This window comes from Puma concolor, chromosome D1 (assembly GCF_028749965.1).
Source record: "Puma concolor isolate L17-30 chromosome D1, mPumCon1.1.hap2, whole genome shotgun sequence".
In the NCBI taxonomy this organism is placed as follows: Eukaryota; Metazoa; Chordata; class Mammalia; order Carnivora; family Felidae; genus Puma; species Puma concolor.
Genome location: NC_141676.1, coordinates 112,692,367 through 112,814,262, shown reverse-complemented (window position 1 = coordinate 112,814,262; position 121,896 = coordinate 112,692,367). Strand labels below are relative to the sequence as shown.

Here is a 121,896-nt window from a genome sequence, read left to right as displayed (position 1 = left end):
AAAGGGGTAGACATTTATCTGATGAGAATAAGCTTAACGTGAGTTACTTTTTTCTTTGGCTACATAAGTCCATACTCTTTCAGTTTTAAGTAACAGAAACTCAAACAACCCCCTCCCCCCCCAAAAAAAGGTGATAGTGGGGGTAGTGTTCTAATATTAAAGCCAGGATTTAGTGTATTGATGCCTGACTGAGGACCTGAGGCCAAGGCCAGTGAAAGGTTTTTATTAATTACGTTTCCATGCCACACCAGGCAGGGCTACCGGGGAGCTGCAGGTTTTCATTGGAGGCCCAAGGAAGAGGACAGAGCCTTCCTGGAAGCTTCTCTGGGGAAGATGTGGTAGGTCAGGTCAACAGATGAGGCCAGGTAAGTCTGAGGGCAGGATCTAAGCCATATGGGCTGTCTCTAGCTGTCTGGTGCCTGGCCCTGGGTTGATTTAGGGCAGGGGAAACACTGGCTTTGGGTGTGCAAGTTTGATAAAGGGGGTGTCCGGGGGCATAGACCCGGCCTCGGTTGGTTTGCATACGAAACACATGCTCCAGGCCTGAGAATTGGCTAGTCCCGGGGGAAGCAGTCTCTCCCCAGAGAGGCTGCAAATGCCCGAGCACCGAGAATACAGAAGATTAGAAGATCTAGTTAATATATCAAGATCTAGTTAATATAATTAAGATACACACAATCACCTTGACCTTGTGATGACTGGGTGCCAAATAGACCAATCACAGAAACTAAGAAAACACAGAACAGGGACGAATGCATTGATCTGTCAAACTGAAATTTCAGAATCCCCTCCCATAGCAGGTGAGGTTTGATCCACGAGTTCAGATGATGTCATCAAGGGCTCACAGTCACCCTCTCTTATTCAGCCTCCCCTGATAGGCTCCATACAGAGACTTCGCAAATGCACCACTCAATGCAGCAAAAATGCCTTTATGCCTGTCCAGACATCTCCACTTGATGAGGAGCTAAGACGTCAATAGGAAGTGTGAAAGCTTATCTTTTACAGAAGTCCCAACGAATACATTGGTTCTGAATGGCTTGTGTGCCTGGAACTGAAGCAACCACTGTAGCAAGAGAATGGAATATATGGATGGGCCTGAGCCCATCATACTTTATTCCTAGAGTGAGAAGTTACGTTAACCCTCCTGGGATTGTGGAGATGAGCGAGACAGTGATTTCTAGAAAAAGCTCCGTAAACTCAGGAAGGGGACATAGATGCTGAGCATCCCCCCAAAAATGTCTGTTAATTAAAACTTTGCACATTCCTGCTCCCGGTATTTCTATCCCAATCTTAAGAGTCCAGATAATCTTCCTTTCAGGACAGATGAGCATAGCTTTAGTACACAGTAACTTTACCCATTTGGAAATATTTAGAAAAAAATACACAATTTTAAAAAGATGTTTATTTCGAAAAAGATAGGGAGAGAGCAGGGGAGGGGCAGAGAGGGAGACAGAATCCCAAGCAGGCTCTGCTCTGTCATGACAGGGCCCGGCGTGGGGTTTGAACTCACCAGACCACGAGATCATGACCCCAGCCGAAATCCAGAGTCGAACGCTTAACCGACTGAGCCCAGGCACCCCACAATTTTTAATGTGTACTTTAATTTTTTTTTTTTCAACGTTTTTATTTATTTATGGGACAGACAGAGACAGAGCATGAACGGGGGAGGGGCAGAGAGAGAGGGAGACACAGAATCGGAAACAGGCTCCAGGCTCCGAGCCATCAGCCCAGAGCCTGACGCGGGGCTCGAACTCGCGGACCGCGAGATCGTGACCTGGCTGAAGTCGGACGCTTAACCGACTGCGCCACCCAGGCGCCCCTTTAATGTGTACTTTAACAAGTAGAGTGGATAGACAGTACCAATTCCATTTTGGTTACATGAAGCCATACTTTTACTAAAGCAGTCTCTCCCAGCTCGGCCCATATCAGAAGTGCTAACATTTTAGCAGTACCCCTGGGATAAAGTGGAAGGCGTTTAAAGGCAGCTGTGTAACAAGTAGGGAAGAAGGAAAAACCTCTATCATCCCGTTTATTTGGAGAATCATCAAGAGCAACATTAGAAGTGCCCACACTTTAGGAACACAGCCATCATGTTTCCTACTGGAGAGAACTCACCCAATCTATCCACAGCTTGGGGAGTGATGAGAAACTCAAAGCTCTCGGGGCACCTGGGGGGCTCAGCCGGTTGAACGTCCGACTTCAGCTGAGGTCATCATCCCATGGTTTGTGGGTTCAAGTCCTGTGCCGGGTTCTGTGCTGACAGCTCGGAGCCTCCTTCAGATTCTGTGTCTCCCTCTCTCTCTGTCCCTCCCCTGCTCATGCTCCAGCTCTCAAAAACCTTAAGTAAAACAAAACACAGAAAAAACCCCAAAGCTCTTCCAGCAACACCCTGGAAGGTAAGAAGCTGCTGCGGCCTTTGTTTTTTGTTTTTAAGTTTCTTCCTTCCAGGAACTTAGGAGGGCTCCACCCCAAAAATAATACTGGCTATCTTCATACTTCTAGAAAATGAAAATCTTCTGATTTTAAATATAAACACCAATATCCCTTGCATTTAAATAGCATTTTGTGGTTTACCTCACATTTTATTAAAAAAAAAAAAAATGAAACTATGAAGCACAGGCAGGCAGGCCTTGTGGACATTTGACACATGAGATCGAGTCACAGGGCCTGTCACGGGACTTGTCACCGTGTGCAGTGGCAAAGCTCACGCACAAGCTCTGCTTAACAGCCACACCTGCAAATTTCCACCCTTCCCCTCCAAGCTCATAGGGTGAAATCTTGGGTTGGTACTGCTACATCATTTGTCAGGTATTTAGGTGAGTCGATGAGCGCTGTTTCCTTTCTTAGGAAGGTAGGGATCACGTGACTTAGCTCAACCGTTGTTTTGGAGAGCAAATAAAATAATGTCTGAAAAGCGGCCAGCTCGACGCTTAACAGAGGCTAGGCCCCAGGCCCACACTCTTGCATTCTTACAAACCTCACAGCGCTGATGATCACTGGAAATGATAAACTTCCAGACAGTTGGCATAGGCAAATTTTATTTCTACGGTAGAAGCATTTATTCCGGCTATAGAAAAATAACACTATTTCGAAGTCAAGGTAACGAAACAGAAGTATATTTTTTCCTTCTATGTCCATACTCCAACATCACATACGGTTTTAAGACATTCTTAAATTAACAGGGAACAAACACAGAATCAAGACAGGACCTGTCAACAGAAGACATGTATTAAAGCTACAGTATCAGCCCGGAATTCAGAAAATACAAAGTGGTCTCGTGCAGTGATTCTCAGCGTTGGTGTGCGTTAGAATCAGCCACCTGGCAGGGAAAGAACCTTCAGCGGACTAAAGGCGAGTCACGTTGCGCCAGGCCTTGGTCTCACGGGAGACAGCAACCTTGCTCCTCCAGGAGGGGCGCAGACAAAACTCACCACAGTATGAGACCAGACTCTTGCTCCCTGTTCCCTTCTCTGCGCCTCTGATTCAGGGACGGTCATGAATACTCTCAAGGATGGTACAGATCAGGTCAGACAGTGTGTGCTAAGGGCTTCCCTAGTTCGTTCCCACACAGCTACTACTGTCGTCACCACCACCAGCCTATACAGACCACACTCCCCCCCCACCCCGCTCCCCCATAGCTGCCAGTACTTAAGATAGAACCCTTGTGATCTCAAGCCCATGGACTACTAGTACCATTTGTGTATGTCGGTACCACGTTTACTAGCTTCACCCGTTCACTTACATTAAAGTTCCAGTACATGGTTGAAAAGACAATTTTTCTATCTAAACTAAGACCACGAATTCAAAGGAAAAAGGCAACTAAGCCTTAAACCATGTCGCTTCTAAAGCATCAACACCCAGATGAATGAACGGCTTTTCAGAGTGACCCGTTCGGCCACTCTCTGATGTTCCCTTATAGTGATGGGAGTCTCTGGTTATAGATGGAAACATCTATAGATGGAAACAAGAATAAAGGACTTGCCATCCTCATCACTGCCTATGTTCACTATACTACACAATCACACTACACAGTGAAAGTTTTTGGCCATGTAAGTAACTACCCACATAAGTATCTGCGGTTCTGATATTCTGAACTACAACCAAAGCCAGAGAGGTGCAGAGTCAGGCCAGGGGAGGGGCCGTCAGCCTCGGCAACACGGACGTTTTGTGTTGGAGAAGTCCTTTCTGGGGGGCCGTCCTGTGCACAGCAGGAGGAGGTGGGCGCTCTGGCCCTGACACCCCAACCAAACGTCTCCGGGGTGGGGTGGGGGGGTGGGGTCAAGATCCTCCCCAGGGAGAAGCAGGGAGCTGGAACTTCAGACATAACTGAGACTCTGCGTGCACAGATCACACAGGACACCGTGGAATTCTCCTCAGTGGGGATGGCAGCATGTGGGCCCCTGCCCTGCCGTGTGTGCCGGACGGACTGCCGGAACCCACGGTCCCCACACGGACCCACCTCTGTCCTCCCGCAAACACCGACGTGACACAGGGAAAAACACAGTTCATCTTCCACCAGTGTTCTGCGGCCCGACACAGAGGGAAAGCTCCAGTTGACGGACATCTGCTACGCGGGGAGCCAGCTCGGTCAGTGCAAGTGGCCCTCCTTCTGGATCCGAAGTCTCTCCTTCTCCACCTGTAAGCGCTCCTTCTCAATCTGCAGCTTCTCCGACTCAAATTTCAGAAACTGCAGCCGCTCCTTCTCAAGCTGCAGGCGCTCCCTCTCGAGTTTCAGCCTCTCCGTTTCCAGGTCCTGGGGCTGCGGCCCCGGCTTCTCGCCCTGGCCCAGCTCACCGTCGGAGGAGGGCGGCTTCTCGGAGCCGACCACCTGCAGCCTCAGCTTCTCCCGGTCGACGTGCAGCCGCTCCCGCTCCAGCCGCAGCCGCTCCCGCTCCAGCTGCAGCCGCTCGGCCTCCAGGTCCAGGCGCCGCTTTTCCAGCTCCAGCTTCTGCTTCTCCAGGTTGACCAGCACGTGGGGCTCGTCGTAGGCGGAACGGGACGGCGTGGAGTTCAGGGTGAAGAACTCCTCGATGTGGGGGAAGTCGGGGAGTTCGCTCTCCCTCCTGGAGTCCGGGATGACGGCCGACAGCATCTCCTCCTCCTCCTCGATCTCAAACTAGAAGGACAAAGCACTTTTCAGGACGTATCTCTGCTTCGGCGGGTAATGTGTCTAAACACTGCTTTAAAGCTTTGTGCACCGTGCGAGCACAGAAAACCACTGGGGTTTTGAAAGACATTTACCAAGACTTGCCTGTTGTCACTAATACAGGTGACCCTTCAACAACGTGGGCTGGAGCTGTGCGGGTCCACTTACACGTACATTTTCTCGCTCAGTACGGTGCAGGACTGGAAATGGATCTTCTCTTACAACTTTCTTAACTATTTTCTATAGCTTGCTTCATGTTAAGAATACAATATATGGTACACATAACATACAGATTATGTGTTAATTGACTCTATGTTAATGATAAGGCTCCCCGTCAACTGCAGGCTGTTAGTAGTTAATTTGGGGGAGTCAAAGCTTATACAGGGACGTTTAATGGTGCGGAGAGCCAGCACCCTCACCCGCCCACGCTGTTCAACCGGGTATGTAATTAAGAGAAGGATACGTGGGTTAAAAGAGAGATTCGTGACCGGAAGAGCAATGGAATGACACTGTTAGGTCAAACTTGTGAGTTGGCTTGAAAACTGGGATCTTAACTGGGCCCGGACTATCACAATCCCCCACATCAGAACTGAAGGAATAAAAGGAGAAAGAGGATTCCCAGGCCAGTACTTACTTCGGGACTCTGGGGGTCTCGTTCCTCCTCTTCCACTTTGACCTCAGTTAAGGATGCACCTGCATCCCTGAAATCTGCCACGTTCTGCCAGTCAAAGTTGGGATCGTTTCGGAATGCAATCTTGTCGTCCATCTCTTCGGTGAGAGAGTCGTCTAGGTCGGAGGTGGGGAGGGGGAACCCTGAGCCAACCAGCTTAATGTTGGCCTTCATCCTCTTTCTCTTCATAAGCGCCCGCCAGTCCAGGTACCTTCTCTTCACCTCCGTCCCCGTCCTCTGCTCACCTTCCCCCACGGCGTTCACACACTGTGCGATCTCCTCCCACGCCATCCGCTTCATCACATTAATCGTCGTGTTGAGCTGCTTGGAAAAAATGACTTCTTTGCGTTTGGTAATTTCTTTCAAAAGGGTCTGAGTTTCTTGAACACTGAAGTTGCTTTTTCTCTTCCTTTTCAACTGCTTCATTTTCCTTGCTTAAGTGCAGAGTTTTCACGGTCAGAGAAGGTGTGAAAAGCTGACAAAGGCTACAAAGTACAAAAATCAAGAGCAGTCCCTTCTTGGCGCTTTGTCTAAATCAGAGTCTTCCGCTCATCTGGTAGCACGGGCAGGCTGGACAATTCCTAAAGAGAAAAGTAGAAAATCAGTCCACTTGCAACTTTGCAACGTACCTCCACCCAAGAAGCTGGACACACGTCCCTGTAAATGCGGTTCAAAACCGCCCACCCTCTGCCTCTGCGGTTGTCACCCCTGTCCCTGACCGCTTGTTCTCACCTGGGCTCCCGCTAGGGCTCCTCACCGCTGGCTGACGCTCTTGGCCTGCTCACTCTCCTCCACCCCCAGTTACTTTTCTGCTCCAGCCACACTGGCCTTTCCATTACCCGTTCTGTCCACCCCTCCCCCTCTTGGAGCCTCTGCACACACGGTCCCCTCAGCCTAGGACATGGATACCTGACAAAAATTATGCACTTGTTTGCACATCGGATCCTCAGTTCAGTGAACATTCTAGAACACTTGTAATGTTAAAGGATCACATTTAATTAGCACCCTGGCCTAACATTCCTTATGTAATTTAAATTATAAAATGGGCTGGTCAAGTACTCAGCTTTCCTCTAGAGGTGACTTACGAGGTACTATATTTATAAACTAGACTTATTTTTTTAGATTTTTTAACGTTTATTTATTATTGAGAGAGTGAGACAGAGCATGAGCGGGACAGAGAGGAGGAGACACAGAATTCGAAGCAGGCTCCAGGCTGAGCTGTCAGCACAGAGCCCGACGCAGGGTTCGAACCCACCAACTGGGAAATCATGACCCGGGCCGAAATCGGACCCCCAACCGACTGAGCCACCCAGGTGCCCCACTAGGTTTATTTTTAAATATACTTGTGTATACCTTTTACAAGTTATATTTTTGCTTATATATAGAACACATATACCTTTATACATGTCTTACGTATTTTTAATATACTTAGAAGAAAGAAGTGAAGCAAACTGTGCTTCACAATGTGCTCTATACATTAAAGTAGCCCGGATATGCTTCTCCTTAGTACCTGTGTTGCAGCACACACTTCAGAGAATTACTCCAGTGAAAACTGGGTTTTGCCTTCCTGTACCATTGCTGCAGCACTAGGAGGGCCTGGGAGAAGGAAGTATCGAGAAGGCTCTAGGAGGATGTGGGAGAAGGATCAAGAAGGATCTAGGAGGATCTAGGAAGGTCTGGAGCCCACTGGCTCCAAAGGCTGTTATCTTCAATACCTAACACTGTGCCTAACAAACAGGAGGTACAAACACAACTTAAAATAAGGTGATGAGGGAATGGGAGAGGTCGGAAAGTGAGAGACAATAACTCAAGGAAGCTAAGCTACCAAAGCTGACACACTTCCATGGGCAAAGCATATGCTTAAAAGGAAAAGTCAGCCCAAGTCAGTATAGGCAAGAACCAGTTTGTAAAATTACGTGAAGCCTTTAGATAAACTACCCACCCTTTCACTATGCCGAAAAACGTAAAAACATCACAAGTTCTACGAAACTGTGAAAAAGAAAATTTTAAGCAAAAATGCTATTTTGCTACCATAGTCTGTATGGATCAGTAATGAGTAGGTTATCAAAGACACATTTTTAATATGGAATCAGCAGGTTAGATGTCTTTAAAAATAGAACAGCTAAAATAACATCAAATTCCGTATCATATTAAATACTTACAATGTATTGATAGGACTTTTTGTTTGCAAAAGATATAGAATGTTTCAGGGCATTTAAATAACTTCTTCAACCCTTTAAAAAATGCTATCATGTTTTTTAAGGGAAAAGCATGGTAAAAAACACAAATATCCATCAAAAGATTAGATGAATAAACCATACCACAGCTACATAATGGGATATGTGCAATAAAGGCTATGAAAGAGTACGAATATGATTTAGCACAACATTATTCCTGTGTAAATGTATCTTAGATCTCCAGGCGGTTACAGCTTAATTGTGTGAAAACCTATGACACCTGATTAATGTAATAAAGTACCAAAATCAACTGAAATTTGCACCTGAGTTGAAATGTGGGCACTACCTTTGCATGGCTAAAAGCTAAACTATGTTTCCAGGAAGTTTTTTTTTTTTTTTCTCTGTTGTTTCCTTTGCACTTTGATTCCTCTATAACATAGCTTGGATTTCTATTCTCCATTACCCAATAATGTACTCAAATATTTATTGAGCTCCTACTACGTGCCAGGCACATACTCTTGGTGCTGGGGATAGAGAACTGCTTCCTAAAACGTGCAAAGATGCCATTCCAGGTGTCCAGCACTCTCCTTTTCACACTGGTTGTGTTCCCTATCTTTGCAGAAGGCAATTCGGTGGTTGCAACCTCCAAAGATTCTCAGCTCTTGCAAGCCCTGACCCAGAGAATGGCCGTCTTCCTTAAGTCCCGGCGGACAGTCACTCCTCACTGGCTGCAAAGAGGTACAGCAGTTCGCTTACGTCATCCCTGTGAGAATGATGTACCACCAAAGGCATATTAAAACGGCATTTTTTTTTTTTAAGGACTAACACTTAAGAATGAAGTTCCTAAACACTGCGCGAGAAGGCAAAATTAAGAGCTGTGAGAAGGACATTCAGGCACTCAATTGTGGGCACAAACTTTTTTTTTTCTTTTGGTAAATTCGTTAGGTGGTTCAAGAAAAAAAAAAGGCATCACAAACTATAGAAACTTCCCCAAGTCCTCCACCCCCCCTCCCCGCGCCCACACGGTCTTCTAGGAAATTCGCTTCCCGGCCAAGCAGGAGGATGCTCTTGTCTCAAAGTTGTGATAGGTGGACACCTGCGGGTCACTTCAGGGCCGCCTGTCCTCCGAGCAGGTAAACGTGTCTCCCCGTCCCCGCCGCGCTCTCGGGGGGCCGCCCGCTCACAGCCGCGAGGAGGACTCGGGGCGGGCGGGGGACGGCTGCACTCCCGGGAGGCCACCTGGGGGAGGTGGCCGGGCCCCGCCACCGCACCTATGGGCAGCCTGGGCGGAGGTCGGAGCCCAGATGAGGGACGCGGACGGGGGCTGATACAGCCCTTCCACCCGCCCCGCGCGGACTCGTGGTCCTCGCGGCGCCGTGGTCCCGCTACGACGCACCCCCAGGGCCCAAGCCAGCAGCGCAGGGACGGCCACCTGCCGCCGGGACCCTCCCCGCCTCTAGGGCACCCACCGTCCGCGGCGCTGCCGGCTCATCCAGGGCAGAACCGCTCACCTGCGACCCCGACCGCACCTCCACCCGATCGCCTCTTACGGGGCTGGGGCGGGGGGGTGGGGAGATGCCTCCCTGATTCCCCGCCCACCAACTTCGCCCGCCTCAAGCCTCCACCCATTGGGTTATATGGCTGCCACTCATGCGAGACGTCTCATCCATTGGTCCAGAGGGTATTGCCGTTCTGGCCGACGGCCCGCCCCAGGTCTGGCCTCACAATGGGAATCGAGTCCCCAACCGGTTCCGGGTTAGTGCTCTGGGGTTCCGCACTCTTGTGATTCGTGGCCTCCCGCTCTGTGCTCGGGCGTTGGCGCGAAGCTCTGTCAGTCAAGTGGGCTCTAGAAGCGGATTGGTTCCTCGCGATCAGCCCGTGGCGCTTTTCCTTCTGATTGGGGCCCTGGCCGCCCCGCCTCCCAACGCTCCCTCTGTCCTTGACCCTCACCTGCTAAAAGGGCAGAGGGGAAGTGAAGCCTAGGCGTGGCCCCACCTGCGTCCTAGTGGGCTCTCACCTCCCTATCGAGTGAGGCTCAGCTTCGCCTCGGCCGCACCTCTGAGCTCTGAGGCCGCCCCTGCCCCAAACGGTGATTTCCTTACTGCTCGACCCGACTGTCACTTAGTGTCCTTGTGTCACTTGACGCCTCCAAAAACATTTGACCTGTTGACCATATCTTAGTTTTCCTGTGTGCTTTCCTCCCTCGCTGTCTACTCCTCTGTGGCCCTTGACAGTCGCGTCGTGCACCGCCACCCTCAGTCCTTAAGTCACTGATGGCTCTGGCCATGTGGTCCCTTCTTCCTACTGTGGCCAGGGCGGTGGGTGTGCAGTTGCTGGGTGCGGCCTCAGTCCTCGCAGATAGTGCAGAGCTTTTCCAAGGGTTTCTCGGTCTTCCATCAAAATCCCTGCACAACCTCCCCGCCCCAACCGGGTTGTCTGTTTCTAGCTGCGATGGTGGTTGGGACATTGTGTTGCATTGCATCCGCCTGTAATTTCCGCTCCCTGCTCTTCCCTGCCAGCTTCGCGGCTCGGTTCACGAGTTATTTCTAAAGGAAGACTTCCCTTTTCTCCATTCACCGGCTTCTCCCTCCGCGTTGTCTCTCTGATGTAGGTTTCCCCGGTTAAAGGATGCTCAGCTACATCTGTAATTCAGGTGAATAACAAGGGTCAGCCCAAGTGTGGTCCAAGGCACCACCACCTGGCATCCTATTAAATCCTACGCCAACCCTTCACCTTGGGAAGGGGGTACCCTCCATCTGTCAGCTCTTCTGACCTGTTCCATGTGGGTGGGCTTTCTTATTCACTGTTGTACTTTGTCTGCCCAGCACAGTGCCTAGAATATAAGGCACTCAAAAGAGATTTGGTGAATAAAGGATGGAATATTCCGGATGAACGGTGGATGCTTGCTGGATGTTCCTGGAGGAACTCCAGTCCACAAAATAGGAAGTGCTTGTGGAATAGGGTCTTTGAAATGTGATGATGGGTTTAATCTTCCAGATTGCACTTAAGAGTTCGTGTGAGAAGCCTGCCTATACTTTTGCCTAATTAAAACAAACAGGTGTTGTGGGTTTTTTTTTTTTATATGAGAACTTGGATTTTTTAATTTTGGATTTTGTTTGTGGTGGATGTTTCTCAGGTGAGTGCGGTGGGAAGGTAAGACAGCACTCCATCCCAATTATAACCAGACGCTTTCTCTCTGTTCCCTTTCAGAGAATGTCCACGTGTTGAATCCATTATATTTACTTCAGTAGCAGAGATCACACCTGGAATGTGTCCGTAAGTACTAAGAACCTTCTGCTTTCATAGGAACTCTTTCACGTTCCTGTGATGAAACCTCTGTCTCAGGCTGAGTGCAAGACCTATCCTAGACACCCTCGCTATTTTTCTCCACTGTAACTTGCGTGAGTGCAAGTGGGCCAACAAGGGAGAGACGGAGGGTCATCCCAAATGCCTAATGTCATGACCCCATTCTGAACCTGATAGTCTGTTTACTGATTTGATTTTTGCTAATATTAGCTTCAGGCTAGAGATCTGATGCCAGGTTCTTACACACTTATTCTAGAACTGAGCCGCCCAGCTGTGGTAGCCACTAGCCAGAGAGCGCCTGAAATCTGGCTAGGGCAACTGAATAACTGAATTTTAGTTCTTAATTTTTCTTTAAAAATGGAATTCAGTCAATTCAGTGATTGGATAACTTATAGGTACGTTTGGAAAACTTGAGTTATGTGAATCTACTTTTTCAACTGTACATTTTTTGAAATCTAAATACAAATGGAGTATTCCTGATAAAAAAAAATTAGCATCGGAATTGAGATGTACTGTAAGAGTAAAACATACACAGGATTTCAAAGATTTAGTATAAAAATGTACCGTGTCTCATTGACAATTGTCATATTGATTGTAAGTTAAATTATAAAATTTTGCATAATTGGGTTAAGGAAACTATATTATTAAAATTAACTTTACCTGTGTGTTTTTTGTTGGTTTTTTTTTTTTTTTTTTTTTTACTTTTTAAAGTGAGGCTAATAGGAAATTGAATCTTCTACATGTGGTTTGCATTACATTTCTATTAGACAAGGCTGTTGTAGGCTGTGCTTGGCCACAGCTTATTGAAAGTCTCAGAATGAGAATATAATCGTTAGCTAAAAGATTTCTGTTTCATTGCCTATTGTTTAATCAAAGGGAAAGAAGGAGATCATTTGGGCTGTCTCTCCTCCAAATGCAGTTTAGTTAAGATAAATGTAGCCCAGCAGACATGTTCTAACCTACATTTTATATCAACAGTGACTGTGTTGTGCTGCATTCACTCCCCACTTTTGTCTTTGCACATGTCCTTCCACCTGTCTTGTCCCTGTGACATAGTCTTGTTCTTCAACACCAGCTTTTCCCTGACAACCTTTGAACAGATCAACCTGTCCTTTTTCATATGAGTTTTATGCTTATAAGTCGTCTTATGTAGATTTCTCCTGAGTTGTTATTCTTCCCCTTTTATCGGTAGCACCTAACACACCACCTGGCATTTAGGCTGGCGAACACGCCTTTGGTGATTCAAACTGAACACTGACGAAATAAAACTCACTCGGTTCTGTCCTCTGCGGTGTCGCCAGATCGCTTGCAAGTTTCATCATCTATCAGTTAAGTTATAACAGTTTATGAAGTGACATTGAAAGCTTTTCACTGGCAAATTTTGTGTTTCTAAAAACTTTACATTGAATGGAAAGCCAGTATGTTTCCTGTAGAAATTGTTGCAGCTCTTTTCCTGTGGATTTTGTTTCTCTTTACAACTGGAAAAAATAGAAGATGTTAGAACTTGAGCTATTTAAAAATGATAATCATCAAAGCATGAGTCAGGGATGGCAGGTTTTCATTTCCAAGATGAGTCTGGTATCCAATCTCCAGAAGTCACATGGGTCCCAGCATTCCCGCCAGCATCCGCTGTGGGTGAGTTGCCAGTTTTGTTTCCGGTGGGAGGTTTGGTCTCTCCTGGAGTAGCCAAGGAAATAATGCAGGCCAGTCCTTAGTAGGAAATCATTCACGCTGCTTTTTCAGAGGATAATCACGGTTTTCATCCCTGTGCTCCTGGACATGGAGTTTCCCAGGGGAGAAACAGATCGACTACAAATCTATTTTTGCAAGTTGGAATGTGTGCCCTGGTGACTTTCTGTTTGGAGCCCGTTTAAAAAAATTCACTTTTAGGGGCGCCTGGGTGGCGCAGTCTGTTAAGCGTCCGACTTCAGCCGTGTCACGATCTCGCGGTCCATGAGTTCGAGCCCCGCGTCAGGCTCTGGGCTGATGGCTCAGAGCCTGGAGCCTGTTTCCGATTCTGTGTCTCCCTCTCTCTCTGCCCCTCCCCCATTCATGCTCTGTCTCTCTCTGTCCCAAAAATAAATAAACGTTGAAAAAAAAAATTAAAAAAATTCACTTTTGGCGTATATATACTTGTGGTTTCTCTCTCCTGTTTGGCAGTCAGACCTCTTGTTGAAGACAGTTTTAACAGTTTCATGGGATGACCATCTGTATCTTTGAGTCCCCTGCAGAATGAGCTTTATTCATGCAAAATAGCCTGTATTTTAAATTGACCCATTCCAAATATATACTGAATGTTTAGTGAAGTTGATCTGGACCTTTTTGCATAATGTGTCAACAGAAAAACATGCAAAAATTTTATTTTAGTAGTAAAGATTAATCATACTGTTTTCTCACTTTGAGAAATGACTGTCAGTGTTTGTAACCTCTTGGTTCTTTTTATGCACATTCTTTTTTTTTTAATTTAATTTTTTTATTTATTTACTTTATTTTTTAATTTACATCCAAGTTAGTTAGCATATAGTGCAATAATGATTTCAGGAGTCGAATCCAGTGATTCATCTCCTACCTATAACACCCAGTGCTCATCCTAACAAGTGTCTTCCCTAAAGCCCCTGACCCATTTAGACCAACCATCCCCCCCCCCCCACACCCGCTCTGGCAGCCATCAGTTTGCTCTCTGTATTTAAGTGTCTCTTATGCTTTGTTCCCCTCCTTGTTTTTATATTATTTTTGCTTTTCTTCCCTTATGTTCATCTGTATTGTATGTTATTCCGTATATGAGTGAAGTCCTATGATATTTGTCTTCATCTGACTAATTTCACTTAGCATAATATACTGTAGTTCCATCCACATTGTTGCAAATGACAACACTTCCTTCTTTTTGATTGCCAAGCAATACTCCGTTGTATATATATACACCACATCTTTAATCATTCATCCATCAATAGACATTTAGGCTCTTTCCATACTTTGACTGTTGTTGATAGCGCTACTATAAAAGTTGGAGTGCATGTGCCCCTTCAAACAGCACACCTGAGTCCCTTGGATAAATGCCTAGTAGTGCAATTGCTGGGTCGTGAGTAGTTCTGTTTTTAATTTTTTGAGGAACCTCCATACCATTTTCCACAGTGGCTGCACCAGTTCATGCACACTCATTTGTGAGTTCCTTTTGCAAGAATTACATGGAGTTTTGGAGGTAGGGGCTTTTCATCCACTGGCCGGGCGTCTTTGCTCATTTCACTTCAAAAATAAGTACTGAATACTATTCTGTGCCAACCACTGATCTAAGGGCTTCATATACATGAATCTAGTTAACTATTATAACAACCCTAATACTGTTTAGATGAGGAAACTAAGCATAAGTGATGTTAGGTATCTTTCCAAGCCTGCACAGTTAATCAGTAGCAGACCCACAGTGTAAACCCAGGCAGTCTACACTCAAACCCCATCCTGTGGCCCCCCTTGAAACGCTTGTTCCTGTGACCTGGGGATTTGAAGGTGGCCAAAACATTTGGAGAGATTTTAGTAGAGTCAGGGGGCAACAACACTCCCCCACAGAATACCTTCTTTTCCTAATGTTTTTGGACTGTGTTAGAAGCTCCTCAAAGGTGAGAGTCGTGTCACGTGCCTCTTATACCCAGCACCTCGCACGTACCTTGGATTTACTGTTTGCTCCCAAACGAATTTCGATTTTGGGTTGTGGAATGGACCGAAGTCACGTAGTTCCTCTGAACAGTGGCCTTAGGCCATCTGTCCGTGGTCAGGAGCTGCCCAGAAGCTGCTCTGGGCCATGTCGTCCGCTGCTTTGACCTTACTTCGTTACCACTTTCCGCAGAATGGCTTCCAAACACCACTGCTGTGCTGTCTCTGGGCAGACTTGCTTCTTGATATGTTTCCTGTTCACATAATTTGTCTGTGGGGAGTAATAGTTGTTGTGCTCAGTATGCAATAACAATAACACAAATGTAAATGGGATCCTGGGTGGACCTAGAAAACTTGCCTTCGGTTACTCACCTCATTTATTTTCTTATTTTCAGTGATCTCTGTGCCCAACTTGGGGCTTGAACTCATGACCCTGAGATCAAGAGTCACCTGCTCTACAGACTGAGCCAGCCAGGTGCCCCTCATTTAAATTTTTAAAAGATAGGAGCTGTGATTCCTGGCCAGACCTTTTGGGTTCAATTATACAAGCAAGAACAAAGGTCAGAAGGGGCACAGAAAAAAAAAAAGAAAAGCATTTCACAAGATCCAGGAACAAAGAGCACCTCAGATTTTAGCCTGTCTCCCCATTTCCAAACACACACTCCCTTAATGCCCTTTAATGCACATGCTACATCTGCACGGCCAAGAAGTGAAAATACAGATATAAACCATGGTTAACAAGATGGATATGGGGGATCCAGGGGATTGATCATGTTTCATGGTAATTTCGAATTTCATAAAGACATAAATCCAGAGGAGTTTGTTAATTATTACACTTCATTTATAATCTCTGCCCTTCCTTTCTGTCCTTAGGATGTTACCCTTTTATCACCATCTTACAAAACAGACAGCTGAGTGCTGTGTGGCTCCTCTGGTCGCCTGAGACCACGCCACCAGTCAGGGGAGGTGGGGGGAGCTCCAGCTCAGGTTCTCCACACCCTCCCTGTGTGCTACTCCAGACAGCACGTTATTCTGTATCAAATTACTTAATTTCTCAAATACTTAATGACTTGGGAAACAAAAGACAAAAAAAAAACTTAAGACAAAATACACCCATGTTGTGTCTTTTGCAAATTCTACCCCCTTCCCTTCCCTTAATTCCTAATTAGAAAATGTAACAGCTACACTTGTTGGGTGCTAGCTAGGTACTAGACCCTGTTAAATAGTTGCACATATTATCTCTTTGAAGGGGCTTACAATTAGGGAAACTAAAGTTAGGAGGTATCATGTTATTTTTATTTTTATTCTATTCTATTCTATTCTATTCTATTCTATTCTATTCTATTCTATTCTCTTTTTTTTAGAGAGAGAGAATGATTGGGTAAAGGGGCAGAGGAGGGGAGAGAGAGGGAATCTCAAGCAGCCTCCACTCTCAGTGCAGAGCCTGACGCGGGTCTCAGTCCTACAACCCTGAGATCATGACCTCAGCAGAAATCAAAAGTCGGATGCCTAACCGACTGACCCACCCAGGTGCCCCATGTATCATAATTTTATGAAAAAGAAAACTGAGGCTCGGAACGGGTAGGAGGCTTACCCCAGGTTACAGAGCAAGGGAGTGTTGGGGCCAGGATGGCTTCCAGTGGTTTCAGCCCCACGCTTCACCGAACCCTTATGAATACTTTCTCTCCTAGCAATGAACAGTTTTTTTCTGAATTACTGTAGAGCTGAAAAAGCTTGCAGAAATCAGAGGCAACTTCCAGATCTGATGATGTATCAGTAACCCTTGTGGCATAAGCCATGGGTCATAGAAGACATCCCTCCCAGGATCTTTGGCTCTGTCTCTGGATCGTCTGTCTACCTTTTCCTGTTTTTGGTTCTTATACTGCCTTAGCTGTCTTACATGATCACTCACTTTCCCTTTGATTACCCTTCTCCTCCACAGCACTCTCACTCACTACTCCTCCCCCACCCCCACTATTCCCTCTAAATCCTTCCCTGCTTATCTCTCATTAGAAAGGTGTCGCTGAAGCATGTTTCCACTATTGTAGATAATAATTTAATAATAACCTAATAATATTCTGGTTCCCAATTCAAAGTTTCAGAGTTGATGAATAATACATCAGATATTTTCTTTTTTTAAAAAAATGTTTATTTTTGAGAGAGAGAGAGAGAGAGAGAGAGAGAGAGAGAGAGAGAGAAATCAGAATTCAAAGCAGGCTCCAGACTCCGAGCTGTCAGCCCGGAGCCTGACTCGGGGCTCGAACTTACGGACCACGAGATCATGACCTGAGCCCAAGTCGGACGTTTAACCAACTGAGCCGCCCAGGTGCCCCAGATAATATTTTCTTCAGCACAGAAGCCCCTCAAAACCCCCAAGTAATGTCTTTACTGCTTTTTGTGACCCTTAATTGCCATTATCCTCCTCTGTGTTTCTTCTAAGAAGAAACAAAAATTCTCCTTATCCATTAATATTTGATGTTAAATTTCAATATCTTGTAAATTAAAGCTATTTTTATGTGTTTAAGATAAAAGGCTGATTTTTTTGAAGATTTTATTTAATCTCCCAATTACTTAATTTGAATTCGCAACCCCATGATCAAGAATCACACATTCTATTGACTGAGCCAACCAGGTGCCCCAAATCAGATGCTGATTTTTAATGACAAAAATTTACTTTACTTTTGTTGTACTTACTGAGTTTTTGCCTCTGTGCTTTTCCCACCTTTTAAGCATGTTTTTCTCAGTTCGATTAAAGTGTAGCAAAGTGTCTCACATTGTCTGTGTCCCAGTGCTGGAAAACATTCTTAGACATCTTGTGCATTAATAGTTCTGGCCCTCCCTCCTTCTCAGAGGCGAGAGGAGCTTTATTTTAATGGAATTTGGAAATGGTGTCAAGAATACAAGGTTTCATTACTATAGTAACAGAGAATAATGGAAAGACTAAATGTCAGACACACTCATTGTTGCCATAGTGATAGTTGCTTTCCCAGATATGTTTACCGTTCCATTCTGGTCAGTTTTTTTTTTTTTAATTTTTTTTTCAACGTTTTATTTATTTTTGGGACAGAGAGAGACAGAGTATGAACGGGGGAGGGGCAGAGAGAGAGGGAGACACAGAATCGGAAACAGGCTCCAGGCTCCGAGCCATCAGCCCAGAGCCTGACGCGGGGCTCGAACTCCCGGACCGCGAGATCGTGACCTGGCTGAAGTCGGACGCTTAACCGACTGCGCCACCCAGGCGCCCCGTCTGGTCAGTTTTTAAAATATGCTTATCTGTATGAATGCTCAAAAAGGGGAGAAAAAGTTCAAAGTCATTTAAGAAAGAAGGAAGCCTTTCAAGAGATGAAAGCAATTTGCTTTACTGTCCATTATTTAATAAGAAGTCTGCAAAGTCTACAAAAAGGCTACAAGGGAGGTAGAAATTCTCATTTCTGTTCAAATAAGTGTTCTTCCCATTTGTGGTCAGGGAGATTGAAGCATGGGGTTTCAGGCATGTCTGTCTGGTCATTTCATGCTATTTCAAGCCTTTTTTTTTTTTCTGAACTTCTGAAAATAGGGAATTCTGCCACATTGAAATGGAAACCCTTTGATTTTATTTTTATTTATTTTTTTAAGCAGTAGCACTTGAGGGCGCTGCCTGCTAGGCAAAATCATTAAAGCAGGCAATCATTTATTCCAGCCCCTTTGATTACCTTCCTTTTCCCTTCAGCAGCCCCTCTCCTCGCTGACAAAGCATTGTCATCATGGTAACTCACCCAGGCTCTCTCCATCCCACAACTTACTAGTGACCTTGACTTACCAGAATGACTCCTGCTGGACTGAAGTATGGAGAGCGGGCCGGGCTCAGTTCTACCTTTGGAAATGCAGTTCCTGGCACAGTGCCCGGCTCATAGCAGGAGTAATGGAGTGAGCTTCCACCGAACAGTACCCTTTGTTTAAGTCTTCCTGAAACTCTACCAGGTCATTCGGAGTAGTGTGTAAATAGGCACAGTGGCCTGATGGGTCACTTCTCTCACAGCACCGTCTGCTTTAGGAATGACTGGTATCTGGGGCACCTGGGTGGCTCAGTCAGCTAAGCATCCGACTTCGGCTCAGGTCATGATCTCAAGGTTCGTGAGTTCGAGCCCCACATCAGGTTCTGTGCTGACAGCTCAGAGCCTGGGGCTTTCTTCCAATTCTGTGTCTCCCTCTCTCCCTGCCCCTCCCCTGCTCATACTCTGTCTCTCTCAAAAGAAACATTAAAAAAAAAAAAAAAAAGAAACGAAATGACTGGTATCTGTAGGTTTATGTAGGAGGTGGCCTTGGGAAGTCAAGATGGATTTCTTCTATACAAGCCATGTGCCGAATGGTAGTTACGTTTCCGGGTTGACCAGAAAGAATGCCTCTAATGCCAGCTGTGCCTGAATTGTGGAAATAATAGTACCACTCGAGTGCTTTCTAATCCCTTTCATGAATTTGTTTTACTTGTTCAAAATTAATTGCCCTTTCAGGATTTCAGGAGTTCATCCCCACCAGCCGTAATGATAGTTCTGGCAACAGAAAATATTCTTAGGTACCAGTAATGTGCTGGCTAAGTCTGTTTCTGTACTAGGCAGGAGAACATGCGACCGTGTCACCCTACTACATGGCAGAATGGACTCTCCACGTGCCATTAAGGATCTTGGATCTTGAGATGGGGCGATTGTTTTAGATTCCCTGGGTGGGCCCAATTTAATGACAGTGGTCCTTATAAGTAGAGGAGGGAGGAGAAGAGTGTGAGAGTGACTCCGCGTGAGCAGATGACCGCCCACTGCTAACTTGGAAGGGGAGAAGGGAGCCATGAGCCAGGGAACCCTCCGGAAGCTGGAAAAGCAAGGAAATGAATTTTAACCCAGAGACTCTGCTCTTGGAATTCTGAACTTCAGAGCCGTGGGAGAATAGATCTGTGTTGTTGTAAGCCACTGTGTTTGTGTTGTTACAGCAGACACGGGAAACTAATTCAATGTCCACATCTATGCGAAGGAAGTGAGCTCTCCAGGAATGGTGGTTCTGAGGTGCTGTTGACTTGGACCCACTTAACTTCCATTTAAACCCTTCACTGACCCTTAAAGCTGTCCCCATCCTGCCTAGTGAGCAAGAGAACTTCACAGTCACATTGAAAATGTACAAAATAACAGTAAAAATAGGAAGTAGCCGTCATTAAAAGATAAAAAACAACAATAAAAGGAAACATTTTACAAATATGAAGTTAACAGCAGTCAAAAGCTATAGCCAGGTCAAACCAACACGCACAATTCAATAGTAACATTTTGGGGCACCGGAGTGGCTCAGTCGGTTGAGCGTCCAACCTTGGTTTTGGCTCAGGTCATGATCTCCCAGTTTCATGAGTTCGAGCCCTGCATGTGGCTCTGTACTGACAGCACAGAGCCTGCTTGGGATTCTCTCTCTCTGTCTCTTTCTGCTCCTCCCCTGCTTGTACTGTCTCTGTCTCTCTCAAAATAAATAAATTAATGTAAAATAACAATTTTTCCTCCAGTTTTGGGCATTCCAATGATGTGCGTAGCCTATGCACACTGAGGAAAATGGCAGTGTTACCAAGCGTTGTGTGACGTCAAGATGCTCAGCGAACCCCTGATGTGCTACTTTTGGTTTATGATCGAGTTTTATTAATCCTTCATAACTCACTAGGTAGGTTACTCAGAATTAGCCCTTGTCCATATGAAAAATGAAAGCCTTTGAACCCTTAAGAACCGGATCGCAGTCCTTGGCTTTGGAATGCTTCTGGGACAAACAGGAGGAGACCCAAGTTTGAGAGATGGTGGAGAGTCACCCTTCCTGGAAGTTTCCGCGAATGGATTGGAGAGGAAATGCCCGTCCCATGTGGATGAGGAGCTCTGAAGAGGGGCTGAGGGGACGCAAAAGAAAAGTATTTCAAAGTTTGATTCCTGAGAGGTGATCCCATTCATCACATAGGTCATTACAAATGAATCGTTTTTCTTGGAACACTTTGAACTTTATTTTTCGTTCATCTCTACATGTTTCAAAGTGTATTTCTGGAAGTTAAGGAGTATGCTGTTACCACCGCTTACAGGAGCAACAGTTGTTACAATCTAATGTAGGTATTAGAGTTACCCCGCCAGATAGAAATAATGTGGCTGCGATGCTGTGTTTTCGAAGAGCTTTCTGGAAAACTAATGTCCGATGTTCCAAGTAGTACGACTGGAACCAGTGACTCACAGGAGTGGAAGGTCTGTACAGGAGAGCGAGTTCAAACACTGGGATGTCTGTATCACCTCTGCCCAGCATCACTAAGAATTTCCTATCTTTCCAGTTGTGAGATGCAGTGTTGTAGATTCGAAATGAGATCTCCCCATGGCACAGTAAGAAAACTGTCGTTTTTCTTATTCTGTGCATGAAGCATATTATTTATTTTAATTACCATATTTATTCAACAAAAATTTATTGGGGGTCTACCATGTGAATAAAACCAACAAAAAAGCTGATCTCATGGACTTCATGACCGGGATCACTGACTTATGAGTGTATAAGTCCTAAATTTGTTTTGAATTTATTTAAAACTTGCTCAGTCAAGGTCCTGCCAGCATTGTACCCCCTTTAGACGGCTGCTGGTCAGTGAGGTGTTCACTTCTGCTCTGTTTTGTTTTTACAGGTTCCGTAACTTATGCGTAAGCGTTGCCACTCTTTCACAGTAAACAGATCGTTAGATAAAAACACTCTTAGCCACTTTTTACTTTTTACACTTATTTTGCCAATTAACCCACAATTATTTGCCATTTCCTTTTTTTTTTTTCCTGAAAATAGTGACCTCAAATAAAACTGAGCAAAAGTCTGGTAAGGTACCTTAGAAAACAAAGTAACAACGAAAAACCAAAGACACAGCCTCAGCACTTTGAGAATAATGAAAAGAAGAAGAAATTCTACCCAGATGTGGGAACCTAGCGATGGCTCTGTAGTTGATTGCAAAATGCCAGCGGAGCGCTGCGGGGACAGTTAGGAAGAAGAGTATCACCCGGCGTTCTCTGTGTCGGCCGTTTGATTACACTTGTTTCCATTCATGCATGTGCACTCTGGACATTATTTTAAATTATGCCGTAAAGCTGAACGGGAGTTTTGCTTTATGCAGAGAACAAAATGGTTTTGCAGCATCACTGACTGAACTAATAACTGTTACTTCAAGGCAGTCTTCACAAGCATGAGGGACAACTTTCTCAGGGAGGCACAGACGTCTAAGGTCATTTGACTTGACATAAACTCACCAACAGAGAGCTGCTTACGGCTCACAGAGGAAAGGTCCCATGGAACGCTCTGGCACGGATGGCATGTTTCTCCCTTAACCCCAACTCTCGTCGGTCTTTTCTGGTTTGTTTCTTCAGTGTTGTCTCCAAACGGTTCCATTCCATCTCTGCCGTGTCCTTGTTCTCGACATCTCTTGCCTGTGGAAAGGACTGGCCCCCTGAGTCACCCCCCTGCCCGGGCCCATCCTCTTCACTGCTTCCAAGAGTCCCATCTGGAGGATGAACCCCATCTTGTTGCTCCCTTCCTCAAGAACCTCTGCCTCTCGTCCTGCTGCCTTTGGTTCTTTTCCGTTCCAGCAACTCATTTACAGCTTCTGAGTCTTAACGAGGGGACAGGGGACGTTCATTTTCTTTTCTCACCCAGCCAAGTTCTCTACCCTCATTTATACCTTTTCTGTGGGCTATTATACACGTGCAGACTTTTGTCTCTTTGTATTGTTGGCTTAGCAGAGAAAGGGGTGGTGAGGGGTCTGGATGTTTTTAGGCCGTGTCACATTCTCATGAATGAGTGGGGTCCCATGTCTTTGTTAGGAAAGTGGGTTGGGGTACTGTGGACTAGCACGGAAAGTTGGTGAGGAGAGCAGACAGGACCATCGAGGCTGCCTGACAAGGAAAACAAGGGGTTTGCTCGGAGGTAGGAAGCTGGGCCTGACGAGACTAGCGGGTGTCAGGATGGAGCAGCACGACGATTTCTAGCGGTGCCCGTGTTGAAAGCGTCTCTGGGTGTGTAACCTCTTTGCAGATTGCCTCAGATGCACATCACGGTCTGCTTTAATAGTTTGTCAACAATACATTTTTTTTCCCTCTTAAAAAAAAAGTGGGTTGGGCCAATTTTCTAGGCCTAATTAAATCAGCATGCTTAGGAAAAACAGCACAAGATACCCTACAATACATGGCTGTATGAGACATTTCATCGGATGGGTAGAATACAGACTTTAATATGCAAGTTTAAAATCAGGCAGTTAGTGATTCTTTCTTGTTAGTGTTCCTATTGGAACAGTTGGGTGTGGTGGAGACACTCCGGGATCCAGATTAAAAGAGGCGTGAGATTGTGGAAGATTAGATTTTCCAAAGACGCCACAGAGGCACCTCCCAACCCCCCACTCTTCTCCTGTGTGACCTTGCCACTGCCCAGTCAAGAGAAGGAGTCGCTTTCTCCTCCCTGAATCTGGGCAGGTCTTGTGACCGCCTTGACAAAAAACAAACAAAAAGCCAACAACAACAACAACAACCATTGCCACCACCACAAGAAAACCAGCAGGATGCTGCTCTCCCAGTTTCAGACAGGGCCCTGCCTGGCGGGGCAGCAAGGCAGCCGCCATGCAAGAAACATTCCCACCCCGACACTGCCTGCTGTGCAAGAAGCCCCGTGTGCTAGAGAGCTGGAGGGTAGGCTGCGAGGTGAGGTGGCGACGACGGAAGGATGAAAAGAAGTGCTGGGACGGCAAACGTGTGGGCCAGGGAACCATGCTGGCGGTCGAACCCTCACACTGTGCCCAGCTGACGCTCTCTGGGTCAGAAGCACCCAGCTGAGCCGGCCCTGCGGCATTCCTGGTCCATAGCATGGTTGGGGGGCAGATACAGCGGTGGCAGCACACCAGTGAATTTGGGGGCGCCCTGTCGCCCAGCAGTAGGGAAACGAACCTGGGCTCCTGTTCCACTGTTGCCGTTCAGTAATCTGGATGCTGCTCCTTGCCCACCCCCTCACCTACTGGCCGTGACCTTCAGAGAGGACGGGGAGGTGAGAGTGTTGCACAGACACTGCGGGGCTGCTCTGTGAAACACGCCTCCGTGTCCGTAACACTGGTCTTTGTGTGCCCGTGTGTGTGCACTTCCGTGACCTCACGCTGGCTCTTCCCAGTCATGAGCACAGAGCTCGGAGATCAGCTCATGTATTCCTTCCACAGTCTTTCCTGGTAGCTTTCAATTTAGGTGTAATATCTTTTATGAAACATAGAAATTTCCCTATTATGTTATTTTAATAACAATCTTACAAGCAATTAGTAGCATTTTTCCTTCCAAATATATTTTATATCTCGGCCTCATATGATTAGAAGGCATCCCTACATTTTCTAAATCAGCAAAATTATTTTCCAATCATGTGAACAAATCACAAACCCCTAAAGGGATCCTATGGCTCATTGTTTCTTGACCAAGGTAATTTGAAACAGGAAATAAAAATCAATTGTGCTTCTCTAAATAATAGAAAAGCAAAGGAGAAGTCAAAACAGCAGTAAAGTTGTATTGGCTGTTTTTATCTCTCTGGAGCAAGCATATTTTTAATTTACTGTCAGCTAGGAGGCTCTTCATCTGCAGAATTGATCGATAATGTATTTCAATCTGTCTCAAGCTTTGAGACATTCCAGTTAATGAAGGAAGGGCTCCCTTTTCAATAATAATTCTCATAGATGATAACCTTGTAATGTTGAACCACAGGTAAATATGTGCCATTAATACGATAGAAAACATTGACCAAACGTGGTTTCCTGGAATTGGGTGTTCTGGTCAGTTTGATAATCTGGTTAGTAACAATCTGCAGAGAGAGGCAGTGTGGTTCCAAGGAGATAGTTGTAGGCTCTGCCGTGGGGTCATCTTCCTGGTTGTACGTCTTGAGGCAACATGTGCGACCATCTCTGCCTCAGACTGCTCGTCTCTTCACTCCTAGACAGCGAATGTGGTAACTGTGTGGTTATGAAGGTCACCGAGAGGTGGACGTAAGGTACCTGTCGTGAGGCTCTGTGTTTCACGGCTCTCATTGGGATTTGTTGCTTCGACATCTCTATTGGAACCCCCGGCTGGCCATTTTGCTGCTTTCGCCACTAACTTCACCCTTGTCCTTCAGTAACCGCTGTCACCAGTCTTTTTGCCACTGCTTGTTAGTGCTTCTGATGGGTCAGAGCCCAAGCCTTTCTTGACTGGAGGCTCCTGAAAAGGGCAACCTGCATTTTTTTTAAAGTTTAGTTATTTATTTTGAGAGAGCGCGAGTGAGCGCATGAGTGTGGATGCAAACGGGGGAGGGGCAGACGGACAGGGAGACAGAGCGGATCCCAAGCAGAGTCTTCGCTGTCAGCACAGAGCTCAACTGGGGGCTTGAACTCACAAACCGTGAGACCATAACCTGAGCCAAAGTCGAGTCTGACACTCTTATGACTGAGCCATCCAGGTGAAGGGCAGCCTCTGTTGTAACGTTTCTCATGGTCCCCTTTGTCTAGATCAGCTCTCCTTGAGTTCGGCTGATGGACACTGTCCTGCCCCAGTCCACTTCACGCCTGCCCACAGTCGGGCAGGTGCCAGAAGAGCTCCCAGAGGCCAGGACGGCCATTGCTGGGCCCCGGCCCCGGTCAGCAAGCACACCACACACCACACTTTGTGCACACTCTTAATTCTGGTGTCTCTTTTTGGATGGCTCCAGAGTCTGTAGCTCTTGTGAACAGGACCCCTAGTGACTTGCCCTTCCTTATGATGGACTTCCCTTCCAGTGGGCACAACCTCTCTCCCGCAGCCCAGGGACGGCGCATCTCAAGACTCCAGGTGACTTGCAGATGACCTTCTATGTGGCACTTTCTTTTTTTTATTTTTTATTTTTTTTTAACGTTTTATTTATTTTTGAGACAGAGAGAGAGACAGAGCATGAATGGGGGAGGGTCAGAGAGAGGGAGACACAGAATCTGAAACCGGCTCCAGGCTCTGAGCTGTCAGCACAGAGCCCGACGTGGGGCTCGAACTCACGGACTGCAAGATCATGACCTGAGCCGAAGTCAGCTGCTTAACCGACTGAGCCACCCAGGCGTATGTGGCACTTTCTTGTCCAGCGCCTGCTAGTCTCTGCGAAGTCACCTTCTGTCTCAAGTCAGAGGTCACACCTGGGGCTCGGCTTGCCTGGAGAGTGTCACGTGGCTGTGCCTACTCAGCCTAGGTATCAGATGTTTCTTTGATTTGCCCTTCTAACATGGTGAAAAAGGGACAAGGACAAAAAAAGGGAAAGAAAGAAGACAGCGCTCTGAATCTTTTCCATTTGAGAAAAAACATTTCAGCAAGTAGGCCACGCATATTTGCATCTTTAAAAAATTAAATCAATACAGTAATCAAACAAAAATCCATTAAGCTATGAAATAGCAGAGCTACAGATCTATGCTGTTTTTGATGAATGCATTTAGTCAAGGGATAAAATGTCCAGAGGAAAGGCTAAATGAGTCCTTGGCTTTAAATAGATTTCACCTTGCAAATACCATTTGTATATGCAGCCTCAACTGCTGAAAGACATGATGGTCAAATATGCAGTTTGCTTTGCCAAAAGATACGAGAACAAACACTAAATACCCTTTTTGAGAAATGCTGAAGTGTTACCATTAAATGTTGACTGCATATCCCGGAGACGGACTGTGCTCCACTTGGAACTTGGGGCCACTCTGTGTTTAATTAGAGCAGTTCTTGCCCTCGGTAGGTTTAGAATGAAATAAACATTAGGTGTAATACAAATATATTAACTTCTTTAATAGTAAGTATATAACTTATTAGCTCACTGAGCTACTATTGAAAAATTGTGTTACTTCATTCTCATTCCCATCTCCTTATCTTTGAATCTGCCCTCTAAGTTAACAAGCCATCGAAGTATATTTGAGAATAAATATATGACTTACATTTCAAAATTAGAGTTTCAGCAATAAAAGCTAAGGCTCACATGGTACCATGATGGCCTGGCACTGTTGCAAGCATTCTGCACGTGCTGACACAGCTCTCACGGTGGTCTTATGATGAGGTCACGGCTATTACCCCATTTCTCAGAGGCGGACAGTCACTAAGATGCTGAATAGCTTCGTGACAGTCTCGCTCGACACACCAAATTCCTTCTGGAGGGAATGAGAGGGCAAGGAGGAAAGACTCATTCAGTAACTTCACAATGCAAAACTGATTTTTAAACCTCTCCAATGTTCACAAACACAGGACAAGTGAAAGTATAATACAAAACTCTGGTTTAAAATTATTATGAGTTTTGAAAATAAAATTTTTGTTATAGGCATTCTCCTGATGAAGTAACTCCTTTGGCCCATTATGGGTTAATGCATTAACAGGAATTTTAAGTAGCAGATTTCTTTAGAAATGGGATATAGGCAAGAAAAATAAGGAAGGCCAGCAGAGAGGAAGAGGAAAAGGGTAATTAACCTGTCTTGACAATTTGACCTGGAACTGGTTGTAGAAAAGATAGGATTTATCTTTGTTGTCATTTTTTATTTCATCACCTGGGGTAGTTAGTGTTGGTTATCAAACTGCTCTATGATGTATTTAAATTTATTTTGGCATTGGTTCTGGTACTGGCACAGATAAAATAGGCACGGTTCAAAAAGCTCATTTAGTTACTCAATAGTTTTTGTTTTTGTTTTTGTTTTTTTGAGTAAGCTCTACACCCAATATGGGGCTTGAACTCGTGACCCTGAGCTTAAGAGTTGTGTGCTCCATTGACCTAGTCAGCCAGGTGCCCCTCGACAAAAATATTTATTAGGTACGTATTATGTAGCCAGTAGTAGGTACTTGAAATAAAGCAGTGAAAGAAAATAGACAAAGATCCCTGCCTTAGTGGGACTTCAGCAGAAGTCCTAAAATAGAACTATATGTGTATTAGAAGATGAGCCGTGCCATGGGATACAGGAAGAGCAGAGTGTCAGGGGTAGGAGGCCCTGGAGGAAGGGGAATGATTGCAGGTTTAAGTAGAGTATTAGGTGAGGCATCACTCAGAAGGTGACATTTGCACTGAGCTTTGAAGGGGGACGGGGTGAGCTGGGGAAGAGCCTTCCAGCAAAGGAAACTGCTGTGTAAATGTCCCGAGGAAGAACCACCTGTGCTGGATAAGTGGAGGGGAGACTAGTAAGAAAGGAGGTCAGAGAGATAAGAGGGAATGGGTCCACTGCGTGGACTTTGGTTTTCTTAGAGGAATTTGGAGTCATTGGAAGGTTTTTGGGTAGAAGAATGAAGGTTTTGGGTAGATCTTAATAGTATCATGCTGGCCGTTGTGTTAAGAACAGACTTTAGGAGTGTAGGAGTGGAAGCAGAGAGACTAGTCAAGACACTGTTCTAATAATCCACATCACAGATGATGGTGGCCCAGGTGGAGGCAAAGGAGGTGGTGGTTCAGATTATCTTCTGAAGGGAGAGCCTACAGGAATTCCTGATGGATGGGACATAAGATGTGAGCAAGAGGAGTTGAGGATGTCTGCAAAACCTTTGGCCTGAGAAAATGGAAGGATAAAGATGCTATCACCAAGTGTCTGGGATATAGGAAGGTACAGTAGGAGCTTAGCTTTGGAAATTTAATACACAAGAAGAAAATATGCAGGAAGTTTAGTATATGAACTTTGGAGGAGGCATGGATTGGATCTATTTGTTTGGAAGCCATCAGCAAATGGATGGTATTGACATTGGATGAGATCACCCAGGGAGTTAGCTTGGAGGGAGAAGGTAAGAAGTCTTAGGAGCTGGTCCCTGGGGCACTGTCACATCAAAAGATCAGAGAAAAGAGGAGCAAGCATAGCAGACTGAGCTGGGGTGAGGCAGAGGGAAAGCCAGAAGAGGGTGACGTTCTGGAAGCCCCATGAGGAAACTATATTAGGGAGAAGTGAGTGAAGAACTGGGTAAAAAGGTGCCTATAGGTCAAATGAGATGAATATCCAGAGGCTGCTGGTGGTCTTGACAAAAGCTGTTTTGGGGGAATAATTGGCAAAAGCCTGAGAGAAGAAAGATAAAAAAATGGATGCATACAGAGAAACGGGACAGTCGCTGAAAGGTACATGGCGCCACCTTGTTTGCGTGCTGACAGGAATCATCCACAGACATGGGGACATGGAAGGAGGAAGGATCGCCTGGGTGAGAGGGGGGTGTGATCTCACAGGAGGGGAGGGGACCAAGAACACTGCATCTCCAGTAGGCCCCCTCATCTGCAGTTTCCATGACCATTGGTCACCCGCCGTCCAGAAGCAGAAGATCCTCCTCCTGATGAGAAGGCTTCCTCCTGTCAGAAGACTTCATTAGGAGCCCAACGCTTCCTCGGTGCCTGGTCATTTGCCTCATCAGGCAGGCATTTTATCACCTCACATCACTACAGGAAGAAGGGGGAGTACAGTATAAGGTGTTTTGAGAGAGATAGAGACCACATTCCCATAACTTTTATTACTATCTACTGTTATAACTGTTCTCTTTTATTATTACTCTTATTAATCTCTTACTCTGCCTGGTTTATAAAGTTACCTTCAGCATAGTTGTGTATGTTGAGGAGAAAACAATGTCCATCGGTTCAGCACTGTCTGTAGTTCAGGCCTCCCCTGGGGGTCTTGGAATGTATCCCGCGGCGTGGATAAGGGGAGCTCCTGTCCTGTTAGAAAGAGGAAGGAAGACTCTAGAGGTAATGCTGCTGCTAGGTGGGTAGACGTGGTCAGCGGTGGGAATTTAGAGATGTTGTTGTCAGATCACTTTTGATTGGTGTTGATGTCGCAAAGTGTGGCAGCGCAAGACAGGGACAAAGGATTGGGGCATGCATGGGAGTGATCATCAGGTCTGACAGTGGGATTTAAGCAGTCGCTACCTTGCAAGGGTGAGGGAAGGAGGATACAGGGCAGAGATTTGAGGGAATGTGGCCGCCAAGAGAGAGGAGTCTGGCAGGAGGCCACATCCTCACGGGCAAGGACTTCCTTCCTGACGAGAACTCACAGTTGAATTTGTTGGGGTGGCAGGCTGTTGAAAATGGCACCCAGAAAATGCTCTCTCTGCTTCTGCACCCGTTCTAGCTTTTCTTTGCTATTTGCTTTAGAGTTCATGTCCCACCCCTCAAATCTGTGGTTTTGTGAACTGCCTTGACCAAGCAGAACTCAGAGTGACGTGAGGGACGTCTGAGGCCAGGTCACTCTCCTTTCACTCAGGGAGGAGCAGGAGCCTGGGGGGAGTGCAGGCCATCTTGCTGGGGAGAAGGGCCTGCGAGCAGTTCCTTCCAGCAGAAATGCCGTCAGCTGTGGTAGCCACATGGGACTGCCGAGCGCTGGACGTGGAATTGTGACTAAGAAGCTGAGTGTGTAATTAAAATTGCTAGAAGTTTGGATCGGTATTGTTTTCAGTGTAAATAGTTACACAAGGGAAGCGCTCACCGCAGTGGACAGCGTGGCACCAGAGGACAGAGGCCACGTGAGAGAGGACAGACGTGTTCTCTGCTGCAGGCCCCAGGCACCAGCCATGTGGGTGCTGAAGCCCCCGGGGGGCATCTCTGCCCAACACCCTGGGGAGCACAGATGACCCTGATGAATGCGGCCTGCACCCCCGGCCCACAGAGTCGGGGGCGGTGAGGTGGCGTTGAGCCCACGTCCCCGGCCCACAGAGTCGGGGGCGGTGAGGTGGCGTTGAGCCCACGTCCCCGGCCCACAGAGTCGGGGGCCGTGAGGTGGCGTTGAGCCCACGTCCCCGGCCCACAGAGTCGGGGGCCGTGAGGTGGCGTTGAGCCCACGTCCCCGGCCCACAGAGTCGGGGGCGGTGAGGTGGCGTTGAGCCCACGTCCCCGGCCCACAGAGTCGGGGCGGTGAGGTGGCGTTGAGCCCACGTCCCCGGCCCACAGAGTCGGGGGCGGTGAGGTGGCGTTGAGCCCACGTCCCCGGCCCACAGAGTCGGGGGCGGTGAGGTGGCGTTGAGCCCACGTCCCCGGCCCACAGAGTCGGGGGCGGTGAGGTGGCGTTGAGCCCACGTCCCCGGCCCACAGAGTCGGGGGCGGTGAGGTGGCGTTGAGCCCACGTCCCCGGCCCACAGAGTCGGGGGCGGTGAGGTGGCGTTGAGCCCACGTCCCCGGCCCACAGAGTCGGGGGCCGTGAGGTGGCGTTGAGCCCACGTCCCCGGCCCACAGAGTCGGGGGCCGTGAGGTGGCGTTGAGCCCACGTCCCCGGCCCACAGAGTCGGGGGCCGTGAGGTGGCGTTGAGCCCACGTCCCCGGCCCACAGAGTCGGGGGCCGTGAGGTGGCGTTGAGCCCACGTCCCCGGCCCACAGAGTCGGGGGCCGTGAGGTGGCGTTGAGCCCACGTCCCCGGCCCACAGAGTCGGGGGCCGTGAGGTGGCGTTGAGCCCACGTCCCCGGCCCACAGAGTCGGGGGCCGTGAGGTGGCGTTGAGCCCACGTCCCCGGCCCACAGAGTCGGGGGCCGTGAGGTGGCGTTGAGCCCACGTCCCCGGCCCACAGAGTCGGGGGCCGTGAGGTGGCGTTGAGCCCACGTCCCCGGCCCACAGAGTCGGGGGCCGTGAGGTGGCGTTGAGCCCACGTCCCCGGCCCACAGAGTCGGGGGCCGTGAGGTGGCGTTGAGCCCACGTCCCCGGCCCACAGAGTCGGGGGCCGTGAGGTGGCGTTGAGCCCACGTCCCCGGCCCACAGAGTCGGGGGCCGTGAGGTGGCGTTGAGCCCACGTCCCCGGCCCACAGAGTCGGGGGCCGTGAGGTGGCGTTGAGCCCACGTCCCCGGCCCACAGAGTCGGGGGCCGTGAGGTGGCGTTGAGCCCACGTCCCCGGCCCACAGAGTCGGGGGCCGTGAGGTGGCGTTGAGCCCACGTCCCCGGCCCACAGAGTCGGGGGCCGTGAGGTGGCGTTGAGCCCACGTCCCCGGCCCACAGAGTCGGGGGCCGTGAGGTGGCGTTGAGCCCACGTCCCCGGCCCACAGAGTCGGGGGCCGTGAGGTGGCGTTGAGCCCACGTCCCCGGCCCACAGAGTCGGGGGCCGTGAGGTGGCGTTGAGCCCACGTCCCCGGCCCACAGAGTCGGGGGCCGTGAGGTGGCGTTGAGCCCACGTCCCCGGCCCACAGAGTCGGGGGCCGTGAGGTGGCGTTGAGCCCACGTCCCCGGCCCACAGAGTCGGGGGCCGTGAGGTGGCGTTGAGCCCACGTCCCCGGCCCACAGAGTCGGGGGCCGTGAGGTGGCGTTGAGCCCACGTCCCCGGCCCACAGAGTCGGGGGCCGTGAGGTGGCGTTGAGCCCACGTCCCCGGCCCACAGAGTCGGGGGCCGTGAGGTGGCGTTGAGCCCACGTCCCCGGCCCACAGAGTCGGGGGCCGTGAGGTGGCGTTGAGCCCACGTCCCCGGCCCACAGAGTCGGGGGCCGTGAGGTGGCGTTGAGCCCACGTCCCCGGCCCACAGAGTCGGGGGCCGTGAGGTGGCGTTGAGCCCACGTCCCCGGCCCACAGAGTCAGGGGTGGTGAGGTGGCGTTGAGCCGTGAAATTGGAGGTAGCCTGTTATGTGGCCACAGGTGATTGCTGCAAACACAGTGGCACCGCTGAGGGGGCATGTTCGAGGTGACCCCTTCATGCTGTGTATGTTTCCATCAAATCCTGAAGTTTTGTTGTGCAGCAGAGCTCTGGGCCCCTAGGCCCAGCTGAAGGAAGGAAGGTGCTCCAAGGAGAAGGGGCAAGAAGAAGCCATTTTCATTAAGTAAGCATCACGCTCTTCCTGCCCCGCAAGGTCCCTGTGGAACCGTCGGGAAACGAGGTAGAACAAGGATTGTGCCCCCCCGCCCCTGCTCCCACTTGGATATGAGGGTCTCTTCCTCTGGACCCAACAGAACATGTGAGTCCAGCTTCCTCCTGCTCCCCACAGGATAGTCTCCTTTCCTTCAAAGACATAGGTGTCATAACCCCTGGCTGTATGTTCCCCTGTACCCCCTTAGGGCCAGAGGGATGGCCAAGAAGGCAGGATGAGGAAGGATGGTTTGCACGGCCACTGGTCAGATCCACACCCCCCCCCCCCCCCCCCCCCGGAGAATCCCTGGTGCTGAGCCCTCGGCCCTTCCTGCCCACTGAGGTGCTGGCTCTACAGGTGTAGACCCTGGTGTCCTCATCAGGTGGAGTTGATACCCCTCACCTCTGGTTTTCTTTACTGCCTCCATGCTGCTTTAATTACAGCTGCGGGATCAAGGAGGGGTCGAGGAGGGCTCATAAATTGTTGAGAGGCATCATCGTACCTGAGTGGAATTTTTCCTGACGGGCCGTGCTCGTGCTGTATTTCCAGATGCCCATCGCCGACCTCTGCACAGTTTCTGTTATTTTGGTGAAGATGCATACTTGGGGGACAGATGAGAAATGGTGAAAACATATTAAAGTTGTACTGAGCATGATCTGTGACACGTTAGAGAGGGCTGGATGCATATCCCAGGGTAGGAGAGTATTGACAAAATTTTGAATTTTGTTTGTCCAAAGATTTACACATTTTTCTATGTTGCATTTTGTGCAAATAAAATATTAGATTTGAGATCCCTTGTGGACTGCTGGGAGCCCTCACCCATTTGATGCCCCTCCTAGGGCTCTGTGGTCTGGGCTGTCTGGCCCTCTGCTCATGCGTGTGCAGGGGAGTGGGCTTCATCCTCCGTCTGGCCTCAGGTGCAGGAGCCAGGGCTGAACTTGACTGCGCTGGGTCTGGGAGCAAAAGGGAATTCTCATGTGCGCAGGGCAATGTGGAAGCCAAGGAACTCACTAAGGCTGACGACAGAGGGAGGGAGAGAGAAGGGAGAAGAGGAGAGAGGAAAACGAAAACGGGGCCAAAAGTCAAATCTGGAAAAATTGGTAGAAGTAGGAGGACGCTCGGTGAGTTCAAGGAGAACAGGGAACACACGTGACTTTCTGGCTCTTCATCACCCCCCAAGCCCAATAGGGTGATGACTGGTGATGCACAGAGGCGGCACACGAAGTGCCTGTTGGCTGCATCAGTCAGTCAATGAGAAGCTCATGGTTGAACCAAGAGGGAATGTTTAGGGCCAAGTCAAAGGTAAACCGTGTGTCGCCCCATCCATTCCTTGTGCCGATGTAAGTGGTACTTTTCAGATTTAAGATTTTATCTCTAATTGTAGAATGTCAGAGTGCAGTACCACAGTGAACAGTTAGGGGAATGTGTTCTGCTGAAATGAAGCAAGAAAAAAGAGAAGAAGGAGACCAGACGTTTATTGAACATTTCCCATTCGCAAGCACTGTGTCAGTCACGTCACAGGCATTGTTTTAGGTAATTATCGCAACAACATTTTGTGGGAGGTACTGGTATCCTAGTTTTACTGACGAAGAAACGGGCACAGAATGTTTAAGTAACTTTGTCAAGCTTAAGCAGCTTTTACTTATTTATTTATTTAATTTTAGAGACAGCATAAGTGAGGGAGGGGGGCAGCGGGGGAGACAAGGGGAGAGGGAGAGAGAGAGAGAGAGAGAGAGAGAGAGAGAGAGAATCCCAAGCAGGCTCCACCCTCAGCGCGGAGCCTGACGCAGGCCTGGATGCGGGGCTCAGTCTCACGACCTGGAGATCATGACCAAGAGATCATGACCTGAGTCGAAGTCAAGAGTCAGACCCTTAACCAACTGAGCCACTCGGGCGTCCCAAGCTTGTGCAGCTTTTAAAACACTCTCTGTCGTAGAACTGAGAACTGGCTTCTCCACCTCTACCCCAGTATGTTTCCTGACTTGCTCACTGATAAGAATTATTTGCAGTTCTTACTGAAAACATGAATTCCAAGGACCCGAATCTAGAACTTAACTAAATCAAGATATCCAAGAGTGAGGTCCCGAATTCTATTCTCTTTAACTGGCACCCTAGATGATACATTTTTGGAAGCAAGTTTGAGGAACACTGCCTGCCACTGTAATTATTGGTGAGAGCTCCAATATTTCTCATATCCATGGAAGAAAGTTAGATACTTTAAACTATTGAATAAATTTCCTTGTAAAAATTCCTGGGAATAAGAGTGCACATTAGTTTGTAATCTTGTGCTTGTAAGAGAAACAAACTGTAGTTAGATGGAAAAATACTATGGTAACATTTTATTCCTTCAGGAATAGATACAAGGTAAATACTATTTGTAAAAGAAGGAAAAAGTTTACTGGTTTGTTAAAAGGTTGTTTAAAAAGAACTATAAATAGTTTGAATTCCAATTAATGTTTCATAACATAAAAGGGTGGTTAATCTCTAAAAGGAAAACATTAAGGCTAATTGGATTTTTAAATCTGAAAATCCCACAGGGAAAGCCTTTTCTTGATTAAAAAATTTAACTCATTTTACAGCATGCATTTTGGTCAGGGTTAGGGAAGGGTAATTAGCTTCCCATGGAAGATTCACTAATTAATGCTACAGCAAAATCAGGCTGTACGAGCCCTGAACTTGGAGGAAATGCAAAAATATTTATCAGGTGCAGTGGAATCGAACACTATAAATACTAGGATGATCTGTTTAATATTAATGCCTAAATTCTATTTTAAGATGGCTCCCACAGATTTCTTAAGTTTTTTCATGAATATTATTAAGTTCGCTATTTTGGCTGTGGTTTCGTCAAGCGTTATAGAAGTCTTTAAAATCGTAAAATTTAATAAGTACAACAAATTTTATCCTGGAAAATTGTTTTTTTTACAAGCATTTAAAAATATTGCCTGTAGTTTTAATTCATTAAGCTTCATTAAGTAGATTGGTTTAGTGCCACATTGCCTAAAAATTCAGTATTTTATAGTTTCAAAACCTTCAAAGCACTTTATAAACATTATTTTGACTCTATAGTCCTATTATTTTTTAGGATTACTTCTTTTTCTTTTTTTTTTTTTTTTGCAAAATGTATGTACAAGTCAATTAAAATCTGTGCATTGGCTAAATTGCTATGAGTAGTTTTTGATGGAACATATTCTGCATCAATTATTGTAAGTGCATGAGAGCCTGCAGCACAGCATTAAGTGACCCTTGGTGATTGGAAAGGGGACAAACTGCTAGTTTAAATATTCTGTGCAGTTTATTTTCTGTTAAGTATGGAGATTAAATTCTGTCATTGAGGGGCTTTTCTCGTTTTTTTTCTCCCATGTGGGGAAGGGGAAAGGGCAAATTGAAGCAGGCTCAGAATGTAGGGAAAGAGCTTCAAATGCCGGTACATCACACTGAGACTGTTAACTATTCTGTTCCATGACTTAAGAGCAAAATGTCCCTGGGGCCCCTTTGAGTGTTAAAATGTTGACCAAGAGGGGAGACCTCCAATTGGAGGGCAGCAAACTCAACACCTAGCAATGGGCCAAGTCCCTAGGACACCTTTGTGTTCTCAATAAACTTTAAGTTTTGTCTCTAGGGGGATTAAAGATGACGGGATGAATCCGGATCTGAGGGCGGAGTAAACTGCGGAAGGGGGAGGCACATGGGGAATTGGAGGCAAGGAGAAAATGTCTGGAGCAGGAAGTCTGGACCCAGGATTAGCCAGAGGGCGCCACAGAGCCTCGGAAGTTCAGCCTGCGGCTGGCCTTACGTAGTCCTGTGGGACAGGGACAGCATTGGCTTTTCAAGGGTTGGGTTTCCAAGGGGGAACTCTGCTTCCACCTGGATAGTAGGCCAGAAGAGGGGCCCGGGAGCCGAGGTCATTAGTAAACCATAGCCCAGCACACAGGAAACGGAAGCCAGAGAGATGATGGAAAATGGCCCTGTGCAGAATGAAGAAAGATTACCAGGATTGGAAGTGAGCGATCTGTCCAGTGTGAACATTTAACGTGTCTTTTCATGGTACCATGTGGTCTCTCGGGCTTTGGACCCCTTCACTAGCTTCCCCCAAGCATTTGGGCTGAGGAGGTCAGGGAGGAGGCCTGCTCCGGGAAGCTGTGTCCTCGTGTCCAGTGAAGCAGGGGTGGCCACGTACTTGGTCCTGTACGTGCAGCTTCTGCTGTTGTCATTTGTGGCTTGTGGACCTCTGGTCCCTTCTCTCTTAGCTCACTTAGGGCCCGCACGTCTCTCAGCAGCCTGTGACGCATCCGAGGTCACAGGCTGTATTCTGTTGTTGTAGACTGGGGTGTCCTCCTTGAGGGACAGGCGGGTCATGTTCTCCCAGCTACAGAGGCCCCTTCTCACATGCCCCCTCCCACCCCAGTCCCCCAAACTTCCACCGCCACACTCTGTACTCCTGACACTCATCAGGGCCACTTGGGGCCATCAGGGGCGGGGGTGGCAAGAAGATGAGAACCTTAGCATCCACCTTTATCTACCGCTTTTATTTCCAGGAACAATAAATACACACAGAATGCGTTCTTTTCTGAGATACATTTTAATAAATTAATAATGATTTTGTAGAATTGAAATGGGTTACTGCGTGTTAACACGGTTCACATGGACCTGAAGCAAAACTTCTGGTTTTATTTCACATAGCATACAGCAAAGCCCACATTCCACTACAAGGCAAAGGAAGAAAATTACTCGTGTGTGCCAGTCCGGTATTCCGGTAGCTTGGAGCACTACCTCCCCAAGGGGGAAGGTCTCTGAAACTGTTATGCTTTAACGGGGGACACAGAGGGTTGCAGGTCTCCTAAGGAAATTTGCAGTCACTGTCTTATCTATTATTACCTTTGAAAGGAAACACAGAATTAGACATTATAATTAAAATTCACTGAGAACAAGTAATCCCTATGCACTAAAAAATTATGTGGAAAAATGACTTTGAATCTATAATTTTACTTTCAAGAACCAACTACCCACGTATTATGCAACTGTACATGTTCTCCGTAGCTGGGCAGGGCACTGTGTAATGCAGTCTGACTCTCCACAAGGCCTTCATTCTTACTTTTCTAAATACCAACAAAAACTGCCGTGGTAGAAATTATCTAACCCAATTTTCTCAGACTTTGAACATGAGAAAGATATCAAATATTACAAAAAGAATTAACATATACATTAATAAATAACTAAAGTACAACGTGATCATGTAAAATCCTAAAATCAAAATAATTTTCTTTGTACGTGAAAATAAGTTGCAAAATGTACAGTTATAAGGGACCCACTCAGTAACAATTTAATTGTAGCAAATGTATTTTGCTTCATATATTGGCTCAACAGAATGTCCATTTACTGGATGTCTTACTTATATGCAGGTACTGTGCTAATTGCCAGGTCCAGAAATGACGAATATATGTCCCTATTCCTAAGAACTTCCAACTAAATGAGGAAGACAGGCATGTAAAGAAATACTTACGCCACACCGTGATACTCCGAGAACTGTACTCTTGAGTTATCCCAGCAGCCTTGTTACCCTTGGAACCCACAGCATAATTTGTTGAGCCATTGGACAGTTATGGCAGGGAATGTTGTCAAGGTTAACGGGATGAATAATGCTACCTGATTCATACATAGCATTATCGAACAACGGCGTCGTCTCATGGAAGTACCAGGCTCTATCCAGTTGGGCCAACAGCATCGGTGAAGCGCCAGACTCATACCATAGGCTGGTCCTTATTAATTTGTGAGCAAATTGTCTTCCCAGTAACCACCAAGGATGTGACTGCTCTGATTTCTAATTTTTCCATCCTTTTTAAGGTCTTTATCAGAAGTGTCTTTAAGAGTCTGAAGACCCTATCTAATGACAAATGATTGAAAGACTTATTAAAATTTGGCTTTAGAATTCCTTTCCTAGAAAATTTGTGTTTGTGATAATGTTGATGGGTTAGGGGTTGGGGTAAAAGAAGAGAGACCCAGCAAGGCTCCAGCTCATATTTAGATGTTTAAGAGCTAGAGAGCTGGTTAAGGGAATAAACAATGCCAGAATTATCAAGAGATTCCGCGGTGCTGGTCAGGCTCAACCCACCAACAAGGCGAGAGCTGCCAATAGGTTTTCTGAGGCAACTGTGCACGAAAAAGGCTTGTAGCCCCGGCCATTGTGGCAGATTTTAAGGTGTTAATAAGCATTTGAACAAGAAGGAAAATGAGGCCTTGATTTTAGAGGAAGGGGAGACCCACTACTATTTGAAATACTTGTGGAGACAGCTCCCTAGGACCAAGGGCTGGAAGTTAGTACGGGGAGGCAACAGCATTTTGAATATCAAAGAGAACTTTCTAACAGAACTTTTCAAACATGAAGGCATTGAGCTCTTTCTTCCTGAAAGAACTGAACTAGAAATTGGAAAAAAAAAATCGTCAGGGTGCTTTGGAATTTAGGGGGGCTTCTCTACCAGGCCAGAAGCTGTATCAGATTGCAAGGTGACTTTCAAGTTTGAATAGGAGTCTAGGAGTTAGAAGAGTTATCTTTTGCTAAGTGTGTAAGAGTATCATCCCGTGAGCACATTCCCTATTCAGATATTAAATCTGATGAAGCATCATAGTGCCATCAAATAAAACTGACTTAAAAACACATGTAGGTTTTTAAGATATAAAGATACTTTTTAAATCACATAATCTTTAACTAGAATCAGTACATTTAACTATATAGCAACATGTGCAGCAAAATCACAAATTCAGGAGAAAATTTTAGGTACTGATCTTTCAGTTTCTATTCTCTGTGAAACAAATGTGCACCATTGGTAGGCGGAAGGAAAAATCCCTATTACCAGTGCACTGTATATGTCAGCACCGTTTACAGACTTTTTCCTGAGTAATTAAAAAAAAGGAACAAAGAGCAAATTCCCTCCAACAAGAATGATCCTGAAATGATGGAGTTTAAAACTCAAGTCCTGTAGAAACTGAGTACGCAGGACCAGTGGAATCAAGTTACTTAGAATGCCCAGATGCTAAATAAATTGGAGGAGGAAGTCATGGGTCCTAGGTCAGAAAACTGTTGAGCCAAAATGTGTAAATAGAGCGTAGAAATCTTTGGTTGTGCACTCCTGTATAGGAGTTAATTGGGCTGACCTTGTGCCACATGCCATGTTCCACTAGTCTTCGTGTAAATATGGCTTTGTGGAGTAAAGTTGTTTCTTACGTTGGATGGAAACCTGCTTCCCTGTAAATTCGACACTTTTCGATTCTTCAGTGCCCTCCAGAGCTGCCCACTGGAAGACGGTCTTAGTTTCAATTCTAAATATAAAAGAGTTTCCAAATACTGGATTCGATCACACTGAAAATGAGGACTTAAAAGTAACACTACATGTTCAGCAGTATATTTAATCATTGCATTTATTGCTTCCAAATCTCACACTGTAAATAGATGCTTTTCTCCATACTTTGATTTTTTGACCATACACCTTGAGTTAGGTACACTACACACATCCTCAGCCGCTCTTGGTATCTGGGACAAACAGAATCGTGTTGCAGGATGTGGCCACTCTCAAATACGTTTCTAGCCCTCAAGGGTAGCATGTAGTGAATACAGCTGTGATAGAGTCCTCTTTCCCACCCAGAACCAGAGCTGACTGTTACGGGAATGGAGTTACTTGTGATTATGCAAGTATTCTTCACACTTCACAGTCTCACAGGCAACAGGTGAACAAAAGGTGGTCCACATTTTAAATCAAGTTTGCAGATCACAAGTGTCCATTGACTTTGAATTGATCTCATCTAAATGCTGAATTTAATTTTTTTATATATAATAATGCCATATAATTACCTTCAGTTGTAGAAGAGGTTACAATATTAGATTTTTTTTTGCATGCATAATCCAAGTGTAGTGGAGCAAACCAAATGATAAAGGATTTAGAAATGTTTAACAGAATTTTTCCACAAGAATGAAAGCAATTTGGATAATGAGCACAATTACTTTGTCTCTTACAATGCAACACTGGCTGAAGGATGATAATGAAAGGACAGCGGACTTTAAAGAAAAAAAAGGGACTCAGGGAAGAGGCCATAGATAAAGGGATGTTATTTCCTCTCACCTAAGCTTACAGACAGGAAAAACAGCTCTTTCTGGGGGTACTGAGAATGAACTTGCGAGATCACTGAGACTTGCCTGTCAGAGGTCTGGAACGGAGGGTGAGGCCAGAATGACAGACATGGTTCTCGGACAGTGAAGCCAGGGACTGGCAGGGTCAGGAAGGTGTGACCAGTCCGGTCATTGACTGGGTGTGCCGTGCCTGTGGTTGGGTTCCTTGAGGATTTGGAACACAGAGAACCATTTCTCAGTACGGCAGATAGATCAAATGAAAGCGCTGTCTCTACAGAAGACGCAAAATTAGAGTGAACAAGATCAGTGATTAGTGGAGCCAAGCCCAGCACAGACCGCGATAGCACCAAGGATCAAGAACAGGAAATAAAGGAAGAGTCTGGGGTTTTGTGACTAGACAGAGTACTTTTCCCTGGTGTAAAGGGATGGCAATAAGAAGAAAATGGTTAGCAAGTAAACTGCAGCAATTGTAGAAAAAAGGCAGAAAGCCTTGTGTGTTAGGAAGTATATTAAATGCAGAGGGAGCTAGGCTTGATAACAAAGATATTTCTAGAAACTTTACCATACATCAATGGCCAATGAGAAGACTGGTGGACATCAGGATGAGAGAATAATAAAACAAGATCAGCAAGGGATTCTATGCCCCTTTAGTTTTTCCTTTCTGGAAAGGATGAACATTTCCTAGAGTCAATAATGAAAACAATTATTTATTTTAAACATACTTTGATTATTTATATATGCTTAAATCAACAGTTCAGTCAATCCACGTATAGGTCATCCACTGTGGTATGGTCTTTCTTAAATAATTGGTTTCCAAAGCCACAAATAGACCACACAAAACTGGTCATTGAATTTTCTGTTTTTCTTACACACACACACACACACACACACACACACACACACACACACACACGGCAGAGCCAACTTAGGTAGGAAGGAAGACCACCAATTTGACAGAATGCTTCTCAGCCAACTGTCATCTGATTAGGGATAGTCTCTGATTTTGGAATTGCAGAGTAATGTGGTCTAATATCCTGTTCTATTCTGAAAAAAACATTTGAAGCTTATACAATAAATTTATATGGCATAATAAAAGGACCTTCAGTTAGGTATATTTCCACTTTTAAAACCTAATATGGTTCAATCTTTTAAACTTAGGAAAGAAACATACGCCTTTTGCAACGCAATCTTCTCACACCTGAGAGCAAGGATGATTGCTACTCTTTCTTTACTGGGGTTAAAGGTGATTAAACATCTTAACGGATATGGGTTGCGAATGCGATCAATACAAAAACCTAGTGAGTTTTTTAAATTTAGAAAATAATCCACTATGAATATCTTATGAAAATAGTAAACCCACACGGTGCTTTATAGTTGGGATATATCACCAAGGAAAACTGATACGGTACTAACTGAAGCACAGAAATTTCTTACTACAGATCAAATTTGGATATTTACAAATTTAAGAAATGCAACAGAATGATACACTTATCTAGGGATCAGATTTGCTGCGTCCTCAATTATGCTGGAATGTGGCAAGGATACAGAAAATGTTTGTTAGGACTACCATCCCAGAATCCCAAAACTTCACCCAGTGGGTTACATGTAAAGATAGACTGAGAGGGGGTGTAACTTACAAGTAGTCATTAAATCAAGAATGTTCATTTACTGAGCTTCAGCCAGAAAATAAGTAAGATATGCTGCCACCAGAAATCGAAACCAACCAGCACAGAGAACTACCAGAACCAGCAATTTTAAAAGCATTCCAGTAATTGCCAATGGCATTATGGCATTATAACATGGTACATTATGCTCCTAATGAAGAGTTGAATCGTAAAAAATGTCAAGCCATGTTTAGCGCAAGTTTAGAAGGCTGGGAAATACACTGCATTTTAGAAAAATTTCTGACCAAAAAAAATGATGATGAAAAAAGGAAGAGGGGTTAAAAGAAGCTAAGCAGTGATCAGAAAGGACGGGAATTCAGTAACTCTTACACCTGTAGTAACAAGGTAGGCTTCTCACCTCTTTCTAACTTAATTTTCACTTCATATAATATAGTGTGCAAATAATTCACTTTCACTACCTACAGAGATTTTTTTCCCCTCTAAATAGTACAAATCTGTGAACACTGATTTGTTCTTACTAGTCTTTCACGGATAAATTACTCTCAAAATCAAGACATCAATGCCTATGAGTCTTATTTACATATGAAAATACTAAGTATTCTGGATTCTCCAGGATTAAATTATATTCGATATAATTTTTGGGTAAATGTATCTTGTATTTAAGTTTCCAGCAACCGCTAAGTCATATATGCTATACATTCATAGTAATTCTCTAGCAGAAGGTACATTTTATTTTACTAAGAGGTAAAGACCTTTTTACCAGCTATTAGGCTTAACAGATTTATGGTAGGCTTCTAGAACTGGGATAGTTTTAGGATGTCTAAGCACATACGCCTTTCAGAAATGATTAGAAAACCATGGGTCTCTGTATTTATTAAACTGAATCACCTGGCAGTAAAATTCCGTTAAGGCTCGTGGCATGGGTGAGACTTCCTCCCACTCAGATCTGCCACTGTGGTAGACTTGTACTTCATCTGTGATCTCATCTGGTGCGTAATCGCCACCCAAGATATAAATTTTGTCTTCAATTCCAACTGCGCCTGCATTAAAGCCTGCACATTCAAAAGAGCCTTCACCCTTCCAGACACAAGTATCTGGACAAAAGCTATAAACCTTATAGGTGGAAAGGTCACATATGTACAGTGTGCAGTTTACTGGGACAGCTTTGATTAGTGTCGCATGAAAAAACTGCCCAAACTCTGCTACGAGTTCAGACCACTGATCGGTGGTCACGTTGTATTTGAAAAAGCAATCAAGTGACGGGTTAAAGGCATCTGTAATCTCTACCTCTGACCCAAGAACATAAATGACATTTTGGCAGGTGCTCGCTTCAGGGTAGTATATGCCCCTGGGTAACGGGCTGACAGACATCCATTCTTTAGAAAGAGGGTCGTAAGACTCGACATCTAAGAGGCTTTTAATGTCCTGAGACCCTTTCGTCTTTCCACCTATGACAAATAATCTGTTGAGAGCCAGAACTGATGTATGCATGGTTCTTGGTGTCTTCATAGCTGATACCAGGAAGAAATCGTTCTTCACTGGACAGTAGCACCAGGTTTGGTCAGTCGCATCATGATAGGACTCTGCGATATGAAGCCGAACCGTTCTACAGCACGGCCCTTTGCACCCGCCCGTCAGGAATATCTTCTCTCCGTAACTAGACAGACTAGACCCTGGCAAGTCAATCAGGTGTGACTGTGGCAGCACTTTCCACGAGTCACTGTTTATATTGTAGCAAAAGGTATATTGGTCTCCACCGTTTTCCTCAGTTTTGTGAACAAATATGTATTTTTCAGTTGTGGATGGTCGAGCGTCAGGGAAGAGTCCACCAGAACCTTGCACACACTTAACAGCATCCATGATTATGTCAAAACAGTTTGTGCTTTTGAGTAAACACTCTTCGTTGAGCAGACAGTTTTGAAGGGTCTCCTCGGATAACTGATGTAATCTAACTTTTTTAATCAAGTAAGGCAGATGCTTTTGCCTTGATTCTAAGTTGTGTTTGGTCCAGCTAAGGACCACTTTCAGTACAGTCTCTTCTTCAGGGACATTCAGTTCATCGGATTCCAGACATTTCTGCAGTACTCCGAAGTTCATCTCTAGGAAATCACTGGATTTAAACAGTAAGGAAAAGTGGTGCTGTACAAAGTACAGCGCGTGGTCAAACAAGCGGGGAGAGCCGTAGCTGTCTGACAACGATAATAACTGTAAACAATTGACAAGGTTAATACTCTTTATTAAGAAGTCACTGCAAGCTTTGGCTAGGAAGGAAACTTGAAGAAATGATGACAACTGGAAGAACATTTCCACGTTATCATCCGTTATCTTGGTTTTCCCAGTGTAGGCATAGTCAAGAAACGCTTTTACTGCTTTGGAGGACAGATTAGTGATGGTGACGCTCCCACCGTCTCGCTCTTTCATGTTCACTTCAAACATGGCCCTGCAGAAAGAAAGAGAACACAGGAGAAAAGGAAAACGGGAGTATGTGATTCCGTGGTACTTTTCAAGGTTACCTTAAAGACGTGTCCTTTACCCTCAGGTTGATAGAATGTTTCACAAATCTCAGGTTTATGGTTATGCAATATATTTTTAAACCATCTTAATAAATTATTTGAATATCTAGCACAGTTACATACCATATCATTTATCTTTAAAACCCACAGACCACGTAGCTACCACACTGCAGAATACGTACATTACAGCTGCGGTACAGCATTTACTCCAAAGAAGGCTATATATAAAAAGATTCATATTTTGTAAGCCAATTTCAATGCTCTTAAATATCATTCATAAAATCAGGGTAAGGTCTCTCTGATGGCTGAATTTCTCTTTTTATGAGTTAATTAGTATCAGCTCTGCAGGTGATAAGTACAGATATTTAAAATAGATAGTGCTTCTGGGTTTAGGATTTAAAAGTGTCTTTCAAATGAATTTTCAGTTTGGCAGCAGTGACACACGTGGAAGATGGGATACAGTGAGGTATCAGATGTCTCTAATGAGTCTGCCTGCGTGGAAAATCCACAACACATCTCTAAAGAGACACGTTTTATACAGCACTTTAGGGAGAAAAGAGAATGTGATGTCATAAAGCTAAATGCCAAACCAAAAGTCTCAAAGTAAGTTTGTGAAGAAATAACCACTGAGAGATGGGGGGGGGGGGGGGTCCTCAGATCTGAATAATCAGACCAGCCCAAGAGTTCTTCTGAGTTGTAATTTTTCCCCACCTGGCAGAGGTGATAGACTCTGAGGAAGTGGGAACTTTAGGGACTCAGTTTAAGCTAAAATATAAATTATGTGGAAATGGTTGGGCAGGAGACTACGACGTATGTATTTTACTATTGGTTTTGGTAAGACCAATCTTGCCACCCATTCCTATGTTAGTTAACATCATATCCAGAATCGTTCACTTTTACACAGACTCGCTATGGCGGTTGTTGGTAGCACAGTGAGTGGAGGTCGAGATTCAAGAGAAAGAGCTACAACAGAGAAGCAAGGACTTCCAGTAGTTGGACATTCAGTAGGAGTGGAGATTGACTGGTTTGGGTTCTGGTATAATACTGCTTTGTGTCTGCACCGAATTGTCCAGGATACCTCCGTGAGCAGTGCTCCTCGGTGCTCAAGTACTCTGGGGGGAATACAATTTGGTTTTTTGGGTTTTTTTTAATGTTTATTTATTTTGAGAGAGAAAGAAAGCACAAGCAGGCTCCGCGCTGTCAGCCAAAGCCCGATGCGGGGCTTGAGCTCATGAGCTGTGCGATCATGACCTGAGCCAAAACCAAGAGCCAGACACTTAACTGACTGAGCCCCCCAGGTGCCCCTAAACCAAATCAGTTTTTAGGTCCACTCTAGAGGGTAATGAAAACTGTTTAAGAAGCACTAGTATTATCCAAATGAAAAATCTGAGGAGACTTCCAAATATGGAAGGAACACCCCTTAGGAAAAGGAAGGACAACAAAACAACTTCCCACTGGACTGTTCTAATACACAAAAAAATACGGTTACAAAAACTATACACATTATACACTATTTCAATAACGTAGATCAAGTCAGAAATGTTAAACTGTGATGATAATTACACTGACTTATGAGAACACGGATAATCAGGTTAGGGTAATAGTGAGAGCCTGGCCTCTAGAATCTGGCTGCCTGGGTGGGTATCGGGCCTATGTCACTAATTAGCTGTGTGACCTCGGTTGGGGGGGGGGGGCACTTCTTAACTGTGCTGCAAATTCTTCATCTGAAAATGGGTACACAGGGGCACCTGGGTGGCTCAGTCAGTTAAGCGTCCGACTTCGGCTCAGGTCACGATCTCGCGGTATGTGAGTTCGAGCCCCGCGTCGGGCTCTGTGCTGACCGCTCAGAGCCTGAAGCCTGTTTCCGATTCTGTGTCTCCCTGTCTCTCTCTGCCCCTCCCCCGTTCATGCTCTGTCTCTCTCTGTCTCAAAAATAAATAAACGTTAAAAAAAAATTAAAAAAAAAAAAAAGATGAAAATGGGTACACATATATCTACTTTGCTCAGTTGAGGAGGAATGAGTTAATCAATGCAAAGTATTAGCTATTATTATCATTTTTAGAAAATATTTCCTATCAGATCCTGTGTGTTTTTATCACCAGCTTCCACATTTTCTTTGAGAAGATATATGTAAGATCATCTTTCCATTCTTCATCAGCTTGAAAGTTTCCAGTTAACATCGATCTTGAATTTACCATAATCATAAAGTGGCTGTACAGTATGTGTGATTCCTTTTCAGTCTTCTCTCCATGACTTTACATCTCATTCAAAAACTTTAATTTTCCAAAATCATTATAAAGTGCATTTATCATGCATTATGCACTTTCCTGCTATTTCATATTTTTCCTCCCAATATCCAGTAAATTTGATAACACAAATATTATGAATTAGTGGCCTTATCATATAAGGATGTAAATGATAGAATTTCAGTCTAAATTTGTAAATAGTTTTATATGAACTTTAGTAAACTCACAGTAAATTTAGTATTCCTTTAGTAAAATGCTATATATAATCAATATAATACTATATATAATATATCTAATCTAGGTCATTATAAAACTGCCGTTTGTGTTACTTCAAAGCAGGGAGAAAAATTTTAAAATATATTGTTCTGTTTTCACAGCAGTTTTTTTAAAAATTTAAAGTAGATCCATAAAAGCTAGGAGTACCTGAAAATATTGTGGCCAAAAACTAGGTGCAGATACATTTAATTAATAAATAATTTCTGGGGCACCTGGGTGGCTTAGTCGGTTGAGCATCCGACTTTGGCTCAGGTCATGATCTCACAGTTCGTGGGTTCAAGCCCCGCGTAGGGCTCTGTGCTGACAGCTCAGAGCCTGGAGCCTGCTTCGTTCTGTGTCTCCCTCTCTCTCTGCCCCTAACCCACTCACATTCTGTCTCTATCTCTCAAAAATAAATAAACATTAAAAAAAAATTATTTCTCCATGAAGAGTAGAGGACTTCCAATTGAAATGCTTACATAAACTTATTTTGTTAACAAGAAAACACTGTAGGGAAATCAGCTTGTGTGTTTACTAGAGTTTTTCCATTTTTGCTAGGTTTGGAAACAGTAATAATAATAATAATAATAACAATAATAATAATAGGTTGACTATAGTGGGCACTGTCCTAATCATTACATATACATTATTTAAGTCTCATCATGACTCTGTGAATTAGATTCTGGTTTTGTGGTCTTAATTTTTACAAATCAGGAACCTAAAGCCTGAAGAGATTAAGTCACTTGCCTAAGGTCATGTCTGGTAAGTGGCAGAGCCAGGATTTAGATTGAGGGCATGTGTATTAAGGGGCCAAGTACTTAATCCCTATACCATCACTTCCTGTCATGACGAGGTGGCAGGATGGGGAGGGAGCAGAATGGAGCTACCAGGAAGAAGACCCGTGGAATACAAGAGAGCTGGGACACTGGTGGCACCAGGGTGTGGCAGAGCATAGGGACAGCGAGGGCTCCAGTGGGACTGGGAGAACAGCTGAGGTTACAGGGTCAGAAGCAGACTCCAGTTAGGCCAGAGGCGCTTCCCCAGTGAGCCAGGTGCGGCCCTGGCCCACTGCTCCCACCTCCAGCAGGGGACCCCCCAGGGGCAGGGGAGTATCAGTACTAAACTTTTAGAGGACTCGCTCCAGAGCAGTAACGGTGAGGTCTAATCAGATGCTGTCAGTAAAACAGGAGTTAAAGTAAGGATGAGTGTATTTACATCTTAAATCTTACTATGTTTTTACCAATTTTATTTACTAGAGATTTAAGGCCTGCTTACTTTGAATACAAATTACTTCCAAAACTGAATATAATGCAAATACCACAACTGGGATGAAGTTTATGGCAGTATGACTGGAGGGCTGGAGGCCAGGATGTCACCAAGAGAGGTCTGTGTGTGACCAAGAGGCCTTGCGGGATGGTATGACCGTGAAACAGCTGCCACCGTAGCAAGGTCATGCATCCAACACTTAACCTTGCAGACTCCACAACCACTGTCACCACAGTGGAATCGTACAGGCTCATGACTAGGACATTCTATTCAGAACCAAATTCTATCCAGAAGGTTGCCTAGAATCAGAAAAGTTGGGTATTCTCCAGAAATGCTTCTGGAGGTACTTTTCCCCTTTGTCAAACAAAGAGAGGAGAAACTTTGAAATATCTGTATGAGCCCCCCTCTCCCTGGAATAATCCTTGGATACAGTACATGACTGAAATCCGTTTTCCTCTCAGCCTCTTTGTTTTCTTTGAACTATACTTCCATATTTTATCCATCCTTTCCTCTTTTTCTAAATGGCACAGTGCAAGAATTCCCCTAAATAAAATGGACTCTGTATCAAAACAAGTTTCTCCCCCCCCCCCCCCCCGAACATTTCAAAGAACCAGTGTCCAATACAACATTGGGAAATGCTGATCTGGGAAGACCTGAGTTTTTAAAAAAGGTAGTCTTAAATTTTTATATTCAAAAATCATTAGTTAATCTAGGTTATAATTAGCTTTTTTTTTAAGAATTAAAAATTACCACTGCATGCTCCTGTAGGGGAGAAATTCAGCAGTTATGACAAATAAGTGTAATAACACAAAATCTGAGTCATAGACAAGGTACAGTACCTGAAAAAGTCACTGCATGCTGCTAAGACACAACGATGACATGGGATTGTTTCATCTTTCATGATTATTTTGAAATCATAAAAGACATTTTGTTCTCTAAAATTCTGTAGTACACTTAAGATTTTCTGTCCATGATCTTCAGACACAAGGAAGTTGTTTTTCTTCTCAGATGGAAGTCCATTACATGAGTTTCGTTGGTTGAGATGATATGAATTATCCATAGCCAATTCCAATTGTTCTTAGAACTGGAAAGAAAAACAATCACTGATGTAGTAGAGTCCTGACGAAATTTCAGATCCAAAATTTGTTTAATGTCAATTACACAAAAATTCTAAGATCATAATAAACCTTGATCTAAACATTTGTTTTCATGAATTTCTTTTGAACTTTTATAAATATTGAGCTCACTAGAAAATAAAAGACTATATTAAATTGAGGCATAAAGTTCAAGCCATACAATTGTGTCAAATAGCACCATTTATAATTTATATATATAGCTCATATAGGATCTCCCCACATGACTAGTCTTGTTACACATAAGAGGTATTATTTTATAGTAGCCATCACATGGGTATATACCCAACACATCCCTCTGCCCTCCCATCCCTTTTCTTCTGGTAGCATAGCTGATGTTAAAGTATCGATCTTGAAGCATAGCCTTCTGGGGTTCAACTTTCAAGACAGAAATAATTGAAAAAGATCAGTGTTACACTGTGTTAACTAGTTAGGGCCTTTAGAAAGGAACAAAAAGGCAAGCATTGATACATGTTGGCCTGTTTGGATACCTTTTCTTTTTGTTGTCTGATTGCTATGACTAGGACTTCCAGCACTATGTTGAATCCAAGCGGTGAGAGGGAACAACCTTGTCCTGTTCGTGACCTCAGAGGAAAAGCTCTTAGTTTTTCCCCATTGAGGATGATGTCAGTCAGCTGTGAGGTTTTCATAGATGGGCTTTATGTTGAGGTATGTTCCCTCTAACCCTATTTTGTTGAGGGGTTTTTATCAGGAATGGATGTTGAACTTCATCAAATGCTTTTTCTCCTTCTACTAAAATGATCCAATGGTTCTAGTGCTTTCTTTTATTAATGTGGTGGATCATGTTGATTGATTTGTGAATACTGAACCACCCCAGCAGCCCAGGAATAAATCCCACTTGACTGTGGTGAATGATTCGTTTCAATGCATTGTTGGATTCCAGTCGCTAGTATTTTACTGAGAATTTTTGCATCCATGTTCATCAGGGATATTGACTGTAGTTCCCTTTTTTAGTGGAATCTTTATCTGGTTTTGGTATCAGGGTGATGGTGGCCTAAACAAATGAATTTGGAAGTTTTCCTTCCATTATATTTTTTGGGAAAGTTTAAGAATATTAACTCCTCTTTAAATGTTCGGTAGAATTCACCTGTGAAGCCATCTGGTCCCGGATTTTTGTTTGTTGAGAGGTTTGTGATTTTGGACTCAATTTCGTTGCTGGTTATTGGCCTTTCAAATTTTCTATTTCCTTCTGTTTCAGTTTTGGTAGTTTCTATGTTTCTAGGTATTTACCCATTGCTTCTACATTGTCTAATTTGTTGGCTTACTGCTTTTTAGAATATTCTCTTATGATTGTATTTCCACGTTGTTGGCTGTTATTTCTCCTTCATCATTTGTCATTTTATTTAGTTCTCTCTCTCTCTCTCTCTCTCTCTTTTTTTTTTTTTAACCAAGTTGGCCTATTTGAAAGCAGGACAGAAAACAGTATAACTTCACTAAAAAAGGCCTTTTAAACATGCGATCGGAAATCTAAGACAGTTGAAGGCCAGACAACCGTGACTTTGCCAAACTGCAGATTCAATTCTATGCAAACAAGTTTACCCACCAAAAAGCAAGGAAGTGGGAAACAGGTTCTCTACCCGTTCAGAGAAACTTGTCTAGTAGCAAACTAGAAATGATCCCTGAGTCTTCAGAAAGGAAAAGAAGCCTGAGAACTAGGGAGCCAAAGAAATAGGGAACATTGATTCCCTTAGTATGTTTTTATCCCAGTTATCTAGTGCTTTGCAAATCATCCTAAACTTAGTGGCTTAAGACAACAGTTTATTGTATCTCATGGTTCTGTGGGTTTCACTGGAGCTTCTTGCTCTGGGACTTTCATATACATAGAGTCAGATGGGAGCTCTGGCTGAGGTCATCTGAAGGCCTGACTGGGCTACAGGTCCAACATGCTTCCTTCTTTCCCATTCTGGATGCTTCAAATGGGATGGCTAGAACAGACGGTGTCTGTCTATGTGCACTCTGTCCATGTGGGCAGCCTATACTCCCTCATAGCATGGCAGTGTCACGGTGGCTGGGTTCTCCCAGAGAAAGCGTTTCAGGCCCGGGTGGGAGCTATATACCCAGTGGTCCTACAACTTCAATTAAAGCTCTAGGACTGAGCCATCTACTGCTCTCTTGTCCAATATAGTAACCATGAGCCATGTATCACTATTTAAATGTAAATTACCTAAAATTCAATTAAATTAAAAATGTAGTTGCTGTAGCCATATTTTAAGTAATCAGTAGCCATATGTAGTGATGGTTACTTTTACGTGTCAACACAACTGGGCCATGGGGTGTCCAGATATGTGGCTAAGTAGTGTTTGTGGGTGTGTCCGTGGGGGTGTTTCTGGAGGAGGTTAACATTTTTTTTTTTCAACGTTTTTATTTATTTTTGGGACAGAGAGAGATAGAGCATGAACGGGGGAGGGGCAGAGAGAGAGGGAGACACAGAATCGGAAACAGGCTCCAGGCTCCGAGCCACCAGCCCAGAGCCTGACGCGGGGCTCGAACTCACGGACCGCGAGATCGTGACCTGGCTGAAGTCGGACGCTTAACCGACTGCGCCACCCAGGTGCCCCATATTTAATTGGGACAGTAAGTAAAGCAGGCTGCCCCGCCCTCCCCCCCCCCCACCCCGTAATGTGAATGGGACTCATCCAGTCCATCCCAGAATAGAACAAAAGGCCAAGAAGGAATTCTGTCTGTCTGCCTGGATGTCAAGGAGTTGGAGCTTCAGGCTTCTGCTCTGAACTGAGTCATGGATGGTAACGGTGCTGTCGACTCTCCTGTGCCTCCAGCTTGCGGGCCGCAGATCTTGGGATTTCTCACACTCAAGGATCATGGAAACCAACTTCTTATAGCAGATCTGTCCGTCTATGTCTCCACCTGGTTTCCCTCGAGAACTCCACCAACACTTGTGGCTGTTCTGTTGTACAGCAGAAATGCACAATATTTTCCTTATCACGGAAGTTCAGTTGGATGGCTTCTGTAGTATATGAAGGAAGAACAGCGTGTGCACATGCATGAGAGAGCATGTGCGTGTACAAGTGGGGGAGTAATAGGATGGAATTGGCAGTATTATTGGAGAAGTAAGTTACCTGCAGTAATTCAGTGAGCAGTGTTCTAAAGTAGTTGTAAGTAGGGAGACATAACAAGTGTGGGTGTCAGGAAGGGAGAGAGATAATTAGAGGTTTGGGATCAGTTCTGAAGAAAAGGCAGGCAGAAAACAGTTGTATTGGTCAGAGGTCTCTAGAGAAACAGAGCCAGTGAACCTACAGGTTACAAGCCTGTTGGTTTTGTGTAGACACACATGCACACACATGCTGGAACTTGTGTGTCTATAAAAAATAAGGACTTGGCTCACAAAATTATAGAGGTCCCAGGATCTGTGGTTGGCACTCTGGAGACCCAGGGCAGCTGGTGATGTAAGCTCCAGTCTGAAAGCTGGGCAGCCTGGAGAGCTGGGAACAGCTGACTTTTTTCAGTTTGAGTCCAAAGGCAGCAATGGTTGTCTCAACTCAGCACTCGGGTAAGGTTCGTCTTACTCAGCAATTTTGTCCTATCCAGGTCTTCTACTGATTGGATGAGGCCCACCCTCATGAGGAAGGACAACCTACTTCTCCCAGTCTGTCTGTCCAAGTGTTAACTTCATCTGGAAGCTCACTCAACAGAAACACCCACAATAATATCTGACCAAATGTCTGGGCACCCTATGGCCCCGTTAAGTTGATATAGTAATTAATCATCACAACACTACAAATCTTAACAATGTTAACAATATCTGACCTTAGATGGAAAAGAACATATAACCCAAGTTAGAGTGGGGTGCACAGAGAATTGTGTAGGGCTGCCACCCCAGGAGTAATTCTTCACCTCGCAAGGCATGCCTCTTAAGCCACTTGTAAAACTCTGTTATTAAAATTATGGATATTTTTTCGTCCTTTTCTAAGAACTATAAAGTCATCCATTTTCCCAGGGCTGCGATATAATGTGAGCAGTAGGATGAACAGGCTTCAGAATTGGAGAGATGAGCTCCGTGCTGTTTCAGCACTTGACTTGTGAAATATCTGAGGCCAGGAACTTCTGGTCTTTGATTCTCATTTTTTCCTTCTGTAAAATAGGGACAGACTGTACCTGTCAGTCGTTGTACTATTGAGAAGAGTAAAGATAATACATACTTGAGCATTAAGTATATGCTAGATAAGTGGAATTTGGTACTTTCTACCAAAAATTTAACAGAACAGCCAAGGAAATCACTTAATTGATATTAATCAGGAGGTTTACATTCCTCACGTAGTGGGGAGAAGAGTGAGAGAGGCAGCTTTCTAGTAATTGCTAAGCTGAAGAGAAGAGTTGAACACAAGTGCTGTCACTGTAAGAGTTTCTCTGAAGTGCCAGATCAGTGGACAGAAGACATAACCCTGCTTGAGACTTGAGCCAGCCTCTCCTACTGCCTCCGTGACACCGGAGGGAGAGGCCAAGGAGTGCGTCCACTACATAAAAGAGTACACGGGGCAGAGAAGCAGGCATGATCTATATAAGAGAGACAGACGTGACTTAATGCTGTGCAAAGGGTCAAAGCATCTTCTCAGCCACACAGTGAGACCAAGGTGTATCTCCTGGTCTGTTTCTCACGTCTAGCAGTGGGCTGGTGCATCAGTGATCTGTAACAGCAATGCAGGGTCTCTGCTCATCCTGCCTCAGAGAACCACAGAATTGGTTGGGAGATGCAGTCCACATCGCCTAGACACCCCCTGGAACTGCTCTCAATTCTCATCCATTTAAAGGTATGTATTTAAATCTCTCTGACAGAGGAGGTTAGATGCTGAAGATTGAAATACACACTCATCTCCTATAATCTTAGATTCTTCTTGGTTGTAAAAGTTCTTTCAAAGTTTACGATGATAGGTGTTGACAAGGCTGTGTGATCCACATGGGATAATGTAAAGCAGAGATTGCTACCCTGACCTTCAAGCCGTCTAGTGAGGGGGAGATGGAGGGAAGGAGGTGGGTAGATACTGAACACAACACTTTCATTCTGCATGTGATTATGTGTGTGTGCGTGTGTATCTATACATACAATTAACTTTAAAATATATTTTTAGGGGCATTAAAAAATACCTCTATTTTCCAATTCTTTAATGTGGCCATGATTACCACTGGAAACTACCAAAGTTTAAGTAATATGCTGATTCCACCTGCCCCCCACCCCCGCCCAAGCTCTGTTCGTTATATGTTTCCATTGAGATGAAGAGCTTCTCTACTGCCCAAGCCAGACACTCAGAAATCCTCCTCCACCAACCATATCTATTTTAAATTTTTTTTTCAACGTTTTTTATTTATTTTGGGGACAGAGAGAGACAGAGCATGAACGGGGGAGGGGCAGAGAGAGAGGGAGACACAGAATCGGAAACAGGCTCCAGGCTCCGAGCCATCAGCCCAGAGCCTGACGTGGGGCTCGAACTCACGGACCGCGAGATCGTGACCTGGCTGAAGTCGGACGCTTAACCGACTGCGCCACCCAGGCGCCCCGGACCATATCTATTTTAAAACCACCACCTTTTCTCCACCCCGCTGCCGTTCTTCAGGATGAATCTCTCACTGTTCTCACTTGAACTGCTGCAGTGCCTCCACTCGGATCTTGCCTCCTCTGTGCAGTTTTATTGAATATCCTCGGGGCTTCAAACCCATGTGGGCATTGGGCATATGAAGATAAATGGGTCACAGGATCCCTGCTCTTGCAGGCCCCCAGGCCAGTTGGAAAGAAGGAAGTAACAAATGTGATAAGCGTCAAAACTGACATGGGAAGAGTATCAAGGAGGCAGGAAGGACAATCTCAGACTTGCTCTCAGGGAGGAGGAGGACAAAGCAGAGGGGAGAGGATGAAGGAAGACATTCTGATGGATGTGGTACTGGAGGTGTTAAAGAAAAAACGAAAGATGGTTACCGAAGAAGGTGAGGAAGACACTTCCAAGAGAAAAAAATGGTAAGTGGAGAGATAGGGATGACAGAGTTATCACAGCCCCTTGGGAGAGACACCATGTTGAGGACCAGAGAGATGGGGCAGATAAAGCTGAAATAGTAAACGGCCTGGCTCACGCGGTCTGGCTACCATGCAAGGGGCCTGGGTTTCATTCTAGAGGTAATGAGGAATATTTAGAAGGACTTTAAATAGGAGAGGAATTGCACCATTGGATTTATATTTTAGAAACATCATTCTGCTAGGAATACAGCAGTGAGTAACCAAGATGTAGCTCATGTTCTCACTGCACTTACCATCGAAGGTAGCATTCACTGGTATGAGTAATATCAATTAAAAAAAATCCAAACATTGTTTTTTTATTGGATAAGAAATTTTCGTTTTTGTTAAGCCACTGAGATGTGTCTATTACAACAAATAGGATTATTTTAATTAATGCATATTAATTTTAATCCCAGCAACTCAAGTATATTTATTAATCTAAATATCTGTTGATTCTTTTGTGTTTTCTGCATAAAAAACTACATCATTTGTAGCCAATGGGGCTTGTTTGTTCTCTTTCCTGTTTTTTTACAGGCATTATTTCTTTTTCTTCTACTACAGAAGTAGCTAGGATCTCCTGTACAATGTTTAATTAAGGCAACAACGGTTTGTAATACTTTTTAATAAACGTGTGGATATATAATTTATATGTAATTTTTTTATAGCTGATTATACATATATAAGGAACTTGTAACTTGCGTTAGATTAAATCAATCATTGAGGATCATAATTCATGGATAAAAAGTGAGCCCAATGATATAGTATACAGTAATTTTTATTTCTATGACTAGTAATATAAGTAAAACTACTTAGTGGAAACTTTCAAGTATCAAACTAATACATTAGCATTATGCATAGGCATTCATTTTGGTAAAGTGGTTAAAAGTTAAAGGCTGCCATGGTTACTTCATATAGAATGGCTTCATACAGAAGCTGAAATTTTCTATTTTCTTAACTTGGTTTAAGCACATTTATATATGTAGACTTTATTTAATCATAATAATTATAAGTGCTATTGAAGAGAAAGCATGTTGGAAAGTTTATGAAAGGGATAGGGGAACTGAATCCACAAGATAAGTAAAGCCACTGAAATGGATACAAATCAATCAAGAAAAATAAGTAGAATCAGTAGAGAAAGAGGGCTGAGAATGGAACTCCAATGATAACTAACCCTAAGGGAAAGACCGTTTAGTTGAAAAGAATTATTCATGTAGCACCTGCTACCTGCCAGGTGACAGTCTAGATGAACTGGAGATACAGTTGAAAGTACAATTTGTGGAAGACACAAGGTGAGGAAGTTCTACAGCTAAGGAAAAACTCACAAAGAGCAGGGACAGAAATGGAGGAAAATTAGGAGTGGTGATGGAAAGCACAGGAAGAGAATTTCACGTAGGAAGTAGTTACATCATCCAAAGCTGAGAAAGGTTAGGCAAGGTAAGGACTGAAAAGACAATGTTGATCATGTGGGGGTGGGGTGAGGAGAGGTCAGATTATAGTAGTTTTAAGAGGGAATACTGGACACAAATTTGTATAAATTATTTTTTAAAGAAGTTCAGTGAGGTAAGGACTAGAGGAGTAGGTGGATTCTAGGAAATTCTGTTGTCTTTTGTTTGAGATGGGAGAAATACACTGAGGAGAGAGTGGCAACATGGGGACAATCGAGATAAATGATGACAACAATCTACATTCGGCACCTACATCCATACCACAAAGCACATCTTTCTGGACCTTTAAACCAGTACATCAAAGAACAATACTATATGGTGAAACTTCCATTTCTGTTAACAGGTAAACACTGATAGGCAAGTAAATGGTTAGAGACTCTTAACGTTTATAGTTATTGAGTGATATAACAAGCCTGAAGGTACTAGAATTTATAGTAAGTAATTTATATAGTTATTTCATTCAGCGTTTATAATTTAACTTTGGTAATAATGACTGTTTACAAAATGGGAAGTTGAGGCTCAAGATTGAATGATGAGCATAAAGATGTAAAACCAGTAGAAACCTGCTTAACTCAAAGTTTATACTCTTTTCAATGCTCTTCTGGACATAGATATTAATATTAAATGAAAGCATAGAGTCCTTTTCATGTGCCTAAGATCCAACCATAAATGTACTGGCCAAAAAAGTTACCACGGCAGTTTAACATCATTCTGAAAAAGAAAGATATACAGGATAATAAAAACAGCCAACATTTATAGAGCCAGTACTTTGTGTCAGGTGCTGATCCCTGGGTTTCACACAGTATTTAATTTAATTCTTATAAATATTACTCCTATAAAAACAGTGAGGCTTTGTCTTCCAGTAAGGTGGAGTAGACATGCTTGGCACTATTTCTGCTGCTAAAAATGACTGAGAACCCTGGACACATATAAAAATATATATCATAAATCTATGCAGATGGTGAAAGGTGGAGAGAAATAGGCAGACTGGCTAGTGAACGTGGGACCCAAGAACAATACAGTGGTGAGTTCCTTGGGTTTTATTTTTGCCTAAGATATCCCAGATACTGAACAAGTGGACAACATGAACACGACTGGGCGGGCACATGCATAAAGAACTCCGAGAGAAACCTGATCTCTTTAGCCATAGGACCAGGGGCAGGAGCAACCTAGTAAGAAGAGTTTTGACAAACATGATGGAAAAACTATCTACAGGCACTCACGTCAGCAAAAGTGGAATGGAGAGCCTAGCATCCCACCCCTCCCAGGATGTAATGAGATGCGTCAACTCTCCTCTTCCTATCCATGGGAAGGCAGAGTGGGTAGCTAGTCCAGGGGTAGCAAGTGTCCACCACCTCCCCTCCACCATCAGTGGAGGTCATGTGACACATGGGATCTTGGATTCTACCCCTACCTGGAAGTAAAATGGCATTCCTCCCTGTCCTTCCTGGGTTGGAGCCAGAGGCCCACTGAAGATGTAGGACTTTTCACTGCCAGGGGATGTGCCCCTCCCTCTCTCAGCCAAAGTGGTATCAGAGGATGCAAAGAGGGGAGCCTGAACTCTCAACACCATCCAGCAGTAAAAAGAGCCCTTCCTATCCCAGATGTCCAAGAGGTGAGGTGGAAAATCTGGACTTCTATCTCAACACAGCAGTAATGAGCTGGTGGCCTTAACTCAACAGAGCAGTGTCAGAAAAGACCCACCAAAATACAAGATATAAATAGGATCTAGAGTCTTATTATGAAATATCCAGTATATCTCCAAACCAGGAATATATCAAGTTGAAAGAGAGAAGAATCAACAGACACCGACACAGGACACAGATGTCAGAATTATCTATCAGGAATTTTAAGGCAGCCTTTACAGAGATGCCTCAGTGAGCAATTACATAGTCTGTGTGATTTCAGTTCTTTTAAGTCTTTGGAGGTTTGTCCTGTGGGTTAGGATACAGTTACTCTTGCTGTACGTTCCATGGCACTTGAAAATAATGTGGGTTCTTTTGTTAGGTGGAGTATTCTATAAATGCTGATTAGATTATATTCGTTAATGGTGTTGAGTTCTTCTGTGTCACTTCTGTCTTCTTGTCCTATTGAGAGAGAAGTATTAATGTCTCCAGCTGTAAAAGTAAATGTGTCTATTTTTCTTATTGGTTCTATCAGTTTTTGCTTCAGATATTTTGCAGTTCTCTTGTTTGGTACATAGACAATTAGGTTTGCTATGTCTTCTGGGTGGATTAACACATAATATTCCTCTCTGTCCCTCATAATTTTCCTTGCTGAAGTCTACTTTATCTGGTATTAATATAACCACAACCATTTAATTACTGCTTGCATAGTGTATATTTTTTCATCCTTGACTTTCAACCTACTTATATCATTCTATTTGAAATGAATGACTTATAGGAAGTGTATAAAGTTGGATCATTTAAAAAAAAAGCCTACTCTGCTAACTTCTATCTTTTAATTGACGTATATAGACCACTTATATTTAGTGCAGTTATTGATATGGTAATACTTAGGGCTGCTTTTTGGTTGGTTGTTTTATGTTTCTCTATTTTTAATTTATCTTTATTCTTTCTGCCTTCCTTTGGGTTACTTGAACCTTTTTAAATTCCATTTTGATTTGGCTATAGTGACTGAGCATATCTCTTTGTATGGACATTTTAGTGGTTGTTCTAAGTATTACATATATATGTGTGTATATGTGTACATATATACATATGTACACATATACACACATATATATTATATATATGGTGTGTATATAGTATATAACAAATACTTGTGTAAACATTTTACCAGTGTCAGTATAAAGTGTATATGCTTTACACTCTTTTACTTCCCTTTACTCTCCCTCATATCCTTATTATATAATTGATTTAAATAACCCTTACATAGTTACAATTTTTGCTTCAACCTCAAGAAACTTCAAAAAGAAGAGCAAAATAAACTCAATGTAGACAGGTTAAAGGAAATGATAAAGAGAAGAAATCTACAAAATTCAAAATAGAAAACTGCAAAGGAAATAAAGAACTTATTCTTTGAAAGGTTTGATAAAATAGACAAACCTCTAGCAAGACTGACAAAGAACAAAAAAGAGAAGACATAAATTACTAATATCAGGAATGCAATAGGGGAATCACTACACACCTTGAAGTTAATCAGAAGGATAAAGAAAGGAATACTAGAAACAACTCTACATGTAGTAATTCAGTAGGGCAGATGAAATGGACTAATTCCTCAAAAATCCACACATTACCACAACTCACTCAAGATGAAATATAAAATTTGAACAGCCCTGTAATTTCTTATTAAGGGAATTAAATTCACCAAAAGTTTTTAAAAAGTTAATACCAAATCTATATAATTTCCTCCAGAATACAGAAGAGGAGGGTACACTTCCCAAGTAATTTTATGAAGTCAGTACTTATGTGGTACCCCAGACAAAGACAATACAAAAACAAAGAAAGGGAAAAACAAAACCACAGATCAATATCCCTCATAAATATATAAATTTTTAAAAATCAGGAAAAATAATTCAGCAGTATCTAAAACAAATTATGCACAAGACCAAGACCACGTAGTTTTATCCCAGGATGTAAGGGTGGTTCAATATTCAAATATCAATTAATGTAATCCAGTGTTGAAGCAAAGTGAAAAAGAAAAATCATGTAACTGTATCAATTGACACAGTAAAATCATTGAGAAATCCCACTTGTATTCACGAGAAAACCTTTCAGCAAAGAACAGAGAAGAACTTCCTCAACTTGATAAAGAATATCTATAAAAAATCTATAGCTAACATTATACTAAATGGTAAGAGACTGAACACTTTTGCTCTATGATGAAAATGGCAAGTATGTCCACTCTTACCTTTGCTATTCATCATGGTACTGGCAGTCCTTGCCAGCACACTGAGGCAACAAAATTCTACAAGAGGCTTATACATTTGAAAGGAACAAACTGCCTCTATACTTACAGATGATAAGATTGTCTACATAGAAAATCCCAAGTAACCTACAAAATATACATACATCTAATAAAGGAGTTCAGCAATGCCACAGGATATAGGAGCAACATACAAAATCAATGTTTCTTCTATAAACTAGCAATCAACACATGGAAGCCAAAGTTTAAATTATAATACCATTTACAATAGCAGGAAAGGAAAAGGAAAAGGAAAGGAAAAGAAAGACAAGACTTGGATATAAAATCTACTGAAACGAGTACAAGACTTATACACTGCGACTACAAAATGCTGACAAAAGAAACCAAAGAGGCCTAAATAAATTGACAGATTGTACCATGTTCATAAACTGGAAAAATCAACATAGTAAATATGTCAATTCTCCCTATACTGATGTGCAGAGTTAACACAATTCCTATCAAAATCTCAGTAAGATCTTTTTGTAGACATGGATTATTCTAAAACTTCTATGGAGAGACAAGGAAATTAAAACGGCTAACACAGTTTTGAAAAACAACAGTAATGTTGGAAGAGTCAGTCTACCTGATTTCAATACTTATTATATAGCTTCATTAATCAAACTGTGATATTGGAGAAAGACTGACACACAGATCAGTGGAACAGAATATATAATTAAAAAATAGCCCCATTCAAGTAAAATCAACCAATTTATGACACAGCTCAAAAGCAATTCAATAGTGTAAAGATAATCTCTTAACAAATAGTGTTGAAGCAAATGAATATTCACAGGCAAAAAAGTGAACCTTGATCTAAATATCACATTTAATACAAAAATTAACTCAAAATGGATCATAGGCTTAAGTGTGAAATGTAAAAACTAAAACTTTTAGAATATAGGAGAAAATCTTCGTGGCAAAGGGTTAGTCAATGAGTTTTAGATCTATGACATTAAAAGCACACTTCATAAAACAGAGAAAAATGTTACTTGAATGTTATCAAAACTGAGTATGTTTCATATCCTCTGTGAAAGATCCTGTTAAGAGGATGAAAAGACCATCTACAGCCTGGGAGAAAATAGTTGCAAATGAAATTTGATAAAAGATTGATATCTATTAATATAAAGAATTCTCAAAACCCATCAGTAAAAAAACAAACAATTCAATTAAAAAGGGGGCAAAGATAGGAAGAGGTATTTTACCAAAGAAAATCAAGAGATGAACACATGAAGATATGTTTAATATCATTAATCATGGAAATACAAAATTAAGACCACAATGAAATATCACCCCCATCCATTAGAATGGCTAATAAAAGGGGCGCCTGGGTGGCGCAGTCGGTTAAGCGTCCGACTTCAGCCAGGTCACGATCTCGCGGTCCGTGAGTTCGAGCCCCGCGTCGGGCTCTGGGCTGATGGCTCAGAGCCTGGAGCCTGTTTCCGATTCTGTGTCTCCCTCTCTCTCTGCCCCTCCCCCGTTCATGCTCTGTCTCTCTCTGTCCTAAAAAAAATAAATAAAAACGTTGAAGAAAAAAAAAAAATTTAAAAAAAGAATGGCTAATAAAAAAATATTGGTAACATCAGATGATTGAGAGGGCACCGAAATACCATATCATTCACATGTTGATAATGGAAATTATTTGGCTGTTTCTTAAGCTAACCACAAGATCGTGACCCCATCTGACCAGGGAACTCAGTGTGTAGTTGTGCCTGATTCAAGACCCCGACAACCAGTCCTGCTGGCCTCGGAGCCTGTCCTGCCACCCTGCCTGGCAGAACAGCTAAATCTTAGTCCTGCTCACTGCTGAGTGCAGCCCCCAGCCCAGCTTCACCGAGAAACCTGAGCAGAGCATCTGAGAAACTGAACAGCTCAGCAGCACTTGAGAGCAGCACCTAGCAACATCTCTGCCGGTCTGCAGAGCCCAGCTGGTGAACCCGTCTGGCCAGAGAGCTCAACGTGTTTTGTCCGATTGAAGTCCCTGACTACCAAGCCTAACTGGCTGTGAAGGCTGTTAACGTGGCCCAAATGTGAAGCCCTGCCTTGCACTGAATACAGTTTCCAGCCCTGCCCAACAAGCAAGCCTCACCAGAGCACCTGGGAAGTTGTATAGCCCAACCTGTAGCCAAGCTTACAGCAGCAGGTGAGCAGAGAGCCAAGCCAGCAGCTCTTTCCACCTTCACAGCAAAGCTGGTAGTAGTGTCTGAGCAAGGAGTTTGGTGAACAGCTCTCTGCTGGATTCAGGCCCCTGGCCATCAAGCTAAAGGGCTGTGGAGCCTGTTGTACAACTCCACTCAGGCAAGGAAGCACCTTTGCAGCCCTGCCTAACTGTTGAGTGTAGCACCCAGTCGGCCTGAGTAGGAAGTTTAACCAGAGAATCCATGCAGCCACAGAGCCCATCCCAGAGCTGGGCATGGGCAGGAAACCAACAGTTTCCAGCCATCGGCACCAAGTCTGACCTCAGGGCTCAGGCAGCCTCCTTGCCCAAATAGAAAGCCCTGATAGCAAGCCCCACTTGACCATGGATGCTGCCAGCTGACCAGTCCAGAACCGAGGTGAACTGACTGGTGAAAGACTGTCTTTGGAGAAGACCTGTAAAATGTGGAAGAGGAGACTGCTTACTCAAATGTATAGATCCCAACACAAAGAATCAAGGATTATGAAGAATCAGGTAAACAATGACATCACTACATGAAAGTAATAAAGCCCCAATAACCGACCCTAAGGAAATGGGAGCTCTATAAACTGCAAAGAATTCAGAATATTCCTCTTAAAGAAGTTAAGTGGACTACAAGAAAACACAAATAACTAAATAATATTAGGGAAATGCATGAATAAAATGAGACGTTCAACAAAGAGACGAATGAAGGAAGGAAGGGAGGAAGGAAGGGAGGAAAAGAAAGAAAGGAATGAGGGGAGGAAGGAAAAAAAGGAAGGAAGGGACGGAAGGGGAGTGAGAGGGAGAGAGGGAAGGAGAAAGAGAGAGAGAGAGAGAGAAATTCTAAAGCTGAAGAATTCAGTGACTGACATGAAGAATTCAATGGAGCGCTTCAACAGCAGACTCCATCAAGTAAAAGAATCAGTGAACTATAAAGTAGGGCATTTGAAATTATCCAGTCAGAATAGCAAAAAGAAGAAAGAATTAAATAGAGTAAAGAAAGCCTGTGGGCCTCAGTGGACACCACTAAAAGAACAATATATGCATTATAAGAATCCCAGGAGAAGAGAATGAAAAAAGGACAGAAATATTTTTAAAACCATAATGGCTGAAAACTTCCCAAACATGAGGAAGGATATCATGAGGAAGGATATCATGAGGAATGGATATCAGAGTAATGATGCCCAAAGGACCCAAACAGGTTGAACCCCTAAACAGCTACACAGGGAGACATAATTGTCAAAAGTCAAAGACAAAGAATTTTGAAAGCAGCAAGAGTGACATATCACGTACAAGGGACCTCCTCCCCTCCCATAAGACTATGCACAGATTTCTCAGAAACTTTTCAGCCAGGAGAGAATGGGGTGATATATTCAAAATATTGAAGGAGAAACAAAAACTGTCAGCTGACCATAGTATAGCTGGTGAAGCAGTCTTCCAGAAATGAATGAGACGTAAAGAATTTCTCAAACTAAAGGAAGTTCATCATCAATATACCTGACTTATAAGAAATACTAAAGGTAGTTCTTTTTTTTTAATGTTTATTTATGTTTGAGAGAGAGAGAGACAGAGCATGAGTAGGGGAAGCATAGAGAGAGGGAGAAGACTCCGAAGCAGGCTCCAGGCTCCGAGCTGTCAACATAGAGTGCAACGCGGGGCTCGAACCCACGAACCATGAGATCATGACCTGAACTGAAGCTGGATGCTCAACTGATTGAGCCACCCACGTGCCAAATAAAATGATGCTAATTAACATCATAAAAACATATGAATATGTAGAAAACTAATCTTAATTATTTCAATTCATTTACAACTCTAAATTAAAAAGTTAAAAAATAAACATTAAAAGTAATCATAACTACAAAAATTTGTTACTGGATACACAACATAAAATATAAGTAAACTATGAGGTGCCTGGCTGGCTCAGTCAATGGCGCATGTGACACTTGATCTCAGGGTTGTGAGTTTGAGCCCCACATTGGATGTAGAGATTACTTAAAAATAAAAAATTTTAATACATACATACATGTATATATGCATATTTATATGTGTAAACTGAAACATTAACAATCTAAACTGTGAGGGGAGAAATAAAAATTTAAAGTTTATGTCAGTAAAACTGTTATCAACTTAAAACAGAACATCATAAATATCTTTTATATAAGCCTCATGGTAACCAAAAAGGAAAACCCTGTAGTAGTCACAAAAAGACTATGATTAAAGAGTGACAAAATATTGCTCTAACAGTCATCAAACCACAAAGAAGCAACAAAGCATCTAGGAAACAGAACATGGTTAAACAAAATGGCAATAATAAGTCTTTACCTATTAATAATTAAACATAAATGGATCAAATTCTCCAATCAAAAGACAGGATGGCTGAATGGATAAAAATATAAGATCCAATGATGTGCTGCCTACAAGAGACTCACTGCTGCTTTAAAGACACATGTAGACTGAAAGTGAAGGAATGGGAAAAGATATTTCACACAAATGGTAACCAAAAGAAAGCAGGGATGTTATATCAGAAGAGACTTTAAGCTAAAAAGTAGTCAAGAGATAAAGGAAGTCATTATATAATGATAATGGAGTCAATCCATTAAGAATGTGTAATTGTAAATATTTATGCACCCAATATCAGAGCACCTAAGTGTATGAAGCAAATACTAACAGAATGGACAGAAATAAACAGTATTAAAATAATAATTGGTGACTTTAACATTCCACTGAATAATGGATATATCATCCGAACAGAGAATCAGTAGATTTAAACAACACTATAGACCAAAAGGACCTAAATGACAGATACACAGAGTATTTTCTAGGATAGGGCAAATGTTAGGCCATAATACAAATCTTAGCAAATTTAAGAAGACAGAAATTACACTATGTTTTCCAGCAATGATCATATGAAAGCAGGTATCAGTAATGGGGAAAAAAAGGAAAATTAGCAAATAAATGAAAATTAAACACAGTTCTGAACAATCAAGGCATGAGAGAAGAAATTAAAAGGAAAATAAAAGAATATCATGAAACAAATGAAAATACAGCATACTAAAACTGATGGGATGTAGCAAAAGCAGTTCTGAGAGCATAATTTATAGCAATAAATACAATACCATGAAAAAGACCCCAAATAAACAGCCTAATTTTACATCCCAAAGAATGAGGAATAACAAAATAAGTCCAAAATTAACAGAACTAAGGACATAATAAAAATTAGAGCAGAAAGAAATGAAATAGAAATCAGGAAAAGAACAGAAAAACTAACAAAAATAAGAGTTGGTTCTATGAAAATATGAACAAAATTGATAAACCTTTACCTAACTAAAGAGAGGTTGAGCACCCAAATAAATAAAATTATAAATGAAGGAGGAGATATTATAAGTGATACAACAGAAATGCAAAGTATCGTAAGAAACTACTATGTACTATTATACACAAATTAAAATCTCAAAAGAAATAGATAAATTCATAGAAATATACAACCTACCAAGTCTGAATCATGAATGGAAAATCTGAACAAACTAATTACTGTAAGATGAATCAGTAATCAAAAACCTCCCAACAAAGGAAAGTCCAGGACCAAATGGATTCATGGGTGAATTTTACCAAACATTTAAAAAGGAATCAATACCAATCCTTTTAGTATCCAAAATGCTAAAGAGTGGGGAATACTTCTAAACACATTTTATAAGGCCACTATAAAAACAAGGCAAACAAACCAAAAAACAAAACCCTACAGGCTAACATCTCTGATGACTACAGATGCAAAAAGTCTCAACAAAATAACTAGCAAACTGAATCCAACAGCACATTAAAAGGATAATAGACTACGATCAATCAGGATTCATCTCTACGATGCAAGGATGGTTTAACATATGCAAATCAATAAATGTAATAATTTACCACATTAATGGAAAGATAAAAATCATATGATCAGCCTAACAGATGCAGGAAAAAAAAACATTACAAAATTCAACATCCATTCATGATAAAAATTTTCAACTAACTGGGGACAGAAGGAAAGTGAGCATAGAATTCTCAATATACTAAAGGCCATATATGAGAAGTGCAGAGCTAACATCAAAGTCAATGGTGAGTCCTCTAATATCAGGACCAAGAGAAGGTTGTTCACTGTCACCACTATTCAACAGAGTACTAGAAGTTCTAGCTAGAGCAATCAGGCAAGAAAAACAAATAAATGGAATCAGAATTGGAAAGGAAAAAAAAAAGTGTCTTTGTTTGCAGATGGCATTTTATATATAGAAAATCTTCAAGACTACACCAAAAAAACATATATATCTATAGCAACTAATAAATGAATTGAGTAAAGTTGTAGGATACAAAATCAACATACAAAAATCAGTAGCATTTCTATACACTAACAAGTTAAAATTTAAAGAAAACGGGCGCCTGGGTCACTCAGCTGGTGAAGTGTCCGACTTCGGCTCAGGTCATGAACTCACGGTTTGTGAGTTCGAGCCCCATGTGGGGCTCTGTGCTGACAGCTCAGAGCCTGGAGCCTCCTTCAGATTCTGTGTCTCCCTTTCTCTCTACCCCTCCCCCACTCATGGTCTGTCTCTCTCTGTCTCAGAAATAAATAAACATTAAAAAAAATTAAAAAACAAAAAAACAAAACAAAAAAAACTCCTGAAAGAAAACTAGGGAAAAAGCTCCTTGACATTGGTAATAGCAGTGATTGTTTGGATAGGACATGTAAGGCACAAGCAACAACAACAAAAAATAAACAAGTGAAACCACACCAAACTGCAAAACTTCTGCACAGTAAAAGAAGTGATCAACCAAATGAAAAGGCAACCTACAGACTGGGAGAACATATTCTCAGCCTGCACATCTGACAGTGTTAATATCCAAAAAATATAAGGAACTTATAGAATTCAATAGCACAAAAACCTCCAAATAATCCAATTAAAAATGGGCAAGGAATGTGAACAGACCTTTTTCCAAAGACACTCAAATGGCTAACAGATACATGAAGTGGTGTTCAATGTCACTAATCATCAGGAAGGTGCTAATCAAAATCCCGAGATATAAACTCACACTTGTCAGTATGGCCTTTGTCAAAAAGATAAGAAATAACAAGTGCTATTGAGGATATGGAGAAAAGGGAATCTTGTATACTTGTGGTGGGAATGTGAATTGGTGCAACCAATATAGTAGAAAACAGGAGATTCCTCACAATTTTAGAATAGAACTACTATATGATCTAATTCAACTTCTAGGTATATATCGAAAGGAAACTAAATTGCTCTCCTGAAGAGGTATCTGCACCCCACTGCAGCATTATTCACAGTAACCAAGACAAGGAAACAAATGTCTGTGGATTGATGAGTGGATAAATAAAACGTGAGGTACACACACACACACACACACACACACACACACACACATTAGCCCTAAAAAAGAAGGAATTCTGCCATTTGTGACAGCACAAATGGACCTTGAGGGCATTATGCTAAGTGAAATAATAAAGACAAATACTGTATAATGTCACTTGTATGTGGAATGTTGAAAAAAAAAAAAAAACTCATGGAAACTGAGAACACGTTGTTTGCCAGAGGGGGTGGGGAATGGGGGAACTGAGTGAAGGAGGTGAAACTATACAAATTTCCAGCTATAAAAGAAAGAAGTTTTGGAGATCTAATGTACAGCATTTTGACTACAGGTAACAACGCCGTATTCTGTATCTGAAAGTTGTTATGAAAGTAAATCTTAAAAGCTTCAGAAGAAGGAAATTCTAATTATGTGAGGTGATGGATGTTAACTGAACTTATTGTGGTATTCATTTCATAATATATACAAATATCAAACTATCATGTTGTACACCTAAAACTAGTACAATGTTATGTATCAATTATATCTCAATAAAAGTGGGGGGAGGAACTAAACATACACTATATTATCCATAGATCTGGGCATTTATCCTAGAGAAATACAAATCTGCATATGGCTTTTCATAGCAGCTTTACATGTATGGTCAAAAACTATAAATATCCAAAGTGTTGCCCAGGATATGCCTGAGTATATAAACTGTGGTACATCCATCTCATGGAATGTATTAAAAAGAAACAAACGACTGACATACATTAACAACTTAGATGGACTGCAAGAGCATTATGAGTGTACAAAGGCACTCTCACAAGGTCACATACTGTATGATTCTATTTCTGTAATATTCTTGAAATGAAAAATTGTATAGAAAACAGATTAGTGGTTTCCAGGGACTGAGGACTCTGGTGTGGGTGGGAGGGTGGGTTAACACAACGGAGAGTTTTATCGTGATTTGTAATAATCTGTAACTTGATTAGTTACAGGAATGTACCCATGTGAAAAAAATGACATCAAACTGCACACAAACTGTGGCCCAATGTCAAATTCCTGATTTTGATATTGGACAATAATTATGTAAGACGTAGCCATGGGGAAAACTGGGTGAAGGGTACATGAGATTGCTTTATACTATTTTTAAAACTTTATGTATATGTGATTATTTCAAAACAAAATTTAAAAGACAAACAAAAATTCAATTTAGAAACCATTTTGATATCCCAGTTTTCTTCTTGTTCAAAACACTTAAAAAATGCCAAGGAAAAATCATTTTATTTTTTGGTATAAGTAGTTACTTAGTTTTTTAAAAGAAATTGAATGTAAAACAAAAAAGCTAAAAGGTACCCAAACTTAAGACTTTCAAAATGATAAAAAATGTATTTCTGCATAATGACATGTCTTGAGAAAATAAATTTAAGAAACCCCAACCACAAACATTAACTTTATTATCATTAAAAACATGTATTTAATTTGGCTCTTGTGTTGGATTAAGTCACTTATTGAGGTTTATTGTTCATAAATAAGAATTGAACCCAATGATGGAAGTATAAAGTAATGATTATTTCTGCACATGGTAACAAAAAAGCAAACTTTAACAGAAATTTTCAAGTATTCCCCAATACACATTCTTAAATATATTAGAGTCATATACAGGTATCCACTTTCATGAAGCTGTTAAAAGATAAACCCTGCCATTAAATTCAATCCAGAATGAAAAAATCCAAGAAGCTGAAATCTTCATGTCTTAAATTTGGTTGGAGTAAATCTGTACTTGCATTCCTACTGTGTTTTCAAACAACAAAGAGCCGCAGGATTTAGAGCTGCAAGAACAGGGTCCTAAATGGCCCATCACTATTCTAGTAACCTCTATTGAGGCTCTCTGAGGCATTAGCTTCCTCATGTGCAAAGTGGACACCCCAATTACATTGTATTGTAAATTATATCATGAAAATTAATATTGTCATGGGGTATATCAACATTAATGGTTAAACTCAGTAATAACATGTACTTAGTAACATTATTAATTGTAAAACAATTCTTGGTAAAAGATCTGTAAGGCAACTTTTTTCTTCAAATATTCTGCAAATTCAGTGTATGACATTTCACTAATTTTAAGACACATATTTTTTCACACTCAACATATCTGAAAATGACAGGTATCTTATAATTGCTTTGGGTCAGGTAGCAGTCATGACACCTGTCATTACATATGTATGTGCATCAAAATGTGCAAAATGGGTATTGGTGATTTAAAAGAAAACTCTGGAGATAACAATGGATACTCATTTAGGAAATGATGCATCGGGGGGTTCAGTCGTGACTTCAGCTCAGGTCATGATCTGACGGTTCGTGGGTTCAAGCCCAGCATTGGACTCTGTGCTGACAGCTCAGAGCCTGTACGGAGCCTGCTTCAGATTCTGTATCTCCCTCTCTCTCTGTTCCTCCCCTGCTCACACTGTGTCTCTCTCTCTCTGTCTCAAAAATAAACATTAAATTTTTTTTTTGTTATTAAAAAAATGAAATGATGTGTCACTAATGCTCTCGGATTACAGAGACTGACCTTATATAGAAAAACATGGACATTGAGATTCTGAGTTGAAAGTGAATTATAAGCACTGTACTCTGAATATGACAAAGTTTTACAAGCATCTCAGCTAATTTTGCTTTTTATGTGTGTAAGAGGGTGATACGTGATTTTTTAAAAGGGCTTTCCGTAAGTATGAAAAGTTCGACACGATAAAGAGTTGTGTCGGACTTAAAAATGGCACTGTTTTCTTTCTCAGTGGCACGTAAAACAATGGTGTATTTTATAAGACTGCATCTCAACTTCAACAAACTACTCTGTGCTCAAAACATTGAGTCAATTTTTAAAACTACTCTCGTTATTTCCTTTAATGTCTTCCACTAAAGTTTGATTTAAATAGTTAAATTAGTAAAAGTACAAGAATCAAGTGTGATAAGACCTTGATAGAAAGTAGTGACAAGAATAGCACGTGCCATTTGATGGGAGCGCAGTATGAAAAGAAAGCTGTGCTGTTGTGCTGTGACTGACCTGGGTGGGCCCTTTCTGTTTGGCCTTCCGGTGATCGAATTTGGTCACCGGAGTTTCAAAACAGAACGTGATTGGTGGCATCTTCTCATAAGCACTTACGACAGAGTGCTAACTGTATGCCAGGTACAGAGGTAGACACTAAAGAAAGCATGGAGAACAGAGGCAGTCGTGACCCTGGCTTTCCCCGGTGGTCACTATGTAATGAGAAAGACTGACAAATTATCCATCGTTATCCATACTGTGAAGAAAGAGCTGGGAAATGGGAATAAAAACGAACAATGGGGAATGTTCAACTTCAGATAGTAATGGTGGCGACACTTCCATAGTGCTTCCTCTGTGTGTTCTGTCCTACATGCTTCAGAGCCTCTTTAATCTTCAGAAGAACGGTGTAACATAGATTCTGCTATTGTCCCCACTTTACAGGGAGGGGGAGAGGAGGCTTTGAGACCTTAATTTGCTCAAGGTCATACAGCAAGTAAGTGTGGACCTGGACCCAGATGGTCTGGCTCCAGAGCTTTTGCTCCTGTCCGCTACCGTGTCAGGGCGTGCCTTTCTGAGAAGGTGTCACTGAAGGTAAGGGGTTGGTGGGAGAAATCATGTAGAAAGGCCTAAAGTGGGAAGGGGTCCTTCAGTTTTAGGAAACGAAAGGAGGCCAGCATCACTGGAACCGTTTGACAAGAGCAAGAATGTCGCGGAGGCCAGTGCCACCTCACGCAGGTCCTATGGTCCAGAAGGAGCAGGGATTTCACCCTGAGTGCTGTTGGAACAAAGGGAGACTTTGCGCTGGACAGTGACATGATTTGATTTACTTTTCAAAGTATCTTCCTGGTTGCTGTAAGAAGAATTAAGAGAAAAAGGGCAATAGAATTCACGTCATTCACTTATTCAAATATTAGAAAGTTTACAGAGTAGCTACTATCTTGGCAAGCACTATTCTAGAAACTGGGCACACAGCCAGAAACAACGGACACCGGGTCCTCCGCTCTGCGGTACACTTTAGGGTGGTGAGCATGCGCGCGCACACAACCTACCCCCTCTGCTGCGTCAACACTTTCTCCAGTTCTGTTGGACAGATTCCATCAGTGGACACATTTTAGTATCTCCCACTTTACACATCAAACAAACAAAAATCTGTCCTTTGAACCTGTATTACCCTCCAGTTACCATCCCATGTTTCTACTCCGCCACCCAGAAACAGTCCGCAGTAGCTTTGCCTCCACTTGCTGTGTGAGCCCACTACCGTCCCTTCCTCTTTCACCCCGGCACCTGACTGAGGCAGTATCACCACGCTGCCGCCAGCAATGCTAAATTCTCTCTCCCCGTTTTAGAGAACTTCTCAGGGGTATTCGCGTGGCTAACTAGTCTCCCTTCTGGAAACACGCATCTCTAGTGTCTGTGGCACATCACTCTTCAGGTTTTCTATCTTGCTGGTCTCCTTCCTTCCCTGTCTAGTCAGGGGCGCGGACAGCACAGTGATTAGCTCGGAGCCGAGGAGTGCTTATGACAGGGAGGACACAGGAAACAACGTTCCCTTCTCCTGCAGGCTCCAAAACTAGTCGGTACCGCAGGTGAGACATGATGGCAGGCTAGACCACAATGTTAACAATGGAGAGAGAAAAAAACGCATTTTAGCTCTATTTTAGAAGTAGAATCAGTAGAACATAGAATCGATTGGACATGAAAATTGAGGGAAAAGAAAAATCAAGGTTTCTTTCTTGAGTAACTGGTAGAATCATGGAGTTATTTGCTAAAGTTTTGAAAAGTTAAGTTTTACAATGGAATAAAGTTTAAGTGGTGACTCAGTAAAAAGCTAAATGCACATTATTCACTCAAAATCACTGAACCTAAGAGATGATTTCATTTGATACCTTTCCACTGAAATTGATCCTTGGAAGAGGTTATGTTATTTACCCAAAGTCACACGGAGAACTGGTGACAGAAGTGGGAAAAGAACACAGTTTTCTTAGGATCCCAATAAGAAGGCACAGATCAAGATCTGGCAAGATGACTATTACTCACAAATTTGCTGAACCTCTAATATTTTAGTCTTCTTTCCCCCCTGACCAATGCAATAAAGATATTGTAACAAAATGTTTGGGTTTACTGAATATAGTTAGGCACATTCATATTTCCTTAAGATAAAAATGAGGGAAATAAAGGTAGACCGAATATAAATGCCAGTGTTAGGTTATAAACGGAGTAAACTCTATTGTAAAGGTTGATCAAAACATTTACTTGTGTATACCATTTGTAGGAGGCAAGGTATGCATTAAATTCCCTCTCAAGTAGCTTACATCCCAATTTGTAAGATAACACACATACATAATTCAGGATAATAGATATTATAAGGTAGTGCTAGAAGAGTTGCCAAATTAATTAGTTAAAAGCAAACAAACAAAAACATACTCTGGGGTAGTCCTTAAGAAAAGGCAAGGTTTGCCCTCAGCCTTGAATAAGTAATAATTTACAAAGTACACAGGGAAGGGGATTCCATTAAAGAAACCTATAAAGAGTGCCCAGGATAGGACCAGGCTTGGGAATGAGGCAGGGGGTGGGGAGAGTGAGCTGTTGAGATCTGGTGTACAGAGAGATTCTCGGAGGACATCTGAGCCAAGACCTGAATGATACAGGGGAATGAATGTGATGACGGGAGGAGAGAATATTCTAGGCAGAGAGAGCAAGTATGAATAAGCACATGATCTGTCTGTATATTAGGCTCTATGCATGAATATACAGAGCTTAGTTCCGTGGTAAAAGAATCAACTATGCATTCCTTAACCTGAATTTACCTAATTCCACAGATCCGCTTTCTGATCTCAGATTCTCCATCGTAACAATAATCACTACTGCACAGAACATGTGACCATGTACCTAGAAGTGTTTTAGAAACAGAAAATAGGGTGAAATTTTGTAAAAATCAGTTGAAAAAGACAAGAACGGAGAAGGTATCATAGGATGCTTAGATACATAAAGTTAAAAGCGGAGAAAGGAGTAATGATCATTGGTGATAGCTCTATTAGCAGACACCTTATGCTTTGCACACCTTTACGTGTCACTTACTGCGGATTTTTTGTACACGCTTTACGTGCCTTGCCAGACTGTAAGCTCTCTGCAGGTAGTAAACGGATCTCAAACACGGCACCTGACACAGGCTTTTGGTCAGTACTACCCAAGCTGATATATCAAGCCAGTAATTTATTTTACATCCCTTTGAGGATGTGTGTGTTGTGTGTTCAAAATCCCACCTACTTGCAAAGGGCTGGAAAGGGCTCACGGTATCAGGAAAAGTTAACGGAAACAAGTATAGAAAACAACAGAATAGAAGCCACCTAGAAGAGGATGGAAAGAACCTTAGGTAACTGCGAATTACGACTGCTGGCCCTCCATCAGCCGACAAAAGAAGGAGGGACCCGGCCAAATCTCGGAGGACAGCATTCAGTGTACCGCAAAGTTGGGCTCTGACATTCATCCGCAGAGGCCAACTTTCCGCTGGGCCAATACCCGCAAGGGGCTCTGGTCACGAGGACTCTTGCAGAAGCGTCACCTAGAGTCTCCCCGGGGCAGGTGCGGGCGCAGAGGCATCGATCTGACCCTCGGCCGCCCTGGAAGGAAGGCTGCTGGGGCTCTAACTCGGTGCCGACGCTCCTAGAGAGCAGGGCGGCCGGCGCCGCGATACCGCAGGTGCCCTGTCCCCAGGGCTCTGGGCCAGGCCCGGCCGTCCCCGCCCGGCTGCACTCAGGGGTCGGAGGGACCGATCGGCCGGCGCGGGACACAGTGAGGGTCGGCTGGGCCGCCTGGCGCGGGGCACAGGGCCGCAACCCCCCTCCCGCCGCGGGGCCCGGGGCGGCGAGCAAGGCAGCCCGGGGGCACCGTGCGGCGCCCTCTCCGCCGCGGAAAGCCCGGCCGCCCGCCCGGCCGCGCACACGGAGGGTTGACAGGGGCGGCTGGAGCCCCGGGGATCCCCTCCTTCGCGGGGCCCCCAGAACGAGGCGCTGCCATCCCACTCCTCCCTCAGACCCCAGAGCTCACCCACCTGCAACTGCAGTCTCCGAAGTCTCCACCCTAGTCTCGCTGCCGCCACAGGCCTCACTGCGATTGGCCTGAACCGTTGTCCTGTTAGCGCTTCTCCGAGTGTGAGTGGCGCAACCAGGGGCTCTCGGCCTTGGTCCCTCCCTACGCTCCCTGAGGCCCCGCCCCGCGTGACGTCACGCGCTGCCGCAGAGCGCAGAGGCGGGCCTGCGTCTCCGCCCCTAGCCGTTCTCTCCAGGAGACAGCGGCGCGGCCGGGGAAAAGCGAAAGCCCCCTGGTGGGCGGGGCTGCGCGCGCACGTCGGCGGCGCCCGCCTCCTTCCTCCTGACGCCGGTGCGAAGGGGGTGGGGCCACGCCTGCGTCCACGCCACCTGGGCCCGGGGCGGTTGCGGGGTCCTTTCTCCGTGCATGGGCTCGCCCGCGCGGCGGTGCTCTTCGGTGCCTGCGATGGAGGGCGTGCGTTGGGCCTTTTCGTGCGGCACCTGGCTGCCGAGCCGCGCCGAGTGGCTGCTGGCGGTGCGGTCGATCCAGCCCGAGGAGAAGGAGCGCATCGGCCAGTTCGTCTTCGCCCGGGACGCCAAAGCAGCCATGGTACTACAGGTTTGCGGGGGGTGGAAGGGCCAGGGCAGCCGCCGCCGGGGGTCGTGGGCCTCCCGGGCCGGCCTATACTTGCGGGCCGGGCGGCCGGGCCTCGGCGAGGACAGCCCCTACCCCGTGGGAGCCGCGCGGCCGCGGGGGCGGTGATGCTGGGGTCGGGGCTGCTGCCCGCCCCACGGCGAGGGGTCTGCATCATGCACGTCCGGGGTTGTCAGATCTTCATCTTACCTCCGCGCGGGTCGTGCACCTGCCGGTGCGATGCTCCAGTCTCCACATCCTGAGAAGGTCTGCGCGCGGTAGGCCCTAGGAATCCCTGATGGCCCCACTTTGTTTAGCTCTGCACGCCGCCCAGCGGGGGAAGGCCTAGGCCAGCCTCGAGGCCTCGGAGAGTGGGCCCAGGACGCGGGCAGGGGGGCGAGTCCCGAGAAGGGGGTCCTGGGCCTGAGGGAGGGGGCCTGGGCTGCGGGGAGGGGGATGGGCCGAGTCCTGGCGAAGGGACCTGGGCTGCAGGGAGGGTTCCTGGACCGCGGGGAGGGGGCCCGGGCCGTGGGGAGGGGTGGGTCGAGCCCTGGGGAGGGGGCCCAAGGTCCCGGGTAGGGGTCCTGGGCCGCCAGGAGGAGGGCCGAGTCTTGGCAAGGGGACCTGTGCCTTGGGGAGGGGACTTGGGCTCCGGGGAGAGTTCCTGGATCGCGGGGAAGGGCCCCGGGCCGCGGGGAGTGGGGGCGAGTCCCGAGGAGGAGTCCTGGGCCGCGGAGACGGGGAGCTGAGCCCGGGGAGGGAACCTGGGTCGCGGGGAGGGATGGGCCGAGCCCCAGGGAGGGGACCTGGGCCGCGGGGATGTGGGTGGGCCCAGTCCCGAGGAGGGTTCCTGGGCCGCGAAGAGGGGGGACTGAGCCCCAGGAGGGGTCTTGGGCGGCGAGGAGGAGGGCCGAATACTGGGGAGGGTTCTTGGGCTGAGGGGAGGGGTCCTGGACCGAAAAGAGAAGGCCCGGGCCGCGGGGAGGGGCCGTCTTAGGCATACCCCCGTACTGACTCTATACCTTGGGGAACGATGGTTTAAACGGAATTACTTATTTTAGTGATATATTTTTAAGCAACATATGGAAAGTTGCATTTGGAAGTTATCTCTTCTGTAGACAGCATTTTGAAGTAGCCTGTAGTTACCATCACTTTAAAGACCGCCAGTTCTTGAAAATGCCTCTGTATGGAAACGCCTTTTCCTTTAGAAGGTGGGCTAATTGATAATGTTTGGAAGGCATATTGGTGAATTTTTTTAAAACTTTTTTTTTATAATTTGTAAGAAACCGTAATGCAGAGCGTTGTGAGTTTTAAAAATCATTGTTAGAATGGAAGGGGAAAATACTTGAAAGGTATTTTATAAAATATCATATGTTTTGTTACTTCATATCTTTGGGTATTTTTGTGTGGTTTTAGTAATTTATTTACTAATTAAAGACGTGGGACACTGGGAGAGGTATGAGGTATATGTGAAGTAAGTCATGCATTGCTAATTGTGTGTGTGTGTTCAGAGAGACAGAGAATGGGGGGAGGGGCCGAGATAGGGAGAGGTAGACTCCCATGCTGTCAGCACAGAGCCCACCATGGGGCTTGATCTCACCAATCTTGAGATGATGACCTGAACTGAAATCAAGAGTCAGGCGCATAACCTACTGAGCCACCCAGGTGTCCCTGACTTGTTAATTATTGTAGCTGAGTGATGTGTCTATAGGGTCTGCATGTACTTGGACATAGGCAGAAAGATGTAGGAACAACAGGGTGGTTCCTTGGGAGATTGTTTATAATAGCTAAACTAGAGCCAGCCGAAATGTCCGGTAATAGGGAAGTAGTCCATCAAGAGGAGGACCTTGAGAGTATGAAGTACTATGCTACAGTTAAAAGGGTACAGACTGGATCCATGTGTACAGACATGAAATAATTCCCAGCACTTGCACGTTATAAAGCTTATGGATGGTGCAGGCCCGCTTAGAGTAGGATCTCATATATGAGATAGATAGCAAAAGCATAGCTAAATGAACACATATTTATTTAGACACGTCGTGAAAAGACCAGAAGGGTGCCGAATGTGAACATTGGTGACTTGTTGACGGGAGAGACTTTGACCTTTTCTTCTAGCTTCTTAAGCATTGCTGAAGTCTTAACGCAGTATGTTTAGTACTTCCGTACTTTTGAACACCTAAAAATGAATATATTTTAGAAACCACAAAAATGGACTTTGTTACACGCAGCGTATTTGAATCTTTAGTACACATCAGTACATACTATGTGTTTTGCTTACTTAACAGGCCGGTCGTCTGATGATGAGGAAATTAGTTGCAGAGAAATTGAATATCCCTTGGAATAATATTCGTTTGCAGAGAACTGCAAAGGGAAAACCAGTTCTTGCGAAAGACTCCTTGAATCCTTACCCCAATTTCAACTTTAACATCTCTCATCAAGGGGACTATGCTGTGCTCGCTGCTGAACCTGAGCTACAAGTTGGAATTGATGTGATGAAGACTAGTTTTCCAGGTAATGTTGCATTTTTGCAGTGCACAAGTTACCAGTCTTGTGTTCTCAGTTCTTATCTGTCAGAAGACTCGGGCCAGGAGGTGTATTGCAGATCTTTAAGTTTAGGAAAAATGTGCTCAGTAGTCAAAGGTGCTGTAGCTGAGAGAACATGTATCTGAAAAGGGTATATTTCCCTTTTTCTGTGAATATCCGCAAACGTCTGTGGAAAGGAAAGGTTCTCTGAGTTGAGCACGCGTGTAATGCTTTCCCTAGAGGCAAAATGAAAATAACAAAGGTTTCCTTCTTGGATTATACCCTAGCTTGTTAAATAAGAATACATTTCGAACTGTTTTTGAAGATTGTTAACTTTTCTAAAGAACGGTTTTTCAGTAGCTTTTTGTATTATTTAAATAATGTTAAACCAAAATGAACTCCATGAACAGTCCATTTCGAATGGCATTCTAGTTAGAAAACATAGTAATTATATTGTAATTATATAACAAAAGCAACTTGTTTTGCTTAAAAAAAAGAAAAAAACGAAAAAAAAAACAAAAACATCTCCTTGGTGAAGTATACTATAGTCCTATAGTGGAGATGACCTGTATTTCTGGAATATTTTAATTACAGCTCTTTGTAGCACATTTACATGAGCGAAAATTAAGAGCAAGCCATTATTAAAATATTTAAGTTGCTTATATTTTGCGTTAGGTATTGGTAATTGGTGACCGTAGGAACTGCTTACATTGACTGTGGGGTTGAGTATTCAGGTAGTTTTACTAGAGCACAGGTTCTCTTAACTGCGCTGTAGTTTTCATCACCTGTAACATTTAGTGAGCACTTACTATAAGCCAGCACGTTTTATTAAGTGCCATATTTATATTGTCCATTTTAATTGTTCCAACCACCCCAGCATCAATACGCTATTTTTATGAGGAGGTAAGTAACAGGCTAAGAAGAAAGGTGTTAATAAGAGAAAAACATTTTCCTAATTTCATGGTGTAATTTCCTCATCTCCACACTTTCTCCACCACAGTCTTTCCTTCTGTTGCCCTTACTCTGGAAGATTTGTGTTAACTTTATCCCCTGCCCCCATCTCCGCAGAGATGACTTCTGTACCGGTTAGCTGTCACCTCAGCCTTACTAGGGACACCTCTGTGAGCCACAGTCATAGGTCGGTTCTTCTGTCGTGAGCCCTCCTAAAATATATTTCCTTCATTCCACTACATATCTCCGTTTATAATTATTTGTCAGGGTAATTGATGGTCTTTCTCTTGGTCCTCAGAGCCACATGAGAGCAGGAACTGTGAGCTATGTCCGAGGCTGGCTGCTGTCATATCTCTTAGCACCTGCCTAGTTCAGGTCATAGCATCGTTAGCTCGCTCTTTGCCAGGTGCATGAGGAAGTACTCTGTGTCTTGGCTGGAGGCCTTCAGAGTGTGGCTGTGAGTCTCATTGCTCACGGTTGCTGTCGGGGTGTTCCTTCACCTCTCATTGCCACCACCTGCTTTTCTCCTCGCCCACGCTGTTCTCAGATTTGCAAAGGAGGCTCTACTAGTGACAATGGAGATTCTTGGCCTAAAAATTCCTGGATAAACATCAAGGCATCAAAAAAAAATTTTCTTTTTAACGTTTATTTATTTTTGAGAGAGAGAGAATGCGAGTGGGGAGGGGCCGACAGAGAGGGAGACACGGAATCTGAAGCAGCCTGCAGGCTGTGAGCCCAGCGTGGGTCTCAAACTCAGGAACCGCGAGATCATGACCTGAGCTGGAGTCGACGCTTAACCCACCGAGCCACCCAGGCATCCCGAGGCATTTTTTTTCTTAATGTCCTAAAATTGTTCACCACGTTTTGTGTGAATATGCACATGTGTGTTTTTCCCAGGACAGCATCTGGTTTGCAGGAGCATCACAGAGAGCTTATTCGGAAAAGCCACTGCTAAAAAGGAGATGTGGCGAGCATGGGAACGAGCCCATGTGCTTTCATAGCTTCCTTTTGTCCTTATTCCAAAAGTCAGAAATTATTTGAGAGGCCACTGGTCCTTTGAATGCAGTGTGCACAATGACACAAGAATGCTGGCCACTAGGGCTCACGGCCGCCTTGCAACTTTGCCTGTGAGATAGATCTTACTACCAGTTGGCTTCCTGGGGACAATATTGGCTGATGGTCAATACTGGATAAATAAGTAACTACTAATTAAAATTTTTTTAAAAATGTTTTTGTTTTTTTTTTTGAGACAGAGAGAGACAGAGCATGAGTGGGGGAGGGGCAGAGAGAGAGGGAGACACAGAATCAGAAGCAGGCTCCAGGCTCTGAGCTGTCAGCACAGAGCCCGATATCGGGCTCGAACTCACAGACCGTGAGATCGTGACCTGAGCTGAAGTCATTTAACCGACTGAGCCACCCAGGCGCCCCACTAATTAAAACTTTTAATAACTAAAAAGTTAAATGAGCAAAACCTGAAAATTCAGTTTCCTATTTTATTAGGACACCTTCCCCACCATACACATACAACTTTTTTTATTGATCTTATTTGGCTAATCACAGTGTCTAGACCTTAACTCTTCTTTGCTTCATTGCCAAAAAGCTCTTGCTGTATCTCCTAACTGGGGAAGAGCGGTTTTCCGGTCACTGCGCTGGTTCTCAAGTGCGAATGGACAGTTTATCACTCAGTGAGAGAGGGAAGTAGACTGTTCTACTGCAATGGGGACTCATTTGAATTGCTCTGCTTATCAGAATAAGTGATAGCCGAGCAAGGCACGTTCCCCAAGGTTGCTGAGTGATGGAGGGCACAACCCAGGCCGGCAGCAGAAGCATAACTTTGTGGCGGACATTGTTACCAGATTGTCTTCCAGGTCGGAGTCAGCTGTTGGGGAATCCTTGGTGTGTGGAAAAACTCCATTCCATTTTGTCTTCTGTTCCTGTCTGCAGGGAAGCATCATGTAGGAACTTGTTAGCCATTTCTGCTGGCTAAAAGTCCCTCCCTCTCCCAGGGCTCCTGTCGCTGCTGGTAGGGCACTAGGGAGTAACTGCTGGACCCAGGCAGCCTTGCGGGGGGCGGGGTCTTCTAGCCAGATGCCCACAGCTGGAGGGGGATGTGGCAGCTGCTGCTGTGTTCTCTGCTTCTTGGAGAAAAGAGCTGGTGCAGGGCTGGCCCTCAGGAAATAATTGTTTAGTTAAATGTCCAGACAGGAGGGCTTATAAGGTGCTGGGGACCCCAGGATGGGTAATGAGTCAGCGCAGCACATTTCTAACTCCTGGGGACAGGTGTTCTGTGGGTCCTCGTGATAATTTGCCACCCCAGATTGGGAAATTGGTTTTTCCTTCATTTTCTAATTTTTATCTAGCATCAAAGCCTTTTGTGGTTAATGAGTATAAAAGAAAATACAGTTCTATGAATTTTTTAGTCGTGTTCCCACATTTACAAAACAAGACAAGATATACAGTATCAAAATTATTATTTAGATTTGGGAAAAGACCAAAATAAGTTTTTCCCATGATTTTACATTTTCAGGTTCCCATTTTTATTATAAACTTAGCTGGATAGTAATTGTCAGGACAAAATGACTCGATGTTTTGAGATTTGGTACTAATTTAATAGCTTAGAAATGACTCAAGGCACTGCTGTCTAGAACGGCTACTACATAAATTGAGCACAGTGAGTATAAAGTGCACGGTGGGACTATGAGGTAGGAGGGTGGTCTGGTCTTCCTGTTCCCCGTGCAGCTGTAATAGCTTCCTGACTGCTTCCCGCTTTTGTCCTGTCGGTACAGTTCTCTGTATGGAGTGCAGTGGTCTTTTTTTTTTTTTTTTATTTTTGGGACAGAGAGAGACAGAGCATGAACGGGGGAGGGGCAGAGAGAGAGGGAGACACAGAATCGGAAACAGGCTCCAGGCTCCGAGCCATCAGCCCAGAGCCTGACGCGGGGCTCGAACTCACAGACCGCGAGATCGTGACCTGGCTGAAGTCGGACGCATAACCGACTGCGCCACCCAGGCGCCCCTTTAAAAACACCTACAGCAGTTTTCTCAAAACTCTTGGGTTGGTTCTTAATAAAATCCAGTCCCCTTCTCACGACCCTGTGTCCTTCTTGTTGGTACCTCTCTCTTCTAGCTGCTGTCCTTGCCTTTCATTGCTTCGAGTAGCAAAGTGCTCTGCGTCCTTGCAGAAACGCTGATCTTTCTTCCTGTCCTCTCTTTTCCCGAGTACCTGAGACCTGGAGCGTGAGAGGTAGTCAGTTGTTCCTCCTTCAATTTTTTCTTTTAACGTGTATTTATTTTTTGAAAGAGGGAGACTGAGAACGAACAGGGGAGGAGGAGAGAGAGAGAGAGAGAGAGTGAGACACAGAATCCGAAGCAGGCTCCAGACTCTGAGTTGTCAGCACGGAGCCTGATGCAGGGCTCGAACCCCTGAACCGTGAGATTATGACCTGAGCCGAAGTCAGACGCTCAACCGACTGAGCCACGGCACTGGTCAGTTCCTCCTTCGAAGAGACTTTTCTGGCCACCGACTGGCCTTCTTTTCCTCTGTGTGGCCCTTCTCATTTGTCCTGACAGCCTAACTCCTGGACTGTCGTCTGTCCTTCCTCATTAGATGAGGTTGGGGATTGTGGCTTCTTGTGGCTTTGCTCCAGCGCACCCCGTACTTAGCCGAGGGTGCAGCCACCTTGCAGGTGCTCGGTGAATATTTATCACATGTGCAAATGAGAGGAGTCCTAGGCTTGGCTAAATGTGTTTGTTACAAATGAGAAAGTGAGAACACATCCATGGTGGAAAACGTTACAAGAGAAACTGTCCTGGTCAGTGAGTTGTGGTTACAAGCATTTCCTCCCGTTGAGTCGTCTTCCTCGCCCTCCTTTGTTTCCACTGCCTCCACTCCGCTCCCACCCAGGTCTCACCTGCTTGCTCCTGAGGTTACTTTCACAGTCATTCCCACATCCGGGCTCCCGCTCTCCTGGACCCGCGTTCTGCAGGGGTGCTTACTGACCACGTTTGTCTTATTTCAGCCTGGACACATGGAAGCAGGTAGCTGAAATAAGTCACACTTCCTTCTGTACTCCGACCTCCTCCCTGGAAAACCAGGTCTTCCCAGCAGGGAGTATCCCCTTCCCAGTTACAGGGTGGGGTTGGCCGTGGGGCACCTTCCTCTGTGCTGATGCTTCTATGTGTGTTAGAGCCTTGGATGTGTTATCTTACTTCGTCTTTTGATGCCTAGGACCAAGTGCTATTTTTAATTTAGAGACTAGAGTAAGACCCCGGCCCTAGGTGACAGCTAAAAAGTAGATCATGGAGGGGCGCCTGGGTGGCTCAGTCTGTTAAGCGTCCAACTACGGCCCAGGTCATGATCTCGCAGTTCGTGAGTTCAAGCCCTGTGTAGGGCTCTGTGCTGACAGCTCAGAGCCTGGAGTCTGCTTCAGAGTCTTTGTCTCCCGCTCTTTCTGCCCCTCCCCTGTTCACGCTCTGTTTCTCTCTCAAAAATAAACATTAAAAAAAAAAAAAAGTAGAACATGGATTTGTACCCAGGATCCAAAGCCCACCTACGTAGTCTGTAACATGTGGCCTGACTGTGCTAGATTGTACTGATTCCTGTTTAAGGTTTTACAGGTACAAAGTATGTGAAGCATTCTGCAGAATGGGGTTAAATGAACTTAAGGTTTTCATGGAGGAATTCATGTCTAAGCATATGAAAAATACAGCGAGAGGGGACTGGCTTTACCATTTCCTACGCGTTTGTTAAGCATTGTAAACACAAGAATAGAAAACTGACAGTTAACAGTGAGAGCCCGGTGTCTACACAAAATAATAGTTCAATGGGCAAAGATTATTGATTAAATGGTGCATTATTCTCATCACTAGAGCAATAGCTTATCGACTACTCGAATTTGTGATTTGTACAAACTGCTTATCAGTACTTTCTAATCATTGTATAAAACTTCTTTATATATTGTGGGTACTAATAGTTTATTGACCAAATTTGTTGTATTTTGCCCATTGTGTTATTATTTACCTTTTAAATTTAGTTATATTTTTGGCCATATGAATTATATTTTTTTTAATTAAATACATCTATCTTTTGATTGATAAATTCTGAATTCTGTCTTATTTGGAAAAAATAATTAAATTGATATAAGATATTCTCTGCCCATAGGGTGGAGTCCACTAGATTTTCTAAAATTGCAGTTTTAGGGGCATCTGGGTGGCTAAGTCAGTTGGGTGTCAGACTCTTGGTTTTGGCTGAGGTCATGATCTCAGGGTTTGTGGGTTTGAGCCCCGGGTCAGGCTCTGTGCTGACAGCATGGAGCCTGCTTGGTTTGTTCTTTCTTTCTCTCTCTCTCTTTCTGCCCCTCTACCACTCATGCTGTCTCTAAATAAACTTAAAAAATAAAATTACAATTTTATTTTTACGTTTAAATCTTTAATTCTTCTACAACTTGTGTGTATGTGATGATTTATATCCTAATGGCTAAACAGTTCTACCACCAAAGCTGGATAGTTGAAGGCATAGACATGGACAGTGCCTGGAATGATTGCATACTTAACAAAGGTTAGCTCTGAGGTGGTGGTGGTTATATGCATAGAGTAGTGGGTTTTTTTTTTTTTTTAATGTTTTATTTACTATTTATTTTTGAGAGAGAGAGGGAGGCACAGAATGTGAAGAAGACTCCAGGCTCTGAGCTATCAGCACAGACCTAATGTGGGCCTCGAGCTCGTGGACCGAGAGATCGTAGCCTGAGCTGAAGTCGGACGCTTAACTCACTGAGCCACTCAGATGTCTGTACAGTGATGGTTTTAAAATGGTGGTCAGGATACTAAAATCAGCCAGGCTGCTCCTCAAAATGCAGATTCCTTGAAACGCCCCCAGACCTACTGGACCAGAATCTCTGAGAGCACAGCTGGTTTCTCAGGTGAATGTCAGTCATTTTAATGTTTGGGGATCCCTGTACTTGGTATAGTTTACAGATCCAGCAGTGAGGAAGTCCGTAACCCGTCCCTTTTTTTAACGATGGAAGTCATGAGAAAGCCCTTAGACCCTTGTGTTACACTAGAGAACAAAGTTAGAGTTAGGTTTCCATGACTATTGCTAGAACACAGTGGAATTGTGTACTCTCTCAGACTTGTGGAAGCAGGATGCCTGTGAAGCTAGAAAGGTCAGAGGAAACCAAGTCCGCAGACGTGATCGGTTTCATATTAAATCTTCTCTCAGAAACCAGGAAATACATTTGTGGCACATACGACGGACAGAGGTTAACCCTGTTAACGTACGAACTGCTGAAGTAGCGACAGGAAAACCGCGTAGACATGGTGAATGCACAGGGGATGCAGTGCCGTGCCTCGCAGAAGAGCAGTAACAGTGTGCACGACACCAGCGCCCCCATTTGTGAGGAACTGAGTAATTGGGGCCCTTTACACGTGTGTTCCGTAATCTCCCCCGCTCTGCCTTGCTGGAAGCTTTGGAACTACCGAGGTTGAAAGGACTGTCGGCACAGAGGCGATGGTGCCCGGACGTGAGCGTCTGACTCGCGGGTGCTGAAGCTGTCTGGAGTGTGGGTGCGTCTGCACACGTGACGTGCGTCGTGTGCCTGTGCCCTGGTTTCCCGGGGCTCCAGAGCGGCCACTACGCACTCCTGTGTTAGACCCCAGAGGGTTGTGATGTCCTCAAGGCCACCAGTCAGAGTCGACAGGGCCGCGCTCCTCTGACGCTCTAGGGAGAACCCCTCGTTGCCTCTTCCTGGTTTCCTGGCCGCCCTTGGCCGCCCTTGGCTTCTAGCTTGGCCACCTCGGTACCACCTGCATCTTCCTAGATTCTCTCTGTGCCTGAGTGTTTCTCCGTCACTGGATACAGGGCCTGTCCTAATCCACTGTGACCTCATCCTAATGTGATTCCATCTGCAGACTACACCTGAGGTTCTGCGTGGCCATGAATTTTGGGAGATGCTGTTCGACCCAGTACGGTCCATCCTCCACCTTCCCCCATAAATGTATCTCTTTCCCACGTACAAAATAAATTCATCCCGGGGCGCCTGGGTGGCGCAGTCGGTTAAGCGTCCGACTTCAACCAGGTCACGATCTCATGGTCCGTGAGTTCGAGCCCCGCGTCGGGCTCTGGGCTGATGGCTCAGAGCCTGGAGCCTGTTTCCGATTCTGTGTCTCCCTCTCTCTCTGCCCCTCGCCCGTTCATGCTCTGTCTCTCTCTGTCCCAAAAATAAATAAACATTGAAAAAAAAAATAAAAGTCTTAAAAAAAAACAAAAAAAAAAAAAAACAAAATAAATTCATCCCGTCCCAGCCTCTCCGAGCCTTAGCTTGTTCCAGCATTCACTCTGACTCCAGCATCTCTTCTGAATATCATCAGCTCCAAAGCTTCGACGTCTCATCATGTGGATGATCTAACTCAGGTACAGGTGAGGCTGGGTATGTTCCATGGCGGGACAGAATTCCTCACTCTCCTGTGAACCTGTTAAGCTAGAAAAGAAACCATCCGCTTCTGTAACACCTTGGGGGAATAGGCACAGGGTAGACTTTCCCATTTCAGGAGGGTAAAGTGGGAAAGGGAGGCCTTGGGCCCCAAGCAGGTTGAAAAGCCAACAGGGCAAACTTTGTATGGTTTCGAGGCCTGAGAATAGTCCGTGTCTCCTGCTCTGTTTCCTGGTCCTGGGGCCTCCCCCACCCTCTGGCCCCTCTACCTGCCTTCAGGGGGTCCTGCCCTCTTCCTGAAAGATTACACATTTGCAGCCCCTGAGTTCCGTTCTTGTTCTCCAGGCCTGTTTCTTGCCACATATGTTGATGAAGGCATTTATGTAGGCACTACGAGCTGCTGGGGTTCAGGACTGCCTGAGTGGGGGTGTCCAGCCCAGGTGCCCGCATCTCAGTCTGTGCTCTCCTGCTCTAACAGAGCTCCTTTGTCAGGATTTGTGAAACGCACCTGAGGGCCTCATACATTGTTGCTTTATTCTGGGTTTGTGCCTCGGTAAATTCCCACACAAATCCATCATCACTGTGCACATACTGGCTCAAAGTCTAGAATAGAAGTCTGTCCCTTCCCCGCTCCTGTGGAAGCAAGAATATATGTAATCCAAAAAATGGCACTACTAGAATTTCTAATTGGACTTTTGATCAAAAGCTAAATTTCACTATTTCCAAGCACACAGATGGACAGGGCTCAACCCCTCCCTGAAGTAACAGATCCCTTTTAAGGATGGTGAACACATTGGTGACATTGGGGGACAGATTGACGTAGGTGGGCTTTGAGGTTCTGGTACTAGTGGGATTTCTTTTTGTAGGTTTGCAATAGCAGCTTGAGGTGTTTGTGTGAACTCTTTGTTGTGGGTTATTACTGAGTGTTTAGTCAACCTACCAGTTGGTCTGTGGTCTCGATTAGTTGATCATTATGAAGCTTAGTAGCTAACACTGCTTTTCCTAAAGGCTAAGCAACAAGAGGGGTAATCTGGTTTCCGTAAATGTGGTTAGTGGTTTTGTTTTTCAGTCACTTCATCTTCCTTACCTATCCCCTTCAGCATGTGGTGGGATGATTAAATCTGACTCACAGGAAACATGAATACGTGATGGTATTATTAGGTGGTTTGCCAGATTATATGTTTGATAATTATGCTGCCTTCAGATCGTTTGAGGGACAAATGTACTGTTCTGGTATTTCCTACTGATTTTTCTCCCCCGGCCGCAAATTCCAATTTCCTAGGTAAACTACCTAGCAGAGGACTCACCCACTGTGTATTTCCACCATAGTGCCACACTGTGGCGCTCTTGTGCTTTGGCCAAATAATTAGAAAATCCTCTTTTCTTCTTGCTGTCACAGCTCTTATTTTGTGGAATGGATAAGATGCTCTCAAAAGTATATGAAAACGCCCTCATATTGGGTACTTTTTTAGCTGTACATAATCAGTTTTTGATTGCTTTCAGTGATTGTGCTAGATTGCTTTTTATGTTCATCATTTTGTTTTTTATTAGCATGCATATTTTTTCTCTTGATTGCCCCATATTACTTAGTTAAAAAATCAGAGGGCTTTATCAGTTCATTTTTTATTAGCATGCATATTTAATCTTTTTTGTCTTGATTACCCCATCTTATTTAGTTAAAAAATTAGAGGGTTTTTTGAAGGTTATGAAGAAACCAGCAAACAAAATGACATTATAGATGACAATAGGCATATATTTTCAACTGTGGCATTTGGGGCAGTGTTCCATTAAAGCTACAGTTCTCAAAATATACAGTGTAGTCTCCAAATCCAAGGTAGCTGTTTTCCCCACTGTTAGTGTTTGCACTGTGCCAGAACATGTTCAAGATGAAGCAGTTGATGATTTACCTAGATATAGTGCTCCCCGTGTTTAAATTCTCCAGATTTATTGTCACTTTTGAGTGTCATTTCTCAAGCCACGCCATGTGCTAGTGCTGCTTGCTTTCTAAGGAGATTGTGTTTAGTAGGAGCCTTGAGGGAGGTGTTGGGAGAGTGAAGCACGGGACCATCAGAGGGATCCCCCTCCCCTGGGACTCCAAGATCAGCTAATATTTCAGTGCTGTTACGTGAAATGACTTGATAGGTCTGCTGGGCTGCTTTTAGGAAGTAACAGTATTTTAGCAATGTGAACAACACAAACAGTAAACACTAATTGAACTCGTAAACTATTGAAATGTATTTTTCTTGAGAACAGAGTGCCAAGGAGAAGATAGTTGGATTAAATGAGTCTGTTGAACTTGAAAGTAAATGAGAGTCTCTGTCTTGATCTGTAAAGGACCACATATCACTCCCCACAGGATCATCGGAAGTATCTCCTGGCTAAGGAGGACACTCTTAAGTCTGCTGAAATGGGAATGGTGGGGGATCGTGAACAGTTCTGTGGAGGAATTGATTTTTGATACTTTCTACCCTTGAGATCACTATGGGAACGATACTTGGTTGCTGTAGGACTGGCTGTAAGCTCCCTGTGGAGACGCAGTCCATAGCATTCCGGTGTGCAGTACTGGGGAGTTTCTAGAGTGAGGTTAGCGGTGAAATGCCAATAACGCGTGAAGCACGGGGATTCAACTTCTGGTCTCCAGACAGGCCTCTAACACCCACAGAGCGTGTGCTGGTGGCTGTCACTGGAGGACTTGTAGCCAGTGGGAATGTCGGATTTTAGAGCTGGGTGTTCTAGAGCTGTGAGTCGGAGTTAACACAGTCTGCAAAGGGACAGCCACGAAGAGGAAGCCGTGCTCCGTGAGGAACTGTAGTCGTGAACTAAGGACACGGGACAGCAGGGCATGGGGCAGTAATGGACCAAATGACGGTTCATTTCGTTTATCCACGTGGTGAACGTTTGTGGGCCTTCTGTCCAGGGCCAGGCTCTGATGGGCTCTCCAGGCTGGCTGTGTGGGAGGCCAGGCACCATGACTGACCCATGTGTGACCATTAGTTCTGTACACATTTGTGTAGTATTTACAGTTGACATATTTGCAGAATCAATAAACAAATACAGAAACATCCTGTCTAGTGGTAACGATAGATAAGCACATAGTTCTGTTTTGGAAAAATATGAGAGACATATCTTGTATTTTTAATTTGTGTCTCAGCTCTCAATTCTGAGAATCAGATTCCTTGAATTATTTGTTATTTATGTTCAGAATTCTCTGTGATATTTTATTGTCTGTGGAACAGAGGCTCTAGGGGTGTATCTCAATTTTTTTGAAAAAAAGCTTACTTCACAGTAGCATCCCTGAAAAGGCAAAAATTAGCATCTGTTTTCATTTGGAAAAGTCAAATAAGAAAACATGTTCAGAAATCATTCCTGTGAAGGAAAGAAGTGTAAAGTAGTTTTCCAAAGTGGTAACTTAGAAAAAAACAGAAGAACAGGAGTGCCTGGATGGCTCAGTCTGTTGAACGTCCAACTCTTGATTTCAGCTCAGAACATGATCTCACAGTTGTGAGATCCAGCCCCGCGTCGGGCTCTGTGCTGACAGCACAGAGCCTGCTTTGGTTGGGATTCTCTTTCCCTCTCTCTACCTCTCTGCCCATCTCCTCTTGGGCTTTCTTTCTCCAAAAATAAAACTTAAAAAAAAAAACCCTCGGGGCACCTGGGTGGCTCAGTCAGTTAAGGGTCTGACTTCACCTCAGGTCATGATCTCTCACTCCATAAGTTCGAGCCCCAAGTTAGGCTCTGCGCTGACCGCTCAGAGCCTGGAGTCTGCTTCGGATTCTGTGTCTCCTTCTCTTTCTGCCCCTCCACCTCTCCTGCTCTGTCTCTGTCTCTGTATCTCTCTCTCTCAAAAATAAAGAAACATGAAAAAAAATTAAAAAAATAAACCCTTAGCTTTCTAGCAGTTCTCAAAAACTTACAGTAAAGGAATTGCTCTTTTTTTCCTGTTCTATAACAAAGTAAAAAATGTAAACCCCAGAGGAATATAGCTCTTTTTTAAGATGTTTGTTGTAGATTTCTGATACTCTACCACATCTAGTTCTTTTCCTCCATGTTATTTAGAATTTATACCACATTTGGCTGGTAAATTGTATCAGATTTTCGGAAGGCATCTATCAATACAACTGTGTGTTGTTTTTTTCCCATTGTTATTTAATCACAGAATTTCACTATTTCTATAACTACCCTTGTGTTCCTGGGCTAACCCCTGCTTGTCACTGTCTGTTTTTAATTGTGTATTTCTTCAATTGACAGGTCGTGGTTCAATTCCAGAATTCTTTCATATTATGAAAAGAAAGTTTACCAACAAAGAATGGGAAACCATCAGAAGCTTTAATGATGAATGGACTCAACTGGATATGTTTTATAGGAATTGGGTATAATTTCTTTCTAATTTTGAGAGTTAAAAGCCCATGATGACTCATTGTCTTTACTAAAAATCGGCATCAAAGTCCTTTGGTTACTAGGGGAGTTCCTACGGTGTTTAAAACAAATGGGTGATTGTTGGGAACTTTGCGATTTTTTTTTTTTTTTTTTTTTTTTTTTTTTGCGGCATAATTAAATCTTAATGACAGTTAAGAAAATGGAATGTATATTCAGTGGTCAGTTAGAAGGTACTTGCTCTTAAAGCTCAAACAAGACATTTCTCACAATGTTTAATGTTTTCTTTTTCAAAGGAACTCGTACACACGAGGCCTTATTTAACACTACTGTAATATTCCCTATATGGCAGAAAACATGCCTTCGTGAGTTGGTTAATTTAACGGTCATGACAGGGCTGTGAGGGAGGTGCTGTTACACCCAGAGCGGAGGCCCAGGGGATCAGATGATTGACTATGTGATCCCATGTCTGGTTTGTGTCTGTGCTAGTGGAAGGGTAAAAGTAATGATAATAACTTGGAGTCACCATGTAGCACAGAGCTAACAATCCAGATGTGTTGGGCCTGTAGAGTTTATGGAGATTTTACCCGCTGAATGCGCTGCTAAGAGAAAATTGTTCTGTATTTTAGGCCCTGAAAGAAAGCTTCATAAAAGCCCTTGGTGTTGGCCTAGGATTTGAATTGCAACGGCTTGAATTCGATATATCCCCGTTAAATCTCGATATAGGCCAAGTTTATAAAGAAACACGTTTGTTCCTAGATGGGGAAGAAGAAAAAGAATGGGCATTTGAGGTAAAAAACTTATCACTTGCTGTAAGAATTTCTTTATTTTGTGCATGTCTGTGAGATTAATTAGGGGAGGCTACTCGATGAAAGTGGGCACGACAGGAAGCATTGTTGGTGCCCTGCAGGGGTGGGTCAGGGACCCTGGGTGTGAGCGCAGTGTCCTGCAGGGGAGGTCAGGGACCCCAGGTGTGAGCGCAGTGCCCTGCCGGGGGTAGTCAGGGACCCCAGGTGTGAGCTCGGTGCCCTGCAGGGGGTGGTCAGGGACCCCAGGTGTGAGCGTGGTTCCCTGTGGGGGGGGGTGGCGGTCAGGGACCCTGGGTGTGAGCTCGGTGTCCTGCAGGGGAGGTCAGGGACCCCAGGTGTGAGCGTGGTGCCCTGCCAGGGGTGGTGAGGGACCCCAGGTGTGAGCGTGGTGCCCTGTGGGGGAGGGGCTCAGGGACCCTGGGTGTGAGCTTGGTGTCCTGCAGAGGAGGGTCAGGGATCCCGGGTGTGAGTGCGGTGCCCTTCAGGGGGGCATCAGGGACCCCGGGTGTGAGCGTGGTGCCCTGCAGGGGGCAGTCAGGGACCCCAGGTGTGAGCTTGGTGCCCTGCAGGGGGGCATCAGGGACCCCGGGTGTGAGCACGGTGCCCTGCAGGGGGGCATCAGGGACCCCGGGTGTGAGCACGGTGCCCTACAGGGGGGCATCAGGGACCCCGGGTGTGAGAGTGCCCTGCAGGGGGGTGGTCAGGGACCCTGGGTGTGAGCACGGTGCCCTGCAGGGGTGGTTAGGGACACTGTATGAGTGTGGTGCCCTGCAAGGTGGGGGGGGTCAGGGACCCCATTTGTGAGCGTGGTGCCCTGTGGGGGGGGCGGTCAGGGACCCTGGGTGTGAGCTCGGTGTCCTGCAGAGGAGGGTCAGGGACCCTGGGTGTGAGCGTGGTGCCCTGCAGGGGGGCGTCAGGGACCCCGGGTGTGAGCATGGTGCCCTGCAGGGGAGGTCCGGGACACCATGTGAGCGTGTAACATTTAAGCTGATCCTGGAAAGATAAGTCCTAGTGAGGTAAGTAAAATGGGAAGGGAGAAGCAGAGAAGCCGCTCTGGAATAAGAAGAGCTTTTAGTGTGTGAACAGCCAAAGGGAGCCACTGTGGCCGTGATGAGGACATTTGAGTGAGCGTACAGGCCTCTTTCTGTATTTGGTCTCTGGCACCAGCAGGTCTTGCTTGCTGGAGACAGAAACCAGCACAAGCCCCTTGAAGCCAGAGATACAGCCTCATGGGCTGTTAGAGTGATTCCTGTAACTGGGCCCCACAATCAGCCAGAATTGGAGACTAGGAAACTCAGAAATCTTATCGTTCACTTTTGCCTTTCTCTCCTCCTGCGCTTGCCTGTCATTCTTCACACCAGCTTTCTTTACTTCTCTGTTCCGTGTGGCAGGAAATGGGGCTCCCTCCACTTCTGCACATAGCAGTTTGCAGCTCCGAGCTTGGTGAACTGCCTTTGTGTTTCCAGCCCGGAAAGACCTGGAGAGGGACTCCCCGGCCTGGCTTGGGCCAGGTGCTTACCTCCTGACCGGTCACTGGTGCCAGGTGGACTCCTGGAATGGGTCCAGCTTGTTGTGTGGAGAGCCCGGCAGCCATGTGTAATGTGGCTGTTCCTGGTGTCATCACCGGAATGGTGTGCAGGGAGGCTTGGTACAGAGGAAGGAGTTAACAACGAATGGATAAGATAGGAGCTGTTGACTAGTGTTCTCCAGGAAGCTTAGCAGGTATGAAGTTGGGATAAGATCGGGTAGGTAAGAAGACCCAGTGCTGTCTGTGATGCTGTGAGTAAGTGAAAGAGGCACGAACACTTCTCTGACTCCTAGGACCATCTTGAGAGGTGCCGCACACGAGAGAAGAGAAGGGATGTTAAGTCTGAGGAGCCAGAGAGACACCCACATGAAGGCGTCCGGTGAACGGAACAGGGGCTGGGTTGGCGGGGGCAGTCCTCATCACGCAGGCGGGATTTAAAGTGGCAGCTGTAAAATTGCTTAAGAGAGAGGAGAGAGGCGCAGGACAGTCCTAAGGATGCTGACAGTTGAAGGTGGAGTGGAAGAGACCGAGGAAGAATGACCAGGATGGCCAGAAGTTCTGGATCTGAGGGCGGGGGTGTGGTGAGAAAGTGTTCACCGCATCACAGCTGCTGACATAGTGAATAAGGTCGTGTCTTTGAGTTACAGGTCACTTGTACAAAAAAGCACGACTTAACAATCCACACCATTCTGAGAAATAGTGTTGTTTGGGCTGGAAACAGGATAGTGCGTGTGGGAGGCTTACAGGTTTTACTCATGACCGTGTGCAGCCGTGAACAAGTGTGAGCTACTCACACCCCTGCGTTTTCTTCCTCATAGTGTGAGGACTAACTAGCTACGCTGGAAAAAGCCCCATTTCTGGACACAGATTTAAAAGCAAGTCTGGGGGCGCCTGGCCGGCTCCGTGCGGGGAGCATGCCAGTCGGTCTTGCGGTTGTGGATTCAGGCCCCGCGGTGGATACAGAGGTTACTTAAAAATAAAATCGTTAAAAAGTAACCAAAAATGCCTGCAGGACACTAGACTGAGGGATGCGTACAGGTACCGGCCTCAACTCCAGGTATCGGTCTGGAAAGCCCAGGTGATGGTGCCGTAGGCCCGGGACATTGTCCTCGTTCGGGCACAGCTAGAGGGCAGGGCCATCCTGCCAGGGACACAGTGAAATTCTGCCCCTAGAGGAACAGGGACATTGGCTTCCCTGAGGACTCAGAAGGAAGTGAAAATCCAAAGACCACAAAGCAGGTTTACAGAACACCTGCTCAGTGTCTGAAGACATGTGAGGGGAGAGCATGGCTGTGCGGTGGGAGCTGGGAGCCCCAGGGAGGGCGCAGGTGCAGAACCACCTGGAACAGCATCTGGACAAGAGGACCAGAGACTGCTGGGCTCCTGCTTGCTTGCCCTTCAGCCTCGGGCCATCAGCTTCCATTTCCTCCACCCCGTTACCACCTTACAGATTGCTCTCCGTTCCTCCGGTGTCCCCCAATCTCCTATTCTCACTTTTCCAAGACCACCTCCCCCTCCACTCTTCCCGCTTCTCCTTTGACAATTGAAGCCCAATTCCATTGCCTTCTCCTGATTTCCTGTACGGCTGTGCTTTTTTCCTTCCTTGGGACATCACGCGTCACACCTCATCGTCTCTCGGCCCCTTGTTTTACCTCCTCAGTGCTTGCTGAGGGCAGCGGCACTGACAGCTTTGGTGTCTAATTTATAGACCGTGATTTACTATAACGAATGCCAAGGGCTTTCCACTTCCCTGAGTATTGTACCTCGCACCTGGAAGAATAATTCTCAAGAGAAAATATGAGCTCTTCTGCCAAGAGGAATGTCCTATTCTGTAGGCTCTCAGTTTTCACAGCCAGTTGCTGTTAGGAAGGTTGCCACCAAAAAGTTCCAGATGAGGAGGTCACATGGAATAGTAATTCTTTGCATTGAAGGGAAAGTACTTACAAAGGTAGAAATCGTAATATTGATGAGATACGTTTTCAGTGCTAGGCCACTGGGGAAAAAATGATAAAATGTGAGTGTTTCACGTTACAGCTTAAACTGTTTTTCTTTGTTCCTAAGATGGGTAAGTACTAAGAAAATAACATGCAGACTTGCTGAAGCAGATTAATGTTTGTAATCTCACACTAAAAGGATAAAATATTCTTGCTCCCTTTTGGTTTGTCAGAGATTATAGGGAAATTCTGGTATTTACAATAATTTTATGGATAAAATTTATGAAGTTAAGAAAATCTTGAAAATTTAGAAAGTCTTGGAAGTTAAACTTCAATCTTTAGTTCAGTAGCATTGAATGAACTCGTGTCAGTAGTAAGTTGCTAGTTTCATTTCCTTTTTCACCTGATTCTTAATCGTGCACTGTTCTTGGCAAGAAGGATTTAGTGCAGAGCTCACCACACAGGGCTTCTCATGTGGGTTCAATGAGTTGTTCCTCGTGAAGTGGTTTCTTTATACCTGCCGTGTCAGATGCCATATTTACCTGTTGCTGATGAGGTCTGAGAAGAGAGGACGAAGCTTTATGGTGAAATCAGTCTCACTGAATTGTGGCTGATGATGAGATAATGTGAGTAATGAGCGGGGCATCCTGGCATTCTAGTGGACGGCCCACAGTTCCCTCTGATGTTCCCCTCAGATTCGGACGCCACAGAGCCCAGGATCTGAGAGATTTTCCCAAAGTAGTGACAGCTGAAACCTGTCAGTGTGAGCAGTGGAAGACCATGTATCAACAAGCGTAATTTTGTTCATAATAATGGATATCGTGGGCTCGTTTTTAGTTAAATCTTCTGACATTTAGCTGGTTATATTTTTTCTTCTTTTAATATATCTGTCCTTACTGGATTTCTTTCTTTTTTTGTTTTCTGCTCATTTGGTGTGAAGATATGAAGAGGATACTATTTCTGATTATAGTTTCCATTTCAAATGATACCTTATGAAGGAATGTCTTAGGTGTCTTTTCATTGAAAATTTTAATAGTTTTGGAGGTTTTAATTTTTCTTTTTTTTAAAGTTTATTTTGCGAGAGAGTATGGGAGGGGAAGAGAGAGAGTCCCAAGCAGTCTCCGTGCTGTCAACGCAGAGCTTGACACGGGCAGGGTTCAATCCCATGAACCATGAGATCATGACATGAGCCTAGATCAAGAGTCAGATGCTTAACCGATGAACCACCCAGTGTCTCTATGGTTTTAGTAGTTGGGAATTGAGGTAACTGCCTCGATATCTATTCTAAACCCCCTTCCCTGTTGCTTCAGACATAGAGGAAAACAGAAAACAGTAAACAGTGTGTTCTTTAAGTCTTAGCTATGAATTTCCACTGAGTTTCCAGGGGCTGTACTATTTAGTTACCTGAATGCTTATAAACCAGTGTTGCAGTCTGATTTTTTACATATACACTTCAAATGTCACCTGTGAGGGCTGATGAGGACCCAGATGTGCTTCTAGATACAATAATCCATCTTGTTATCAAGACATGACAGCTGGAAGCAGCAGTTGATCCTGGATGAGCTCTGGTTTTGGAAGGGGGAAATGCTGGGAGGACATTATTGGATTAATTCACAAAAATTGGATTATAGGTAGTCGATTTAAGTATTCTTTGAACGTCAGTTTACTGAAGCTATTAGCTAGTGTGGTTGTATAAGAGAATAAGAGAATATCCCTATTAGCAAATACATATTGAAGTATTTACAAGTCAGGGGCCACGATCTGTGTGACTTCTTAAATGGCTCAAGGGAGGCGAGGGAATATATGTGTGTGCGTGTGTGTAGAGAGAGAGGGAGACGGAGAGTTAAAAATGGAAACAGAAGTGTATCTGTGTTTGCACTTTCAGTAATATGTTATCCACTACCTTTTATTTTTCAGGAAAGCAAAATAGATGAGCACCATTTTGTGGCAGTCGCTCTGAGGAAACCGGATGGATCTAGACGTCAGGGGGTAAGATTTTAAGATTTCTCTTACTTCTTTCTAAAAAGCATGAATCCTTGTTGAATGTGTTCTTTATTGAATAGAAGCAGTCATTGGGTTTATATCCTGTTAGAGGTGTGTGTTTGTTTTTTAAGATCATAGATTTAGAAGAGTTTTACATGATCAAATCTTTAAGATCCTGGAATTTCACAGTAATTTTTATAAAGCATGTTATCTATTTTTTCACATTCGTGAATATTACAAAGAAAAAATGTCGCTAGTATTGTCCTAGTGCTTATATGTTGGTAGAAATTCAAGATAATCACTGTCCCAGGCATCTTACCAGTGGTTTCTTCCCCATGAACTGGAGCTGGGTTGAATGTAAAGGTTTAGTGGAGGGTGTTGAATGATGGCATTATCTGTCAGATGGAACCCCTCCACCTTCTGTAGTAATCCCCCAAATGATTCCCAAAGTGACAGGGCCAAACACGTGTGAGGCCCTGTGTCACGCTGCTATGGGACACTGGTCTCTGTTCTTCCTGCCACGGTCTGTTCTTTTTTCTGTGCTGAGTTGTTGAGTGAAGAAAGTGAAACAAACCAAAACACCCTTCAGGTCAAGGGCCCTCAGCCTCCATGTACACAGTTGTGATTCTGCGGGAATATATTTGTAAGGAATCCTGGTCATGTTGTAATAATTGGAGCTATGTGCGTGTCCTTCTTTCTCAGGAATCCACGTGAGACACTGTAGCGTGATCAGTAGATATGTGTCGTTACTGCTGGAAAATAGCTCGATGCACAGACAGTACTCTTGATAAATGATCAAAGGATTAAAAGTCTTCTTAGATACTTTAATTAAAAGGGGACAGTATGTTAAAATTGACCCCTCTTATCTGAAGATATTCTGGCCTTGGTTACTTGTCCTCGTGTGATTTAGTCTCAGCTTTACACTCTGCAACTCTCTTGTTTGTATAGAGCTTTATACTTGTGTCACTTGTGGACACGTGCTGCCTCCTTGTTGTGGCACTGCAGGGAGCCTGACAGGCCCCTGACCTGGTGGCTGGCTTCCAGGCCCGCGTCCGCCATTTAACCTGTTGTGAGAGGTGGCACCAACTGGTGGATCTTCTTGATGTTGAAGAAGGTCCACCCTGGGCTGAGTTGCGAACAAGGGCTGTATCTGAGAATATAAGATGTAGTTTCAGGTTAGTGTTGAGTGATCATTTCCTATAGAAGTGTTGCGTCTCTTGTGTGGTCATGGGAATTTTGTCACATCTGTCCCTTAGAGTGTTCCTCACAAGTTTGCATTGTGGTTCTCTATCAGAAAAACCTACCTGCTTATGAAAAGTTACATATTTTGGGGATACTTTTAACTCATCTTTTGGGATCCTTTTAACTCCTCTACGAGAATTTTTGGATGTGTGGCTTAGAAATCTACATTTTAAACATATACCACAGGTTAGGTACCAAAAAGGTTCAAGAATTAGGTTCTTTTAACTTGTTATACTGACAACAGTAACATAAGGAGTAATTGCAGTTACCTAGAAATCCTGCTGTGTTGCAGTTTAATATTACTGACATGAATAATTTGGTCTTATTTCCCATTTCCCTAATTATGAAATTGATCATAAGATTCACATGCAGTAAAACAGTGAGGTAATCTCTTTTTTTCCCTTTTAGGTTCCAGCTCAAGATGATTCTAAACCAACTCCGAGGCAGTTTAGTGTCCTCACTTTTAATGATTTAATATCATCTGCTGTTCCTATGACCCCTGAAGATCCTTCGTTTTGGGACTGTTTTTGTTTCACAGAAGAAATTCCAATACGGAATGGTACAAAATCATGATAGGATTCCCCAAGTAACAAAGGATGAAAACTGTTTGTAATCTTCTGTATTCACTAAAACAATAAATGCCTGATAGTATCCAATTTTATTTCAAAAACCCGTTTTTATAAAAGCAAACCACTTTTCCTATTAAAAACACCAGGTTCTCAGTTCACGCTAATTCCCTAGAACACACGTTTACCTCTTCTTTCCCAAATCGTACTGGATTGACAAAAGGAGTAGAAAAAGGAGCAGAATCTTACAGTGATAGGTGCTTATTGTAGAACAAAGTAGAAAATCGAATATGGAGAAAGGGAATATGTAAAGTTTTATGCTTCAGAGATAATGATTCCTAAAACCTGAAGTTTCTTTCCAGACCCTGTTCTTGGCAAATGAATCCGTATTAATCCACTTTCTTTTTTTCATGGAAACATAGTGTTTTGTAATTTTTTTATTGGCTTAACTGTATATCTCCTGTTCATTAGTCTGCATCTGTGGCTTAACTGGCGCTGAAGTCGTGACCAGAGGTAACAATATCCAAGTAACCCCGGGGCATTTATCATCCGAATTGGCACACGGTTCCAAGGTGCCCGTAACCTCAGCCTAGGGTTATTGGTTCTGCCTGGGGCTCCTGTCCCTCATGGAGAGAGCTGCTCCCGTAACGTGAGCCTCGCATCTTCATAGGATTGGGTCTAAAAGGCAGGAAAGGCCATTTCTCCTCTCAGTCTCATTGTCATCCGTGAAGAGAACTTCCCAACAGACCCCACAATGTTTCCCCCCAGCTTCTCTTGACTCAGATCGGACCCCTGATGTTAATGGCCTCTGTGGGGAGCAGACCCGCGGTAGGGAGCCCGGCGAGGGTGGGGACGTGGCATCGAGGGCGCCCGGCCACCTGCCATCACAGGGAAGGTCTGGTTCGCACCATGTGCACCCCTTCCCGTGCCGGACGTTGTGTCCGTGTGCGCTGTTTACTATGAACACTGGTGTAGTAAGTGTCCTTGTGACCACATGTTGAGTAACATGCTTCTCGTCCTTAAGAGCATTTCTGGAAGTGGTTCACAAGGCTTAAACAGTTCTAGAACTTTGAGAAGAAAAGGCCGTGTGGTTTCCACTTCCAGCTAATGTTACAGGTGAGACCACCCCTCCGCCTACCCCCCCTCCCACCCCACCCCCGTTCTCCCTGGTCAGCTGTACAAATTCTCTGTTTTTTTCATTTGATCTTTGCCAATATAAGTGAGAAATGGTGTCTTGTTTTTAAATTTGTATTTTATTACAAATGAGATTGATACATTATTGTTGTTACTAGCTGTGTTTATTCCTTTCTTCTGAACCAGCTGTTCATAATCTTTGCCTGTTTTAATTCAGTGAATTAGCACTTAAAGTGGGAACAAAATCTAGAAGATGCTAAGACCATCACGTCGACAGAATCTGTTACACAGCTGTAGTGCATGTCTTGGGGACTTTAAGTCTTGTTATTGTGGGATATCAAGAAGTGAAAGAATTCTGTTGTTTTTGTTACTAAAATTAATAATTGTGTGTAAATTGCATAAAATTAGATAATTTGCTTAGTAAAAAACACAACTGGAATGTTTTGTAATTTTTTATTTTATGAAGCATGCCCGAATACTCCAAGCAGAGCAAATAATGTGTTTTTAAAAGATCAAGTAACATATAAAATAGGAAACCTTGTTGTCCCTTAGCATGAATGTAATAGTGATATGAAAACCTGTCATCTGTCTTGTCATGATAATAAAGCAAATAACGTCAGTGAATTTTTATGAGCCAGGCACTGCACTAGATTTCATGTTTTGTTTTTCTGTTTCTTAAAGTTACACATGGTTTACAGAGTCTAAAGAATCTATAGGCTCGTTTTTCTGAGTGAGAAATACCACCCCTTGACCTCATTCTTCCATTTCCTATCCCCCAGAGCAAACTCTTTTTGTTATCTATTACCATATCTTTGAATAACATGCTTCTGTTTTACTTGATTTTGCAATCATGGGCATTCTTTTAATTTCTAGTTTCAAAAGCTTGTTCTGTTTCCAGTCCATTATATATTCCCTTCCTGCCCCCTCTTCCCAGTATAATCATGTGATTCAGTGCTTACATTTGTTGACTGATTTAGAACCTTTACATTTTATTAAGAATATGTAAAGCTGTGCCCAGGGATCGATGGCTGTTCTTGCCCTAGATGGCAGTTTTCTTTCCTTGACAATTGACTTTGTTTGCATAGGGTTGTAAGCACTTTTTGCTAATGCCACCTGAAACTCTACGAGATGCATGTTCACACATATCCATACTGTCCACTTCATCCATTTTCTGGGAGAAACCGTGTCTGGAGCAGTCTGTTTTGTCCGGTCTGGACTTTGTGCCTTCTGTGGCTGTTGCCCAGCTGCATTCCTGGAATCTCTTCTTACTGTCCCCTCCCCCCCCCCCCCCCCCCCCCCCCCCCCCCGGGCATCCCTTGCCTCTCCTTCTGTTAGACTCCCTGGTTTCCCATTTCCTCTGCCTCTTGTTTTGTAGCAGATGCTAGCGTAAGGGACATGGAAGATGTATTTTCTGAGAGGAAGGGGCAATCCCCTTATGCAGGTGGTGTAAGGGATTCAGCTGCTGCTTACACAGATTACTCCATTCCCTGCCACTGAAGCCCAGTGTTTGGTCCCGACGATTGTTAAATCCTGGGCTGGGCTGGGCTGGACCACAGTGCTGTTGCTTCACAGCTGTGTTTTGCTGAGTCCAAAATCATTATTTGCATTACACCATATACTGCTTGGGACAGCTTCGTTGGTTTCTATGAATAGAAAACTATTCCCTGCATAGGAACTGACGGGTTGATTTGAAAAATGGATCGACCGGGGCGCCTGGGTGGCGCAGTCGGTTAAGCGTCCGACTTCAGCCAGGTCACGATCTCGCGGTCCGTGAGTTCGAGCCCCGCGTTGGGCTCTGGGCTGATGGCTCAGAGCCTGGAGCCTGTTTCCGATTCTGTGTCTCCCTCTCTCTCTGCTCCTCCCCCGTTCATGCTCTGTCTCTCTCTGTCCCAAAAATAAATAAAAAACGTTGAAAAAAAAATTAAAAAAAATAAATAAAAAAAATGGATCGACCTATGTATGTGTGCATGTTCATATGTCCATTGCAATGTAAAGCTCAGAAATCAAATAAATTTTCAATGAAATTTTACACTATTCTTACTACTCAGCCTCAAAGTCAGAAACCCATCAGATTGGGGTAGCTCAGTAGCCCCCACTGGCTGAACTATTGCCACCTGAACTTGATAACAAAATAGGTTTATACGTGAATATGTGGGTACATACATCTTTGGTCAAAAATATTCCTGAAAACCATTCCATGTGCTAGTACTCAAAGGAAATATAAAGGGAGCTGGTTTCATTTTATGGGGCAAATAAATATGCCATCATAGTGTTTGTGAATTTGAAGTTAGCAGAGGTCTTTGCACATACATCCAGTTAAGATCAAGTGGCTTCTTTGTCTTAGGGTATTTCTATTAGAATAGCTATCTTCCTTCACAAGCACCTCACGAGTATCAGGCTATTCGATCCTCATAACATTTACAGTAGGTTATAGTATCATTCCCATTTAACTAATGGGGCAAGAAAAGCACTGTGATGTTGAACAACTTTTTAAAAATTATGCATCCGTTGAATAGTGGACTCAATAATTCAAACCAGATAGGCTAGATTCAGAGTCTGAACTCCATCCACTCTGCAAAACTCAGCGGTATGCTGATGAAAGTTTTAACAGCAAGCCATCCTGGGGCAGGGATGATGTGGTCCGAGAGCCTTCATATTGGTAGCTTTTGCTGATTTTGTGAAATAATGTCCCGTGTGTAACTCAGCTTCTAGGTTTAACTGCTATTTTGCCGTATGAACTTCAGATTGCCCCACGTGCACTCACACACGGGTGCAGCTGAAGACCTCCCACCCCTCCCCCCTTAAGCCTTCCCTCTCCAGAGATAACCTCTTATCACTTGTAATTTTATTCACTTAACTACTTAAGTATGCACTCGCATCCTGGATGTGTGGTGTCCTGTACTTCTAGATTTTTCTCTTGGGACTGAAACATCAGGTTGGGGGTCTCTGTACGTTATTTAAAGTGGCAAGTGTCGAATGATGAGTTCACTGATCTCAGACTTCTCAAAGGAGATCATAGGTACCCTGAGGGGTAGGCGGTGATGTGCTAGCAGTTACACCTCCACACCTTCTGGAGGCATTCATTTCATTCAAAGTTTGTGAAAGACTCTTAGGTAAAAGCAATACAGATCTAGTAAGAAGCGAACAAACTTGCCCACATTTTAAGCCAAAAGGCAGAGGAGGCCTTCAGAGGAATTTTCTTGCCTACAAGTATACAGTCACTGTTCTTTTAGGATTTTTTCGTAGAAAAGTTGGAAAGGAACCAATATGAAAAGGAAGGAAGGAAACATTCTGGGACACAGAAGCAGAAGTCGAGCCTAATGCTCAGTGTGCTGCCCCACAGGAGAGTGCCCACGCACTGGGAGTGAGGCCAGTCTTGTGGCCTTGACCTGGAGCCCTGGGCAACTGGAGGCCCAGAACCTGGGCGATCCTGGCCAGCCCCCACTTTTTTCTTTTGATACTTTGCACCCTTCCTGTGTTCTTGCCAGTGCTGGAGGGACAGGCAGCCTGTCCATCCAGCCACTCTTTCCCCCTCTAACTCCATTCTCCACCTGCTCAGGACACCAGAAGCATATTCACTATAGGCCCTGTGTTAAACAGAATCCCTTTTCCTTGTTGGAGTTGGTAAGTGCGAGGAAGACTGGGTGGGAAGGGAACTCGGTCAGGGTGTTGATTCCCTTGCTGGACAGTGGTTTGGAGACCAGGCAGCAGGCCTTCTGTGCAGTTCCCTGTGGTTCCTGTTCCCAGGGAAGCAGGTGACCCTCCTGAAGAATCCTCAGGAGGTCATGAGGAGCCTCATTACATCACAATGGTCACCTCCTGTCAGATCCTCCTGTAGGCATTTTATCATCTCACATCCTGACAAGCAGAAGGTGAGTCTGATACAAGAAGTTCTAAGAGGGAGATCACATTCCCAGAACTTGTATCACAGTATCTGGTTTTAATTACCCTATTTGATCATGAGTTACTATTATTGTTAGATTATTAGTTATTATTAGAGACAAATATTGTTCATCTCTCACCATGCTTACTTTATAAATCAAACTTTAGCATAGGTATGCCTGTATAGGAAAAAAACGTATTAAATTATCAAATTATTAAACTCATTAGTTATTATTAGAGACTATTATCTCTAATTTATAAGTGAAACTTTAGGTATGCATGTATAGGAAAAAAACATAGTATCTATAGTATTTGTACTGTATGTGGTTTCAGGCACCCACCTGGGGTCTCCAGACATATCCCCACGGGTAATGGGGAGGCCTCTATAGTCGTGTTCCTCTGCATCACAGCTCCCCAAACGACCCTTCCACGCATGCGCTCCGTCACCCTCTGCGCAGGAAGGGGGGTCACCCATGCACAGAGCCACCCCTCAGGGAGGGAGTAGTGATGTCACTGTTCAGTGCGATGTTTCATGAATGGCTCTTTTCACTTTCACAGCTGAAGAAGCATGAATCTCTTTAAGGTAAGGGTTAGGGTAAGCATTACCATTAGGGGTTAGGTTAAGGGGTAGGTCATGCTTGCTCCCCCCTTGGGGGGGGGTGCTTAATGCATATTCCCCGACCCCTGGGGTTGCGGGAGGGGGTTCACGCATATGTCCCAACTCCCTCAGTGCAGGAGGACGTTAACCCATGCGCCCCGTCCCCCTTTGCGGGGGAAGGTGTTCACCATGCGCCCTGCCCCACCTCTGCCTGGAGGGTTTTACGCATGCGCCCCTCCACCCTCGGCGTAGCAGGCATCACCCACGCGCAGCACCCCTGCTCAGCGAGGGAGTAGTGATGCCACTATTAAATGTGACATTTCATGAGTGGCTCTTTTCACTTTCATAGCTGAAGAAGCAGTTACCTTCTAAGGTAAGCATTAGGGTTAAGATTACCATTAGGGGTTTTGGTAAGGGTAGGTCATGCTTGTACCCCCCCTCAGAGCGAGAGAATGTTCACACATGCGCCCCATCCCTCCTAGGCCCGAGAAGATGTTCACGCATTCGCCCCGCCTCCCACGGCGCAGGAGGGCGTTCAGCCATGCGCCCACCCCCCTTTGACACCGAGGAATGTTCACGTAAGCGCCCCACCCCGCTCAGCTTGGTGAGTTTCACACATGCGGCCAACCTCAGCTCGAGAGGGCGTTCACACATGCACCCTGCCACACCTCTGTGCGGGAGGGTGTTCACGCATGCGCACTGCCCCCCCCTTGGCCCCGGGGAGGTGGTTCACCATGTGCCCTGCCCCCATCAGCAGGGAAGAGTGTTCATGTAAGCGCCCCAACCCATCTGGGGGGGGGAGGGGGAGGGTGTTCGTGCATGCGCACTGCCCCCCTCGGCGCGGGTGAGTTTCACACATGTGTACTGCCCACCCTCGGCTCAAAAGGGTGTTCACACATGCGCACTGCAGCCCCTCCCCCCCCCACGTGGGTTTCAAGCATGTGCCTCGGTCAGTGCCTGAGAGTTGCGCCTGGACAACTCTTTCTGGGAGGGTTTGTATGCTTGCGCCCCATCCACCTCTGCTTGGGAGGGGGTCACCCATGTGCAGCACCACCCCTCAGCAAGGGAGTAGTGATGCCACTATTAAATGTGACATTTCACGAATGGCTCCTTTCCCTTTCACAGCTGAAGAAGCACGCGTCTCTTAAGAGTTAGGGTTAGGATTACCATTGGGGTTTTCGGTAACTAGAAATGCTAGAGGTGATGTGATTGGCAAACAGGCGGGGTTTGTGTGCGCTGAGTTCCTTTTACCTTGATTTCCTATCTGTGTTGGGTCCACAATTGGTTTGATATTAATACTCAGGTTATTTTTATCTTATTGTTAACTATCCCTGGTTATCTGCTCTGATAGAAGCTTATGCAAGGACAAATATTTCTTGTTGCACATCCTAGCATTATTGCTTTTATTGTGAAATTCACCTGGTATTAAGTTAGCAGTTAGTTGTCTGTTTTTGATATTCAGATCTTAAGATCATATACCAGTGCCTGAGCCTACCTGCTAAGGCTCATCACCGCATCCCTAACACCTGAGTACAGTATGCAAGTCAAAATTTTCACCCTTCTAGGACAGCCTTGATACACCTATATCGGTGATGGAGGGGGTGTGACGCTTGCACCCCTTCTGCACCCTTTCATCGGCCATGTAGGGGCATCACACCTGTACCCCTTCATGGGCCATGTAGGGGTGTGCTACCAGCACCCCTGCATGGGCCATGTAGGGGTGTGCCGTCTGTGCCCCTTCATGGGCCATGTAGGGGTGAACTGACAGTACCACTTTATGGGACAAGTAGGCGTGAGCTGCCTGCACCCCGTATTGGCGTCCTGTACCCTTTCATCGGTGTGGGTGTGCTGCCTGCAACCAATCATGGACATCTTACACCCCTTCATTGGAGATTTAAGGTTGTGCCACCTGCCCCCCTTCATCAGAGACTTGCACCCCGTCATTGGCATTGTGGGGGCATGCAGCCAGCACCCCTTCATGACTACTGTCGTATTTGTACTGTCTGTGGTTTCAGGCACCCACCTGGGGTCTCCGGACATATCCCCATGGATAACAGGGGGCTTCTGTAGTCATGTTCCTCTGTATCACATCCCCCCACACGACCCTCATCTCCGGATGAATCTCACAGGATCAGGAACCACTTTTCCTTGCACTTTCCTCTTAGTGCAAACATCTTGCCTTTGCTTAGCATGGCTGCTTTGCTCTCTCCACTGTCTCCTGGAGGCTCCCTTACCCTTGCAGCGCTCTTCACTCACTGCTTTTGGGTGTGCGGTCTGTCTCCTGTCGCAGTTGTGCACAAATGGTAATTTGTACCTGGAGTGGCCTCAGGAAACTGCCTCAAGATGGGACTCTGGGACTGGACTGCTCTTCTCTCTGGTGGACATACAAATAACTTCCTTGTGGGCAGAAGTGGATACTGGTCGTTGGAAGCAAGAGGTGATTTCACACTTGCTCACGTTACCACCAGTGCTGGTACAGAGTGATGGAGGACAGCATGCTGGAGGATAGCGGGTGGAATCGTGACTGTGGCCATGGGGGACAGTTACAGTTACAGTTAAACCAAGGAGGGTGACATATGATAGGCCAGACATGGTACAGGGTTCCTCCTGCAGGAAATGTGATTTAACGTGTTGCCTTGACAACTGGAGACGGTCGTAATAATGACTCAATGGCTGCCTTCAGTCAACTAGGTTGAAATGTCAGAGCTTCCCTGACTTTCTCGGGGAAGGAAGACTCCAAGGTCCGAGGGAGATGGGAATAGGGACCTGTTGTGTGCACACCTGCTCTTTTGCCACAAACGTGGTGGCTTATGAGAACAAAATTGTGTTCTCTCACAGTTCTGGAGGCCAGGAACCCAAAATTCGCTTCACTGGGCTGAGACTAAGGTATCAGCAGGGCTGTACTCCCTCTGGAGACCCCAGGGCTCCAGGGGACAGTGTATCCCTTCCCTCTGGTAGCTCCCGGTGGCCACCAACCTCCCTTGGCCTGTGCCCACATCACCCCAGTCTGTCTCCATGGACACAGTGCCTCCTCTTTTGTCAAGTCTCCCTTTGTCTTTCTAAGGATGCTCGTGATTCCATGCAGGGCTCACTCAGACAACCCAGGACTCAAGATCCTTAACTAGATCCCATTGATGGGAGTTAGATCCCAGGTATCAGGACTTGATTTCTTTGAGGGCCATTGTCCAGCCTAGTACAACGTGTCCTTCCATGGGGAGACAGCCAAACCATGCTAGCCCCGTGCGGTGGGGTGCTCACCGGTGAGCAGTGCCAGGGCATGCACTGCTGATAGACACTGCAGCAGGACCGAATCTCCAGGGAATTATGCCCAGAGGGGAGAAAGCGACTCCTGAAAGGGTCACACGCTTTTCGATTCCACTTGTGTAATACTCTCGAGGGGACAAAATCATAGAAATGGAGGGCAGATGAGGGATTGCCAGGCATCACGAAGATGACGGGGGCAAGAAGGAGGTGGGAATGTCTGCTCTAAGAGGACAACACGGGGGTCCCTGTGGAGGGCCCGATGCTCTGTTTCTCACGTGCATCGCTTTTGAAATCCCAGCCGTGATCCCGCCTACAGGCAGAGAGAACGTAGGGCATCTTCACGGTGTTTGCCAATCACACACAGTCCCAGCAACCTCACAGCCGCCCACCCTGCTACATCTGTGCCCACGGCCCTGGCTGGTGTCCCGTTGCCACAGTTGAGCCGCGTTCCTAAGGGAGGAAGCCATCTCGCTCACGCGGCTCCTGCGCGGTTTCACTCTCTCCTGCACACCTGGGGGTTTCCTCGGGACCGGCCATCCTGTGCACCTGCGGCTGTTTCTCCCGGCCCAGGGGGGCAATCACTTCCCATCCACCACCACCTGTTTGTCTTCCTACGTCCTGGCGTTGCACGTGCCGGCGCCTGCAGATCTTCCCTCCTTGTCTCTGAGAGAAGACAGAGACAGCTGGGTCTGAGCCGGCTTCCTCTCCCACTCGGCTGTAGCTCTCATCTCATTAAGGAACCACACTCACCTCGCTGAAGCTCACGGTGAAGTCTCAACCCCCCGTTTGCGGACTACGTGGCACCATTTTACAGACACGCGTAATTACTCCCTTTCTTTAAAAATGCCTTCCTTCCTCCTCCCACCGCCCGGGCCGCTGCTCACCAGTGTCTGTGTTGGTCTGTCCTCATCTTCTTCCCACCTCCCATCAGCTTTCCGCCCGTCCTTACTCTGGGGCGATCGCAGCCAGCCTCAGTCTTCTGTCTACAAGCAGCTGGGGCCTCCAAGTCTTTAAGCTCTGCCCCCAGCTCTTCCTGTCTCCAGACGCCTGCCTCCATGTGTGCATCACACAGGTGCTACCCTCCCCAGCCTCTGCTACCTGCCTGAAGGCTTCTCCCCTTCCCCTCCCCTCGTTTACTGGGCTGCGGCCACACCGGCCCCCTCCCTGCTCCCTGAGCATGTCAGGCACACACTCCTGCTTCAGGCCTTTGCGCTCGCTTTGCCTCTCTCTGTCCGGAATGTTCTCCATGTGCCCAGATGACATACTCCTCATTTCTGTCATATCTTTGCTCTGACGTCACCTGCTCAGTGGGGCCTCTGCTAGCTCTGAAAACTGCTCCTTCTCTGACCTGAACACCGGATATGCCTTCCCTGCATTCTTTTTCTTCCTGACCCTTGGCATCACCTGTTTTTCTTACTTGTTTGCTGTCTGTCGCCTGCTGCAGTCCCTGCCAGAATGTCAGCTCTATGGGGTCCAAATACCAAACTAGCTTTGTTTAGGGCTGTTTCCTTATGCCTCTACAACAGTGTCTAACTCCTACAAAGGCCCAGACACCATTCGCTGAGTAAGTGTTGGGGTTTCATATTAGTTTGCTGGGTCCGCCATCACAGAGTACCACAGACTGGGAGGCGTAAGCAACAGAAATTGATTTATTTATTTTCTCACACTTTAGATCAAGGTGTGGGCAGGGTGGGTCTCCTCTCTCCATGGCTGGTGGATGACCTCCTTCCCACTGTCTTGATGTAGTCTTCCTTCTGTGTATGTAGGTGTCCACTCTCTTCTTATGGGACACCAGTTATCAGATTAGGGTCCCTCCCCCCAAATGAACTCTTTCAACCTCCACTTTACCTTTCAAGAGCTGGTATCCAAGTACAGTCCTATGGGTAGTTAGGACTTCAACGTATGGACTTTGGGGGAAAATCCATTCAATAACAGGTGTCTGTCTGTAGTACCTAGTCACTACTCACATGGGTTTTTTTTTCTGTATGCCCTTGCCCCCATTATTTGCTCACCCAGTGCTAATCCCAGGTTGCCCTTAGTCCAAGTTATAACTGTTTATTTATTTGTATAAGCTTGCCTCTTCCCTCTACCTCTATACTCCAAGTTCCTGGCTGGCACTGGAATTACATCCTTAGGATGCACATCATAACTTCCAGATGAGGTAAGTATGCTTACTCTTCATTTCGAAAATCTACAATCTGAGGCTTAAAAGAGAGTAGGTCATGTTTCCGAGATCACAGTACTAGTAAGTGCTGTTCTTTTGATAACTTTGGTCTCATGGGCTCCAAAGCTCCCTTTCTGTCATCTACCACACTGTCTCCAAGGTCATTGACTTTGTTGTAAGACTTTACCATGTGTTCTTGATAACATGCCTGAGCTCTCTTGGTGAAAAAACGTTGTAGACTTTGAAAGTCAGTTATTTATAGTTAGGAGAGTATCGTTCTCTCTTTGGGTGCAGCTGATTGTTTAAAATAGAACTTAGGATTTTTCTCCATAGGTTTTTACTTTAGACTGAGCTTTGCTTTAAAAAGTATGTTATGTTTGTATTCATGCAAGTTGTGCAATCATTAATTCACAGGAAAGCAGCTGTTAATAGCTGTCATTTGGACATGTAGATGGAAATGGTCATGGTATGACTCCTCACCCCTGTTGAGCTCCGGTTTCCTTTGGCATTTCCAAACCACTGCCCTGAGCTTATGGATGTTGATCAAGTGGCCAGGTAATGGTTGTTTTAAATTGGCATCAGGGGTGTACAGATGGCTCTTAAGTTGTGTATGAGGAAGCTCTTGGTTCTCTGCTTCTATGTTTGTGTAGCTCCTAAAAATAGAAGACTAAAGCATCTTATCTCAATAAACTTTTTTCAAAGTAAATGCACCTTGTGAATGAGCTAAAGGCTTAGATAGTAATCAATACTTTTGGAGTCTGATATTAATTTGTGAATTTAAAATAGGTCTAGGGGCATCTGGGTGGCTCAGTTGGTTAAGCGTGTGACTTCAGCTCAGGTCATGATCTCACTGCTGGTGACTTCGAACCCCACGTTGGGCTCTGTGCTGACAGCTGAGAGCTTGGAGCCTGCTTCAGATTCTGTGTTTCCCTCTCTCTGCCCCTCCCCTGCTCATGTTCTGTCTGTCTTTCTCTCAAATATAAAATAAATCATAAAAAAATTAAAAGTCTAGAATAAATCTGTAGACACTAACATACTTATAATGACTGGTGATTAAAACAAGGAAATAGCCTGAATTTCCAAGGATAAATTCCTGTTGTTTCCCTAGGAACCCATCATATATCAGGTTGACCATTAAGCTGAATGAAAGCATTAATCTTTTAGTAACTTGGAAGAGATAAGCATACTATCTTAGCTAGTAAGGTTTAGAATATATTATTTTTATAGATCGATTTTCTTTAATGATCAAATAATTAATTTGAGGTCTCTTTTATTTGGGTATTCAGGATTAAGACAAGTAATCTGAGGCAAATGAATTAAGACCATTTTAGAACTGAGCTGGACTAAAAACGCCAGATCCTGGAGTCATGATAAAGATAGTTTGAACATTCCATTTCACCAATAAAAAAAAGTACAGCTCTGGGGCACCTGGGTGGCTCAGTCAGTTAAGCGTCTGACTTTGGCTCAGGTCATGATCTTGCAGTCTATGAGTTCGAGTGTCATGTCGGGCTCTGTGCTGATAGTTCAGAGCCTGGAGCCTGTTTCAGATGCTGTGTCTCCCTCTCTCTCTGTTCCTCCCCCACTCATGCTCTATCTCTCTCTCTCTCTTCAAAAATAAATAAAAACATTAAAAAAATTTAAAAAAAGTACAGCTCCTGGATGACAATCATCATGTTGGAGGAAAGTTTCTGGGGTTCCCTCTGCAAATGGTACATGATTTTGAGTCAAGGGTACAGCCTCACTGACTTTACTTTCACTGAAATGATAGTTCAGATATTAACAATGTTGTCTGTTGGAATTTTCTTTTGCAAAACTGATGCCTTTCACTTTTTGGCAGGATTAATTTACGAAAGAGAAAAAAAATGTTTCCCTCTCTCTGAACCATAATCACATTTGTGTTTAGAGTTATTAAAAATAGTATTTCTGGGGCGCCTGGGTGGCTCAGTCGGTTAAGTGGCCGACTTCAGCTCAGGTCATGATCTCGCGCGGTCCGTGAGTTCGAGCCCCACGTCCGGCTCTGTGCTGACAGCTCAGAGCCTGGAGCCTGTTTCAGATTCTGTGTCTCCCTCTCTCTGACCCTCCCCCGTTCATGCTCTGTCTCTCTCTGTCTCAAAAATAAATAAACGTTAAAAAAAAATAAAAAAAATAGTATTTCTAAAAGCGGTTAATAAATTAGAAGTCAACATAAATTTGCTTGTGAAGTTATCAAATAGAAAACTGTTCCCAAAGCAGTTTTTTACATTTTATAGGAAAACTAATCTTTTATGTCCTTAGTGTCCTTGGTTATATCCTATTCACTTTTGTTTCATGCTATGTGTGTGTGTGTGAGAGAGAGAGTAAGTGAAATGTGCAGTATTTGGTCATTCAAAAAGCTTCGCTAATTTAGGCAAAGTCAGCCAGGAACACATGCAATACATTATGTCCAAAGTAATCATGCAGATTTTCTATCATGAGAAACAGTTGGTTTATCTCAGATGAATTTTCTTTCTTGTTTTCTTTTTAACAAGCCAAGTCACAGGAGAATATCTTCTTTCTGCTAACCTTGAGGCAGGGCAAGAGCAGATTTGTATCAGAGTACATGGTCCGTATTGATGAGAAACTAGGAAAACTAAGAAAGCCACTTACTTAGAAAGCTTAGTGGAGACTCATGAGTGACTCGGATTTTTCAACAGTATCCCATTAGGGAATCTTTTAATTCCTGGGTTAGTTGTTTTTTAATTTTTACTTAATTTAGTTTTTTAATTTACATCCAAGTTAGTTAACATATAGTGCAACAATGAATTCAGGGGTAGATTCCTTAATGCCCCTTACCCATTTAGCACATCACGCCTCCCACAGTCCCTCCAGTAACCCTCTGTTTGTTCTCCACTTTTAAGAGTTTCTTATGGTTTTGTCCCCCTCTGTTTTTATATTATTTTTGCTTCCCTTCCCTTATGTTCATCTGTTTGGTATCTTGAAGTCCTCATATAAGTGAAGTTCTATGACATTTGTCTTTCTCTGACTAATTTTGCTTAGCATAATACCCTCTAGTTCCATCCACATACTTGCAAATGACAAGATTTAATTCTTTTTGATTGCCAAGTAATACTTCATTGTGTGTATATGTGTGTGTGTATACGTGTATATATGTGTACACATATATACATACATATATATACATGTATACACACCACATCTTCTTTATCCATTCAAGCATTGATGGACATTTGGCTTTTTCCATACTTTAGCTATCGTTTAGCTATTTTCCATACTTTATAGCTGTTGCTATACACATTGGGGTGCACGCGACCCTTTGAAACAGCATACCTATATCCCTTGGATAAATACCTACTAGTGCATTTTCTGGGTCGTAGGTAGTCCTATTTTTAATTTTTTGAGGAACCTTCATACTGTTTTCCAGAGTGGCTGCACCAACTTGCATTCCCACCAACAATGCAAAAGAGATCCTCTTTCTCCGCATCCTCGCCAACATCTGTTGTTGCCTGAATTGTTAATGTTAGCCATTCTGACAGGTGTGAGAAGGTATCTCATTGTGGTTTTGATTTGTATTGCCCTGATGATGAGTGATGTGGAGCATTTTTTCATGTGTCAGTTGGCCATCTGGATGTCTTCTTTGGGGAAGTTTCTGTTCATGTCTTTTGCCCATTTCTTCACTGGATTATTTGATTTTTGGGTGTTGAGTTTGATAAGTTCTTTAGAGATTTGGGATACAAACCCTTTATCTGATATGTCATTTGCAAATATCTTCTTCATTCTTTCAGTTGCCTTTTAGTTTTGTTGATTGTTTCCTTCGCTGTGCAGAAGGTTTTTATTTTGATGAGGTCCCAGTAGTTCATTTTTGCTTTTGTTTCCCTTGCCTCCAGAGATGGGGTATTTAGACGGTGGACCATGAAGACTTTGAGTTCTGAAAGGTGCTTGTGTGTTAGGTCCGTCAATGCTCTGGAATGAGGGTCTGTGGTTCAGGTGAGGGCAGAGGCAATGATAGCCATTGGATTGCCAGTCCTGTTGTTCCTCCTTCCATGACCAGTCCTTGCTGAACATCCCCATCTCCCTTACCACATCCCATTCTGTGCCCCTGTTACTCTCTGAGCCTCTTAAGGGACAGATGCCTTCCCTCCAAGCTTCTCCTTTCTTCCTTCTTGTTTATACACTGCTCCCAGATTAACCTTCTGGAAACTCAGCTTTATAGGACTCCCCACGTTAGTGGCCCTGGAGCACAAGTATAACTATAAAAAAAAACCTTTATATAATGATAAAGTCCTACTTTCCATCTTCCCCCATCCAAATCCTGCAATTCACAATCGTCGAAGCAGCAGGGGAGGCAAGAAAGAATGTCTTTTCCTTTATTTCCAGTGCAATCCATTTTTTCCCATTTATACATAAAAACCTATATTGCTATACATTAGGACATTTTAGCCAGTAGAATGTTACTGAGGTCGTATATAATATACATTCATTTTGTTGGAGATGCGTACATATATTTCTATGCATCACAGTTCAGTGTAACTGCTCCACAAAGAAAGAAGACATAACCCACCATCCTTAATGCTATTTTAACAAAACGTTTTAAATTGTATTTCTTCCAGTTAATGGTGTAGAAAGAAAAATGGAGAAAGTACATGCATTTTCCTAGAATGAGCCATCAGACGTCTGAATAAATGGTCTGAATGAGTTTGTTTGAATGTTCCCATTCACATAGGATTACACATTCAAATAAAGCTGTGTACATTTATTTGAATATGTAATCAAGGAGCTGAGCAGAAGTGGACCTACTTCCAAGTGTAACATCCCTGGTTTACACATGTGGGTACCTCAGTGTGTTGTTAAAAAGCAGAAAACAGTTCTTTCTATATGCATTTTGTGCAAATTTCACAGCTCTTGGTATTGTTCATCAGCTTTGTTGTTTCTCATGCACAAGGCACCTGTCCATATCAGCAGTAACGGTGCTACCCAGAGGAAGGCTGTATTTAAGTTTCTCAAGTTTCCCGGCCCTTTGAGAAAGTTTGGGCTCACCCACTCCTTCCTTTTTCGTTCAACAAGTATTTGATGGTTGCTGGGTTACAAAGGTATTTGAGTGAACCATCTAGGCATTTTACAGTGCCTGTTCCTACCAGTCTCAGTACTGTTCGTTGGGATGAACCTGTCGTGGTCCATGACCCAAAGCCTTTTGGGCCAGTGACATTTATAGGCTCCCACGTGGTTCTTAAGGAGTGGAGGTGGAGGTGGACAAATGATCGTGCTGTCATGTGCATGATGTGGCACAAGAGTACAAATGAGGACCCATGTGTGTAAATATTTAAAAATTGATTAACCAAACTAAATGTTTTAAATGCTGTCTACCCTATTTCTGTCTTCACAATGGCTGGAAGGCCAAGTTTGAGCTGAGAACGCTTGGCTTCCTCGGAGATCTGTGCTGGAATGTGGCAGCAATGGGGAGCTAGCCCATAGCCCCTGGCCAAGGCCTGGAGTCTGCTTCATTCTCTGCATGCCCTCGGTTGTGTCATTCACCACATGGAGGTTTGCATTCCCAGAGGAGGACACTGTGGCCCACACATCCAAGCTCTGTCCATGCTGCATAAATAGCTGTGCCAGACCTCCTGAGGAGAACTGAGCAGGCCCTGGAAGCAGACTGGAGACACTTGGGAGGGAAATTGTGGGGTCCCACATAACTGGCAAGGGGCCTAGAAGAGGGCATGTGTGAGCTCTGGCCTTGCTAATGGAACCACTAAGTAGTTCTCCCGACTGGAGGCACACTGCTGGACAGCTTGTGAGCATCATACCTTTCCCTTGCTTTTTAATCACATGAGTATTCATGCCTTTCCTTTGGGTGACTCTCTGGTCCTTCTTGGCTTTTTTTTTTTGCACCACCATACCATGTGGAAGCATGAGAAAGAGGAGGCCATGCAGACAAAGATGACTCTAACCTTCCTTCCTCCTGGTACCCAACTTCATCTCCATTATGGTGGCACAGACCCCACGGGAGTGAACCATGCTAGGAGGGCAGCGGTAGTGTTGGCCTGAGTGCTGTCTGTGGGTTTTACATTAGGACAGAGCTCTTTTGGGATTCAGGAATTTTGATGACTTCTGCCTAATCTGTTGCATTAATTCTGAACAAAGTGTGGAGCGGGGAGACAGACAGCAGTAGATGGAAAGATGCTGCTGGAGAAGTACAACTATTGAGGGGTTTTGGGGATTAAAAAAGAGGTATTTTCATGTGTATATTGTTATATTGTTTAAAAATAATATGAGTTATTACTAAGAAAGAAAAATAGTTGACCAAGACATTGTATTGAATAACTGAATGCTAGTAACAAATGCATATACCACGTGATTCAAAGCTATGTAAATGCATCTGCATAAAATCTTGTATGAGTAGATCTTGCATTAGTAAGATGATGATGATGATGATGTTGATTATGGTAGTGGTGATGATGATGATGGTGACGTTGATGATGGTGGTGGTGGTAATGATGATGATCATTAGCATTTATTGGATGCTTTTTGTGCCAAGCACTTTATAAGGGTATATATTAACTCATTTAATCTTTACAAAGCCCTCAAGGCAGATACAATTAGTGACCCCATTTTGCAAATGAAAAATAAGGCATAGAGCTGTCCAGCAATTTGGACAAGTAATACAGGTTGTATTTTGGATGTGACTCCAGAGACTGTATGTCTAACCACTGCACATAGGAGACTGAAGTGTCATTGTCACTGAATTAGAGTGTCCTTTTTTATTTTGTTTTGGTCTATTTTTATTTTTACCTGTTACAGAAATAAAAGAATGGTAGCCTACTTAATAAACATACTTAGCAATTTTCTAGCATACCCATAATAGTACATTTTTTTCTGCAACAAGTTTGGGGGCACCATGGTGACTCATCCATTCCTCTCCCACCTCTGTGACTCCTTGTGATGCTAGTTTTGTCTCTTCTGGGTCTCCGTTTAGTCCTTGACCCTTACTAGATCTTGGACTGCATCAGTGATTGAGACCCCTGTGCTCTTCCTAGTGGTTACAGTATATGATCAAATTAATTACTGAACAAAACAGTTTGATTAAAGACAGTGTCTATTTGAGGGAAAATTAGAATCCGGGACTGAAATACTGACACAGTGGGAAGAAAATGGATTATCTCACGAAAAAGTATGGCCTTGCTTATTTGGTGCACTATGTGAAGAAACTGCCTGACAAAGACAGTTTTGATGTTTGTTCTTCACTGAAGCGGATGACAACAATTCTGAAGGTCTAGTCCTTCCTGTAATTCTGTTTAATCTTCCTAAAATAGAGCTTTTGCTGTGTCATTCTGGAGCTCAGAGTACTTCAATTGGTCACTCTTGCTTCTGGAATTAATTTTAGGCATTTGCAACTCTCAGCAAAATATTCCTCAAACTCCTTTGTCATGGGAGTTTCCCTACTTCCTTTTGGTGCTTTTATACGTCAACCAAATGAAACTTGTTTCTTCTTATTCATTATGGTCCCATTATTTCCTCCCCTTGGAGTACCTCTCTTAGTTCCATACTTAATTACCTTTATATGTCCAAATCTTACTTCACTTTCAAGGTCCAGCTCAAGTCATATCCTCATGAAATGTTCCTAAATCCCCAGTTGGAAATAACTTCTCCTATCCCTGAATTCTCAGGACATGCACTTATTTCTTTATTACAAAAGACATTCTCAACCTTGCTAATCATCAGGTCACTGCCATCTCCATATTGACCTCTTGATACAGGACATATATTTAAATCATCTTCCTATTTGTTGTGGCACTCAGCATAGCACCTTGTGGTGCTGAAGTATGTACCACATTGGAGAGAACAGATGTTGTCAGATCATATCTGAAACAGATTTAAGTCCTCTTGATATCTCCTTAATAATAAACGCATCACAGTGGAGGCTCTAGCAACATCTAGAAACTGTAGAACCAAGGCATTTATTCCTGCGGCTGGGAATGTTAACTCTCAGTGCTGGCTCATAGCTGAGCCCCTTCTGAGAAATGACTTCACCCAAGGTATGGGCCTTACCTGGAGACACCTGGCATACAATGATTGGTAGAGGTGGAGTTCAAAGACCCTGCCCCCTCACCTCACTTTGGAGACATCTCTGAAGGGCCATCCTTGCTTTGAAGCACCCATGGGACTGAATGAGGTCTCTTGCAACTCATTTACAGTTCAGCTTCTCTCTGTCCAGTACTCATGGATGTGGTTCCTGAGAGAATTCTTCAGTAAATTTCTTTTATGCAAATCTCCAATTTCCAGCTCTAAGTCTGTTTCCTGGAGAACCAAATCTAAGAAACATGTTTCTTCACTGGATTATTTTCTAGAGCTCTTGGACTTTGGCATCATATAGATCTGGCTTTGGAGCATGTTTGAATCCTGGCTTTGTCACTTACTAGATATGTGAACTTGGAATGTTACATTCTTATGTCAGTTAGGATCAGATTCACCTACATATGATGAAAACACAAAATCAATTCTGGCTAAATGATATTTAAAAAATCTTTCTCATACAGGAAAAGATCAGGGGTGTGGAATAGAATCCTCATGTGTGCATAGGAACCATTTCTGTGATTCTCCACTCTGTGTTGTGATCCTTGTCTTCATGATCCAAAAATGGCTGCTGGAGTTCCGGCCATTACATGAATTAACAGAATGGAGGAAGCAGAGAATGACACACCCCCTCCCATTTAAGGAGACTTTCTAGAAGTTTTATACAACACCTTGGTGTATATCATCAGCTCAAACGTATCTCATGACCATCCCTAAAACTGAAAATGTATCTGAAAAATGTAATCTTTTAGCCATATGCATGGTAAAAGTTTTGTTTTCTATAGAATGCTTTGTTACAAGGATTATGAATAAATATATATTGTCCAGATAGATAATGGCCAATAAATGCTTCAAAATTCCTTGTTTTATACCATAGATATTTTTTGTATTATAAGAAACTTGATATTTTAATAAGGCAGCATTATAGATAAGTCAGGAGTAGGAGAAGCTAAATAGGAATGAGTACTATTTGTTAAAACCTAACGGAGGTTGAGTGACCTTGATATCACTGACCCTTCCCTTCCTATGATGTTGTTGTAATGGGATAGTGATATGATTAACAGAAAGATGCTAATACATATTGGTAAAGAAAGCAAGTTCCTTTAATACAGGAAAAGGATATAACTAAGAATGTGCAGATAGATACTACTTAGAGTAGGAGAGACAGAAGCAATTAGAACCAGGGTACCAACTGTCCCTGATCTTCAGGCCTCACCAAAGTGTTGCCATCATTTGGGACAGGAATCCTGTCTGGTCCCTTGAGTAGTGCCCTCTACCTTTCTTTGAGCTTTTGGTTTTGGACTCCTGCCATCTCTGGACTATTCTGTACATTTTCAGCCATTTTCCTGCTTGCCAACAAGATGCAACCTCAGCATATTCTCAGAGTACTTACTCAGAGGGCTGTCAAAGGTAAGTTTTCCAGGAGCAAATTTCTGGGTGTACCTGTCCCCAGCGTTTCCTCTCTCTAGCTCCCTAGACCACCTGGGAGTTTTGGCAAGCTGAGCTGGGAAGATTAGATACGAGAGTTCCTGGCACTCGTCTATAGCCTTCTACTCTGATGTTCTGACCTTGGCTGCCATCTGCCCCCATTTATCATCAGGCAGAAAAATTGTAGCTTCTGTTCTTTTGCTCTAGACCGAAGTTTAATTGTTAGGCAGGGTCAGTTGACATACAGTTATTCTTCTGTAAATTGTGGTGAATTTTATGGCTGTCTATGAGCAGTATGTTCATCCCACGGTCACTGTTTCCGAAATCAGTGTACTACATCTCCGCATTCTTTTGATCAAAGCGAATTTGTGGCTCTTTATATCTGCAGAATCTGGACCTGTTTTACCACACTCAGGCTCTTCTGTGTCGATTTAGTGTTGTCTCTGTTACCTTTTAAGTTATTTTTTGGATAAGGCTTATTTTCATCTTGGGGCTGTTTGTAATTCTTCCAAGACAAAATATAGAGGCAGTGATGAAAGATCATCTTGAGCACTGACCTCTACTCGGGACAAAAAGCTTCATTATGGGGTAGCTTTAGGTCTTTATGGAAAGCAACACAAGTGGCTTGGCTTTTGTACAAGAATCAGTGGGGAGTCTGGAAAAATCATTTGGCTTTGTCACTGGGCAGCCCTGGTCTGAGTCTTTTCTTCGCCACCTTTTAGCTTTATGATCATCGGCAAATAAATTAATCTCTCTACGTGTGCTTCTTAGTATTCATAGTATTTCTGTAAGCATTTAATGAGATTTATAAAGCCCAATTGCATAGTGTCTGATACAGTAACCAATACTGAAGATGAAGTTTTATAATAGTATTACTCATTACTTATAAAAGAGGATTTTCTTCTAATTTAGCTTGCTTTTCTTAAAAATAAGATTTTAAAGACATGTTAAATCTGATCAAATCTTTTTGGGCATCGGCTGAAATGATTATGCTTTTTCTCCTTTAGTTTACTGACATGAGGAATTACTTTAATATTTTTGAGGTAAATCATTCTTATGTTCCTTGTGTAAACCCTCTGCAGCTTAATGCTATTATTTTTTGAGGGGACTTGTAGACTTATTTAATGAACATGTTACTAGCTAACATATTATTTAAGGATCTTTTCTACTACATGTATAAATGAAATGGACTTACAATGTTCTTTCCCTGAGGTTATGACAGTGGAATCAAGAATACACTAACCTCATGAATCACTAAAGTCTGCTCCTGAAACCAATATTACACTATATTTTAACTAATTAGAATTTAAATAAATAAAAATTTGAGAAAAAGATTACGCTAACCTCATAAAAAGAATTGGGCATCTGTTTTTCCATTTTTTCTGAAATAGTTAATGTAAAATAGTAAAGCATTATTCCTTGAAAATTTGGTAGAATTGTCCTGCAAAGCCAAGATAGCCTGGATTTGGGGGGAGAAACATCTTTAATACCATTTTAATTTCTTTAATACTTACTGCTCTATAAAACTTCTCTTTGTTTTCCCTAGGTTCATTTATTATTTATTTTGAGAGAAAGAGTGGGAGAGCATGTGGG

The 121,896-nt window shown here is 44.2% G+C and overlaps 3 protein-coding genes and 1 long non-coding RNA gene across 11 annotated transcripts; 2 read left to right on the top strand and 2 right to left on the bottom strand.

Moving 5' to 3' along the window:
* Positions 1-3,021: 3,021 nt before the first annotated feature.
* MSANTD4 (Myb/SANT DNA binding domain containing 4 with coiled-coils) lies at positions 3,022-9,619 on the bottom strand. Of its 7 annotated transcripts, none has more exons than XM_086679248.1 (4): positions 9,505-9,557; positions 8,510-8,721; positions 5,781-6,397; positions 3,022-5,116 (listed from the first exon to the last, which is right to left on the bottom strand). In XM_086679248.1, exons 3-4 carry the CDS (start codon positions 6,240-6,242, stop codon positions 4,589-4,591), a joined length of 990 nt encoding a protein of 329 aa, XP_086535374.1. In that variant the 5' UTR covers positions 6,243-6,397; positions 8,510-8,721; positions 9,505-9,557; the 3' UTR covers positions 3,022-4,588. The 7 variants fall into 7 exon arrangements, with proteins under 7 accessions (XP_086535374.1, XP_086535372.1, XP_086535377.1 ...); XM_086679246.1 differs by having other exon boundaries at positions 8,510-8,756; positions 9,505-9,546; XM_086679251.1 differs by having other exon boundaries at positions 8,637-8,756; positions 9,505-9,545.
* A 300-nt stretch (positions 9,620-9,919) lies between these two features.
* Positions 9,920-54,838, top strand: LOC147577000 (uncharacterized). Its single transcript, XR_015241383.1, has 3 exons — positions 9,920-10,082; positions 11,204-11,269; positions 53,424-54,838. It is a non-coding gene; the product is annotated as an uncharacterized LOC147577000 (long non-coding RNA).
* Positions 37,260-76,062, bottom strand: KBTBD3 (kelch repeat and BTB domain containing 3). Of its 2 annotated transcripts, XM_086679244.1 has the most exons (4): positions 75,840-76,062; positions 55,416-59,410; positions 49,563-49,807; positions 37,260-44,883 (listed from the first exon to the last, which is right to left on the bottom strand). In XM_086679244.1, the coding sequence occupies exons 3-4, from the start codon at positions 49,781-49,783 to the stop codon at positions 43,281-43,283; spliced, it is 1,824 nt and encodes a 607-aa protein (XP_086535370.1). In that variant the 5' UTR covers positions 49,784-49,807; positions 55,416-59,410; positions 75,840-76,062; the 3' UTR covers positions 37,260-43,280. The 2 variants fall into 2 exon arrangements, with proteins under 2 accessions (XP_086535370.1, XP_086535369.1); XM_086679243.1 differs by lacking the exon at positions 55,416-59,410 and having other exon boundaries at positions 75,840-76,061.
* A 115-nt stretch (positions 76,063-76,177) lies between these two features.
* AASDHPPT (aminoadipate-semialdehyde dehydrogenase-phosphopantetheinyl transferase) lies at positions 76,178-101,545 on the top strand. The gene is made up of 6 exons (XM_086679245.1): positions 76,178-76,426; positions 78,736-78,961; positions 91,600-91,721; positions 92,355-92,516; positions 97,914-97,985; positions 99,630-101,545. The coding sequence occupies exons 1-6, from the start codon at positions 76,244-76,246 to the stop codon at positions 99,792-99,794; spliced, it is 930 nt and encodes a 309-aa protein (XP_086535371.1). The 5' UTR covers positions 76,178-76,243; the 3' UTR covers positions 99,795-101,545.
* Positions 101,546-121,896: the final 20,351 nt, after the last annotated feature.

Bases quoted from the DNA above. Each gene is read 5' to 3' on its own strand.
- KBTBD3 (XM_086679244.1), bottom strand. From the start codon at position 49,783: ATGGATAATTCATATCATCTCAACCAACGAAACTCATGTAATGGACTT. The intron at 44,884-49,562 runs GTACTGTACCTT...TTCTTTCTGCAG, and splicing joins GCATGCAGTGACTTTTTCAG to GGCCATGTTTGAAGTGAACA.
- MSANTD4 (XM_086679250.1), bottom strand. From the start codon at position 6,242: ATGAAGCAGTTGAAAAGGAAGAGAAAAAGCAACTTCAGTGTTCAAGAA. The intron at 5,117-5,780 runs GTAAGTACTGGC...TTGTCCTTCTAG, and splicing joins GAGACCCCCAGAGTCCCGAA to TTTGAGATCGAGGAGGAGGA.
- AASDHPPT (XM_086679245.1), top strand. From the start codon at position 76,244: ATGGGCTCGCCCGCGCGGCGGTGCTCTTCGGTGCCTGCGATGGAGGGC. The intron at 76,427-78,735 runs GTACTACAGGTT...CTTACTTAACAG, and splicing joins GGGACGCCAAAGCAGCCATG to GCCGGTCGTCTGATGATGAG. The intron at 92,517-97,913 runs GTAAAAAACTTA...TTTATTTTTCAG, and splicing joins AAAAAGAATGGGCATTTGAG to GAAAGCAAAATAGATGAGCA.